At 38.0% G+C, this 141,983-nt stretch overlaps 13 protein-coding genes and 2 long non-coding RNA genes across 28 annotated transcripts; 7 read left to right on the top strand and 8 right to left on the bottom strand.

The window, feature by feature from the left end:
- The first annotated feature begins 29,354 nt into the window (after positions 1-29,354).
- LOC306907337 lies at positions 29,355-35,560 on the top strand. The gene is made up of 3 exons (XR_013787901.1): positions 29,355-29,443; positions 32,588-32,635; positions 32,726-35,560. It is a non-coding gene; the product is annotated as an uncharacterized lncRNA (long non-coding RNA).
- Positions 35,561-36,786: 1,226 nt separating this feature from the next.
- Positions 36,787-37,750, top strand: LOC306908030. The gene is made up of 3 exons (XR_013787968.1): positions 36,787-36,871; positions 36,950-37,011; positions 37,125-37,750. It is a non-coding gene; the product is annotated as an uncharacterized lncRNA (long non-coding RNA).
- A 554-nt stretch (positions 37,751-38,304) lies between these two features.
- On the top strand, positions 38,305-50,159 carry fbxo38 (F-box protein 38). 2 transcript variants are annotated; one of them, XM_079479805.1, is made up of 21 exons: positions 38,305-38,646; positions 39,307-39,526; positions 39,659-39,792; positions 40,060-40,223; positions 40,328-40,493; positions 40,577-40,852; positions 41,826-41,919; positions 42,010-42,140; positions 42,219-42,389; positions 42,925-43,067; positions 43,341-43,533; positions 43,610-43,747; positions 43,828-43,995; positions 44,097-44,681; positions 46,686-46,786; positions 46,865-46,967; positions 47,045-47,211; positions 47,595-47,740; positions 47,901-48,004; positions 48,255-48,368; positions 48,485-50,159. In XM_079479805.1, the coding sequence occupies exons 2-21, from the start codon at positions 39,396-39,398 to the stop codon at positions 48,661-48,663; spliced, it is 3,408 nt and encodes a 1,135-aa protein (XP_079335931.1). In that variant the 5' UTR covers positions 38,305-38,646; positions 39,307-39,395; the 3' UTR covers positions 48,664-50,159. The 2 variants fall into 2 exon arrangements, with proteins under 2 accessions (XP_079335931.1, XP_079335930.1); XM_079479804.1 differs by having other exon boundaries at positions 46,650-46,786.
- Positions 50,160-71,563: 21,404 nt separating this feature from the next.
- Positions 71,564-91,220, bottom strand: csnk1a1 (casein kinase 1, alpha 1; the record flags this gene model as incomplete). Of its 5 annotated transcripts, none has more annotated exons than XM_079479905.1 (11): positions 90,191-90,929; positions 89,766-89,872; positions 85,995-86,121; positions 85,756-85,854; positions 81,966-82,049; positions 79,660-79,799; positions 79,192-79,270; positions 77,814-77,888; positions 77,255-77,361; positions 76,891-77,039; positions 71,564-73,375 (listed from the first exon to the last, which is right to left on the bottom strand). In XM_079479905.1, the coding sequence occupies exons 1-11, from the start codon at positions 90,311-90,313 to the stop codon at positions 73,368-73,370; spliced, it is 1,098 nt and encodes a 365-aa protein (XP_079336031.1). In that variant the 5' UTR covers positions 90,314-90,929. The 5 variants fall into 5 exon arrangements, with proteins under 5 accessions (XP_079336031.1, XP_079336033.1, XP_079336035.1 ...); XM_079479907.1 differs by having other exon boundaries at positions 76,927-77,039; positions 90,191-90,881; XM_079479909.1 differs by lacking the exon at positions 81,966-82,049 and having other exon boundaries at positions 76,927-77,039; positions 90,191-91,220.
- LOC306907644 (serine protease inhibitor Kazal-type 1) lies at positions 91,210-93,666 on the top strand. The gene is made up of 5 exons (XM_079479911.1): positions 91,210-91,689; positions 91,846-92,003; positions 92,850-92,872; positions 92,994-93,103; positions 93,400-93,666. The coding sequence occupies exons 2-5, from the start codon at positions 91,958-91,960 to the stop codon at positions 93,482-93,484; spliced, it is 264 nt and encodes an 87-aa protein (XP_079336037.1). The 5' UTR covers positions 91,210-91,689; positions 91,846-91,957; the 3' UTR covers positions 93,485-93,666.
- On the bottom strand, positions 93,619-96,664 carry sil1 (SIL1 nucleotide exchange factor). Of its 2 annotated transcripts, XM_079479903.1 has the most exons (10): positions 96,584-96,664; positions 96,283-96,492; positions 96,041-96,170; positions 95,810-95,915; positions 95,470-95,572; positions 95,207-95,392; positions 94,997-95,118; positions 94,818-94,914; positions 94,531-94,695; positions 93,619-94,407 (listed from the first exon to the last, which is right to left on the bottom strand). In XM_079479903.1, the coding sequence occupies exons 2-10, from the start codon at positions 96,385-96,387 to the stop codon at positions 94,039-94,041; spliced, it is 1,383 nt and encodes a 460-aa protein (XP_079336029.1). In that variant the 5' UTR covers positions 96,388-96,492; positions 96,584-96,664; the 3' UTR covers positions 93,619-94,038. The 2 variants fall into 2 exon arrangements, with proteins under 2 accessions (XP_079336029.1, XP_079336030.1); XM_079479904.1 differs by having other exon boundaries at positions 93,743-94,407; positions 96,283-96,622.
- Positions 96,665-98,173: 1,509 nt separating this feature from the next.
- On the bottom strand, positions 98,174-104,111 carry spdl1 (spindle apparatus coiled-coil protein 1). The gene is made up of 12 exons (XM_079480280.1): positions 103,973-104,111; positions 103,477-103,641; positions 103,187-103,363; positions 102,818-103,012; positions 102,322-102,471; positions 102,103-102,201; positions 101,677-101,787; positions 101,442-101,582; positions 100,390-100,493; positions 100,112-100,299; positions 99,584-99,872; positions 98,174-98,938 (listed from the first exon to the last, which is right to left on the bottom strand). The coding sequence occupies exons 2-12, from the start codon at positions 103,639-103,641 to the stop codon at positions 98,788-98,790; spliced, it is 1,770 nt and encodes a 589-aa protein (XP_079336406.1). The 5' UTR covers positions 103,973-104,111; the 3' UTR covers positions 98,174-98,787.
- A 1,723-nt stretch (positions 104,112-105,834) lies between these two features.
- Positions 105,835-108,533, top strand: hnrnpa0b (heterogeneous nuclear ribonucleoprotein A0b). Of its 4 annotated transcripts, none has more exons than XM_079480279.1 (3): positions 105,835-106,994; positions 107,214-107,803; positions 108,081-108,325. In XM_079480279.1, the coding sequence occupies exon 1, from the start codon at positions 105,922-105,924 to the stop codon at positions 106,852-106,854; it is 933 nt and encodes a 310-aa protein (XP_079336405.1). In that variant the 5' UTR covers positions 105,835-105,921; the 3' UTR covers positions 106,855-106,994; positions 107,214-107,803; positions 108,081-108,325. The 4 variants fall into 4 exon arrangements, with proteins under 4 accessions (XP_079336405.1, XP_079336403.1, XP_079336404.1 ...); XM_079480276.1 differs by having other exon boundaries at positions 105,880-106,994; positions 107,730-107,803; positions 108,081-108,389; XM_079480277.1 differs by lacking the exon at positions 107,214-107,803 and having other exon boundaries at positions 108,081-108,533.
- Positions 108,534-109,690: 1,157 nt separating this feature from the next.
- hnrnpa0l (heterogeneous nuclear ribonucleoprotein A0, like) lies at positions 109,691-111,130 on the top strand. The gene has a single exon (XM_079479279.1). The coding sequence runs from the start codon at positions 109,745-109,747 to the stop codon at positions 110,639-110,641; it is 897 nt and encodes a 298-aa protein (XP_079335405.1). The 5' UTR covers positions 109,691-109,744; the 3' UTR covers positions 110,642-111,130.
- Positions 111,131-111,728: 598 nt separating this feature from the next.
- On the bottom strand, positions 111,729-117,657 carry gsr (glutathione reductase). 4 transcript variants are annotated; one of them, XM_079480518.1, is made up of 14 exons: positions 117,418-117,657; positions 116,762-116,856; positions 116,540-116,566; positions 116,341-116,429; positions 115,897-115,966; positions 115,566-115,713; positions 115,378-115,432; positions 115,162-115,261; positions 114,991-115,077; positions 114,743-114,910; positions 114,415-114,526; positions 113,865-113,996; positions 113,650-113,783; positions 111,729-113,523 (listed from the first exon to the last, which is right to left on the bottom strand). In XM_079480518.1, the coding sequence occupies exons 1-14, from the start codon at positions 117,458-117,460 to the stop codon at positions 113,374-113,376; spliced, it is 1,410 nt and encodes a 469-aa protein (XP_079336644.1). In that variant the 5' UTR covers positions 117,461-117,657; the 3' UTR covers positions 111,729-113,373. The 4 variants fall into 4 exon arrangements, with proteins under 4 accessions (XP_079336644.1, XP_079336642.1, XP_079336645.1 ...); XM_079480516.1 differs by having other exon boundaries at positions 116,762-117,031; positions 117,418-117,654; XM_079480519.1 differs by having other exon boundaries at positions 116,762-117,031; positions 117,183-117,598.
- A 24-nt stretch (positions 117,658-117,681) lies between these two features.
- uqcrq (ubiquinol-cytochrome c reductase, complex III subunit VII) lies at positions 117,682-119,244 on the bottom strand. The gene is made up of 3 exons (XM_079480597.1): positions 119,186-119,244; positions 118,536-118,707; positions 117,682-118,432 (listed from the first exon to the last, which is right to left on the bottom strand). Exons 2-3 carry the CDS (start codon positions 118,687-118,689, stop codon positions 118,338-118,340), a joined length of 249 nt encoding a protein of 82 aa, XP_079336723.1. The 5' UTR covers positions 118,690-118,707; positions 119,186-119,244; the 3' UTR covers positions 117,682-118,337.
- Positions 119,245-119,343: 99 nt separating this feature from the next.
- On the top strand, positions 119,344-120,545 carry timm8a (translocase of inner mitochondrial membrane 8 homolog A (yeast)). The gene is made up of 2 exons (XM_079480596.1): positions 119,344-119,527; positions 120,233-120,545. Exons 1-2 carry the CDS (start codon positions 119,417-119,419, stop codon positions 120,392-120,394), a joined length of 273 nt encoding a protein of 90 aa, XP_079336722.1. The 5' UTR covers positions 119,344-119,416; the 3' UTR covers positions 120,395-120,545.
- A 195-nt stretch (positions 120,546-120,740) lies between these two features.
- Positions 120,741-124,466, bottom strand: LOC306908018 (magnesium transporter NIPA2). Its single transcript, XM_079480595.1, has 6 exons — positions 124,365-124,466; positions 123,730-123,871; positions 123,195-123,251; positions 122,182-122,272; positions 121,930-122,090; positions 120,741-121,844 (listed from the first exon to the last, which is right to left on the bottom strand). The coding sequence occupies exons 2-6, from the start codon at positions 123,869-123,871 to the stop codon at positions 121,192-121,194; spliced, it is 1,104 nt and encodes a 367-aa protein (XP_079336721.1). The 5' UTR covers positions 124,365-124,466; the 3' UTR covers positions 120,741-121,191.
- A 200-nt stretch (positions 124,467-124,666) lies between these two features.
- btk (Bruton agammaglobulinemia tyrosine kinase) lies at positions 124,667-134,363 on the bottom strand. The gene is made up of 18 exons (XM_079480594.1): positions 134,206-134,363; positions 130,020-130,182; positions 129,720-129,824; positions 129,260-129,341; positions 128,962-129,090; positions 128,345-128,394; positions 128,076-128,263; positions 127,707-127,769; positions 127,567-127,621; positions 127,381-127,463; positions 127,060-127,187; positions 126,896-126,970; positions 126,640-126,811; positions 125,994-126,213; positions 125,856-125,920; positions 125,629-125,747; positions 125,388-125,545; positions 124,667-125,287 (listed from the first exon to the last, which is right to left on the bottom strand). Exons 2-18 carry the CDS (start codon positions 130,164-130,166, stop codon positions 125,219-125,221), a joined length of 1,908 nt encoding a protein of 635 aa, XP_079336720.1. The 5' UTR covers positions 130,167-130,182; positions 134,206-134,363; the 3' UTR covers positions 124,667-125,218.
- Positions 134,364-134,646: 283 nt separating this feature from the next.
- On the bottom strand, positions 134,647-139,220 carry gla (galactosidase, alpha). Of its 2 annotated transcripts, none has more exons than XM_079479309.1 (7): positions 138,945-139,220; positions 137,977-138,151; positions 137,322-137,499; positions 137,085-137,176; positions 136,791-136,952; positions 135,941-136,138; positions 134,647-135,848 (listed from the first exon to the last, which is right to left on the bottom strand). In XM_079479309.1, the coding sequence occupies exons 1-7, from the start codon at positions 139,103-139,105 to the stop codon at positions 135,561-135,563; spliced, it is 1,254 nt and encodes a 417-aa protein (XP_079335435.1). In that variant the 5' UTR covers positions 139,106-139,220; the 3' UTR covers positions 134,647-135,560. The 2 variants fall into 2 exon arrangements, with proteins under 2 accessions (XP_079335435.1, XP_079335436.1); XM_079479310.1 differs by having other exon boundaries at positions 135,431-135,848; positions 136,791-136,916; positions 138,945-139,190.
- Between the last annotated feature and the right edge of the window lie 2,763 nt (positions 139,221-141,983).

Below are 141,983 nucleotides of genomic sequence, written 5' to 3'. Positions count from 1 at the left end.
CTGATGCCTTTGATAACAATAGACGAAAACCAAGTCTTTACACACTTCTCCTGACCTGTCACCTTACATCTGGTCCCCGAAACACTCTTCTGTGATCTTTTTGTACTGTCAACATGTGCGTGTGTGTGTGCGTGTGTGTGTGTGTGTGTGTGTGTGTGTGTGTGTGTGTGTGTGTGTGTGTGTGTGTGTGCGTGCCTGTATGAAAGAGTGAGCTAGAAAGCAGTCAGATGGCTGTACACATGTCAAGGTGGAAAGAAAAATCACAGGGGCAGAAAAACGCTTTGCAAGTGAATTAAGACAGAGGTTACAAATGTGAGGTGACTGCGAAATAAGCAGATCTTACTTATCAACTTCCTCGTGTCATTCCAAACCCTTACAACGTAGTTGTAAACTTTTGGGAAAGCAAACAGTTAATAATTGAAGAACATTCTGGCTACTGTTTTGCTTTTAATAAAGTTTGAACAAGGTCTGCGAAAAGAAGTTTATAAAGCAAATGTTTCCTACTTTGGTAGTCAGTGGTGGCCGAGAACAGTTTGGTTTGATCAGAGGGGCTAAGTTGAATGATATATTCATGCAGCTGTCAGAAAGTAAAAGAGCTGGTCAGTTGCATCCAGCAAAGCATTTTTATATGTTTAGTTAGTAAGGGAACAACTTTTTAAAGTCTAGATCTATGGGAATAGCAGAATACAGACGGCATAAATACAACGTATAGTTAAAATTGTCTCACAGCTTTCTGATTCCTAGCTTTGCCAAAATGATTGGAAACCATGGTAACCACATTACCTTATAATTCCAGACTGTGGAGCTTTTTAACATCACAGGGAGCCATACTTGTTGGATGCTCAGAGAGATTAAATGGTAAAATGTCATTGTGGGGTTACATTGTGGTGTTTGGTCTCCAGGAGAGCTTTGATCTGACCTGACAAGAAATTAAAGGTTTTCATAATGCAGGTGGCTTTTTGTGTTACTATTGTATTGCACTGTCATAATTTACCAAAACAGTTTCCTGTCACCAGGCTTGTCATTTAAGATGAAAATGGAAAAATATTATTTATTTGTTGTCACGCACAAAAAGCCAAATTACAGCATTCCCTCCTTGATTTTTCTCTTTTACTAATAGCTGACTGTAAATGATCAATTTCCCCTAAGTTATGTCTATGTCTTGCAACAGATTTGTTTAAGTTTAAGTTTGCTATGGATCAACTCCTCTTTTTGCTTGAATGTGTTAATAACTGGATGCAGGTCTGTGGTGAAACAAAGATGTCCTCACACCAGAGTGACCAATTTCTATAAATCAAGATGTTACATTTTGCTAATCTAAGACTGTATAAGCCTCTTGACCGATACAAAAAAACAGCCTACACAAATAACAAGATCACATATACTGATATATCTGGTTGTATCTGTCACTAGCTCATCATAAAAAACTGTAGATCTGTGTGTGGATTAAATCCATATAAGAGGTTTTATTGGCAAAAAATGTGTCTTTCTCTTTTAAGCTCCAAGCATGAGAGCAGATTGTGTGGAAATCAAAGCAATAGCAGTCTGAAGGGGTAGATAAGAAAAGCCCACAGAAAATTGTGTCACACCATTACTTGCACTATAGGCAGTCAGCATGTCTATGAGAGTAAGGTAAACAAAAACCTACTCTTCAGCCAGGAAACCTAACAGCTAGGAATTTACTCGTATTGTTTGACTCTGCACAGGGTAGCCAATGTCCATTGTGTTTAAGCAGGTCCGGACATTGGCTGACAAATATCCTAAACCATGAAAATATATGACTTTTACTAGAACATTTTCTTTAGTTATTTACGAAGGATTTAAATATTTAGATGGTAATTGATGATAGAGTTGTATGTTGAATATGTTATATGCAAATGTTTGGTGTTCGTTTACTTAAGATAATGACAAGCATAGCCATAACATGTACTATGTATGTATGTTGATAATCGGACATGCTGCTTGTTTTTCTCTTGAGCTATTTGCTTTATATCTTTGTGTGAAGCTCACATTTAGTTCACACGCAATATGTGCAACATACTCCTTTTGTTTTATATCCATTATATCTCCACCATATTTTTAGATATGGTGCACTTTTTCAGGTAGAGACTGAGAAAGCATATGCCAGAGCTCAGTTAAAGTATGTGTTTTTTGCAGAACTTCAAGAGGCATCAATACACTGCTGTGCTTGATGTACAGAAGTGTTATTTTCCTCCATTTTATCCCTGAATGGAAAAACTGAGCAGAATGCCTGGGGCATCATGTTATAAAATGGAAGATGAAGGTGGAACTGGTACTGAAACGGACTTAATAGACAAAGAGAAAATGTTCGGTTAAACTCAGATTTATGTGTATTATGTTGTATAAAGGATTCTTTCTTTCAAAGCAGGATCTATAATGGCAATGTATTACGGCAGTGTTTACATAAAAGAAAAGGATGAAGAGTTTTAATCGTGAAAGAGAACAAAATAAGGCACAATTCAACTGCAATTTCAAAAATGATGTGATTGTGAGTTGATGGGTGGTTGAAAGAGCCCACATTTCAGTTCATTCATTCTTTCTGTAGCCCCATGTCATGGCTTAAGGTAATTTAATTTACTATAAAGTCAAATAAAAAATATTTATATAAAATATATAGTTTGTTTAAGTGTATCATGCTTTTCAAGTTCATCAAGTGTAAACTGAGAGCAGCTTATAGATTCAACATCATTCATAGTGTGAAGTGTTCTGGGACCTTTAGAAAATGTCAAATTGATGAGGTGTGAAGAGCTGCACAGGTGTGAGACACGTGTTAATTTTTCTACTGGAGTTTGAAAAACATTTCAAAACTATTTGCACAAAAATCGCATAAGTGAAAGAAATTGGAGGAGAAAAAAATTACTCTAATATTTCATGTTTCCTATTTGTTTGGTCATCGGTTTTAAATGAAACCTATTCATACATTGCAACCCAGTCTTTAATGGACCTTGCACTTAAAAGATTGTATATGTCGTTTTTTTTCCTTTTGATGTTGTGACACTTGTTAGAATCACAAATGATCTGTCTAGCTGTGTTTGCATATTGTAATGGTAGTCAAAGACATCCGCAGTAAAAGGATGCTAAAAAAGGCAAATAAAAACAAACTAAAAAAACATTGCATCAAATAAGCCACTGTTGAAGGTACACAAACTGTTCTGTCCTTGGTATGACAGCCCTTACGTTTGCTTTATCCAGCCTCACACAATTCAGTGATGAGTCCTTGGGTAGGTTTGCAAGCCTCAGCCCTTAAACAAGATGCTGCTCAGCCTAAAAGCCTCTGCTGATGCATACAGCCAATTATATGAAAATGTCAAGGGGTTTGTGATAGATGCCTACGGCACTCTGCTAGTTCACTGTATAAAGAGCCAGTACCTAACCTATGGCTTGGTTTGTTTATGGTGAAAAGCGCTTCGGTTGACATTTGTGTGTTACTTTCTGTACAGTCCCTTTCTGGTAATCATACCATATACAACTGCAGAGTTTGTAGGTTTGTAAAAGGTTTGCTTTACAGAAGTTAGATAATAAAGACATTGAGGTGAAAATGCATGAGATGCTATATATTGTGAATGTAGGTAAGCCAAAGGGCATCACGTCTGACAACAATTTCAAAGCAGCATTTGTATTTGTATTGTGTTCAGAAAAAAGTGGCTTCTTTATTGTGTGTTGGTGGGGGCATATACTTTAAATATTCAGAATGATTTCAAAATATGTATCATTTCTGTCTACATTTGTCACACAGCCAAAAACACACAACGTCTCTCTTTCTTCCTGCCAGGGGAGGAGATCAAGCCCGATGCCAGACACAAGCAAGTGACCCTTATTTGTTAAGCTGGGCACTGAAGCCACGAGACTCCCATCAACTGAGCAGTCATATGGAAGAGAACCATATTGGTTGAAAATAACACCATGAAAATAACAGAGCTCTGGCTCATCCAGAAAGACAATATATTCATCTCATTCTTATTCTCCTGTTTCTGCCTGAATGAATTCTCTGCACTGTCCAGACTTCGGCGGCTGAAGCTTACCGGACGACAGCACCGGTGAGTATGTCAGATGTGAATCAGAATGCTGAGAAATTAAACAAGATAGATTATTTTCAACCCCTACATTACAGTGCGCTTTTGTTCAACACAAGTGTGACAAGCTTCAAAAGGTCACTTTAATGTGTCTGTATTAGTTTAGAAATAGCAATTAGATCTCACAAAGAAAAAAAAGCAGTTGGATTCTGAGGCACTACAGTCACACAATGTCCACACATGTTTTTTATGGGTCGATGAGATCTGAGATCTGCCATTGCTTTATAATACACAAAATATAATAGCAAATTATATGTTTACTTTCTATTTATAAGTCCTGCATATTGTTTCCTTCTTTGATCAAAAGCTTTATGCATTTAAGTCTACATGTCATAATAAGGAATGATCCTTCTAACCACGGCTCTAGACCTGTACTTCCAACCACGCAACTTTGCAATGCTGCTTGCGATTGAACGTTGGAACGAGTGTTCTGGGAAACACTTAAATCGTTGCACTATGATAAAACGACGGAACTTGCGACTATAGTTGGCTAACGATGACCATCAACCCCTCCCACTCACAAGGTACCTTAACATTAGTGGAATTCAAATGTTAATAAATAGAAACTGCCTATTAAAGGTTTATATTGAATCTACAATATTATAGACTCTTCTGAAACTCTATGTCCATGTAAGACAATACTTGAATACTTTTTCAGTATATAATAGTTTTGTTATAGAAATAGTAAATATGATGATATATTATATAATATATATTCTATTTGCCGGAAGGCTGATATAATCAATCAATATTACATTTCACTCTGTACTTTCATGATCGAGTATTAATCAGACTATGCCGAAGAGAGACAGCAAATTGTTTACAGTTAGGAGAAAAGCAACATCCATCTAAACACCAGTCTGAAGGAAAGTACAGGTAGTGCGTCATTGTTTCTATGTTTTATATGACTTAAAATAAACCATATTGCAATGGAATTCAACAACACAATGCTATCATTACAATGAAACATCACTAAAAGCTATAAAAATGTGGCATAATATTCTTTAATATTGTTGATAGTCTTCACATGACTTACTTATTCAGTTCTAAAAAAAAAATATATATATATATATACTGTATATATATATATATATATATATATGACATATATTTTCATCAAAGGTGTATTATGGAAAAAACAATACTTTTAAATCTTATTTCAAAGGTTATCCAAGACAAAAAGCCATTATCTAAAACGTAGCCTTTGAATTCTGTCCAGATAAGCTATAGCTATACATTATATTCTTAATGAAGAAATATGTAGCCCATTTTGCAAACAACCTTAAGGATTTAATATCCTAACCCTGCATTTCCAGAAACAAAAGAAACATTTCCGCACTTCATCACAAGAAAATTATAGCATATTGCCCTATTTCCACCCTGCATCTTCAATAATTTAGCCTATCCCCTAAAATCATCTCATAGCACCCTTAAAGGCAAAGTTAAAGGTTTCCATCTCTTTTTCGTCCGCAGTGCTCCTGACACAATAACATATAGGTGTTTGTTTGCCAAAGCTTTGAAACGACTCCAAACTGTCAAATGACCCACATCAGTAAAAATGAAAACAAACGATGGGGTAAATAACTTCAAATATGAAATACTCTGGCCATATATCTTTGGAGTGTGAGCCCCAATAGCTCAGGTGTGACATTCCGTGGCTGCCAAATGTGAATAATGGCAAACAGAGGAGAATGAACCCTTGATGTATTTGCAGTTCTGCCAGGCCTAGCACGGCACTTTTATTGCCTTCATATTCGCTCTTTTCTGCACGCAGAAGGAAAGACGGGAAACCTTGTCAGCATTGGAGGGCTACTGCACAGCTGGGACCAGGCGAGCAAGAGAAAGAACACACATTCTCTTGTCGTAACACAATGACCGCCACTCGCGAATACACATGCAAAACGTGTTTTTTGCACCGGCCAACATAAATAAATACAGCCTAGGGTGCAGTCATAAGAATGAGGCACAGACCCACGACAAGATACAACTGAATGTAAATGCTTATGTTGCAGATCTATTTGCATCCAGCTGGTTAAAAGGAGACAACACGAATAACTGATAGCCGTGCTGTAATTCTGAACACATTGCCTACAGTATGCATGAACGAGCAGAATGAAAGACACAAAGACAAACAAAATGAGCCAGCGACTTGTGAATGAGGGTCCAAGAGTAGATCTTATTCAATAATAGGGTAGCATCTTGAGAAATCAACAGGCACTAATAGTTTTTTAATGAGTTTGTGGAATGCACTTGGGCAACCGTGTAATAAAGAACAAACCCTGTTTAGAGACTCCAGAGCCAAATAATGCATCCAAGCAAAGGTAGCTTTAATGAACAGATGATGAGTGTCAGAGATTAGCGAGAGTAAGAGATAAATGGAGATATCTGTATCTGTACAAGGGGTCAAATTAATCTTAATGCAAAAGACACAATAAGGTCAGATGAGGACAGAGACGCATCCAAAAGCTCATAACAGGTCTTTGTTTAGTGGCCCTACTTTATTTATATATGTGCATTCTTTAAAAGTGTGTGTTTTGATCTGCATGCCATGAGAGAAGACAGTATAAGCTCAGGGCAGGGTCTAAGCAAGGCTGAGAAATCTTATCTCATTGTCATTGGGGAAAAAGATTATAATCCTTCTATCATTTTAATAGGAAAACACTAGGAATCCAATACAGTAAAGTTGTCAGATTTAGGTCAAGAACGGTCAGTAAAGTGCGGTCCTCTGAGGTCACTGAGGTTTCACTGAGGTCCTCTTTAAAACCATGCAGACAAAGGTAAACGAGTGTCATTAAGTTTCCTTCGAGAAAGGAAAGGAAATTATTTTTGTATGTGTATATGATAATGTGGTTATATTCAAATTATACTGTTGATTGAATATCACATTTGACAGTTACAGTACAGGGAATAATTAACAATCTAATTTGATAAAATTAATATTTCAGCCTCTCGAGTCAACGGCTGTACATTTTAGGACACTGTGTCAACTTAAAATAGGTTTAAGTTTGAAAAGACCTCATGCGTTCTGTTTCATTGTAACATGCATGAAAAGTGTAGTAAACTTACATTATTGACAACTTTCTATATAAGATAGGAGTTGTACTAGGGCTGTTAAACGATCACGATTTATCGCATCCAGAATAAAAGTTTCTGTTTACATAATATATCTGTGGATAAATAAATACTTGTATGTATTAATTGATATAAAACAAATTAAATTATATATAAACGTTTATTAATTTTATATTTTTCTTATATACAGTATATGCATGTTTGTGTTTATAAATGCTAAATTAATATGCACATTACACAGACATATATTATGTAAACACAAACTTTTATTTGGGATGTGATTAATCACGATTAATCATTTGACAGCCAAAAGATTAACATCTTTTAAACTTAGTATATATATTTTTTTTAAATAAATGAATGTGTTATAATGACAACATTATTGAAAAAACAAAGTCAACCATCACAAATGCACTTTAGACAAACAACACTACATATTCAGTCCAAATTCTGTAGTAATTTAGACTCAAAATAGCTCAGTCTCACTAAACAAAGTAATAGTCGCACAATTGCATTACACTGAATTACACATCAGGGTTTTCGGCCAGGTGCTATTTATTTCAAGGACAGATGATAAGGCTGATGAAATGTTATTATCATCATTAGGCTGTCTTGGCACAAATTTCCTCCCCTGTTTGTTTTTTCCCCCTAAAGCATGCCTGTAATCGAGGTGCGGCAGACCAAAAGGAACCCCAATTAGAGGCTGCTTTTTGGCTTCCTGTGATTACATTGAAATGAAAGTGTGTAATGGAAGGTGAAAGCAGGTCGGTCGGGAGGATTAGCACGATGGTGCACAAGGTTAGGTTAAGAGTGCGGTATTAATTAGCATAAAGTAACTGTGCCTCGTAGATACCCCTTACACACACACATACACACTCCGGCAACTAAGTTTTCTTCTGCTAGAGAACCTCAACAATTTGCTGCTGTTTTAGTGATCAAGAATGTTATGGTGTATTGTTATGAAGTTGAACAAACTTGTCATAGGTCAGGGCAGATCAAGCGCAGCATCAGACAAGCGAGGGCGAGGACATATTTTTGGATGTAATGGGTATTAGTATGCTCTTTAAATGACAAGAGCGAAGAGGTTTTATACCTGAGTTTCGTAAGGCAAAATGACATTTACCTGGTTTACCGCAAGAATGCAGAATAACACTTTTTGGTCTAGGGTTGTCATTTTATCATAAACCTATTTTACGATAGGCCTACTATATCAGGTGGTGTATCACTATACAATGACCTATCATGATTTGGTTGCAAAATAGCAGATGTAAGTGCCAAAATGTATGTCAATGCACATATACAACATTACTTAAGGTACTAAGGTAATACGACACAACGTCTAAAAAATAGAGCGGTATCGTGGGTAATTATGAAGCTTTAGTATTGCGATGCTACCATAGCACCAGTACAGCGTGCAACCCTTGGTCACTTTAAATAAAAGCGTCTGCTAAATTGATATATGTAACTATCAAAAAGTGTTTAAAATGACCAAAATAAGAAATACATGAATAACGCACACAATACTGTTGAAAGATACTGTTTTAAATAGCATCTATCAACCAAAAATGCAGATGGTCTTTCATCTCCACCGTACCTGCAGCACTCAGCTCAAGGGTGTCAAACACCTGGTGCCTCAGTCATAAATTATTAGCCAGATGTTGCTTTCACTTATTTTTGCTCTCCTACTGGAAGCAGAGTGTTTTGACCAGTTGAGTTTGGCTGTTTCCTCAGGTGATTGCTGCCTCTCCAGTTGGCCTTGAGAAAACCACAATATTAAAGAGAGAAGGGAGTTTATCACATGTTAATCTTTAGGGAGATTAGCACATGATCATTTGCTTTTTAGTAAGATATGCTGCACTCTAAAGCATGCATATAAAATAGGTCAAAGGTCATGGTTGCTTCCCCTGTCAGTGTGTTCCTGAGGTAAAAGCAGCGTCACTGCCGCTTTCATTTACGCACATGCACACCTTTGTTTTTTCTTTTCCCTCATCAAAGTTTTCTGAGGCGGTACGGTGAATACCCTCTGTCCTTGCCCATGGGCAGGGCTGGACTGGTAATCTGGCATACCGGGCAAATGCCCGGTGGGCCGACGCACTTGGGGGCCGGTTGATATAAAATTATTATTTTTTATTTGCCAACGACCGGCCCATAAAGCAGGGACAGCGGCCCATTGGTTCATTATCCATACTGACACTGGGCTGGCCCAATCATCTCTTAGGGTTAGGGCTCCAACCCTCCCCCTCGGTTTCTTGTGTCAAATGCAGTCAGTGGGTCAGAGCCAGAAATCTGTGGATTTAGGATGGAGAAACAAAAGCGCAAGGGCAAGGGGGGTGCGGAGAAGTTGAGGGCCAAACAAATACAAATTCTAGAGGTTGATGCCTCAACATGTGCAAAAATAACCGACATGTTAAGTGCTGTAGCTTCAGTTTCCAAGCCTATAGTAGCTTACCTGACGACATTTTGCAAAAACAGGTGAACATAGCACATGGAGGAGAGGTGACTAGCCATGGCGGCACCCAGGAAGAGGAGTAGGTGTCTAACAGTGAAGTCAAGGAGAGACAGAGTGAGCAGGAGAGTGTACTTGAAACGGTAAGCAGTGTTGGGCGCTACAAGCAGTGACGCTACTAGCTTAACTACATTTTTCAGTAGCGTGGTGGTAACGTCGCTGTTTTCTGAATCAAATAGCTTTTCCGTAGCGAAGCTCTTTTGTTGATCAAGTAGTGCGGTAGCGTCCACACAAGCTAACGTTACATATTACCAAACATTTCTGAAGAACAAGCTCATATCGGAAACACAACTGCTAAGGATCACCGATCCTGGTCCAGTAAGTGACGCCACCACCATACAGGGTGACTTCTTCGTGTTTTACGGTAAACAGCTTTTTGGTGCATTACTGCCTGGCACCTTCTGCTCCGGACGGTGACATCACAGTGTGTGGGCCTGGTTGGGCCACGACGAAGATGATGATTTACCTAAATTAATGAATATTATAGTAAGACAACATAATCGTTGTCGCTATTATAATGTCTGTCAGATTGTCACCTACTGCACTAGCCACTCAGTCAGCTAAAGTCAAATAAAACAGCATAAGCTATTTTGCATTGTTTTTGTAGCTAGGTTAGCAGAGTTAACTTATTCAATTGCAACTTCGGCTGATTATTCAAATGTTAACTAGCTTTTATAACATGGAGCACATTGTAATTGACAGAGTTGCAGAGAAGAGCAAGCTACTGAGGAAACTGCTGTTATTGTAAGGTGAGTTGAGATTATTGATATTATATCTCAGGATGCCCTCACGTTTGTAGTTCGTTGTCTTTGATGTTCAGAGCACCATGGAGCCATTTCCACTAAGTAAGTATAAAATATGTGCAACCATCTCTCTACATTGTTATATATTAAAGATACTTGTATGGGGATCATTTTTCTCATTCAGTTATCATTCTCTCTCTCTCTCTCTTTCTCTCTGTCTCTCTCTTTCTCTCTCGCTCTCTCTCTCAGGCTGCCCTCACTTTGTGTAGGCCCTACTCCACTGCCACCTTTGGTCACCAGGGAGTCAGTCAAGAGAGAGTGAGTACATTGGTCCATGGCACTTAGTTCTCAGATTTGTAGGGGTTTTTGGGAATGGAAAAGTAGATATGCATATCTACAGGGACCGCAAGGATGGTGTACTGGTTGGTTGTGTCCGACCGATTGTGGTGGGCCGGTCTGAGCAAAAATGCCAGGGCCCTTTTTTTATCCCAGTCCAGCCCTGCCCATGGGCCTCTGGCATGTTTTATTTATGAATCTGATTAAGCCTGGCACCGCGTCCATATGGGATCGAGATCCATAAAAGCGTTGAAGGAGCAGAGCACAGCGTAATTCTCTTTCATTATCTGCAGCTGTATAAAAACGGAGGCTCCTCACGTTTAATTGAGAATAAGAGCTCGCACAATGCCTCTTGAAATTCCCAGCTCGTCTTACTAAATCAAACTTTTAGTACATTCAGCGAAGGGCACGCGTGGTGGTACTTCAGGGGCCGGCATCCCACGCTGCCTTGAAGCTGAGACAAATGTTCTCATGCTTTTTATTGAAGAACTCATTAATATACCTGAAGGACCAGGCCCACCAAATGTACGACTGAGAAGTGTTCAACATTCAAAGTGGGTGTTCGATTATGCTTTACCTTTCTTTGCACTTCATTGTTTGGTCATTCCAAACTCATTGTGCAATGGCTTGAGCAAAAAAAATTGGACACACCAACATTTTAAAGCATAAGCCCTCCGTAACGTGTTCCCTGGGGAGCATAAAGAGCACAATGGTCGTTTATACGTAGCTATAATCTGGGTCATTCCTGCTCATCTAAAATAAAGCACTGTAGATTACTATAAATGTTAAGAGCGTATGGCAGCATAATTTCTTTTTTGGGTCGTAAAAGCATCCCCCCCTGTTACTTACACCCATGTGTCTTACCTTTATTCGGGTCAGTCAGGCGGTCCATCTCCCTTCCCTTCTGAGCTACGGAGTTACAAGGATGCCATCGGGGGCCCATCAATCCCCAAAACGACAGCTTGAAGGCCCTGCACAAATAACTGACTGCTGTGGGAGCGCTGACAGAAGAGGCAGAGGAATATGACAATAATGATTTTATCTACAGCACAGAAAATAAAACTGTCAGACCTATTAGGATTTAAAGGCAGAGGAAAGAGTAGATGCGGGGAAAAAAGGAGGGAGAGGAAGAACGTTCAAAGGCTTGTGAGCTAGAGTAGATTTTAATAAAGAGCCGGACATCTGGAGTGGATGAGTGTTAGTCATGTACAATTGCTGCCATTTATTTGTGGTAAAGATGATAAAACGTAGTTGGCTTAGAAATTTCACATTTTGCTAGGGAGGGCTGCCATAGAGAGCAAAGCTAGATGGATTTTCTCCATGTATACCTATAACATTAAATGAATGCCACGTTTCTGAGGAATGTGTCTTTGAGACTGAATTGAAGAATATAAAACATATTTTGATCGGCATCATTGAAGAGTTTAAACAGCTAAATCATCATATAAACTATGTTGATATGACATTAGATGAAAATACCCAATACTCGGTAAAATATACATAGTCAGTTGCACTCAGTGGATTTTTTATAATAAATTACCTATTTACTATTCATTGTCTGATATAGTGTCAGACTTGTGAATATGCTGTTTAAGGAAGCCACGCACATTTTAATTGAAAAAGACCAAGACTTGGCTTGAGAGTCACAAAAAAACTTGCTTATTTGGTCAAAAAAAGCTCCAGTATGAGCTTGTCTTGGCATTATTTTTGAATTTATGGTCACAGTACCCTTTCTCTTTAATATATTAGCACAAGAAATGTTTTTGACTTTTCAGAGAGTGCTTTTGACTTTGAACGGATTGATTTTCATTGTAATTTATGCAGATGAGTCAACTCAGTAGAAATTAACTAAGTTTGTGCATGAATTAAGGTTCCTCACAGCCTGATGTTTCAGACTTAGTTGAGGTTCAGTGCCAATGTGTCTTTTTAACAGGTTGTGGAGCATTTGGATACATCTGTGATTCCACACACAGCATCACTCTTGAGCACTAATGGTAAAACTTTTAAGAAAGTTAAGATTTTGTCTTGTAGGCAAACTTCTTGGGAACTGCTGTGAAATTGTGAAAAGTCTGTTGTGGATTACAAAGGTCACATTAGATATTCAACAGACCTCTAACACCTGCAAATCAAGAGTGATGTATTGGTAAGGCATTTTAAGTAAATGCAGACATGGCATATCGATGATGAATCCTAACAGAGATACCATCATCATGCCCTTTAATTTAACTAAAAGAGCTTTTTATAATAATTTTTAGTTTTCATTTGACAAAGAATGAACATTTAAACAACTGAAGTATATAGATATGCATATCAAAAGAGAGTTAATACTGTAAATCATAATATAGACAGTGACAAGCATACTGATACATAGGAGTCATTAGTAGTGTATTTATGCAAATTACGTTGGCAGTCAACATCAAGGTGTTACTGGGAGTGTTATCAAAAACCCTCGCATTTTCTTACCACATTTCGGAAAGGAAACAAAACAATGCCATCATCTCATTTGATTGATCTGTGGAGTATTCATATGCAAACACAAGCAAATACAACCTTTCGCTCGTCTCCATCACACCCACCCACACCAAGATTATCTCTCGTAATCACCTTAACCCTTCCTCTCAACCTACTGTCTGCTCGCATCTAATCTGGCCAAATTAAATCAAATCCTGTCTGGATCTCTTTAATGGAGCCTTAAAATTGTGTGCAAATATTCACATTAATAATTCAGGTGAACGTTTTGCATTATCTATGAGAAACTGTATGAAATGTAGAGATGTGACAGCAGTCGCATCTAGATTCGGTGATTACCTGTAGCTAGTGGGGTGGTATTTAAATATCAGTACATGGATGCGTCCCCCAGAAATAAACCATTGTTTAGTCTGAATCTAAATCCATGTGTCGTCACATTCACCTCTGAATAGTATTCACCCTACGCCTGCATTGTTATAAATTTCAATACGTTTTAATGTACTTTTTCGATCAATACTATTTGAGACTAAAATATTTCATTTAAATGTTATTTTAAAATATTGCTCTGTATTTTACCACTTAAGTGTAATAGCCATGCCATGTGTTTCCATTTAATAAAATCGTTTTTACTTCAGTTCATTACATGTTAAATAGATAAAGGTGCATAGCTTTTCACCTGTGATTAAAAAGAGAATGTAAGAGATTTGTGAAAAACTAAGCATTGGCAGAAAGTTTTAATACGCTTGCAGTTGGCTGTCACTGTCTGGCTATGCAATCTCATTTAAGAACCTGAGTTTATTTCAACACAATAGCCACATTTTCCGTCTTTTCAACTCTTAATCTTTCACTTTCAATAATGCAGTAACCTTAGTCATCAGCGCTAACAAAGGAACAAAGTAAAGGATTTTAATACAAAATACTGCTTTTCATATTTAGTATTTTTTCTTTTCTTTCTTTTTTCACTTCTCTCTGTATGCCAGAAATCATGTGATTTTGCTAAAAGACTTGCATGAAGTCAAAAGGATGATAAAATCATTTGGCAGTTTACCGTCCCATGAGAATAGAATGCAATGTCAAATCTAAGAAGATCCTCATTAATGCATTGATGATGAATCACAAAAACTAGGTATTCTTGACATTCCTGTGTTCTGTGTAATAACAACAATGAAGGTCATGAATAATTATTAGGCCCGGCTTTATGTATGATATTCAGTCTGGATGACGCTTGTATTCTTCTGCAACCATATTGACAAAAAAATCAGCCTCGGGCAACTGATATTCTGTGGTGACCTAGAAGATATGCAATGTAAATCAAACTTTACAACAATGTTTGTACAGTGAGAATATAAAAGCGACATTGCTGAGGACATTGAAATGTGGAACTCGTGGGACTAATCAGTTATGCTCAGCTGAATGTTTTACCTTGTGATGTTTGTATGGCACTGTGATGATAAACAATGGAGATGAGAACTGTTTGATTTTTGAGTCTCTCCATATTCACCTGCATAGAACCTTCTACATCTTTGTGTTTGCTATTCAATTTCAATAAGATGAAGCTGCATCTTTAGTGTTTTGCATCATTAGGGAATGACATTTACTACAGATTTAATCGTTAGGTTTTAGACTTTCTAAAAGGTTTTATTGAGACCTGTCGTTTTTCGACAGAAATGTGGTTTAAAATGAATTTCAATGGAAAATTTAAATCAATTCAAATCAAATCATTATGGAAACTAGTGTAATTGTGGGTAAGCTAGTGTAACGGTGCTTTATTCATGCTTCAAAAACAAAAGCTGTAACTTATAGCTGTCAATATGTCAATGTAAAATGTACTTTTAACCCAAGCAACAGATAGACAGGAGATTATAGAGGGATATCGCTCTATTTACATTGTGGGTCTTGTGATATTAGTGAAAATTTAATGAAATTTAATTTGTTGTTTTTAATTATGAGTCAAAGTCACTATCAGTACAAGTCACTCGTGTGGCCTGTTGTCCATCTGGGATTTAATGAGTTCTAAACTAAATTTCCTATGAGAGTTAACGCATCTCATCTCATAGCTGGGCTTAATTTACAAAACCTCAATTAAAACACAAGCTATCAGAACTGCAAGACTGATACTGTTTTCCAGTCAGCCAAGTGTTAAGGAAGAACGTCATTCTCTTGGTTGACGGTCTTCAGATGTGTCTTGGGTTTGGCAGTCTCTGGTGGTTTCTATGCAAACAAGGAGAGTGCGGTATCAGGGGACACCAGAGCTTCATACAAACCACCTGCGTTTGTCAGCTCTGTGAAACCGTCCATAAATAAGTCTGGGATGAAATACTAGAAAGAACGAGAGATTTGGACACACCCTGTCCACACCTGACTGAGAGAAGATCTGACACTGAGTGAAAGAGTGACGGGAGAAAAGTGCAAAGGAATTTGGGATTGAGTTTGTGCACCCATTGGGCTTCCTGTGTTCCTGGGGGATAGAGATGGAAAGGGAAATAAAAGAAAAACACATCAATAGCTCTGTCTGGTCAAGAATTTTTTAAGGCGGATCTATTGGAGCTTCCAAGTGGGCGTTCTTTGTCTCCAATAATCTCTTCCAGTATGAGCCTTCGAATAACATCCAGAACTAAGCTGGTTCTAAAACATCAACAGATTGTGCTTGTGACACTGATATTTTACAAACTAGGAAACCATTTAAAAAGATTTTCTGTATTGACTATGTATAGGTTTGTGTTTAGGTAAAATTATCATTTTTGTTTCATTTTGTGAACTACTAACAACTTTTCTTCCAAATTTCAAATATAAATATTTGTTCTATTTGCATTTATTTTCAGAACATGAAAACTGGAGAAACAGGTAAAAATAACACAAAAGATGCTCTGTATTTTTCCGACCTGCAAGTTCATATTCACTTTTTACACAATACAACAGTAATGTTTGTGTACATGTATTTAGTAAAAGTAAACAATCACTTTTTGTTTGATAATCTTATATGACTGTCAGTCTTTTTCATAGCTGTTGGGTGACTTTGTCACTTTTTGATTTTGTTTATTTTTTTATAGGCTCTATGTCTAACAAGTACTTTGTACCTGAATATTATTCACAGCTTTTTTTGCTTTAGAAATAATACAAGTGAGAGGGTAAACATATTCCACATTACAGGTAAATCATATGCACTAATAAACACACAAGTTACAATGAATACTTTTCAGGGCTGGTAATCTTTCATAGGCATCAGCATCTCACACCCTTTTTGCACACATACAATAATAGCCATTGAGTTTGGCTGAGCAACCTTTTTATGCATGTTCATATTCTGCACTTTATACCCAAATTAATATTCAGATTTCTGCCAAATGGATGTGTTGAGAGATGCATCTGAGGGAACTGTATTCTTATTGGTAGAACCACACTGCAACCTGCTGAGGTTTGCATTTACTAACCTGTCCCTGTGGAAATGTGTGAGATGGATTTGAAGTCGGTAGTGTTGTCGGTAGAGTTAAATGGGAAGCAGCATCAAATGAATGTAACTGTTTAAGTATAAATATGCAAACAAATGTTCATAAAAATGTGTGTCACTTACTCAGCTAAGATAAATAGTCAAATTAGCCTATTTATTTATTTATTTATTCATTTAATAAACAATTAAGTGAAAAGCTGCATGTCAAACTTTGCAAATGAAAGCCTGAAATCTATGGCGGTGCAGGTGTGATGAGTAATTGCAAGGGCTAGAGAGGCGAGAGAAGTCCGGATGCCGAAAGAGGCTTATCTGGAGGTCATACACATTTCTCTAAGCTTTGATTCTCCTGGTCTCGGGAAGATCTTTGACCTCCTGGTCGAGAGCAAGAGAAGGGAGCAAATGGAATCGGACACAGGCTTGTTGGAGAAAAGAAAATAAGACGCAAGGATTACGGGAAGTCACTGAATAGGTTCGGACAGAGAGTTGGGAATTAAAGGGTAGATAACAATGGAGCGAGTTATTGGGTGTTATCAGCGTGTGAGTGGCATGTCGATTCGCAGGCGTTCCATCAGGATGCCAGCCCCTGTCACTCACGTTGAGAGCTCAGTGCACTCGCAGGAGTGGAGTAAAACAACTTCAGTCACACTCTATTCTCTTTCGTTTTGTCTCACTTCCGCCTGGGGTTCACCGGGGTCAATCCTCTGTTGTAATACCTCTCTTTTTCATACCTGCCACAGATAGCTGCCGAGCGTTAGTGCGCAAAGGTGTGGAGATGTTCTTATATCTCTTTGATAAAGGGTAGAACAGAACATTTAGCACGGTACAAAGCTACACGTCGCACTAGATAGCGCACTCTTGCCTGAGGAGGAATCTTTCAGGGATTACTTAAAGATCGGTATGGTATTATCCTCGATGGATAGGGAATGTTGGGATACCATAGATGCCTTTCCACCATCAGATTGAGCGGTTCCAGCTACAGCTGCAATGCCTTTTGAGCAGGGTTCAGCACAGTACGATTGCAAACCATTCTTGGCATGGATTTTCTGTCATTTTTAGCCAGTTGTACTCATTGGCAGAACATCTATAATGACATGGCGACTCGTGTATGGTTAGTAACTATTATCGTTATTTACTCACCCCCGTGTCCTTCTTAACCTCTTTCTTCTGCAGAACACAAAAGAAGATATTTTCAAGAACATTGGAAAAACGCTGGCCCCATTGACTTGCATTGTATGGCCACAAAATCACTGAGACAATTCTCAAAATATCATTCAGGTGTGAAATAACATTTGAGAATAAATGATAAAAAACATTTATTTTTGAGTGAACTATCCCTTTAATCAAAACTAACAGATAAATAAACTGCAGAATTGTACTTCTACACAACACCAAAGTGAGAAAAAAGAAAAAGAACTTTGCCAACTGGCCTGGGTAATCAAAGAAAAGAATGAAATATCCAACTCACACATCTTGCCAGTACTATTCAAAGGTTCACTAATCAAAGTGCAGACAATAACATATTTTAATCAGATCAACCCAGCTGGCATTAAGAAGTGCCTTCAGGAGCGCTTGAACAGGTTTTTGAGGCGAAAACAGAAACACCTGTGAAATTACAAAGCAGGTGCAAACATCAGAAAAACTTAGCCCAAATTAAACTTTCTCACATTCGACAATTGTTACATTCTTTTTTTATCAAAGCTGTCTTAATGTTACTCTTAAAACGTTAAGTCTGACACTAACAATTTATAGTTTTTTACAAGAACAATCCTTTTTTATTAAAGAATAACTTAAAATGTGTAGTAGAAGTTTTTTGATTTCCCAATTCTATTCTTCTGTAAAACAAATATATATATTTCATGTATAAAGCCTACCCGGTGAAATATTTTATATTTATGTGGTACTGTATAATACATTTGCAGTAGTAGAGGTTTGCCACCTTTTCTGCACTTTTTCTTTTTTTACCAATTATCATGTGGCACAGGCAGTCGTAAGAATAGCGACTTTAACCAGACCCAAACCACTGTTCTCTTCTTTCATCTGCTGTCATTCAGTTGGACCGTGGAGGACACCCCATCCCTGGCCACAGCAAATTAAGGCAACCATTGGGGTGACCACAAACCCCAACATTGTTTCCAAGGAGGAAACGTGGCACTCTTCCAAAGCTGGATAATAATGAGACCAGGGGGTATGTCTGGGTTTTTTATAAGGCACAGTACAATGGAAATTGTCCGGTCAGCCGTTTCGTTGTCACTTGATTCCTGTGACAATATTGATGGTGCATTTGGCAGATGCTTTTATCATATTTATTGTCTGTTTTTTGTTTTTAAAAAATCCCTTGACCTTGGTATTGCTATAGCACCAGTTGAGCTATAAAGCTAACATTTTTTGTTATAGTCAGAATAGACGATTTCTATTCATAACTAAGAGAATACAGCATTCTACATCCATGCAGTCCATCACAGATTGAACCAAATGACCAGCTACATTGACATAAAAGAAAACAAAACAATCTCATAGATACTGTAGATGGATAGACAGACAGACAGACAGACAGACAGACAGACAGACAGACAGACAGACAGAGTAGACAGACAGACAGAGTAGATAGACAGAGTAGATAGACAGACAGACAGACAGACAGACAGACAGACAGACAGACAGACAGACAGACAGACAGACAGACAGACAGACAGATAGATAGATAGATAGCAAGTTTTCCAGGCACATTTCCTCTAAGCTACATTGTAAGATATGCTGGTCTTTTCTCTGAAATGTGTGTGAAGCTACCGTAGTTTTTGAAGTCTTCACAAGAGAGCAAGAAATTGCGTGAAGAATGAGCGGGAAAAAAAGAGAATATTGTTACCAATATAAAATATGAAAATCAAAAAGCATAAATTATGCAAAATACATAAAATAGAGCATTGTGAAGGCTTGCGTAGCTTTTGGGAGAGAGAGGAAAATGTGAAGTTTCATTGCCAACTGCCAGTGACTAAATATAAGTGTTGTGAAGACTACATTACTGCATGTCACATCATGCAAGTTATGAGGGTTGATAAACCAATAATTAATTTTTTTATGTCAAGTATAGTTTTGGAAGACGCTGTGGAGCTATTCTGACTCTGGAATTACTGCATGGTCAGTCTTACAATGCAGAATAATCTCAGAGGAATGCGTTGTAATGGCACGGGCAATCACATGCATTATGGATGCTCTGTAAAGCTGTTCCCCACTGAGTCTGTCAGTTTAGATGACAAATGCAGCGCAGTCTATCAAATGCCAAAGACCTTTCTGATTCTTTGTGCTTTACTGCCATCAAGTGGTCGCTTTGCCTGTTTCAGTTTGCCTCATTAAAACCATAACATGCATTTCAAGATGTGGGTTTGTTTCAGCTATTTTCCACGATTACTCACTTAACCATCCCCTCTAACCCCTCCTCCATAGTCTCTCCTGTCTCTTCCATCATTCAGCAAAAAACAAGCATTCATTTTTTTCAAGCCAGGGCCCTCAGAGCTCTCCATCCTGGCCTACACTCCATCAGCAACATCAGAGTTGGATTCAGGCTACCCCGTTGGTTGTGTACTAGTGTGTGTGTTCTTCACCGTAATGAATCACGCTAAACTCATAACTGTCAGCCTAGTCAGGGAAACTCATAAAATGGTAATCTGATCTCTAGGAATATGGGGAACTGATGAATGTGACTCACAGGGTGCTGCGAGTGTTGTTTTATCTCCTCTGTATGCAAATAATTCTTAAAATGTTTGTTTGGATACCTGTCAAGTTTTTTGAATGACGTGCAATGTGCAAGTTTCAACGTATAACATAATGAATATGTATTTGTCAATCTCTGATAACATTAGTATTGTTCAATTGCTTTATAATTTTATTGTTCTGTTAAACACAAAAGAAGATATTTTGAAGAATGGAGGAAAGCAAACTTTTGTAATTTTTCCTACTATGGTAGTCTATGTCTCATCTCTTCTGTGTTCCTGTCATCAGTCGGTTTAAAGAACAGCTGAGCTTTCAGACGCTGGGCCTGAAACAAGAAGCAAAGAAAATTATGCATTCATGTGTCGGAAAAGACACAGCGCATCTTAAACTACTCAAGAAACAATAGCAAAAACAAAAACAGATGTTATGTTCAAAATAGAGCTCTATTTCTGAAACCTGGGGCCCGTTCTTCGTACGTCGCTAACTCGGTTAGCTGGATTTGATTGTTGACGATTTGGCATGATCTTGGATTGTTCGGTTCTTGGACGCTCATCCTGGACTTGCTGTCATAGCAACAGGTCCGTAAGCTTGAACCTGCTCGGGAGCAGGCTAACTTCATGTAAACAGGATTAGATTGCGGCTTTATAAGCGGAGGAGATAGGTAAGTCTGTCGCAGCCATGTCTTGTCCATTTGTACGACAGCAACCTGTTGCGGAAGGTGCAAGAATAATTCGCAGAGCTTTTCGAATGAATAGACAGGATCATTTAGCGCAGCGCGATAGCGTCATTGTTGAGAGATACCGTTTTTCTCGTAAGGGTGTTATTTACATCATTCATTTGTTGGAACCACACATTACGTGTTTAACACGGAGGAGTCTGGCTTTAACAACAGCACAGACTGTGTGCATTCGCAAACTTTACCTGGCGCTCAAGCAGTTTTTAGGGGTTTTTGTGTTATTTCTAAGCCACTTAAAACCGCAGGATTTTTTAGCTATTGCAAGAACATTTATAATTGTTAATGACATGCAATCATGACCATACCAATAAGTATGAATAACAGTATGTGTCCTTTAGGCTTCCCTAACGTGATTGGTGCCATAGACAGCACACATGTCCCCATCAAGGCCCCCTCAGGCAAAATATAATTTTATAATTATAAAATATAAATATAATGAGGGGGATTTTGTGAAGCGAAAGGGCGTTCATAGTGTAAATGTGCAGGTAAATTACTATTACAATTTATAATATTCCAGATTATTTCATGGAAAAAAAGTAATGAAATCAAAAAGTATGCAGTTGACTGACTAAAATCTCTTCGATGGCGTGTAACTCTATGCTCCACGTCACCAATGTGGAAGCATAATGGCCAGGATCAGTGTATGACTCAAGAATTTTCAGAGAGTCACATTTATGCACATTATTTGAACGTGGTAAGGGAACAAACATTTCAAGCTCACAGTATTATACACAGTATTATGCTGAGCCTAACAGAACTGCATTTTTCCATTATACAGGGGATTGTGACGGGATCCTGCTTGGAGACAGGGGCTATGCCTGCAGGCAGTATTTTATAACGCCCTTCCGTGAGCCAAACCCTGGACCACAAACCCGTTACAATGCAGCTCTAGCCAGGACAAGCATTGAAATGACCTTTGGGCAACTAAAGGGAAGATTTCAGTGTCTGAAAAGTCTGAGGGTTGCACCTGACAGGGCCTGTGACATAATTGTTCCATATGCCATATTGTATAACATTGCCACCATCAGAAAGGAGAGGACCCCTGTGGTGGGGGTGCAGCCTGATGATGACCTCCGGCCAGTGCACTTGAACCAACCTAGTGGCAGAGCTGCACGGGACAGAATTGTGGAACACCATTTTTTTACTGAATAAAAGACTAGACAAATATGCTTAGTTTCTTGAGTTTTATTTAAAAGATTATTTATAAAGAAAAGCCAGCAAGTCATATTTTGCCTGCAATAAGAGATAGTTATGGAAAGTCAGCAATACTACTATGTGTGAAATAGTGTATTAGCACTTACTCTGAAGCAACTCTATCTCCAGTGAAATTTTTCTCTCTTTCAAGTTGTCGAGTTCAATTTCTCCTCTAATTTCTCTTTTTTCACCTTAAAATACTCGATTTTTGGTTAAAGATGTCGTTTATATAGGGAACGGATGTCACCCGGTGTAATTTTGTGAAAAAAAGGGTCAAAACATGCCTCATGCAACAAAAGACAAAAGTAAAAGTACAACACTGCCCACCTCTGTATCAGTTCTTTGTGCAGACTGTTCTGTGAGCCTTTCTGTAGACCTTTCTCTAGGTGTGGACTCCTGCAACTCATGTTGCAGACAGAAAGAATAGGTACACAAGTATATACAAATTATAGTTAAGTTATTTATGCACTTACAGGTTCTTCCTCCAAAGGACAGTCATCTGAGAGGATTTCTTCACAGGACGTGCAATGGAAATAAATGGGTATTACAATGTGTTGCACTCTTGGGGGGGGGGATAATGTCATTACAATTAACTACACTGTAAAAAAATAATGTGATCAATTACTCATGGCAACATATTTTATATGAACAAAGTTTATTAGTTTTCACTTTCACAAACATTTTAAATGACTGTACCAAATTCATTTAATGCAGCAACAAACCATTTTACAGTATACTAAGAGAAATAAAAGCTCATTTAGCCTAACAGTAATGTAGGTGTTGCTGCTGGTCCCTGGCTTTGGGTATAAGGAAGAGCTGCCCCCAGGGATGCCCTCCACACTGGGTTGGTTTGAATTCAACCCAAGGGCCAGCTCTTCTGCTGGGGTATATTGTGGGGGTGCAGGACCACCACCTGTAATCTTTCAGCCTTTTACTTTGTGGCTGTCATAAATAGACACATCATTTAACAGTGGCTTTTTACATAAGGACTGTATAAGAAGTAAAGGCTACCATTTTGTAGAATATTCTTGTAGCCTACTTCACATTTACTTGTTCCCATGTTCTAGTGGGTCCCGTGGTGGCTCTGACATAAGTAAATATGAAATAAATAATAAATGCAAAAATACATACTGTAGAAAGTGATAGAAACATCTGACATGGACACTATTTATGCATTTAATTTGTTTGAATTAAATGTTCAAATTGGGCATAACCTTCCATTAAAAGCTCTCGTTCTGCTTGAGAGGAAAACTGGGCGCGTTCTTTAGCCATGCTGAACAGCCAATCACAGCGTTGCTGATCATTGTTTCTACTATCGATACATATCCCCTTTTAAACCAACGCAAGAACGCGCAATGATCTCAGATAACTCAATCCAGCGATACTTATCATAAACAACAGTTGTGTTCGAAGAACCCAATTAGCCGGATCATGATTAGCACGATGATGTCATCTTGGATGTGTCTTTTGATCTCGGATGTAATAAGCGACGTACGAAGAACGGGCCCCTGGTGTTGATGTTGTTGTTGTTTTTTGTCATTTTTGGCTCTCAATCGAATCCAAAAACATAATGTGAATGAGATCAGCAAAGATGGATTAGGGTCTTTTTTCTCTCCCTCTTTCTCTCTCAGTTTTTCCAGCTGGGGACTCTTAAAGATCTCTCATGAATACAAACTAGATATGCGCTTCTTGGAAAAGTGGTGTGCTTGTAAACAGATGCAGCACTTACAAGGCCTAGGCCAGAGAAGCGCAAAACGAGAAGGAACATGTCATTATGCAAAAGACATCTCCTCAGGCTTTGAGCTGTTTCTCTCCTCTAGCTTAGAATCTCTCTCTACCATACTATTTTTCCAATTTCTTGATTTCAGAGATGTTATCTTAAGCTATGTTCAATGAATGATGCAAGCAGGAAACATATGAATAGCACGCACTTAAATATACGTGTCTACCCTATCACAATTCAAAGGACTTGATTTACCTAAAATTTAATCTGTGTTGCAGTGCTGTTACCTCAGAACATACTGTATGGTAGGACAAAATAGTCAATGAAAACCTTGAGGGTGGATTATTCACTGCCCTCTAGAGGCTGAAAAAGACATTGTCCTGTTGTAAGGAGTTTTAGCAAAAGAAAAAATGATACATTATTGTTTATTATATCAAAAAATGTTCAGACTCTCAAGACCCCTCCCAGAATCACAATTTGTTTGAAATAAAATGCAGTAAAATATTTGTTGAGATTGTATTTATATTATCTCTAGCTGTACATTTTGTGAAGCAGCTTTACATCGTATTTTCAGGGGGAAAACTGCTAAATGAAATAGAAATACGATATACTGATTTAAAAATAGCAAATTGATAAAAAAACATTACAATATGCAATGCTATTATACGATTTTCATTTTTCATTTTAAAAGATCAGTTAAACAATTGGGTGTTCTGTAATTTAACTATTATATTGATAGCATTGTTAGGAAAGTGTCTTAAGGGGATAGTTCACCCAAAAATGTAGATTCTGTCATCATTTACCCACTCTCATGGTGTTCTGCTGAACACACAGAAAGATGTTTGGAAGAATACTTGTATGCAAACAGCTCTGGGGCATTATTGATGTCCATAGTATGGTAAGAAAGCTACTATGATAGTCAATGGTTCCCCAGAACTATTAAGTTTCCCACATTCGTCAAATATATATTATTTTGTGTTAAACAGAACAAAGAATTGAATGCAGTGTTGGAACAACTTGAGGGTGATGAAAGAACTGATGATAACTGATGACAGAATTTTCCTTTTTGGGTGAACTTTCCCTTTAATAGTACATCTAGGTCAGCAAACCTAGCCAAAGCCAGGAAAGGAACCCAAACTTTAAAGGTGCAAACCGTAATCAACACATTGACAACTGGACCCTTCTGACCTTGACATAATATTGGCAAGTACTTTGTGGTATTATGGCTCTGGAAAAAGGATCTTTTGTTAGTGATAGTGTAATTCACTAAAATTTGTATCTTAAATAGTCTTTAACCGCCATTTTTGTTTTGTCCTTAAATTACACTTTTTAAGTTGCACTAAAATCTGTTAATAAACTTTATTTGTTAAGTAAATTATTATATGTTAGACCCTTTTAAATGTTAATCCACAAATACAGTAGAAAACAAACTGTACCTTGAAAGAGTGAAAAAGTTTAAGCAAATGAAAATGTCAGGTATTATAATAATTATCTCAAAGAACCAAGGTGTTCGGGATTATAGAATTATTCTTGCCCTTGACTCTAGGGTGAGCTTGTATACACAAAGTAGCAAAAACTAAATAGAGCTTTTGCAAACATTGCAAAGCATTATTTATTGATGTGTACATTACAGAACACACTGCAAGAGTCTCCTAGGAATACTGTGCCTGAATGAACAAATACTCACACAATAACAGCATATACCTCCTCTTTGTTTTTGTTTCTCCTTTTTTCCTCATTCTCCCTGCTGGGATCGAGCTTGTGTCCCTTTGTTGATAGGGCAATAACACCTAAATAGATTTTTTACTAAACAGTTAGAATTTAAAAGAAGCTCTGAGAGCTTACAAACATTAAAGTTTTATATGATTTGTTATTGATCATCATTACATCTGAGGCTCGTGTCTCAAAAGTGTTCAGAAATGATACATGAGAAAAGTCTATAGCCCACTACTATTGTCCTATTATAAAAAAATACAGCTATAGACTGAGGTCGCAAAACACAGTAGGGCCTAAGTTTGATAAGTTTATATGTTCACATATGTATTTATGTCTATAGAGGAGTCCTAATACTGTACATTCATTCACCTTATTCACTGATATTCAGAGTCAGGCTAAATTTATTTGTTTGCCTTTAATGCAAAAGGTGTTGTTGCTTTCAAAGAGTTTGTGCAAAGATGCGCCACTGCCATTGCAATGAATGGGGAATGCAACGTTCAATATGGCAAGTCCAGTGAAGGAAGTCCCGCCTTCCAGCAAAACCAGCCAATAGGCAAAGACTGACGATTCTCTAAGGCAGCGGCTCTCAACAGGCGGCATGAGGGCCGCATCAGGCCCGTTGCCCTTCAAAATGTGGTCCGTGGCAGCGCTGACCGAGAAGCGTATAACATCCTAGTATTTGCGAGAGCAGACTTGCTCTCAAGGGACTTCAGATGCTGATCTATCTGCGCTGCATAAAGTGAAAGACACCTTTTTTATTTATTATTAAAATGATGCTGTAATCATGACTATACAAATTAGCACACACATGACATTTGTTACTTAAATAATTTTAATTGTATGCATATAATTTAATGCAACCTATCACAAGACTATGTTAGTCTGTGAGAGTGAAACCGCCTAATTTATTAGCTATACTCACAGAACTTTTTAACTCAAATTTTTGTGATGGCAACCAAAAGAAGAAAAATGTATGACGAAAACAGCATTTTTAACCCTGCGTGGGAATCTGAATGAGCTTTTATGGAGGTACAAGGCAAACCAAATCTGCCAAAAGACGATCGCTGTGTTAAAGTGGGCTAATCTGCAACGGCAACAAAAACAGCTTCACACTGAATTCAAAGATGCATATCCCCCTGACAGATATCTCAGAAAACAGAAAATAAAGACTTTGCAAGATGGCTTTCAGTCCGGACAATCCCCTGTTTCGCAGTCATGTTAAATGCAGTGAAAAAGTTACTGAGGCATCGTTCAGAATCACCTAGAATATTGCAAAAAGAAAGAAACCAGCTACGGAAGGAGAATTTCTGACAAATACATTCATTGACTGCACGGAATCACTGTCTTCGGATTTCAAGAACAAGGATGACATTATTTAGCAGATTTCAAAGCTAAAGTTGTCTGATTTAACAGTTACCAGGCGAGTAGAAGACATAACAGATGATCTCTTTTCACAGCTTTTAAAAGACATTGAAAGTGCAGAGTATTTTAGTTTGGCTTTGGATGAATGCACTGACAACACAGAGGTCGCGCAGCATCTGGTCTGGGTACGTTTTCTCAAAGAGGATCAATTTGTAGAAGAAATATTGACTTTGCTACCATTGAAAGGCCAAAAGTGAGAAGAGGACATTTACTCTGCGCTAAAATATTTTTTTCATGGTCCAGGCAAGAGGATTGATTACCTTGCTCAGAATGGATATAATGTGCCATTTAAATTCACTTAATCTCAAACTTTAAGGGAGGCAAAAAATTATACAGATGATTTTCAATGATGTTTCCACATTTGATACAAAACTTTACTTATTTGCTCAACAACTCAACACACCTATACGTACACATACATACATTTAAAGCAATATTACAGGGAATATCTCTTAAGCGTATACAAAACATCGCACAAATCATTGCGAGAATTAAATTTAAAACACTATCTGGTTGATATGTGATATATAATCTTCTTTCCGGTATTTTTTCAGTGTTGTTCAGTCTGGTGTGTTTTATATATCTTCTATACAATTGTGTGCTATAGTAGTTAAAGATGCATTATTTGCAAATGAACACAGAGCACAAAAAAAATTAAGCAAAATGGTTTCCCTTTGTTAAACTGCTTATAATACAGATTTATGAATAGAATACAGATTTACAGATTCCATTATGAAATGAAAATATATAGGGCTTAGAAATAATCGTCTCCATGGTGACACCTATAAGTTTGTGTTAATACTGACATCATATTAGTGGAGGGTTGATCAGAGAAAGGAATGCAGAAGAATTTGTTTTCATCTTGTGCTTTATTCTGTTTTTCTTTGGGGATTTTGATTATCACGTCTGAACCCATTGGCATTCTGGTGTCACCAGGGCACCAGGACATCTGACATGTTTCATAGTTTTTTTTCTATCCTATCAAATGGAACTCATCTTTGCAAACATGACTTCGCTGTCTTTCATTTACGGTCGTGAGACAGGTTAGTTTTACCCTACTGATGCCGTGTTGTTGCGACTGTAATCCTGCTCAGTACGAGAGGAACCGCAGGTTCAGACATTTGGTTTGTGCGCTTGGCTGAGGAGCCACTGGCGTAAGGCTACCGTCTACGGGATTACGACTGAACGCCTCTAAGTCGGAATCCCTCCTGAAGGCAGCGATACCGCAGCGCCGCGGGAAGCTCGATAGGCCACGGATAGCCGTGCCCCCGGTGGAGAGCCTGACGCGACGGGGCCGGGGAGAGGCCCGACATGCGCCCTCCCTCTTCCGACACGCACCGCAAGTTTGTGAGAGACCCGGTGCCAAATGACTCGTAGACGACCTGATTCTGACGGTTATGATCACAATAATAGGATATTTTACAATACAAATTTAAAGTGATTTCACATGGGAATTGTCATGCTTATTGTAACCAGTTCTATTCGTCCCTGCCCCAAGCAGGCCTCGAACCGGGTCGATGCGGCATGGGAGTCGGGTGCTGTAACAAGGAGGCTTAAGACCACGGCCTCTAGCATCTGTTGCTCGAGGCCTGCTTTCAGTTGGGTGAGTAGATCCGGTTACATTGGTGCCGTGACCCGGATGGGAACGAGGTTCTGAGGGCCGACTGTAATGGAGGCCAGCTAGTGAAGGCCCGCTTAATGTGGGGCAAGTAGATCCGGTTCCTGCTAAGTACACAATTCCCTCTTTGTACAGATTAGAAAAGACATGATGGTGCTCATCTCTATCTCTAGATGGTACTTTACTTATTTAAATGGAGTTACATAGTTGCACAGGTTCAATTGATCAGATGATTAAATTAAATTCATGCAGGGTCACCCGGCTGAAAGACAGCAAATCAAAAACCACTGAAGTGCTGCAATACAAGAGAAACGCCTTTCAGCAAAATAAAAAAAGCAACCTAGAATTGTGTAAGGTGATTGGTCTTTGCTAGATATAATGAAATAATTGCGCATGACTATTTAAGAGTTACATATTTTCTTATTCCATTATAGAAGTTACCATTCCACTAACCAACACAAATGTATTGCTCAATACATTTTATCAAATGTCGTTAAAACTTGCTGATGTTTTGTTCACACCCCATCTGGAACCTCTCACAACACAAGTCCATCTGGTTTTTCATGTTTAGTACAATGTTTCCTTCAAACATCACAATTTCATGTGCACAAGCTGAATGATGTTACACACTTCAACATTCAGACCACAGCTACAACAAGTGAGTTATTCTGTATTTGTATGTTGCTATTCTTTTGTTCTTTTGGTAATGTTTGGAACAACTCTACGGTGGCTTTGTGCTGCCAGATACACAATTTTTTTCCACTCAATTATTTCATAATAACGAAATAATATGTTGTTAAATTGGATTAATATGTTGTTTACATTTACATTACATTTAGTCATTTAGCAGACGCTTTTATCCAAAGCGACTTACAAAGAGTTCAGGGAGCAATAAGCGATATCATGTCATAAAAGAGCAATAGTAGGTACTAATACAAAGTTACTAGTTTCAACAAAAGCTAGACCACTACCTGTTGAGGGTTAGAGTAAAACATTTTTTCATTTGTCGTTAAAATGAGAATTGATGTCACTAAACCGAAATAATATGTTGTTAAAACGAAATATGTTATTAAAACGAAATAATTTTCTTGTGTAAACAGCATATTTTTCCCATTTTAACCATATTATATCGTTTTAAACTAAATTTTCTCAAGAAGGTTTTCATTATTCGACATTTCAAACGGAATTGCATGAATTTGGTAAATGAATTCAGTTTTTTGACAAGATGGTTCATTTAATTTAACTGATGCTATTAACTGGGCCATTTAACTGGAGTTTAATAAAATAAAACAATTTAAACTGTTCCTATTTATTTAAAACGTGCGCTTGTCTAGCACGCACGTTCTGCAAAGAGCCATGCTCTGGCTTCATTAAAACATTAACGGATATTTTGTTTTACCTCACTGCACGATATAACTTTATTAAAGAATATTAATAAACCACTAAAGTCATCATCCCGAGTAATATGGGAATCACAAAGCTCCGTTGCTGGAACGGTATATGGTACGTCATTGCAACGAATATGGTTTGGCCATCACTGTGGTAGCTGGACGCACCCATTGGAAGTGGCATTACTCCTTGTTAATGAACTAGACCATTATGGTAAGCTTCGTGGATATAAACTACTACATCTGGTCAGGGCCGAGACTCAAACCCTGGTCTATGATGTTGGAGGCAAACTCCCACATCAACGAACTTTGCACCGGTGCCACTCAGGCAACAGGGAAAACCCAAAGTGAGACCCACATACAATGGCTTGAGTAGAAATTTTTTCCTTTTAATATAGTCCCAAAAGCAGGTAATCCACAAAGCACAAAACAGGAACAGCAAAACATAACAAAAACTACTCCAAAGAAGATGAGCAAAAACATTTTAGTAAATAGTCTTAGTAAATCCAAAACAAGGTAATCCACAAGGTAGACACAAGAACAGCAAAAAGGTTAACGTAAACAACTCTGAAGAAAACCAAAACATGAAACAATATTCCTGAATCCTGACAGGACCCCCTCTCCTAAGAACGGCTCCTAAAATTAATTCCAGCCTGGGTGGAGGGTGCAGAGCCGGCGAGGAGCAGGGAACTCGAGCAGTGTGACGAGGGACGATGGACCGGGGTGATCCTCTCGGGGACCCTCACCAAGCAGGGATGCCTTGGTTAATACACTAAGTCCTGCTCTGTAGAAAGCACGGAGCGCCTGGACAGAGTAGAGGATGAGGCACGCCAGGACTAAATGTCTCTCCTTGAGAGATCAAACCCCTTGCACCCCTTGCTTGGAGCAGCTGTAGTGCTGGGTTGAACATTGCAGCAGATGCAGACGGTGGTGGTACCAGCTCTCGAGCACTGTTCATCTCTGGGTCCATGATGGCTTGATCTTTCTGTCAGGGCCGAGACTCAAACCCGGCTCTCTGGTGTTGTAGGCAAACTCTTTGTACCGGTGCCTCTCAGGAAACAGGGTGAACTCAAAGGGAGAGGCACACACAACGGCTTGAATAGGAAAATTATCCTTTTAATATAATTACCTTCAAAAAACTACTTAAAACACACCTCTTCGGCGAATACTTGACAGACAAATTAAGAAAAATTAAAATAAAAACGTACACTATCCCTCTTCTCTCAACAGGTAGTGGTCTAGCTTTTGTTGAAACTAGTAACTTTGTATTAGCACCTATTGTAATATTGCTCTTTGTGTGACACATCGCTTTTTGCTCCCCGAACTCTTTGTAGGTCGCTTTGGATAAAAGCGTCTGTTAAATGACTAAATGTAAATGTAATTCCAAGAGCAGGTAATCCACAAAGCACAAAACAGGAACAGCAACACATCTGAAATGTATTCAGGCTGGATTGTTGTCAGTCAAACATTTATGAAATATTCTGGATCCATAGGGAGTGCAACTCAGAAGAGACAGTTTGCTAAACTGTAAAAAACAAATCTCGTAAAAAAAATGGTACATTTTCCTTTATTTAATGGACACTCTGTTCATGCTAAAATGCAATTTAATGCAGTTTAAAATGTAAAATACAGGTAAAACAACTGTTAAAATGAATATGCTTTCACTTAATAAGCTAATGTGTAATTATTATGAAACGTCATATTATCCCTTTATAGCAAGAAAATGTATAGTTTAAACAACACATTATCCCTTCAAAACGAGAAAATATATTGTTTTAACAACATTATTTCGTTTTATCAACATATTATTTGACTTATTATTTTGTTTTAACTACACATTATCTCGCATTATTAAAAAAAGGGCAGAATACATTAGAAACGCATAAGAAAACATTATAATTGGATGCGGCGCAATGCGAAAAACCCATAAAGACAAGCAGGTTGTCAATGCATGTCGCCCCTATTGCGTCCGGTGTAGACACTGTGTTAAAGGGTAATCCTGTCCAGAAATATTTTTGTCATGTTGGTTGGAAATTCTTTACATCCTGATAGCAATCAAGAAGTATAGTGGTCAAATAATATTCTTTTTATTATATATTGTCTGTGAAAGGTTGAGGACCAAAAAACAGTTGCCCAATCAAAACTGGTCCAACGCTCTGACTGGTCATTAGTCCATTTTCAGTCAGCGTATTTTCCATACATCATACGTTATCGGTGTGCTTATGCAGTTTCTTTATCTTTTAGTCCTACCATAATTACTCCCGTGTGAAACATGGGCTTAGATAATGGGCTTACAGTTAGACACAATGATTACTGACTAACAGTTAAAATGTAAAAGTTTTATCAGTATACTTCTTTAACATTTCTTCTTTAATTCTTCATATTTTTCCATTATGTCTTTCATTGTTTTTCAGACTGCAGAAAAAAGACAACTCTTGAAATAAAATATTTAAGACATGAAGGTATGCTATTTCATTATTAATTTTAACTTATTATATTGTCTTACAGTTTAACCATATAAACTTTGCTAAATGTACTGTATTGCTCAGTAGGAGATACACAATATTGCGATTCTTCTGCTGGTCATGTGTGCTTCATTATCCATTGATGCTCAACCAGCAGATGTAAGACGACGCTACATGACATTCCTCAGACAGCATGTGTATGAATCCATGAATATGGCTCAATGTAACAATACGATCAAATATAGAAGAATTATGGGACCTGACAGCACCTGTAAATATACCAACACCTTTATACAAGCAAATGAAGATACGGTTAGAGCAGTTTGTACTGGTGGAGGAACTGTTTATAATGGTAACTTGTATTTTAGCAACCAACCTTTTGCTGTGATTACATGTAATCTTATAAATGGGAGTACATACCCAATGTGCAATTACAGAGGTACCGGGTATACTCGTAAAATTGTTCTGGCATGTGAACTAAAATTTCCAGTTCATTTTGAGCGTGTTGTTTAACAAATGTCAGGCTAAAATAGCCTCGGATAGCATAAGGAATGGCTTTCTGTGCTAAGGCCCTCAATAAACAATAAACCTGTCTCTGTTGACTGCCGAATAAATGAATGTAACTTAAATAGTATAATTAAAAGGAATTTTTAATCTACCAAAAAGGTAGAATTACGGTTGGGTATACCTTGTTATAAATCACTCAAATAGGAATTTGGCATAACCAAAATACAATGCTTCATTCCAAAAGGCCCGGATGTAGAATTCAGAGGCCCCTGGGCACAAGTGTCTTGTGGACCTCGCCTGATACACACACATGCACAATAACGTAGAATTATAGGGTTCTTTTCACGCTGATCTGCTTGAACTCTCTTCTGCCGTATACCGGACGCTGTATTTGTTCCTGCTTTATGTGTAACTCTAATCCAGTCTATTAATCTCCTAATTTCAGTGAACAAGCACCTTTTTTTATGATCGGAGCAGTGACGCATCTAAAAATAGTAGTCTCGAACGTCTGTTGATCTGAGGACTTGAAGTGGGTTCCAATATCGGAGCACTACATGTGTGTCACTATTACTGTTTGTTTTCGTATTTTTTTGTTTGTTTGTTTTATTTTGAATTTATTTGTTTGAATTTGTTTCTTTTTTGTTTTACATGACTGTCGATTATCTATTGATATATAGGCTGATTCGGTACTGCCAATAGTTTATGGGCAGCGTATAGTGGGGGTTGCCGATAACTTGGTTTCCCTTGGCAGCACTTGATACGTGTTTTCGACAGTCCCTAATGTGAAGTTTGTATGCTTTTTCTTTTCCTTTACAGAATTGGGGGACCAGTATAAAATGAAATCCTCTGTTTGTGGTGATATGGTTGTTGTTCTGCAGTGTTCACAATGGGGGATTTATTGTGCTATGATGTAAGAGAGCTTGAGTGGTTGCTGAGTTATTGGATAGGCAGAACTCTCGAACAGGAAATACGTAACCTCAACACAATAATAAAGAAGGGGTAAAATGGCGCCGCTGAGCTCTCCGAAGTTCAGGGTATTTAAAGGAAAGAAGGAGAAGCACGTTCGGTAACGTTAAAGCGTCATAGAAGATGTTTTCAACTTTCAACTATTATAAGGTTTACTTTTTTAAATTCAAACCTGGAAGCAATGTCTGTATTTAGTAAAATTAAAGGTATTTAATAACATTTAAACAAGTATTTATTGCCATTAAAATAGCTTAATTACTTACTTCATGGTTGACGCTTTTGAGTGGATCTCCACTCTGGAGGTTATAACATTAAATAGATGATGATGGGTCTCTCTCACCTGCAATTACATTAACTTTTACGCATTTGGTAGAGACGCTTTTATCCAAAGCGACTTACATTGCATTGTCCTATACATTTGATTCTAGGTATGTGCAAATAAGTGTTGCTTATGTTTGTTTATTGTTAATACAATGTTAAACAAATATTAAAGAATTTTAATATAGTTTAGATGAATTTTAATGAATAAACACAGTAGATTCTTAATCCTTTGTAAAAAATGAAATATTGGAATATTCATTTTCTTTTTTAGATTTTTTCATAATGCTTTTAAAGAATTGGTGATATTGTGATTGGCATGCAATTCATAGGCATTTTTAGGCCTAATACATACAGTATGTCCCAGATTACAAAGTGACCTGTCCCAGATAATCAAATTTAGACAGAACTTTATTTTTTTACTAATAGGTGTGGCTTGTCTCCCCTGGGTATAATTTCTAAGTTTTTCTTTTAGTGTGGTTAGAAAACATCTTTGGGATCTCAGAAAAGTCTAATGTGATGATCTACTGTGTTAGATAGATATCGAAATAAATCTATTTACTCATTACTGAAATTACTAATGCTGCTCAAATGTGCAATTAAAGGTCCAGTCAGTAATCACTCACTTACTCCGTGTCTAAACCTGACATGACAGGTCGCGCCTGTCGCGTCCAGTGTGTCACTCCACCCCTCCCTTTCGAAACACTATTAAATGCAAGGTGACCCGCGGTGGATAGAAATAGAAGACTTCATTGTGTAAGATCTTTATAAACCTCTGAAGAGAGAGCTATGTCTAATATATTGCATTTCTATCAATTGATCTTCCCAAAAAGTACACACTGGACCTTTAATGTACTGACACAAAAATAAACAGTGTATTTTATTCAAACATACAGGTACTTTTGAACTATATGAACTATATGACAAAAACAAAGTTTAAGGCTGATGTTGCTTTTCAAGAAGCAAAGCAGTGGATTAATAAAAACAGTCAATAATGTTAATAAATATCGGCTATTAAAATTATTACTGCACAACATACTACTAGCTACACAAACAGTAGGAGGAGCGCTTATATAGTTTATTTCTATTTTACACAAAAGTAGTAAAACAAGACTTAAATTTCTCTTGTAGAACAAAAAAAAACAAGAAATAATCTGTGTACACAAAGCGAGAAAAGAACTCTCAACATTACTTAAAAGGTCAGTTTAACCGGAAAATAAAAAATCTGTCTGACTACACAGGTAATCTCTTACACTGCATCTCTGTTGTTTATGATGAATTTGGTGCTTGCACGTACACAGCTTTTATTATCATGGCAGCAAAGATGTTCAAACAGCTGCAATACTCTGACTTTACCACAAGGAAAAGTGTGTACATCTGCTCAGACCCTGACCACGTCAAAGACTGTGTGAACGTTGCATACACACACTCTGAGATCAAATCTGTGCATAAGCACAATTTATAAATGAACCCCCTTGTTTTTGTACCTGGTGTAAGGACACAGGATCCAACACTTCTGCACAGTGTCTGTTGTGCTTTGTATGTATTTTGTTGGGGAACATGGTTTGTGATCTTCATTTGCCATGTGCTCTTTTGTCCTGTTTAATTGTTTTGGAAGCGCATGGCCATGTTTGATATCTGTGTGCCATGTGCTCTCATGTCTCCTGCCCTTGTTTTCCTGCTTAATCAGTTTGATTATTGGTATATGACCATGACCTGTTGACCCCTTCACCAAAAATGAAAATCCTGTCATCATTTAGTTGATCCAAACCTGTATATATTTCTTTTTTTGGTCTTTCTGCTACTTTATAGTTATGATAAGAATTGAGAGCTGAGTAAATAATAGGCAGAATGTATAATTATTTAAGGTCACTTTAACAAAACACATAATTATAATATTAAGACAAAGAATAATAATAATACCCATAGAATTATTGTATGATCAGTTCAATATCATCATTTGTGCCTTGTTTTCCCCAGTATGCAGTGCAACAGATTTTTTTTTATTCAATGTCATTCCAATAGATACACCAACAAACATATTGTTTATCAACACGTTATCTGGTGCTCTTGTGTTGAGGAACCTCATCACAAAGGTCTATGGCAGTGCAAAGGGGGGGTTGATTCCTTGATTAAAGTTTTTTGAACCTACAGTAATAAATCTACTCAAATAACTGAGTATCAAAACAACTTTATTTGATTTAATTAAAAATGTTTTGATAATTTCTGGTCTAATTTATAAAAAATCTAATTTATAAAAAATCAAAACGTCCTATGTCTGATTAAAGTGTTTAACCGTAGGTTCAACATTGTTTTTTATTCTTGTTTAAATATTTGTTGAACATTTCCCGTTAAGCAGGTCACATGTGCACTGTAACAAAGGTCTAGTATAAAAACTCTGTATTACTGAAACAGACAACAGTAAAGTCTAAGCTGCAGGTGGTAAGTATTATTGCCGCAAAATTATTGTTGTATTGTTGTTATTGGTGTTTTATTGATATTGTTTTTATTTTTTTACAGCCTACAGACATAAGACATATAAGGCTGTTTGAACAAAATATTAGATTGTCTGGAAGAGACAGGTATGTTGTCACACTATTTCCTAATACAGTATTTTGTATATTAGTCACACAAAATCTACTCTAAATTTTAAATTGTCGGTAGGAATTGTTTTACTGTATGCACTGTTCACCAGGTCAAGAAGATGCATCAGTGTGCTGTGATTCTTCTGCTGGTGTTGTGTGCTTCATTATCCACTGATGCTCAACCAGCAGATGTAAGGCAACGTTATGAGAAATTTCTCAGCCAGCATGTGTATGGCAACATGAATGAGCGTATATGTGACCGTGAGATCAGCAAAAGGCACATCACACAACCCAAGACTGACAACGACTGCAAAGAAGTTAACACCTTCATACTTGCAAATAAAGACACAGTAAGAGCAGTTTGTACTGGTGGTGGAACCATATATAATAAAAACAAGGACCTATATATGAGCAACCAACCTTTTGCTGTGGTTACGTGTACATTAAGAAGTGGGGCTAGACACCCAAAATGTTCGTACAGAGGTAATAAATCTACTCGTAAAATTGTTGTGGGATGTGAAAAGGACTGGCCAACACATTATGATGAAGGAATAATCGTATAGATTTCAGGCTGAATACAGCATCACAATAAATTAAACATGTTTAAATATAAATACGGATAAAGGATATAATATATACAAAAAGAAATGCAATATCTTTTTTAGACAGACCTCAAATGTTTCAAATTGTTTTGAAAATAATTGTAATAAATGAATAAATTGTGTATAATACATTATTTCTGCATCCCCGTGTGTGCTTACCAATACTAATTCAGACAGGAAAAGTAAAAGAAAACTAAAGTACCTAAAATGCCCTGTCTGTTCTATGACTATAAAACCACTTTTATTTTGTATGGTGACTGCACTGTATATGCGAATCTCTGCAATTCGGTAGACAACAACTACCTATTGTTTAGTTATACTTACGAGATGAATTTTCAAAGTGGCACTTTTTTTCGCAGAGCTCTATATTTTCTATATAAAAAATGTCAAGATAAAAAAGTATTATTTTCGAGATAAAAAAGTAATTCTTCGACTTTGAAGTTGATACTATTAGACATTATGTAGCTTTAAACCACCAACACGATCAAATTTTCGTAAGTTTATTTCTACTGAAAATTGTTATTCCTAATTGTATGTTAACAAACACTCTATATATTCAATATACTGTAGAAACGAAACTCAATGCTTGGTCAAATCCAAATCGCGTCTTTTATTTTGTAACGAAATGACATATAACTCAACTTCCTGTTTGTGTTCGGAAGACTGCCGCTAGCTTCACATCGCAGCTGAACGCGGATCCAGATCGACAGCTGAGGCTGTACATCTTCAAACTATTACCTTATAATAAGTATGATAATAAATGAAATCAAAGGACACAGACATACCGATTTAGGTTGCCCTTTTTAATCCTTATGGCGTTTTAAAGCACTGTTATATATGTATCACCATACAGTGATGAGAGCTGCTAACAGCTGACTGCTAGCTAGAGCTGTTGGTACATAAACTGACACAGCATCATCACATGCTGTCTATCACTGAATAGGTTCACTGATGCTTTTGGAGGCCATGATATCTTTCAACGACTACTGTTAAAAGTTCACGTAGATCCTACTGTGAGTGTTAAAGCCAGGTAAGTTACAGTAACGTTCATTATGTGGTGTTAAAACACGATTAGATGTTTGTGTTGTTCTTTGACAGCTATGAGTTACAATAGGTTTACGTGTTAAATTAAAAGTAACAACCAGCTTCTTTATTTTAATGTAGTTCACTTAAAAATAAGCCCACATTGACTTTCCATAGTCATTTTTATTCCTACGATGGCAATTGGGTCTTCTTTTAAAGTGAACTACTCCTTAAAAGGGATACTTCACCCAAAAATGACTTCTGTTATCATTTACTCCCCTTCGAGTTGTTCCAAATCTGTATACGTTTCTTTGTGTCTGATGAACACGGAGAAAGATATTTTGAAGAATCAGATTTTGCCCCCCATTGACTCCCATAGTTGGAACAATTACTTTATACATTTTTTTGTTCTGTTGAACACAACAGAAGACATTTTGAAACATGTAGGACAGCAAACTGTTCTGGGGCACTTTTGACTACCATTGTATTTTTTCCAACTATGGGAGTCAAAGTCTGTGACAAAGAAATGTATACAGAACAAAGAAATGAATACAGATTTAGAACAATTCGAAGGTGAGTAAATTATGACAGATTTTAAATTTTTGGGTGAAGTAGTCCTTTAAAGATGTTTAATTAATGTATTTATTTATGTACGATATTTACATAGGATAGTGTGTTGATGCGAAAGAAAAGAGAAGCAGAAGAGAGGCAGTGAGTTTATTACCTTCTCTGAGTTGATATCTCACTGCCCTGGACATGATGGGCCCACGGCGGAAAGTCACCAGGACTCAAAGCCTGGGAGGAGGAACGGTAAACTTGCCTGGACATGAGGAACCCAAAGATTATATAAATGAGCTCTCACATGAGGTGCTTTGCCATATATTCAGGTCAGTGCAACTTGAATCCACACCACAACACTAAATGGTCTATTGTGTCTTTGTAAATACTGTTCCTAATTCTAGAGATATTTGCAGCACTGTCATGAGTTAGACTTGACGCTTATTCCTGTCTTTCCACAGATACTTGCCAATGCAGGATATAATGTGTATGGAGTGTCTGTCACGGAAATTGCGGGAGGCGGTGACTCTATATTTGAGGGTTGTGAAGGTGGTGGATCTTTGTGCAGGCCGATGGTGGGAGTACATGCCCTCAGGTTGGCAAAACTGTTATACTACTTGCACTGTGTAGAGTTTGAAAGGTTAGGAATTTTAGATGAATGTCTGTTTACATTTAGCATTTGGCAGACGCGTTTATCCAAAGCGACTTCCAGTGCATGACATTAAACATTTGTTTCTAAGTATGTGCAATCCTTGGGATCGAACCCATGACCTTGGCGTTGCTAACGCCAGGCTCTAATCACTGAGCAAGAGGAAAGCTGTTAATGTACATGTGTTTTAATTTAACTGTTGTGTGTGCACAGGTTTCACAGACTCCAGTTTTCTCATGTTGATGAAGAAGATGCCAGATTTAGAGCAGCTGTATGGTCTTCATCCACGGTATCTAGAAAGAAGGAGGGTCAGAGGTTACGAGGCTTTCAGTATTCCAGGTGTTTTGGAGGCTCTACAAGCCTGCCCAAACCTCATCGTATGTACATTTTGGAGATACTGATTATTTCAGATTATGGCAGTGGCTATCAGATATCTTTGTATGTATTACCTCAGATGGAAATTATGAATGTCTACTCGCAGGGTGTGGAGACGTCACATCTTGAGCTTGTGGAGGCGGTATGGAACTACATGCCTCAGGTGCACATTCTGGGCAAATTCAGAAACCGAAACGGGGCCTTTCCTATTCCATCAGAAAACAAACTCACCATTCCAGCTGCGGCTAAAATCCAGACTCTTCATCTTGTCGGTCAGTGTCAGATTATCTGTAAACTTTATTCACATCATCTCGCATCTCATTCTGCTCATTAACCATTATTGAATTTGCTTCAGGTGTGAACGTACCAGAGATCCCATGTCTGTCCATGCTCAGGCATCTGTACCTGAAATGGGTTCGCCTTACTAAGCCTCAGCCTTTTAAAGACTTCCTTTGTGTCAACTTGCGTTCGTTCGTCATGAGAAACTGTGCCGGTCCCACAAATTCTCTGAAGTATGTGCCTCTTGTCACCGGCTTGGCATCTGCTCGCAACCTGGAGCAGCTCGAGCTGGTGAGGGTGCCCTTCTTAGGGGGACTTATTCAGCATGTGGTGGAGGATAGCTGGAGGTCCGGTAAGAACTACACCACATCAGCTTCATAAATACAGTATATGGGCTATATATTAAAATAGCTTTAAAGTGATACTTCACCCCCAAAAAAACTATTCTGTTGTCTACTCACCTTCGAGTATAAATGTCTTTGTTCTTATGAACACAGAGAAAGATATTTGGAAGAATGCTTGTAACCAATTTACCACCATTGACTACCATAGTAGATACATACATAAAAATACAATGGTAGACAAAAGTGCCCAAGAACTGTTTGCTTTCCAACATTCTTCAAAATGTCTTCTTTTTGACAAGTAATTTTTCCTACTATGAGAGTCAATGGGGGGCAAGATCTCTTTGGTTATTAGCATTCTTCCAAATATATTTCCGTGTTCATCAGAACAAAGACAAGTATACAGGTATGAAAAAACCTGAGAGTGAGTAAATGATAACAGAATTTATATTTGTGAGTGAACTATCCCTTTATGGTAATAAGGTCTAATTAGGTTATAAGGTTTCAGTAATTGTGATAGTACTACAATGCTCTTGCACTTGACAGTTCACCCATGAATGAAAATTCTGTCATCATTTACTCACCCTCATGTTGCTTCAAACCTCTATAAATGTCTTTGTTCTGTCAAAAGAAGACATTTTGAAGAATGTTGCTAACTGAACAACAGCGATTTTTGGGAGTGTGCATATAATAGAAGTCAATGGGTACTGCTGTTGCTCGGTTACCAACATTTTTCTAAATATCTTCTTTTGTGTTCTGCAGAAGAAAGAGTCATATAGGTTTGAAATGACAAGAGGGTGAGTAAATGACAGGTATCTCTTTTTTTTGTGAACTTTCCCTTAAAAGTGGATCGAAAAAGTGCTCTAAAAGTATCTGGTGCACTACATTATTGTTAAGCCTTTTTATTTATTTTGAACAATTTAACATTCATGTATTTTTAACATGTCAAATCTATCCGGTTTGGCTTAAATACATGTCTTTCAGGGGGGTTTCGTAATTTGCACACTATTGTATTTGGTGCCTGTAAGAATTCACTTGAAGTGGACCTGGGCTACCTCATCATTACTGCTGCTCGCAGGTAAACAGATTTTTATAATAGGTATATAATATCCTCGCACCGATTCTACAGTAGAATTATAGATGCTGACAGAATTAATTAATTTCACAGGTTGCACGAAGTCCGAATTCAGCCTTCCTTAACCAAAGACGGGGTGTTCTCTGCACTGAAAATGGCTGAACTGGAATTTCCCCAGTTTGAGACTTTGCACCTTGGATATGTAGATGAGTTCCTATTGCAATGTAGGTGTTTCTCTGTAAGCACTAACAACTGTCTTATCCAGCTGCTGTGCTTATGCAAATGTGCGATGTTTCACACAGGTAAAATGAGCCATGCTGAGTTAGTGAAATATGGTCTCGCTGATGTAATCGAGAATCCTGGAATCATTACAGACATTGGAATGAAGGCTGTTAATGAGGTGTTCACCTCCATCAAGTATCTGGTCATTTATAACTGTCCACATCTTCACAACCCACACAACTGGATCACAGGTAATAAAGTTAGTGATGTTAATATGTGCATTTACATTTATTCATTTAGCAGATGTTTTTGTACAAAGCAACTTGTAAATGAGAGATCGCATATCATTTTGTCTTAATGCATTTCTTCACCATGCATGGTACTGTGTTCTAGTGCTTTGCTGACTATTACTTGAATACTGAATACTTGGGGTACTTAATGGTGAAATATGGAAGATTAAGCAGTGCCAGAAATGAAATATAATATGTCTTCAGAAGTGTATGTGTTTATAACCTTACATAATGAAGTGTTATGTGTTTATTACCTTAGAATAAGCTATTTCTATCTACATAGATTGTGAGTCCCCTTACATGAAGTTCACCATGGTGTTTATTAGTCTTAGCCACCGTAGTGCTTCGAAAGGGAGTTGAGAAAAGTGAGCTATTGGTTGCAATTCGCAACCTCACCGCTGGATGCCGCTAAATTTCATACACTTGACCTAGTAGTATTTTAATCATACGTTGCTTTTACATGAATCCCTAAAAAATGTGCTCCTATCTCGGTTAGATCACTCACGCTGGAGCCGGCTGGTGGATCTCACTCTGATGCGTTGTCACGCCATCAAGCTGGAGTCTTTCAGTCAGTTTATTGAGATGCTTCCCAGCCTAGAATTCATCTCACTAGACCAGATGTTTCGTGAGCCCCCCAAGGTTAGTCTGATGCTGTGTACCTATAAAAACATTTTGCACTTGACAGGGCATTTACATGTGTTGCCTAGAGGCTTAAATGTACATTTATGCATTTAGCAGATGCCTTTATTAGGGCGGCGAGCTATGACTGCACGTGCCATGTGAAAGTCGTATATCCATGACTCGATTTAGCAAAGTAGAAAACTAGGGAAATCTCTGCAGCTACTCCTGAGTTGTTGGAATAATGAAAGATGAAATCTTCTAAGGTCTATTAAGGTTATTTGTTTACCGCAGGGCTGTGCACGGGTGGGACTCAGTGCTGGCACGGGTATCGGTGTCTCGTCCGCCTTGGTCAGCAATCAGAATTCCAACAATGATAACGACAACAATAACAACAACAATCACCAAAATAATAATGATGCAAACATTCCACCAAACAACAACAATCGCGAAGACGTGCCTCAGCAGCGGCATCACGACGCAGAGGGTATGTGTTTAGTCATGTGATGTTTGTTGCTGGTCTGGTAGTTGCTGAAAGGTTTGATTATGCTGGCTTTAATTAGAAATTCCTGACGTGGAGGGCATGGTGGCAGAGAACATGGAGCCTGAGCCTGTTCTTGGGGTCGTCAATCCAGAAGAAGAGATCCAAGGGTCTCGCGAGAAATCAAATCCTTCTCTCGATCAGGATGAAGAACAAGCAGGTGGATTAAATGGCATGAATAAGAAAATCCGATATTTCTTCAAATGATCAGGCATAAAGATAAAGTCCCTTTCTTTTCAGGGCCTAGCGGAGTTCAGACCGCCATGAAGAAACAACCGGCCGTGGTGTCAGACTCTGACAGTGAGGACGAGTACAGTCCAATCAGAACGCAGGGTGCTGGCCGTTCTCAAGGCCAGTACCCAGAGACCGAATTCCACGAGAAGAGCCGCACAGCTGTGACTCCTCATGGTAGTTCATTTTCAGACTGTCTCTCCACTAGTACATCACAATACAAAATATTCCCATATGATGTGACATGCAACAATTGCTGTTGTGCCGTATTGTGATAGGCAAAGGGAAAACTCCTCTGCGCAGACGTGGACCCCAACCTCATGAGTCCAGCTGTGAGAAAGGATGCCAAGTAACCAGCGAACAGATCAAAGCTGACATGAAGGCAGCCAGTGAGACAGCTGAGCGTGGAACCAGAGACAGAACCAGCGGGGCTGGACCCACTTCAGGCTACGCTACTGGCAGCTGCGTCTGCTCCATGCGATGGAGGGAAGACTCGGCCAATCAGGATGGCAGGGGAGAAGGTACGGTCAGGACACGCTGCACGTGCAGCAGGTCTCGTTCTGCCTCTGAAACCAGGACTCACACTGGCCAAGGCCCGCCAGCAGGGGTTGAGAACCACAGCCCAGAAAACCATAGCCCTAAGCAGAGAGAGGGAGCAGGGGTAGGGGAGATGGAGGACAGACACTACAGCAGTGCACACAGAACTCAGAGCTCATCTGAGGGCCATACTGAGAGGACTGAAGGCCAGCAGCAAGACATTGGACCAGCAGGTTCACCACACAGAAGCCCAACGGAGTTCCCCAGGAGGCCAGTCACCCGTGCCTGCAGCAGACTTTCTTCTGTGCCTCTGGTGTGCGAGTCAGGTAAGACGTTTAATGTTTTGGAGTAAACATTGTGTGAATGTATAAAAATAAAATAATTGAAATTGAAAATGCAACAATTGGATGTTATTGCATAGTTCTAAAGTTCACAGTCTAAAGCAACATGCTGAAGTGGGTGAGTGTATTAACTTAAGTCTTTGTCACCAGCTAAAATTGCAGTATATATCTTTGTGTTCATGACAGTTAGACGAGGTTGATTAGATGAGTCCCATTTTGTCTCATGCACTTGCTTTGTATTTAAATTATCAACTAAACTCTTTGCAACTGAATGCATTAAAGTTTTTTTTTTTTACTCACCCACATGACATTAAACATGTTTTGAGAACTTCCTTGTGTCTTCAGAGCACAAATAAAGATATTTAGGTGACATCCGAGAGATTTCCAGGCCTCCTCATAGACTCATAGTTATAGTTGTTGTCAAGGTCCAGAAGAGAAAAGACATTGTTTAATTGGGCCATCTGCTCATAGTGTATCAATAAAAAATTTGAAGCGACGAGAATGCTTATTGTGTGAAAAACAAACCAAAATAATGACTTTAATCGATATATTCCCCTCTGCACTTCAACGCATGCACATTCGGTGTGGGCAGACACCCGGCGTTCTGACTGACAACCCGGAATCGCAATTCTGTGTTTACAATAACACGCATGCTGTATATAATCTGATCTTCGCAAAATGTCTGATTATTTCGATATTGAGGAAGTCTTGCACTTTTTTTGCCCAACCGAATGCGCATGCATTGAAGTGCTCTCGGGAACCATGAGGTCTATGAGGAGGCCTGGAAATCTCTCGGATGTCACCTACACCTACTTGTTTTAAGGTGCTATATAAATAAACCTTGACCTTGAATAAAATCTTGACCTAAATATCTTTATGTGTGCTCCGAAGACAGCGGGAGGTCTCAAAATGGGTTTATCGTCATGTGGGTAAGTAAAAAAATCACACAAATTAGATTTTGGGATGAACTTATCCTTTAAAGTCACCGATGGTACAATAACACACCTCATACACGCTGCATCTAAATTCAGTTGTCACTTCACCTTGTTGTGCTTAATCCAGTTCTGTACACACGCTGTTGTTTTTAATGGGGCTGGTTGCTAAAACCGCTAGCCCTGCTGTAAAGTGGCACTGTTGCCAGATATTTTATTTGAAAAATCAGCAAACGGAACCTAAATAAACCTTAAAAATCTACATATCGTATACATGTATAAATATATATATATAAAGCGCTACAGCTGTCAGCTTTATTAACGCCATGAAGTATCTATAGAGAATGTGAAGCTAACTCATGCCATGTTGAAACCGTATATACATAAACAAATGTATCATATTTACATTACATTGGATTAAAGCGTCTGCCAAATGCATAAATGTCAAAGCTATTTACATTGCATTTGTTTCTGACTATGTGCAATCCCCTGGGATAAAACCCATGACATTGGTGTTGCTAGCGCCCTGCTCTAACCACTGAGCCACAGGAAAGCTGTTTTCATGGAAAATTGTGTTTTTATAAGTGACTTGCCTGCATACCACGATTACCTGAAAACTCACATTCAAATCTGCCTCCATTTTGTTAGTAACGCCCGTTTTCCAAGTTCTCAATGTGGAAAATCAAGTCCTATCTCTCATTTCAGAAGCCGTTTCAGTTGGCTATACGTCATGCGAAAACAATGATCGTTACTTCCATTTCATGCCGACTTTAAGTCTGACGGCAGTTTAACATTTCGATTCAGTTCAGTTTTCTAACATTTATTTGTTAAAGTGAAACAGGAAGTGCTCCTGAACCAGTGTTGTTTACGTGTTATAGACAAAATTGTCTGTAAGCTTTTCTTTGGTGAGGGCTCCTTGATAGTTAGAAAACAGGCATCTTGTTAAACCATATCAGTCTGTAGTCCTCTGCAGCTACAAAAAAAGTAGTCAAGCTTATTGGAAACTGCATTTTTCTATCAGTAAAGCTTACGTGGTCACAAATGCTGATCTGTCCAGAGTTGCCCAAAGCAAAGCCACGGGCTGCAGTAAAGAAGAAACGTACGGCAGACAAATCCACCAGCACCAGTGACCCTGTGACTGAAGACGACCATGTGCAGGTGGGTTTATCATGTTGTTTAATCAAAAATGTTTCTTAAGTAACTTTAAAATAGTATTTATCTTGTTTTGTTGTGCAGGTGCTTAACCTTAAATCTAAAAACCTGGTGGGCATCACCCTTACAAATTGCGGTATCACAGACCTGGTACTTAAGGAGTGCCCCAAAATGATGTTTGTCCATGGTAAGACCATGTCCATATCTCAGTCTAATTTTAGCGAAGCCCCCCAAACATGAATGTTGTGTTTCCTTTCCCCCAAGCCACACGCTGCAGGGTGTTGAAACATCTGGTAGTGGAAAGCGCACCTATCGTGAACCGTTTTGACTACGCACAGTGTAAGAAATTAGACATGGAGCAGGTGCTGGATCAAATCTTACGAATGCCCCCAGAGAGAAACCGCATCATCTACATGAGGCCTATGCATCAGGTCAGCTCAATCAGTGATTTTGCCATAGAAAAAACAGTAATGTATTTTTCGGCCAGTGTTATGTGAAATAAAGTTTGTGAAGATACATTTGAAAACACTCGCTTTGCTGTTTTTACTTATAATTGTTTATTATTTTAATTTATTTTCTTGATGTTTTATTTACTTTAACTAAATTTTGCTATTGATGCCGTAACGTATATTATATTTACCATTTAGAAGTTAGAAATGCTTAGTCATCCACCAGATATATATATGAAAGGATTTTTAATTCGTTTAATGCACAGTATGAACATGCAAAAACAACATGCTTTTTCTTATCTTCTGTAAATGCATACGTGAGAAAAAAGTATGGTTTTTATCAAAAGAATTACGTTTATTTCTAGATTGACTCTCTGGCTCTGGAGAAGAAGCTTTTTAGTGGTCCGTACCCCTACCATATTGCTATTATCCATGAGTTCAGCAATCCCCCCAATGTCAGGAACAAAGTGCGTGTGCGTAGCTGGATGGACACCATCGCCAACATTAGTCAGTGAGTAAATTACCCAATAAACCATTACTATGAATTGTATGCCAGTGGCCAAGATTTCCAAATGGCTCATCTCTTTCCTGCGTTGTCCACCAGATGGCACTGTTCTTTTCAAATCATGACACACACAGCTCACCAAGCTGCGTTTTTATGCTTTCACCAGAGAACTCATCAAATATGAATTCTTTCCGGAGGCCACACGGACAGAAGAGGATGCAAAGAAGTATCCCAACTATCCCTGGGGCCGAGACATCTACACTTTAGAGGGTGAGAGGAAACAGATCAGGGTCCTTTGAGACGAGATCCATGTTCCCTTCACTTCCTCTGGAAAAAGCTAGTGTGGTTTGTGTGTGAGAGAGGGAGATTTATTTTACATATACTAATATTAATCTAGTAAGAACATTTATAAAAACATTTGCAGACCTTTCTAGGCTTGCAAATTGCAGAATCTGCATTCTTGCAAATTGAAAAATGCTTTAAGGTGTCTTGAAGTGACCATATTTAACATATATCGCAGGAGTAGTAGATGGAGCGCCGTACTCCATGGTCACCGATTTCCCATGGCTTCGCTCTTTACGTGCAGCAGAACCCAATAGTTTTGCTCGATACGACTTTGAGGATGATGAAAGCAGTAAGTATAACACTAAAATGGCCATCATGAAATTAAAAAGTTTTATTGCATCACAGTAATAATGTCAAAGAAGGCTCTTCCATTTGTAATAAAAGAGACATTCTTCTGTCCGTCAGCTACAATATACGCACCACGGCGTAAGGGACAGCTTTCGGCCGATATCTGTATGGAGACTATCGGAGAGGAGATCTCAGAGCGACGACAAACACACAGGGGCGTTTTCCAGCGCGTGGTGGTCGTCTTCATCCACTACTGTGATGTTCGTGGAGAACCGGTAGATGATGATTACATTTAGACTGTCGATGTTCAGCCGAAGAGTCTGGAAGTGTGGAGCGCTCCACATCAGCACTCAATCAGGTTCTTACCATTGACCAACCCTGCTGTCTTCTTTGCAAGAGATGCATCTTTGAAACACAAAGATTGCCTTCATCTTTCAGTAAAGGAAACCGAGAGCATTCACTTTAAATCTGCAAGTGTCAGCCAATGCTTGTGGAGTTGTTGGATCTGTGTCGTCGACAGGGTGCTTGTGTTCTGGACATAACTGAGGAAAGAAGCCTGTTGTTTACCTGGAAGACTTAAAGTAAAGAGGGGGGGGGGGTCCGGTCTGTAGCAGTTCATTTGGTGCTTCAGTTGTGCACATGGGAAAAGACACGATGAGCTGCAACAGGTGGCATATGAAATCACTTGTTTGGGTTTTGGGGAAGACAAAGAAACTCCATAGTAGATTTGTGTGTGTGTGTGTGTGGCCACTTAGTTTAATTTCTTGGTTGGGATCTGTGCCTTTAATCGCAGTATCATTATTCAGCTTTAATTTACAAAGGTTTTTTCCTTTTGCACCTCAAACCTCTCGTGCTTTTATTTTATATTATTCATTCCCTTACCGTTCCTCCAGAGGATGACTAATTTGATGTTTGATGGATGTGTGTGTGTGTGTCACATATGATTTTGTGAGGCAGTTTTGTTTCTTTGCCAAGGGGAACGTGGTCCATTTGGATCTCATTCTTCAAATGGACATAAATATATATATATAAAAAACTGAAAACCTCAGTTTTCTCCCTGTGGTCTTCATAGAGCTAAAAAAAACATTGTGGAACAAAGAGACATATATGAGAAGAGCATCTTATGCACATGTGACTTATTTTTATTTTTCCCCCTTAGTTGACCCACATTTTTATGGATTTACAGCATAATAGTTTTAAATCAAAAGCACAGTGGATTGAGTTGCCAGGCAGACCCCTTATTCATATTCAAATGACTTAAAACACATCTCGCACACTTTCTCAATAGGGTTAAGAGTGTTAAAACCTCCCACACACACACAATATTGCATTAGGTTTGCATTTAAAGTTAATGTTAATACATGTTTATGAATTGAAAGGTCCTTTCTCACGAAGTCCTTTGTTGCTGCTGATCGATAGTGTGCATAAAATTGGGAATAAAACAAAATGCACGGTGTGTCATGACAGTTTGTGATGTGTGGCAGGAGAAACTGGTGTGATTGAGATTACAGGAGCTTTTAATGCACGTAAACCCCCTTCTCGCTGCTCTTCTTTGTACTTTTTTTCTGGGTGACCGACCATGTTTGCAAACAAGAATCTACACAGATTGAATCCACACTCATGCTGAGCACTGCAGAAATTGTGTACAAGGCCCATGTACAGATATTCTGTATTTAAATTACTTTGTTTTATATGTTTATATAAAATAAATATTTCATTAAAAAAGTTCTCTTCCGGTTTTTTGTTATCTTGATGTTGCCCGAATATTTAAATGATAAAGTTCTTCATCCCCAATATTGTGTGTTGGTTTTATTTTAAATCGTTTTATATCACAGATAATAATTATTGATGGCTAGTACAATGCGAGTTAAAAACTAAACTCATTTCTCTTTGGGCGACTATGAATGGAAACTTGAAACCGATGACTATTTCTTGGGTACAAAAAAAACTAATGTTATTGAGCATATCATGATATTACAGTTTTTCTCAATTACTAAAACCCAATTCATGAAACCAACGTGTACAAACCCCACACAAAAGCTTCCTCATTTTGCAAATGTTTAACCATGTTCTCATTCAGAAAACACAAACTCACAATGTAATGATCTGGTGCATCAAGATGTAAACTCAAATAGCACATATCAGTAAACATTCAGTAGCAAAATTGATGACGCACCAATCAGAATCTCAGGATTATATAGGTGATGGTGCATCCTAGAATCATCTACAGGACTTTATACTACTTACAGTAAACATACAGTATAATTATTACAGTACAGACTTTATATGAGCCAAATTCTGCACTCTTTCGGGTTGCAAATTGTAATAGACACTACAGATGTCAAATTTATCCTAGTATTGGGATTCAAGAAAAGAGGTTTTAGTAACAGTGTTTTGAATTTATCTCACCAGTATCTACTATGTTGAAGTGTTTGTGATTCTGAGGGCTTGTGCGTCATGTTTGGGGGAAGTTTGCTTTTTCATTTTCACCTGAAAATATGATGTTGAGGGAGTTATGGATTTGTGTTTAGAGTTTAGAGAAAAGGAGCCATAATTTCAAGAAATGTGTTTAAGCAATCGAGGAAAACTGTAATATAGCTGTGGATATGTTTCCCAAAGGTTTTCCATTTATTGCACCCTTCCACATGTTTTACCCAAGCAAAAAAGCAGTCAACTTCTCACTTAGCCTGCTGCTAATGTAACACAGCCCCACATGTTTACAATATAGCAGACATATCCATGTAAAATTCTAACCCACAAGGCAAGAGAAGGCAGTTTGTCCACATGCCTGACTGTTGAACATGACCCGTTCTGGATTTAGTCTCGTCACACTGTTTACACTATGTCACTAACGCTAAGAAGGTGTTTAATGTTTCATGTCATTTGGTGAACGTTGTATAAGCAGGAAGGGTAGAGATTTGTGGTTGGATCAGATCCCCCTCTTGTACTCAATTCCTGTCTGAAGGCAACATTTCTTGATGACACAATGTAACATGTTGGAACGGTACTGTGTGAAAAGTATTTTCACACATTTATACATTTAAGTATTATTACTCATCCGCAGAAATGTCAAGGTACTGGCACAACACTGAGCTCAAAACAACAGTTACTAAAAATAAGTTGTCTAAAACATCAGAAGTGTACAGTGAAGTGTGTTTTTGTCTTTTATGGCTAATACTGTCCAAGTTCCAGATGTAATTACCCAAAATCGTGCCACCTTCCCTGTGCAACAGAAATGTCTAGAATTGGAAAATCTTTTTTAAAATATGAGAAAATGTGTACAGTTTTTGTCTATTTGCAATATACCGATATATCGTAATTACATTATATATGCTCAAAATGTACTTGAGCTAAATATAAACTAAAACATTGATGCTACATGAAAATAAATTTTACCACGATATTTAGCGCCACAGAATAGTACAAGAACTATAAAAAGGTTGGTCGAAACAAATATGTGTTCCACTGTGTGATCCATGGAAACGGTCATATTTAGACACTAAGGAAACCAATCCGGTCCATGCAACAGAATTTTCAAGGACAACACATGCTAATTCGATTCAGCTGTTTTGAGTCAAACATGCACGAATAAACACAATGTGGGTTGTGTTAATGCCTTCTTTCTTGTATAGCCATACAGTCATTTATCTGACGCTTTGTTTTGAATAAAACGCAACAGCAGGGTTCCGGGAGTAACCAACATTTCTGTATTGTATTGTCTCCTACAACCAATGATGTACAGATGTGACCAACATTTGGGCTGTTTTTATCGTAGCTTCATTTTTACATTTACAGCTCATGTTTCCAGTTCATATAAACATAAGTTCCACTTTCCAAAATTCTCAGAGACATCTTGCACATTAGTGCAAGAAATATATCAAAATCAATAATACGTGCAGTTTTTACAACTCTGGGATGTTTTTATCATTGTTTTCCAACCCCCCACATTTTCTTCTCTTTCCTCAGTTAAGGGCAAGAGATGCAAACTGTGATGTAATGCATTCTCAACGGGAGTATAAACATCTTAGGGGTTAATGTACCATATTGAAATGTTAAGAGTCAGAGCCTTATAAAGACAAAACCTTCAAAGCTGAAAGCTTAATCATCTTCAGTGTCACAGTAGATAGCTGTGATGGGATTAAGGAACTATAGCTAAATTCACGTAAATACAGGCCGTTCGTCCAAAAGCACGAAACCACATTGAAACCCTGTTTTTTGCACCTAGAAATAAATAGAAAGACCAATTTTTCTAGGTCAACAAAAAAATGTCTTGCTTCACTTGAGGCACACAAATGCTTTTTGGAACATTCTGAAATCCCAAACGTCATGGATCCCCAGGTCTTGCACAAACCTTTACAAAGAGCACTCGACTGGTCTACATCACACACGCAGCGTAGCTCCAGCTGTCAGACGCTGGGAATCTATTGTTCTCCCTTTGCTGAAACATCCTGCCATGTGTGCGTGCATGGCTTTTGTCATTTACCTCTTGGCCACGTGCTAATGGATGTGCCGAACCTGCTCTAGTGGAAAAGTAAGTACAACCAGATGTGACAGGCCGGTTAAATTAGACACCTTGTCTGGCTCCTTTCCTTAAGGGCATGTGAAGGTAAAGCAAATGAATCTTGAGTGTGTAAAGATAATAACGTCTGTCCGATAAGTACGGCCAAAGAACGGTGATCTACTGCTAGGTATTCCTGGAGTACAGAGAGGTTATTCAGAGGACAGAGGGAGGATAAAATAACTGATGGTCATAAATGTATAATGTTTAGCTGGACATAAGATGCCAAGACCTTTCCTTGACACATTGTGACCCACACAAAAAAAGTGCTTTTATAAATGTGCTTATAATGCCATGCAAGCATTAGAGGATACAAAAATAAATGTGACATTACGATATTGAGACATTTCATCTCTCTCTATTTTGAGTTTATTGCTGTTGTGCGCTCTACAGGGCAGTTCATCTCTATAGGCTTTATCTCGGCTTGGGTGCTGTGCCTCTCCTGACAAAAACGCCTTGCTTTTTGGGAAACAGAGGATGGTTTGCTTGCCACAAAAGTCACATTGCATTAAAGCTGAAATATGTAATGTCTGCACCATTAGCAGCACCAAACTCAATAGCAACAATAATGACTTTCTCTAGACCAAGGGTTCTCAAACTTCTTGGGGCCGGGAACCCCTTATAGCAATTTTTTTCCAAGGATTGTATTGTAATATTCACCCTAATATAAAAACGGCATAGCTACTTAACGTCTTAAACAATATTAATTTAAAAACAGGCACATCTGAAAATATACAGCACATACAAATTAAGTCAAACTAATTAAAATTTATATCAGCAGTAAGGATTATGCTCTTTTATGAAATGTCATATTTTACTGCCACTGTATAAAAATTGTAGGATTTATTGACAGGAATGCAATATAATATACATAACTATACCTTTAGTGACCTAATGAAGTGTTATGTTTTTATTACCTTAGAATCGTGAGCTATCTCTATATACTGTACATACTCCACGGGTCCCCGGTCCCCTCTCATGGAATTCGCCATATTGTTTCTACAGTAGCCCTAAACGAACAAACTACTCTACTGAGCACTTTTCAATACATTATCTACTTCGGGAAAGAAGCGAAAACGTGATGACATCTTATTCCTGTGTCATCAACCAGTGCGCTTTGAAAAGGAAGAGTGGGAGTGAACCGTTGGTTGCAAATCGCAACCTCACCACTAGATACCTCTAAATGTTGATATAAATTCACATATTTACTTTTTTTGATGGAAAGTGTGTTAGCCTGTTTTAAACTCACACCCATGAATCTATGTCGGTTGCCAAGACTAAAGAAATAGAGCTGAACATGCACCGCAGTTTAATATTTACTCGTTTAAAGCAAGCTCACCTCTCAAAAATGAGCAAAAATTATATTTATGATTTCCATAGTAAGCACAATTAAAAACACCCATAAATACTCTTCACGTAAATGGACTGTGAAATTGGTCTCACAAATTCCAGTGTCTGAGATGGTTTCAAGATGTTGTTACCTGTATTGTTGACTGTTTCTTTGAAATCCTTTAGAGACATTCAGAACAGGTCGGTCACAGTTTGCTAACCAAAGCAAGCCTCCCCCAAAAATACACATTATCGTAAACAATCTTCCAGATTGTATTTATCTTTGTATATTTGAGCTGTGTACCCTTCTGGCGAGTCATCTATCACTAAAACTAAACACGTGTTCTCTTCTGTTTGGGGTCAAAGTCTGTGGCACAAAAAACTGATTATAGCTTCAAAACACAGCTTTGACGAAAACCACTGGTCACTTGTAACCGACAACATAGAGAAGGATCAAATGTAATCACAAACTCTTCTTCGTTTAGGAGGGAAAATGCACAGTTTACTATTTGGAGAAAGAACTTATCAGCCAGGCTAGTGCTCGGAGCTGCCAAGCCACGAGGTACGCGCCGGCCAGTGTTTTTAATAGCCCCTGTTTCTCCAGATGTAAACACTGAATCTTTCCCAAACATTGCCTTTTTAAGACTTCTCAGTGAGAGCTAGGGGGCGACCTCTCTGCTTCTCGCCGGAGCTAATGAACGACTCACTTAACAATAGCTCGCACCGACACCCAGTCGTCACGCTTTCCCCCCACTCATGTCTAAATTTAGTCTTTCCAGTGCGTCTGGATGACAGCACCTCTAAACATTAGTGTAACATGCTTTCGCAGACTGGAGCGAGGGGCTCTGACCCTGATGGACATACAGACAAAGCTAATCGCCCACCCCGGGTCCCCCTTTCCAATCTGCCTCTTTGACCTTCGTAGCTCGATGTCCAGGAGAATTCATCTGGAGCGCGAGACACAAGGTCAAGGCTTTGTCTCACTTTCCTTTATAATCACTCTTATCTTTCCTCTCAGCAGATGTCTTGGTCCATTGATGCTGGGGCTCAGAGTGTGACTGGATGTCTGCTTTCTGGGGGTCTGCTGTTTATGTGTGAATTCTCACTTTTGGAAGAGGGTCAGCAGTGTAGCATAATATTGTCATATGAAATTGTAAAGAAAATAGATTAAAAAAAGATGAGGCACTTTTGTGTTACCTGTAAGTAGCACAAAGACCTTATACATATTCGATGAATTTAGTGCTAGTGATAAAATAGCTGCTGGTATTGTGAATAAATAAAAAGAGCACAAACAAATATATCAAATCTGGCCATCTGTGCACCATTTTCTGGTGCTTTTTGATCCGTGTTCATTCATGCAAAGCAAATAAATTATCCTATATATTAACTGTCAATATATTTAATTATATTGTAAGATATAAACATTTGGTTCCAATATAAGGAAATGTATTTAATTTATATGTATATTTTCCATTGTATTACTCTATATTTTTGTTTTGCAAGGGTTGTTCTATCATTATTAATTAACGTAAAGATTACAATCTATGTCCATGTGGTTGTGTGATTTCATTATGGAGCTGTTTGTGTTGCGGTGGTCAGTGTAACTAGAAGATTTCCAGAGTCTCATTATATAATTAGATAAAAGCTTTCCCTACGCCTATTACACATCTAAAAATACATCCAGTATAGAGAGCCATTCATCTTTGTGTCATGCCAGAAAAAATCTTTGCAGTTTCAGCTCAATACGTTATGGATATACTGTATAAGGGGACCTGGGTCAGCTGTCACACTGGGAAAATGTCTAAGGTTTGTAACATTTAATATACATAAAACTATGAAATTAGGATATTGAATAAAAAATATAACAGTTGAAAGGGTAAACAAATGAACACAATGAAACTTTATGTTGTCCAATTAGGTAAGGATCAACGATATAATATGTTAATTTTAACCAAAAACACTGAGATGTTATCCCCTGTAAATTTTTAGAATTCAAGTTTGCTTAAAAGCAAATAATAATATCTGTGTAACAGGCACGTTCCCATTTAAACAATATTTTACCGGTACATGTCACAAAATGTCAATATGTGTTTAGAAAATGTATTTTCCTGTGCAATAACAGCTGACCATGCCAAACTTGGAACTGAAAATAGACCTAGAGAAATATTCTCTGGAGGAGAAACGTAACAACAGTCACACCTCGTCTCCCCCATTTCCCGCGTTTCTACACTGGTTAAGTTTGATTTTGGTTTGACATTAAAATGTATCCCAATCTTTCTTGGCATTTGATCTATTTAACATACACTGATAATAGATACAACAGCTAATCCGTAAAGTTTTTCTGTACAATCTTTTTCATTTTTTTCATACTGGTGACTGATTCCCAGCATTCTGTAAGCAAAACGCTTTGCCATATGGGGAAGCACAGAGCTTTAGAGAGGAAGTTAATTATTCAAAATAACAGTGTCTGCGCACAGCCCTCCTGTTCCCAGGCTGGAATGGCGAGGAGCTCTCTGTTGTTAATGGTTTCCACATGGAATATCAAACAGGGCGGCCAAGACTCCGGCAAGGGCAGAAATCTCCAAATTTAGAAGAAATATGAAAATTGTCAAATGTGCCTTCCTTAGCTGAGAGGACAGATCCAGCCCCCAGGACTCATCAGCCCTCCCACCCCAAACCGTTCTCATCCTCACACACCGCGGGTCAAAGCTCGGGGTCATGGGGGCTTTTACTTTAGCCAATCAGGCCGCTCAGGAGGCTTTCCCTATCGTACCGCTCGGATGGTGGGCCGGGCCCTTGCCTCATATAAGGTAAAAGAAAAGTCTTTGCTCCTCAGGCCGGTCACACTTCAAAAAGGAGTCTCGCTCCGGGAACCCCCTTTAGAGGACACGGCATCCATGGGAACAGAGTGGAAACCTCCTCGCTGCAACTCTACACATCCAAGCACCCAGATCTGCATCCGACCATTCGAGGTGTCCAGGACCGGTGTGAACGACTATCCTTCAAGACACCGACTTCCATGAGGTATGTCCTTAATTTTGTATGTAACACCACAACCATTATTGACCTGGTTTGTGAATGTATTTGTATTATGTTATCCGAGTAGTGAATTACACTTTTAAGACAGTTAACTTTGCATATCTCAGTTTTTGTTTAAATGGAAGGCAAGTTGCTTATAATCACTTTTTCCTATTACTACTGTACTCTCACGTGGACCTTAAATTCATTTTATCACTCTATACTCTTACAGAATGCCACATGTTGTCTGATTTGGGTCTACTTTTTTCTATGACATTGTAAGAGAAATATTTGATACAGATAGCAAGCATGTCAAGCTGTCATTGACAGCAGTGTGTCGATGTGACACCTTGCAGATCCAAATATCTAATGCACTTCGCTGATAGACTGAGCAGGTACTGAGAGCGTAACATGATACAAACAAAAAACATCAGTGGTCTGTTTCTGTAGCAGACACAGGGAAGTCTTCCAGCTGACCAAAGATGGAATAACTTATGCAAACCTTTGAAACAGTACTGATGAATTGCAGATGTATTGTGTTCGCCTGGTCTGCTTTCATACTGCAGGTTGAGTGTATGTAAGGAGTAGAGTTCACCTGGGGATAGTGGGGAGAAATGTGAAATGACCTCACCGAGCACCGTCGTGAAAGATTCGCTGGGAATGTGATCCTGTTGTTTTACTGGCTTTTGACTGTGATTTTGAACTTGAATTCAGTACATTTAGAATAAAATGGATATAATCTACTGCGTGTTTATTGTATTACCATACTTCTTACTACTACTTATTTAGTTTTATTGAACAATTATCATTACATGATTTTTTGAAAACCTTAGAATCTATAGATCTAAAGATGTCTGTCTAAGCACTTAAAGGAGCAGTTCAGCAAAAAATGAAAAATTCTGTCTTCATTTACTCACAATCAACCTGTATAAATGTCTTTGTTCTGATAAACACAGAGAAAGATATTCGCTTTGCTTTTAACCGAACAATCTTTTGCCACCATTGACCACCAAAGTATTGAGTAAATTTATTTTTACTTTTTTTTTACTTTTTACTTTACTTGAGGATGAAAAAGAAGATATTTGGAAGAATGTAGGAAAGCAAACAACTCTTGCGAACTTTTGACTATCATTGTCATTTTTCCTACTACGGAAGTCAATGGTGGCCAAGAACTTTAGTTACAAATATCTTTCTCTGTGTTCTTCAGAACAAAGACATTTATACAGCTTTGTAACAACTCGAGGGTGAGTAAATGATGACAGAATTTTCAAAAATCTGATATATGTCATAATTTACCCAGCATTGTCGTTTAACTTTCTTCCAAAGTAGATGTTCCTTTCTCATACATTGAAGGTGAACATTTTTTTGTGTTACATGGATGATAGTCATATAGGTTTTTATACATTTTACTTATCAAATGTAATGCTAACGAAATACATTCCTCTCCTGTTTTTTGTTTCTGGAAAGGGCCTATTGCAAATGTGTGTGTGTGGGGGGGGGGGTTGTGTTAGCAGATGTGACCAGCTGTTGGTAGTCTAGGGTTAGTATTAACATCCCTTGTCCAGGGATACCACTCTGGTGACCTACAGTAACACTCCTTCACACACACATTCCAACACATTTGAGCTGAATCTTAACATGCCCAAATAAAGTCACAGACATGTTAATCCTCCATTTAATCGCATCACTGACGGACCGAACTCTTGAATCACGCTTAGGTACAATATAACAATATCATTTTTAATGCTAAATTATGGAGTACATTGCAGTGTATGTAATGTAAATAAAAACTGATATAAAGTATACTGTAGCCAACAACAACACTGATTCACAGCAGCTAAGAACCCCTCATTATCTCTATACAACTGAAACATTTTTTTGTGCATTTATTCAACAAATAGTTGCCAGATCTCCAAAATTCTTAAAAGCATTTGACTATATCATTAAAGGCTTTTGATCTATCGCTATACTGTAGGTCTTACATGCTAGATGGATGAACATATGTGCGTTGATGGACAGATGGAGAGATTAGATTGGGGTTATGGAGACAGCTAGGGAGGGAAAGGAAGTGCATTATTTATTTTCTGAGGAGTCAAAAGTCTGGCAGCCATCAGAGCCTAGAGGTTTCACATGACCCTTTGGTGGCCTTGGAGCTTTGGCCTGTCCCTTCGCATCACTTGCACCCCTCCCTCGGCCCCTGGGGACCACAGTTCCCAGGGTCACTTTCACATGAACAGTGGGAAGGGAAAGGAGGGGTTAGGTGATCACCGGGGACTACCCAAAAGCCCATGTCCACCAACTCATAAGGTCCATACAGTCTCAGGCTCCCTAGCACACAGACGCTTGTAATGCACTTTTAGGGACTTGAGGACCCTCCCAGTAAAGCTCAGATGTGCTGACAGAGAAAGTTGTCCTGTCTTCATTTCTTTTCTCACACATCCAACACTCCTTATTCCAGTTACTTGCAAATCGCCCTGCTGGGCCTTTGCCTTGTAAAAGGGGGTGTTGTTTTTTATTACTTTTACATGGGACATTTTAATGAGCTCATGTCTTTTCAAATGCAAATGTGTCCTGTCATGTTTAAAAGTAACAAATAAATATTTTATATTTGTTGCAGAAAAAAAAAATGCAGAACAGGATGTTCTTTTTAAAAAAACGTATTCCTTTATTTATTTATTTGCTGGCCCCAGAAATCCGGTTTTGGTAATCCTATGTTTACTACACTTATCTCTGAGCTTTCAAACAGCGGCCGTGGGGTGCCAAAGAGGGATAATCTGAATTTCTGAACCACTTTATGGACAGAATCAAGTGTCTGCTAAATGCCAACTAACTAACAAAGAGGACCCGAGGCAAAAAAGCCTCGTAGAATTGCTGTAATTACATTCAACCTCATCCTCGTAGTAAAACGCTACAAGGTGTGCGTTTAACAACAACTCCGCACGTATTCTGCCATTTTCCAAAAGGACCTAAAGTAGATAAGAAATCAGGTCGAGATAAATCTCTTTAAGCATTGGAATAGATGACCATTTGCATTTGTAGTTTGTATATGAGCCTGAGCTGCAGAAGGGAGATTCGCTTCAAGAGCTAGACAGAGCCGAGAGAGGTAAGAGGTGGGGGCGTGGGTGCCCTCCCCCTCCTGCATGTTTCCTGTCATGATGATTTAAGGAGATGGGGAGAAATGAGAGGGAACCTTAAAAGGCAATGTTTAGGCACACTCATGCTCCCCAGTATCAAGCCAGAGTCAGTGTAAACAAAACATCTGCCTCTGTGGAGGTGAGCAGAAGCCTGGTCTGTGACCTTAATAACTCTCTCTCTGTTTCTCTTAATTTTTCAGTTTCAAGGTACTTTATACCAAGGTACCTTTGGAGGTGAGCAGCAGCCTGGTCTGTGACCATAATAACTCTCTCTCTCTCCCTCTCTCGCTCTCTCTCTCTCTCTCTCTCTCTCTCTCTCTCTCTCTCTCTCTCTCTCTCTCTCTCTCTCAATCAGACACTCGTACAAAAACTTACAGAAATCACATCATTTTAACTGGCCACAGGATCCTCTCTCTCCCACTCTCTCTCTCTCTCTCTCTCTCTCTCTCTCTCTCTCTCTCTCTCTCTCTCTCTCTCTCTCTCTCTCTCTCTCTCTCTCTCTCTCTCTCTCGCTCTCTCTCTCTCTCTCTGGTGTTGTTCTGGTTTCTAAATTAGCAGCACTCTGATAAAGAAGAAATGTCAAATCATGAGTTTTATTGATACATGAGCTCAAACTGGGCTTTGTACAGTCTACCTCAAATCAAAGTCATACCGCATTCCCTGTTTGTTTTTGATTTTGTCTCTGGAATGGTTTGGTTCTCGGACCATCACAAAAAACAGCTGGTGTGCTGCGAAGTGAGCAAAGCTGGTAACACTTAGGTAATCTTTAGATCAGGGCTGTAGACTTCCTCCTCAAAGACCAAACTGTGTATGTGCGTACAGGTTGGTCTACACAAACTACATAGGCCAAATGTTTAAACGAGTACAGTGAAACATGTCAAATATCTATTGGTGAGGATATGCACAATGTTCTTCGATGTTTAAAATGCTAAGAAATCGACTACATTTTGACATCTAAGAATATACACAGATTTCTGTGAGGGTTTGGTTTAGAGGTTGGGTCAATAAGTCAATTTCGTTGTGCTAGTAAAAACACCTCTGCATCTCACTTATATAGTTTATGTGGACTCTTTCTGTGTGTATAGGCCTATGTGTCATTTAACTGAATCTGTGTGTGGGGTTTACCGCTACTCAACACAACATGCAACATTCATTCATGCTCAAAATTACCAATTGCCTTTTTTTGTATATAAAAATGTAACCATTTTTCAAAAAAGATGAAAGTTGAAAATAAACCATGTTGCGCGGCTGAATTGAAATAACATATATTGATATGCATATGCAAATTTGTCTCTGGGGTCTATTCCCTTTGCACCACTGTGAGATAAATTTAACTCTTGCCTCCAAAGTAGGACAGAGCATGGGAACCCGGATTTAGGCAACAGGATGTGAAGTTTATTATTTCAGCCCACTTATTAAACAGAGCTTCAGTATTGGTATCTCGACCCGAGAGCAGGATGTGTGTTTGTAGAGTTTTTCTCACATTGATTAATAACTGACATATCCGGGGGGCTCAAAATAATATTCCCCACGACTACATCGCTGTGCATGTAAAATATAACTTATCCAACATCTTCGACTGGCTTTTGCCTTTTACGTCAGGCTGGTGTAAACTGTGACTAGAAAAGGCAATGTATGCAGCTCGGCTGAGAAAGACAGGACAGGGGGAGGGGAGATACACGGAGCAGTGACAAACTATCTGCTTCCACAATCACTGGCCGTAAGAGGCTGAACGAGCGAATGTTTATCGAAAGCGCAGCTACATTTTCCGTTATCCCAAAATAAAATCCCTTCACAGTTCCTTATATGGACTGACGGAGATTCCAGAAGGGGGATATGAGACAACCTAAAGCTCTCACTTGTTGGAAAAGGCTCAGGAATTTTCATGTTGTTTCTCCTGTTTTTTCTTTTGATCCTTTATGTCTCGTTCCCATTTTTGGAGGAGCTTTCTTTCTTTGTAATCAATGTAATACTGCACAAATTCAATTAAGGGGGATTTGTTGGAATTCTTAACCTGCTTATCTTATATGCCAGAGGCATTTTGAAACCCTATGAGGGTAATTGTCCCATATATGTATCTTTTCATACATCGACTGAGTATGTGTGGAGAATCACTTATATTTCTATCTCGTGGCCAAGCTATGTCTAAATTATTCTGTTCAGTATATGCAGGGAATGACAAAAACAATACAATATATTTAAGCGGCTGATTGAGACACCATGTTTACTTGTTGTTACAGATTGGAGTCTCTCGACAATGAAGTCAATGAGTCAACATCTGCAAGGACACATGCCATGATACAGGTGAGGATCACTTAGAATTTTGTATTGCTTTCCAGAACAAATATTTAAACGTTAAACAAAATTATTTATTTACTTGTGAAGCAACATGACCTATGATTGTAAGAGTTTTATTTAATTTTAAATTAAATTAGTTTTTGCTTGAAACAAATAAGAATACTTTCCAAAGGGGTTAATTCAATGAAATTCAAGGGGTTAACAAGAATATTTCTACCCTCTTTCTTACCCCATTGTGAGGTTTTTTTCCTGTGTTTTAGGCAAAAACTCACTAAATTTAGATGAAAAAGACATAATACCTTTTCACCCAAAAATTACAATTCTGTCATAATTTACTCACCCTTAAGTTGTTCCAAACCTGTGTACATTTCGTTGTTCTACTAAACACTAGGAAGGATATCTGGAACAATGTTTGTTACCAAACCGTTCTGGGGCACTATTGGTTTCCAAAGTAGAGAAAAAACTACCATGGCAGTCAATAGTGCCCCTGAACTGTTTAGTTTCCCACAATTTTCTATAATATCTTATTTTGTGTTCAACAGAACCAAGACATTTATACAGTTTTGGAACAACTTGAGGGTGAGTAAATGATGACAACATTTTGTAATATTTTTCAGTTTAATTCACATTGACTTAGAGCTTTTCACAATTCATATTGTTTCAAAGCAGCATTGCAGAGTAAAGTACCTTCAAGAATGAAGAATCTTTATATTATTTTGATGTATCTTTTTGCAGTTTATTATTATTTCCTTCTCTTATGCGTTTTTAATATCTATTTACTTTTTTAAACAATGAACAAATAACAAAATAGTAAAAAATAGGAAGATATTGAGAAAGAGGTTACATTGCAAATCACTAAAAACAAAAAAGTAGAAAAATAAATCTATTAAATAATAATAATAATAAAACAACAACAAGGTACATTTTTACTTAGAAAGTAGTCTATATGCTTATTTCCTTACCTTATTCTTGATAAACTAATACCTAAAATAAGGACTATGGGCTTTAAAAGTTCCTTTGTTTGTTGCACTTACAATTAGGTCACCATATTTCATATCAGTCTATAAAAAGCAACAAAGTGAAGCAAGACATGCTTGTCAACTGAGCACTTTAGTTTTGATTGTGCTGTATCCAGCAAACAGTGCCCTGTGGATAGGCTGCATATCTGTCTGTTAATGTCTGCTGGCCCCATCTCTCTCCATTAACTACGGCACTGCTGGGAAAGCCATTAGAGAGTGATGTTTAAGTAAGTGATTGATCCTGCATAATCGTACCCGCTTCCTGGGCTGAGGAATGAAAGCGAGCCTAGAAACATAAAGCCAGAGCCCATGGAGTTAATGCTACACAGAGAGCAGCACATTCAAAAATACAGGACACAGGCAGCTCCAAGCACTTGTAAACATATTGAAACCATCTCGTCTGCTTCCCTAAAAGATAAAACTAAATTCCGACAGGTTTATGAACCATAGAGCCTATCTGCTTCTTGTCAAAACTGCTCAGTCTGCATCAAATCAGCTTGTTTAACTTGTAAAGGTTTACATGTCGACTCTGGTGGGATTTTATAGGATGAGAAAGAAGGTCCCCTTGAACCCAGTTTCCCTGCGGACTGGTCTGGATTGATTGAGACACAGAGGAAATGGTTGTGTATAAAGGGGAGTGGTTTCGCATTCTGAGTGACTAAGGGGCACTACAGCAGACGGCTGCATTGATTTTCCCTTTGAACTAGAGTACAGATGTCCATGGCACGAATTAACATCCTGTTCTGCAAGCACTGATCTAGCAGAGCCTGTTTGTGTTGTACTGCTGGGGCAGAGGCGCACTGGAAGTCAGTGTGGTGCAGAGCAAGCGTGCAGTTGTTTGCTCAGTGGATTGGAGTCCTGCAGCTCCAAGGTTTTTCTTGGGTGACGGCCACTTTCAGCTGCTTCAAATGTGGCTGGAGATGGAGAGAGGCAGGCCAGGGAACTAGGGCTGATGCTAAATACCTCACAGGCTGGGGAGATTATTTCTATCAGCATCACAAAACTGAGACTGTACACTATCCTGCATGCTAACACCTCGCGGGTACTTCTGGATGGCATAGTGAGAGCAAATGAGGGCACTGAAGGCTGGAATTAATGTGCGCAGGAACCAGAAGGAGAAAACATGAATGTAGGTTTGAAAGAGTGTGAGAACAATTTTGAAGGAATATCAGGGCACGGGAAGGAGGAACAGTTAAAAATGTGCGCAGATGGGGTCAAAGCCATTTCCTGTACACCCACGTGCATTCGCCAGCCTTTCCAGTCACATTCATACAATTCCTTTAAAGAACTTTGATCTTTTCAAACCACAGCGGGCCAAACAAATCCATCATTTTAACTCCCAGGAACAGACTTTTTTTAAACACAGTAAACACCAAAAGTTTAATGTTTTTCAGATCCTGTATCTCAACTGGTAAAGCATGGCACAAACAAAGCCAAGATCATGGGTTCGACTCCCATGGAACACACAGACTGATAAACTCCAAACGTAGGCCTACTATAAACTGTGTTGGACAAAAGCGTTTTTCAAATGCATAAATGTAAATGTTATCTCCTGCACCTTGTCCTTAGGCATTATGAAAGCAAACTTCCTGGCTATGCATGAGGCAGAGGAATGTATCCAAACCTCAGGTTCTTTATATGAGACTGAGTCACTTCTCATGCAATCAAAAGAACGTAGGAGGTCGCAGTCCAAGCTGATCAAAGAAAATGAAGGTAAGTTAACAACCGCAAAATGTGATTCATTCCTCCCACAGTCCTTCGGCCCAAGGTGCAGTGCTGCATCTCTGGTCAATTGGGAGTCTGAGATGAAGCACTGTAGCTCGGGAGGGAGGGCAATGCCACCAAACACAATGGAACAATTATACATTTTGTGAAACGTTTAATGTGATCGTAAGATGACTCTTTTTACATTTTGAGATATTACGTATTTTAAATATATTTTTAATAAATGCATAATTAGCAGAAGCAATTTATTGTGTTAGTAGGATTGCAATTGTTGACAGGGTTCTTCAGACAGCATTTGTGTAGTTCATTCTTGGATCAAATGTCTTTTTCTTTAACCTCAGTGTCCACATGTCTTGTGCCACAATGTAATTCATCATTTCCCCATCCCCGGGGTCCAGTTTTCCCAGGAATCCCTTGGGCAATCACAAGGGGGATTCCTGGAAATACTGTTCTTGGGGGTGGGGCTGGACGACAAAAATAATATAGTACATATATATATATTCTAGCATCATCTCAATTTAACTATCATCATGACAATTTTTTTATTTTAACTACTTATTTGTTATTAATAGAATGTGTTTTGATAATCTCTTTTGTTCTTAAAATAAATATTGCCTTGCTTTAGCACGTTGTCAGAAATGTAATTTCAATAAAGATATTGTTTATTCACCCTCTAGTGACTTCTTTTGTCTAATATTTCTGTATAAACTATCTTGTTTACGCTGAAAACTTTACAAACTCTATTTATATTCAACATTTAAACAGAAGAAACAGCGCCGCCCTTATGTAAAGCCGCGCATAACATTGTAAGCAAATATAATGTCCACAAGATGGCGCAGCAGCGTTCACATTCTAGGGTTGTTCACGTGAAACACGCACTTCCGCAGACCACGTGGAGGCTCAGATTACATGAATTTGGGAGTGACTGTAGATATTTATAATTTTTTATAAAATAGGGAGATAGAATCATCACAACAGTACTACAAATAAAACCCTTATTGGAAACCTTAATACGTATAAATGCAAAAGTGAGCCATGTAGCATCCCCATGCTGAATGACTCAGAAGTCACGTGAAAATTGTTGGAGGGAAGTTTCATTGTCATGATTTTGACACATGAATATGAGGAAGCGCCTGTGTAAACACGCTTCAGATACCTATGTACTATGAGTCATCAGGATTATAGTAGGCAGTGAATGCCCATACATTTATGTGAGCTTCCACATATCCTACTGTTCATCGATCCTGCCATCAACAGTCTGACATTGCGTGGGAGAAAATGATCCACACAATTGGACATCCGACAAACATTTGCGAACATTCCACATCTCATTTTTTAAATCTTACCATTTATGTACTGTGAAGACACTAATACATACCATAGGTTCCCTCAAGATCATTTAAGGGCTCCTCGGAGATATCGCCTGCGTAAATGTTCATATCCCTTTACATCAAAGAATGGGGTAGGGAAAGACAAGGATCTACTGGGTGGCACTCTGTCACAGCACTGGTGGAATCCAGCTTTGTTAATTGTGAGCCCCTCAATCCAAACTGGCACAAACACTGACACAAGACAGCCGTGTGTGTGCTTCGCGAGAAATGCCACTAAATAACAGTATACAAAATCCCCAGACTGTAGACTAAGTTCTTATCTTTTTCGAAATTTTAGAGCAGGTCTGGGATTGGGCTGAGACTCATTTGTGTGAATGTGTTCAATATGAAGTTGAAAATGTTAGAAATTATATTGTGAGAAATGTCTCAGTAGTTTTGTGTCCATTAACTGCACGTCATGGGGGCCTGTGTTGTTTGGTTGCCAGCAATATCTTCCGTTGTGTTGGGCAGAAAAATTAAGGTCATAGAGGTTTGCCATGACATTTGGAAATTGTGTTTAGTTTAGAAAGTGTTCATTTCGGGGTGAACTATACCTTAAAGATGTCTAAACGGTAAAATAGACATTTAAACAACTTTGGCAAGGATTCGTGCCTCACCATAATAAGATAGTAGTGCACAAAAATATGATGGTCTGTCTCGTTTTCGTCAGGCGAGTTATGACCTGTTTGTGTTGAGAATTGAGGAAATGTTGAAGACTAACAGTAATGCATACTCAATAATTGCTTTGCATATTTCATTGGAATCATGGTTCTCTTTTCACACAACCAGATGAAAACAATGATCGAAAGTTTGTCTAAAAAGGAAGAACACTAAAAATACCCTTTGAAATCATTATTATAATCTAAGTTCAGGTTGTGACTTCATCTAGTATTGTTGTATGTTTGAAACAGGATTTAGATTGTATGGACTTATTCCATCAAACCATGTTTATTAAGGATCAATGAACAGATTTTGAAATGTTGAATAAAGTTTTGCTAAAGGTGCTTGTACATTCCATTACAAATTGCGTCCTACATCTTGTGAAAATCTCTATAATCTGGTTCAGACATGCACATATGACGCAGAGGAAGAGGACTGCAGGGTGGAGCAATTTATATGGTTGGTAATGGTGTCCAAAGCAATATGACCCAGGCCATCTCCCATTCCCGCTCTTTCACACACACGTTACTAACTGATTAATCCAATCCTGGCTCACCTGGCGTGCCACAGTGTGTTCTTCCTTGCTTTTCTATTTTTCCTCTGTCAAATGCCAACATCCCTAAGGCCAAACTTTGCCATCTGTTCAGGACCACAAACTGCCACTCCATTTGGAGTGAGAATTCCTGCAAACTGCCACACTGTTTGCCGTGTGTTGGGTGGATAAGCTGTATTGAATGTTGCTTGTGTGTATCTAGTGACATATTATATAGAAAAGCAACGATTAATCAGCAGCCAAAGGGACACTTCCAATAGGACCAGAGGTGAGAACCTGATCTCCATTATATAAATACAACTCCAGCAATCCTTTTTAAATAACATATCAAATTCTCCCCCATTCAAAACCAAAAATAATTCATGTTAACAACCAACACCAGCACTCATTCGAAGGATAAGTGGATCTTGAAAAAACAATAATTAGCAAAGATCTACCATCATGGAATGTATGTGGTTTGACTGGATTCAGTTTCAGGTACCTTCATTAGAAATAATGACGTTGTTTGGTTATTCCAGGATTGCCACTGTATAAAGGAGTTGTTCACCTTCAAAATGAAAATCATTTACACGTCCTATTGTCTTTTCAAACCTGTATGACTTTCTTTCTACTGCAGAACAGCACAACGCCCCATTCACTTCTATAGTAACCAATCCAAGTAAATGGGGTGTGTTAACAACATTCGTCAAAGTCATACAGGTTTGAAATGACAAGAGGGTGAGTAAATGATGACAGACTCATTTTGACTACTTGATCTACAACTTGGATAGTATAGTTCATCATAGACCTTGTCTACAGGCCCCACCACAGACTATCGTGACCTCCTTCTCTTATAATGAATAATTCATGCTTACTCACTCAGCATTGAACTCTGTTGAATTTTGTGCTAGGATAAATGCATTTCAAAGCCACGAGCAATCTGTGTGTTAAGTGTGTATTGCGAAACGTAAAAGCAAATGCCAGTTTACCGTTGGGTGTGTCAGAAATGTGCAAGACTGTGAATAACACCACATGCTGGGGGCATTTTCTAAGATGTGAAGGGTGTGTCAGAATGTGCCTCTTTTCAGGTGGTTCATGAGGCCTTTCATAATTATTTGGACGCCTTTTTATATTTATTAAATAAACCGTGTACCTGTCAAAGTTGTTCTTTCAGATATGTACGTTTCATAATGATTAAACTAGATGGTATAACATGAGTTAAAACTGACCTTATGTTATTATTTATGCACTGTTCGGTTATTCTGGTACCGTGAAAGCACGAGGGGACACCAGAACACAATCCTCGTCAGCAGAATGTCAATAATATTATTTTAAATTGATTACCTTTCGTTTGCCCCTCGAGGAATACAGTTACAGGAGGCAGGCCACCAGCTGACGCTCAAACAACGACATGACATCTGATCTTTTCATGGACTGGCCAGTCTCAGAAACCTATACCATTGCACGTTATTACCATAAGGGGGCGCCTGTGCTCGACTATGAAGGTCAATTAAATCCTACTAGGATTAACGAAGTTAACGTTGTTTATATTTGTATGCATTTTGAGGGATATGCAGGCTTTTACGTGAAGCACCGGTATATACTCAAATAATCCGTGTTGTGAAATATAGAACCATCTGTAATAAAATTACTTAATACATTTCAATGCTAGAAAGCAAGAACTCTGACAATTCGTTTTCATCGAGCCATTATGTGTTATGCAGTATGTAATTCCAGAAGAGATGGTAATGTTGGTAATGGATGGTAATATTGGTAATGTTCAGTTCACATGTAAGTGTATTATATCGGTTACCACTCCTAGGACATCCAAAAGCTCAAAGAAGGTATAATCCGCTTTTATATGCGATTAAATATGATGTAAATTCCAAAAATGCCCAACCAATTTCCTCTACATTTATATGCTAACGTTATATACATTTTTATCTACCCGTAAAAGAAAGAAATCAAATCTACGAATGTAACCTATATTTGTTGTATGCGTTATATATAAATGGAGAGATAAGTGGTTAACTAGAACAGTGCTAGACTTCATTCAACGCGTGACCCTGAAGTATCGCGCGACCGATCGGAAACCACTGCGTTCAAATAACTCTCGCGATATTGGATGTCATACGTCGACCGGTCTCCCAACAATAGATAGGCTGCGTCCGCAATCTTGGGAAGATGACTTGTTGCCTCGATGCCTCATAAGGCAATGGGCTTGTTCGAGTTGACCCGTACTGGCCTGCCACCGACTGTCGAGATCAGCCGGTTGCAGGGGAGAGAAGGGTATGAAGACGGCCGTGGCTTGATAGGAATACCAATTTTCTGCATTAAGATCAGTACAATAATTAACGTAAAATGTGAGAAGTTGCGAGTTTAATCGTAAAAAAAAAAACGTCATCAAGACTTTCGCAGCCGATTTTGAGCAACTGCAGCGCCTGATTTAGGCGCCTAGTCTCGTTTTGCTCTGCCGGTACTTTAATGGCACATGTGATCTTAAGGCTTATGGCTTGGGCATGAAGGCAGCTGCGATAAATACTTTCGGAAATATAAACAGAGGACGCCTTGTGTTAATTAATCGAATATTTTGAAACTACAAAACGAATTTCTTTCTAGAAATGCAATCAATGTTTTAACTCCATTTACACAAAAGCTTCGTTGTAGGCCGCCATTTTTTTAAAACTCGACCAATCACATTCCACGCGCGAGCACACGCATAGAACTCTGGGACATTGAAGGCCTTCAAAAATTGGCTTGATGGAGGTATCTCGTGAGACAGGAAGTAAAGCAACATTGGATTCGGACGTGTCTTGATGCCTTCCTACCTTGAAAAGCCCAGCTCTGCATAAAGTCGAACACGCCTTTAGATTAAATTACGCAGTTACAGCAGTCCGGCGTGCGATCACGTGCTGACTTCTGAGGGCTCCACCTCCATATAGGGCAGAGCCTTTTGTGGGCAACAAGTCATTCATACTTTATGAATTAGATCCGTCTTTAAATAATACACGAACGGCCACACAGAACAATTATTTAACCGTGTTTCTTCACGAGTAACGTTCATTTTTGTGGAGCGGTATCACTTGCATGTAGTTACACATATTGGTCCTTTTTGTTGAGCGGGGGTGTTGTCTGGACCTTTAGTCAGACACCAGCTGTTTTGTGCATGTGTTGATCTGACGACAGTTGACCCCCCCAGCACCAGCCATGCTCTATGTACACTGGTGTGGCCGGTACATCCCTTCCCCCTCCACACGCTGTTCATTTTCCTCAAGCGTTTCTAACGCCAGACTTTCCATTTGACACACCCCACTATACGTGTTGTTAGCAGACATGAAACTACTTTATCATTTCAAGAACGTAAGAAATGGACATATGAATTGGACACCTACTGGAATGACTATTTCACACTGCCGAGTCGGTTAAAGTTACTTTAACACAAGACATTACTATATTAAACAGTGGAGAAATGTAGACCTATAGTGAACTAAACAGTGTTGCCACCAGTACAGTGTTGGTGGTGTAAATAAGCACATAAATAAATTTCCACACCTGCCATTTGAAGCCATTTTAATATTTACAGATATAAATCCTGGATATTTAAAACACCACGAGCACTTAGTACTACCCACCACCCCAACAAGAACAACTTTCCTGAAATACAGCAACACCTTTAGCTCTCACCACAAAGATGTCCCTTTCAACATTGGCGACAAAAATTATTCAACGTGTCCTTTTTTGAGACACAAGCATTTTACGTTCTCTCTAAAGCCATGTCATTCAGTTTTAAAAAGAAACAAAAAGGTTTGGTTGTGTGGAAGGTTAATAAATGTGCAATGACTAGTGACTTAATACCTGAATATAGGGCAAAGGAGGTGATAAACCTAGTGATCCAATTGCATGCGTTTTTGTAAAATTACAGAGACTGGGACAGCAATTATGAGAAGTCATTTTAATTTATTATGACATGCTAAAAGGGAATAAATTACACTTTTATAGAATGCCCAGCTGTCAAGTATTTAAAGCTGGTTCTGAGGGACAGTTTGGAGGTTAGGGAAAAAGCCAAGTTACTTGTGTGCATTTCTTGTGGCTAAAGGCTGAGGAAAAAAACAAACACAACTGCTCTTGCCTCACAAGACCCAAAACTATATAGAAAAGAAACCCTCCAACACGTTGCATTAAAAAAAGGAAATGAGCAAAAGATCGCTACTTAACAGCAGCAAAAAAAAAAACTTGTTGCAGAGAGAAAGTCCCAGAGATATTTTACAAGAGGATCTGCTTCACCACAGGAAGAAGCAACAAAAAACCCTTCCACAAAATTATCAATTCAATACAAGGGAAAGACAACTCTATAAAACTGAAAAAGTATAGTTTTTTCTGATTAAAAAAAAAGATATATGCATATAAAATGGTAATGGGAAGGGTGGAGTGAGCACATTTTTCTCAAAACAGAACATGGAGGCTATCATAGCAAGTAATCTCACGAATGTTTACCTTCCTCAAATCAACAAACATAAAAAACCCAGATCATTGACGCATACAATTGTCATCTAAGCATTTAACATACAGGTTTAGTGATGCCTAATTTGTAATGAATATGCTTTTGTGGAGTTTATTCCTTTATTTATTTTTTAGACTTCAGAATACCAAGTACAATATAGTTAATGCAGCGTTCTAAAGAGAAAACTAGTAGTCACTAGAATGTATTTTTTTAATCTTCACATTAGAAGCTCTCTAGCACATCAGCAGGCAGAATTGTATTCATCTTTTTAGAAAAAATCCAATGTTTGCCTTATAATTATTCGGATACATTTAAAACAACTTTGCTTGAGAAAAAAACTGAAGGACGACAATGTCTCGGATGTCTCCAGTCTGGGTTCATGACACTCTCAGTGACGATAGATGAAGGGGTAGCGGGGACAAAACTGCTCTTATGGGCAACCGAAAACTGAAGGAGGACCCCAAACTGCTTTCCTGAAGGAGAAAACTCTGGAAAATATTGGCATGTGCACACATATCCCCAGTGAGTCAACCACATTCTACAGTTCAGTTCAGGAGGGGTAAAAGTCTTAAGGAACAGGACAATAGAAAAGGCTACAGCTTCCAACTCCAAAACCAAGCCTGCTTTCTGTGTGAATATAGTATATACATACCAATATATAGATATATGCAGAGCATGTTATCTATATATACCGATTACATATATAGTATATGGAACAAAAGTTCTTTAACAGGAAAAAGGTTGCCCACAGTGCCTGGCAGGGTCTGGTGAATTTGATCCTAGATGCCGGGATGTGATTGGAAGGCAAATCCTGCTACGACCAACTCTGCTCTGCTTCATTACATTGTCTTAATGCTTAGAAACCTGCAAGAGAGAGAAAAAGATGGGAGAGATAGAGAGGAGAGGGTTAAGAGTTAGCACCACGGAGCTGAATGGGTTTGAGCAACTGTAATCAATGTGGCCAACCAGTCAGAGCATTATTCAATCCTGGAAGAGAGAAAGTGCACAGTCATCAGTCCCTCACTGCAGTAAAGTCCAGACTTGCTGCAGAGAATCGGAGGAAAACATGCGTGTCAAACTCAGGAGGGCTCATAGGATCAACTATCATTACAATGGCCGTGGGATTACAATCACACTACATGAAGTCTAAATTACAGCTAGTATCTAGAAACTGCTTCGCTGTTCTGTGGCTAGAGGGAATTTGAGACTTTTTTATATTGACAATTTTACAAACACTACAGCACACTAACTTCAAATAATCTCAGTAGTTCTCAATGACCAAACCATGACTACAACACCACGCCTCTAAATAGATACTACAGTCCTTTATGCTAGTAGCCAGAAAGTATTGCAGGCATAGCCTCAGTTTGTAGTATAAAGTATTATTCAAATAACAAACAATGTCAAGTCACCAGAATCCCTTTACAACATAAAAAGGATCTCCAGATGTGAGACGTATGTTGCACTCTCAGATTTTGTCCTTTTTTTAAATCAATCGGCTTTTGCCTGGGGCAAGCAGAAAACAAAATCAAACAGGATAAATTGTACAAAGAATCAAATCGAATCCTAAAGAGTAATTTTAACATGGCAGTTGCAACATTTCCAAGAAAGATATTCCTAATCTCAGTTTAAATTGGCCGTGTAACTGTGTTTCCTGCATTCTGACTTATTTACAATGTTAAACGTGTTGTCGATTGCCATGCTTGACATGGTCAACTTTTCATAAAAGGAGTTGGGGCGTAGGACGTAGTATTTCTGTGCTTCATACACCGTGTTTCGGAACGTTTTTTTCAAACAAAAATCAATTTCAAAACAACCTTTCTTAGTCCCTTATTGGACAATTCTCCCGGAAAAGCACGCAACACGCATCAACCAAGGAGAGTGGGAGAAGGAACATGTTTTCACTAGTGTGCAGGAGAGAGAGAGCTACGTTGGCGAAACTCAGCTATGTTTGTCTGTTCACTGCATTTGGGTGATGAATGTTATATAAACGGTGGATATAACGCTGGATTTGGAGATCGTTTTAGACTGATAGATGGAGCGGCGTTCCCAGCCCTAAACGACGCCGGACATGAAACGCACATGGTAAGTGAAGCTGTCGGTGTTCTGTTGGCAATATGTGCACACATGCTTAAGTACCGCCTACTCCACCCCCACACGAGTCGCATGTTTTCAGAAATAATCATACAGCTGTATCTGGCCGCTTTAAGTAAATAAGAAAAGTAAGTAGTTTAAACTCAACCCTTACATGGATAAAGCTTGTGTTTCCTGTTTCAAAAGCCTCAAACAAGTAAGAGCCGTTTATCAGGTTCTGCTCATTTATGTCACTACTTGTGTCATTTTTAGCTAATCCACAATGGAAAGTTGATCCAAAATTTGAGCCGCTACTACTTGTCGACTGTGGTTTCATATAGCTACAGCAGCCTTGACATTTCTGCAGACACAAATGGATCTTGGAGCAGAGTGGCGAGAAAGAGATGAGGATGCGTTGCCTGAAACCGTAGAGGACAAGATCTGCATTTATTGAGCTGAGAAAATATGCTGATTCAGTGCACTCTGAACAAATATCACAACAAAGCAAAGCAAACTCACATTTGCCATGTCTGCGCTTGTGGACTTGTGCTGGTAGCCAAGAAACCAACAACAAATCCCCTGCAAATAAAGTTCCTACAAGCACTCCTCAGCTTTGCCGCTTAAATTCTTGGCTGTGGCTGTACAACGGCTGGACTTAAAGAGAGAGAGAGACTTTCTAAAATATCTTGGATCAATGGATTAATTCAATGTTTGATTGCTGCCTCTATCCAAATGTAACAATCATGTTTTTAAACAGGATGCATTAGGTAGTCTGTGTTTTAGAGGAGGGGTGCAAACAAACTAAAACAGCATGCACAAAGGATTATGCCAACACCACCTCATCAGCAAGTGCTATTCTTAGTCTTGCCGCTTTTAACAGCAGTTGTTCTCTTGGTCTCTGCCTTAATTTGGGATGAACGTAGAGAAAAGCCGGAAGACAGTTTTGTTATCAGTGCATTTATGAATGTTTCAAGATGACGTGCTAAACAACAAATCAAAGCAGTTTACGAAGCTTAGCGAAACGACAAAAATGTCTGCATGGCCCAACAGCAAATATTCAATTATTTTATACAATCCTTTTAAGGGAAGAATATCTAGCTGCAACTGCCACATTAAAAAATCCTAGTCATCTAATGCTGGTATTAATATTGATGCACTCATACAGCCTAAAAATATCTGCCAAGGCTGTGTTTAAAATCTAGCGGCCCAACTTTTCCACATAACCTGACTATACAAATGTGAAATGAAGGAGTACACTTATTCTGTCCCCTTAGAATGACTGACAATGATTAAATTATACAGTTATTGATGTATATAGTTGCAAGAGTATCGAACACCCGTCTGTAATAAAGATTATACTGCTGTAGTCTCCCTTCAAAGCATAAAAGGACCGCGGAAGAGGGGTCTTTTCCACTTAACGGTGTCAAGCCTACTCCACATTAGGTGCACAGCAGATTTAGACTACTCTAAAGCCTACCATCTGACCAAGTCTACTTATCTCTAATGTAGTATGAAACAGACCGCATTTACCTAATAACATCAATTTCAATCATCAACAGTAAGTAAACAGATCGGTCTTAGCAAACAGCATGTATAGGTTTATAAAAAATGACCATCCAAAAGCCCCAACAGAAATCCAGCTGGAGTTTCAACTTTTTATGCAGAGAAAACATCCCAGTCCACAAATCTAGGACAGGCTACTCCTTTTGAAGAAGAGATACAAGTCTAGAATCAAAAACATTACAGTTGAATGATCACATGAACATTTGAACAAAATACACAAAAAACTTTCCAACACAAAACAGAATAGTACAGTAAGAATCATTGAGCAGGTATAGAAATTACTTGGTCTTTGGTTAGAAATCACTCCCACGTATCCATGTACAGTAGAGTTTAAGACAATTACAATTAAGACTACAAGTGTTAGATCCAGGAACAATGATTGGTAGAAATCTGTCAAATAGAGCATCCCGTTTGAAAAAGGGTTGATTAAAGGGATGATTATTTGACATTCACAGAAAGACTATAAAGCCAACCCTTCGTCCCAGAGAAGAATAGACATTTTTGTTCAAAGTTAGTAGTCAAATTCCCCAAGGACGTCTTTGCTTTTGCACAACAAACCAATTGAATTTCCTTTTTTTTACTTTTGAGGGGGTGTGCATCCTTGAACTAACACCGTTTCTTTGTATTTCATGAATTTTTGGGGGAGCGAATGTTCCAAATCCACTTTTTTTTTACCAAAAATGCAAGCAATTGGTGTCTCTGTTTAAGCGCTGAAAACGTCGCTTGGCTGTTTTGCTACTAACCTTTCATGTTACTCTTGGGTTTGTCAGTTTGCTTGCCTGTGGGGGTTTGTGCCGGTTGCCCCTGTCCCCCTGAGGAGGCTGCTTGCTGTGCTGCCTTCTGCTTCAGCATGGTCCAGTCAAATGTGTAGTCATACTGATGGTTTAGAGTTCTGAGGAAGACGGAGCGGTAGTGAGCACATATATGCATTAACACATGGCAGCTACCAAAAATAAACAGTTTGCAACTAAAATGTGTTAAAATGACCTTCCACTGTCCCCCTAATCTGACACGATTTGTGACCTCCGTGTCGCCCATTTGGTAAACAAGTCATAAGCAAGTGCTGCTGGCACTTATTCCCAGTTAAATATGACAATTGGCAAGCACCTGAAGAGAATGCGGAAAAGCTGACGCAAGTACATGTAGTCCGGTGCCTCTTCAAACCGCAACCCACGACAGTAGTTCAGGTACATGGCAAACTCTGCTGGAAAGCCCTGGAGAAATACACAAACAAAAATGTTATGAAAAGACTAAATGAGAAAGATCTATGCAAAAACCTCAGAAACATCAAGTTAGATTGACCTGCTCCTTTCCTTGGGAATAGAGGATATTAAGAAATATTTTTTTCCTATTATTATTCTTATAAATGTATAAAGGATAAGTTCATAGTGTCCAGTGTTGACAGGCAAATACACAGTCATGCTGTCTAGAACAAGAATTGAAAGTAATGCACTTTAGATCAGATGTGTTTAAGCATCTTGAATTGGAGATTATCCAAACCATAAAAAACAATTTGTTGACAAATTAACAAATATGCATAAGTAATATCTGAAAATGGTAAGATGTGCCAGTCCAGCAATATGTCAAAACGTCTGAAGCATGTCTGCAGTAAAGCACAAGGTTGTTGATTTTCACAGTGTTTGAGAGAATGCACAGTTTCACAAACCTTACACAACACCTCGACAGGGGTCGACATCTTTTTCTCACTAATCTTCTCATACTTCTGTTTCTTTGTCGCAGCCTGAGGGGGAAAAAATAAATATTGCACAAAATAGTCAGGTACTGACATGGTGGGTCCACAGTCTGCAAACTAGTGTTGTAAAGGTACCAAGATTTCAGTAGTCTGTACCAATACCAGTAAAATTCCACGGTTCTCTGTACCAATTTCAGTACCAAAGCAAAACACCAGAACATGCTAATTGAAACAAAATTTTATTAATAAAGCTCATTGTTAATATAAATGTATAAAAAGCAATGCCATTTTGTATACATGAAGTATACAAGTTAATTGTTGCCGAAACTGTTGGGTGCTCACTGGGGTGTCTAATGCTGATGAACATCCTCCTCAGTTTGCTGCTGTAAACGACAAATAGAATAAAGTTCAGTAAGGCAATTTACTGAATATACACGCATATTAGAACAAACTTCAGTTTTTATACTGCATTTACACAAGATTACTTACATGAAGGTAACTGTATATATGAAAATAAATGCAACATAAACTTTTGTTTAAATTTGGTTTTAAAACCTAACAGTATATTTTTTCTGACTTCGTGGTATTAACAATATACACATTGCAAGTCATACATCTATTGTTTTCTAGGACAGAGATTTCAATTATTTTAAATAAGTACAGTAAACCCCATCATGTCCTCCCGTTAGTTTACCTCATTATAGTTATAAAAGCTTTAAATGGTTATTAAGGACACAACTGGATTAGCATTGGCGCTAACAAATTAACACTCAAACAGGGACGTTGATTTTAATGTAACTTAAGCAAACATTTGATACAACATTCAAAATGCAACCGCTAACAGAATTTGTAAACTTACCGCTTACACTCGTTCAAAAAAATCCGGATGTTTCCTCCTTTCACCACAAAACTCTGTTCGTTTTCTTCGTGATATGCCTTAAATCTGAAGAATTTCTGTGGGCAGCTGTACGCAGCACTGCACATCTCTTGTGGATCGGAGCCATGCATATCCACTCATCACATCTTATTGTGTCAATAAAAAGTTTCCGACTGACATGTCAGACATAAGTACCCGGTTGACCTGGTACGTTGGATGCACCGGGTATTATTAAAATTAGGTACCTCCAACTTTTAAATTTATAGGTAACAACTTGGACCCGAAGTACCGGGACCTTTGACAACACTAGTGCAATCCCACAGTATTAAGGGCCATAAATAAACCAGCCGGAAGATTTACAGCACTTTTTCAGGCATCATCTGCTGGCCTGTTTCATGTTGCCTTTATTTTTCTTTCCCCAGGCACGGGGGGAATTATGTAATAGATTTGAGAAGAGAAACACTGATTGCTTACCTTCAGTCCTTGCCATGGCAAGCTGGTTCTGTTGAAGTACATCAGCACATATCCTAGCGACTCCATGTCATCTCGACGACTATAAATAAAAACAATAGACAAGCAAATCTGAGGGCAGGTCTTTTAAAAGCGTTAAAGATAATGTCCAAAATAGATTCAGTAGTGTGCAGAATCCAAGCAGGGTGATTGAGTAAACCAACCCTAAATTAACTTGCTGACCACTGGCATGCCAATTGCCTTTAGAAAACGGAGAAATTATGCCTATTAATCCTGATGCTTATTATATGATTTCGACATCAAGATGTCATGATACTAAAGTTAGGTTCCTTCTAAATAAAAATTAATAATTTCAGCACAGCAAAGTCTTGTATTGGCAAAGGACAAAACTATACAACCCAATGATCCAAATACAATGGAAACATAAGCTGATGAAAGGCCATATAACAGACGCTGGTTACAAATTATTACCTCTGCTCGATGCCCAAGTGCGCGTTGATGCTGGCATATCGAGCTGTGCCTGTTAGATTTTTGTCTTCTCTGTATGGTATGTGCTGTCGTGTCCGGTTGTCTCTGTATTTCTTGGCCAGACCAAAGTCAATGAGGAACAACTATACAAACAAAGTGAAAAGAGAAACACAAACATTGGCAATTCATTTTAAGAACTGACTAGAAACAAGACAGACAACATCAACCCCCCCAATCTGCCCCATGTACTCTAGCCTCTCTGTTGGACCTCAGAATTGAGAAATATACCAGGTGACTCATCAAGAAAGTTATGAGAGGCAACATCAGAAATAAGGCTTACTGAAAAATTACCTTTATCCAACCAGTGGAGAAGTGCATTCTCAGGCAGTCATTGAAATATTTTTAATTTGTGACATGCCCCACATACTTACATGCTACAGTCCCAGAATGTGCCTTGCCCTGAGCTTTTACTGAGGCAGTAATCATATTGTAAATCATCTACTCAGCCATGCCACTTTTAGCTTGACTCAACAAAGGGATTTATAACATATTCCCTCCCATCAAGGAAATTATTCACACGGACCATGAGATTTCATTTAGATGGTTCTTTTGGAGTTCAAGGCAGGGAAAACGTTTTCAATCAATGCTGACAAGAAATCCATAGATCTGGTTACGAACCACTTCGCTATTAGCCCCTTCCTGTTTAACATACAGTGTTAAAAAGATGACACCTAAGAGAGCACCCAAAATTAAAACTTAAGTCTTGAAATGTATTAATAAATTGTACACAATATGCCTAGGACACCATTAAAAAGTTTCGTAAATACAACAATTTAAAGTGTAGGTGCCAGTGTTTCATGTATTCGGACTTTACAATGTTAAACGTGCTAACTTCTCATGCTTCACATGGTCAACTTGGACGTGTGACATAGTATTTCTTAGCTCTACACTCCCCCAGCATTCGTATAGTTTACGGAAAGTTCTCAAACATGAAATTCCCTTACGCAACAACTTTTCTTAGTCTTAATTCTCCCAGAAAAACATACCCACAGGTCAACCCGCGAGAGTAAGATGAAAGAGCCCGCCCACACGTCAACCAGGGAGAGCGGGAGAAAGAGCGAGCACTGCGTTCGCGAAGTTCAGCTGTGTTTGTTTGTATACTGCATTTCAGTGAGAGAAGTTATACAAACGGAGGATATTATGCTGGATTTGGAGATCGTTTGAAATTGATCGATCGAGCGGTCCCATCACTAAAAGATGCCGGACATGAACCGCATGCGGTATGTGTAACTTGTCTGTTTTGTTGGCAAACGACGCATGCTTGCATTATTGAAACAACAGGAACTTTTAGCAAATCAACAGTTATGCAGGGATAATGCGATGAAGTATTGTGTGCTTGTGCTGTAGTCACGCACCCCCCGGCAGGCGTTGTCTATTTTTGGAAATAATCACAGCTGTATCGGTCCTTCGTAAATCTGATAAAACTAAAGACTCTTCTAAGATACGATGTATGCAGTACTAGTTTATAGGTACTCAAGATTAATATGAGCTTGGAAGAAACTGCCTGTGTTATGTCCGCTTTAAACAGACTTGAAATTATTCAATCTGAAACATAAGGTATGCGTTTTTGGCCATCAAAGCCCATAGCAACATGACATGTTATCATTTTAACTGCATGTCAATATTCGAACTGGTACAAACAACCGATAACATACTGATTTTACTAGTTAATACCCCCCACGTATTTGTCGAAATTAAACAAACATTGAGATTCCTTCACACCTGAGTGTCAGAAAAATACAGGTCATTAGTAAACAAGCACATCTCAATACAACACGTTCAATATTCTAGCAAGAGCTCATAGATCAAGTGTTTAAAATATATATCCCATCGAAGCCACAGCACAACGTACATGTGGCTCTGTTGTGCAATTGGCTGCATGTTGGGAATATTGTTAACTGAAATATCTCCACAATTTAAGAGAATTCACGTTAACCATAAATTTGGCAATAAACATGAAAATCATCATGTACCCTTTTAAAACACATGAGGACTGAGAACTATTTTAGAACTAGGAGTACAAATTTAACATTCACTCGCAAAGTGCCATGACCTTTGTCCCCCTGTACAAAGATGCCTGTAATTTGGATTAGAAATTAATCTATTTCTGTTTAGCATGTGTGTCTGGTTTGATGCCAACAAACGTTAATGGTTATTGTTCAAAATAATAAAAAAACAAAAAATGGAAAAACAAAACGCAAGAAAAAATAATTTTGGGGGATTATTAGGAGGTGGTTGTGGGTTCAGACCTGGTTTAATCCTGAGAAAGATGGGTCCTGAGAAGAACTAACAGCCAAGCTTCTTTTCCTCTTCCCCACTGGAGATTCTAAACACTGAACAGACAATAGAGGGTGCAGTGCATCAAACAGTATTGCTGACAACCGCACAAGGCCAGCGCAGACAGGCAACACCAAGGCTCAGAAAAAGAACGTGAGGAAGAGCAGAAGTAGGGGAAGAGACAGCCTATGGCAATCCTTCATCCACCAGCAAGCATCCTAGCTAAAAGTCAAAGAAGGCTCTGCTAATGGCAGAGATCTTCCCATAAGCCTACGCTCGGATACTAGTCAACAGTTTTTTTAGACCAAATGCAGGGCCTGCCTGCTTCATTGATTTTTTGGCAAGCTATACATGGCACCTCTGACCCAAGGGTTAATCTTGTATATACCAATTTTACCCAAGCCTGATTCTCTTTTTTGACTTCGCAATGGCTTCTTCAATAAATAGTCCACAGCATTTAACACTAGCTGTGCCATTCAGTGATTAACCAATTGTCTAACCAAAGAGTAACGGAGACAAATGGCACAACTAGGGTTAAGACAGGGCAAACCATTCTTCGCAATAGGCACCTGTTTGAAAAATTTGACATGAGAAACTTTAAGAACAAAAGCCACCAACCAAAACCCAGCCCCACCCCTTTAAATGTCATGTGATTCTATGAAGAGAGAAAGATTAAAAATAGCATCGGACCACAGTAAGGAAGAGGCTAGAATACTCTGGCATGTGTAGAGGCCAAATCAGGTAAGGATGAAGCTCTGAAGAACTAAAAAAGCATGAAGTTTAAGAGGTGCATGACTTAACCAGCATGTTACTGCAAATCAGTTTTAGTTTAGATACAAAAGACAAGATGGGACAGCTTCTATGAAAGGGACATTAGAGATTCAATAGAGCAGCTCAGGATAAAGTAACAAAACAAGCTATTAGTTTACAATGGTGCAGAGCACAGTTATACACAATGCGGCAGAACAACTGTTTGGCGAGTGCAGGATTAAGTCAAGTATGTGGTGGGAATTATTTTTATCTTATAACTTAGATCTTATGTGCAGGAATACTGATGAGCATGTTTTGCTTTTGAATCTGGATTTGCTTAAGAGGTACTGCTAAAAAAATCACTGCATTTACAAATCACACTCAAATGCTACCATTTTTAAACACATGGACCGATTTTCATGTCACCTGTTGGCCTTCATTATTCTTGGTCAAGACAGGACCACATGCTTTAGTCTTTCCCAAGCTATGGGTGTTCTTCATGAAAGTGTACTGGGAGTTGGATTAAGAGTGGTTATGATCGTATGAGAAATGTTAGAAGGTAAGCAAAAAGCAGTGAATAATGTGAGTGGAGAGGCCTTTTGACTCCACAACGAAACTGTTGGGACAAATGGGATCAATGCAAAGCAATAGCTAAATCTTCTCACAGTTCAACTGCATTTCTAATCTAAGATTTTCCAGAGTGGATGTCAAAACCTACATATCCAAAAGCTGAGCTTGTGCATCCAAAGTTTTAGTAAAAAAAAAGTGAATTTCACATGTATGTGTAAAAAAAAAGCTTAAGGCTGGCATTCACACAGACACACAATGGTAAACATTTATTCCAGAAAGCACCGCCAAAAATGGTAGCACAGGCTTCAACCGAATGTTTAGTTTTCTTTTGCAAAACTGTTAGACGAGATAACCAGAGCTTGTACTGGGAGGTCATTGTTATTTGCACATCATGCTTTAACTTTGCCAAATGTTGCCTGTCTGCAAGGGCTCAGAATTACGAATTATCTGAAACAAAATAAAAATCAGGCAACTTCTATACATTTGAATAGAGATAAAACAGTGCAAAGCACTTCAAATGCTTCTCGGTCGGAGGGAGAAAGAAATTAAAATAAAAACAAACAACCACAGGTCACATATCATGCACAAGTTCCATTTGTGAGACGTGAAAGGCATACTAATCCATGTCCACAGATGTACACAACCAAACCATCAGATGATTGCAAAACGACCAATATGTTAAGCTGTAAACACTGGGTCTAATGAAAGCTAGTACAGGGTTTCTGCAGGTTTCACAAAGTCAAATTTAAGACTTTTTAAGACCTTTTTCAGAATGAAATTGAAGCCCTGTATCACAACATAAAACCGCCCACACCCAACATTCCCAGATCGATTGCTTTCTTGCATACAAAGCAGTAGTTGTTAGCAACTGGCTTAAACAAAGCCATAAACTCCGTTATTTCAAGCCATGACCACAAAACGTAGTTCAGATCATATCACAGACTTTGTGTGACGATTCAGATTATCTTTTTGGATCAGCAAAAAATTCAGGATAAAACGAACTTTGATTTTCATTTACCTTTCAAAGCCCTTTTACATTCAACCCTAGTAAATGAATAAATAGTGTTTACATCATATGCTTCTGAGAATGTGTGTGGGGAGAATACCATTAAGATTTACAAAACATGTTTCGAAAATATACTTGCAGAAACTTGCCATTCATAACTACTTAAAAGTTTAACTCTTACCACACTCATATTAAATATGGGCAGTTTTCAGAAGTGAATGTGAAGTGAACGTTGCACAGATTGCAGCAGATTAAGTCCTGATACAGAGAAACTTCTAAAACTTCCACTCTAATTTATGTTTTTTTAAAGAGACAGACAATTGTTTAACTAATGGGTTTGGCCCTAATGTGCAGTGAGAGTAAACATCTGTATATGACCGATGAAAGCTTTACGGTTTCAGTAGCTTCAACTTTTTGTTCACAGTAACGTACACACACATACTTACAGCTGCGGATCTTTCTTTTCAAATGCGTTACAGTATTATGATCGATCAGCTCATCAAAACTAGCACAATTAAGTTTTTGTGTGCTCGGTCATAGCATTATTATGGATCGCTTATATGCAGACATGATCAAATTGCGTGTCAACCCCACCAAATATGTGGAAATGCGTTTTTATACCGAACTCACAGTACGCCTTTAAACGTCTTTCATCATTTGTTTGAATTTCCTCATTAACCCGCAGGTCACATGCATTCCGAACCTCGAGTCCCATACGAATCACGGATCAACAGTGATCCGTTTAACCACTGCTAAATAAAATCTGTTTTATGTCTGTGGTACAATGTGAAAGAAACTCACGCCAATAAAATGAAGCTGAAATCTACGTTGCATGTGGTCTCATTTGTAGTCGTTATGCACCTAACGCTCATTGAAATGTACCTGTTTGTAAAAAAAGAACTACTACAACACCATAGAATCTAATGGAAGCATTTCAATGAGCATTAGAGGTAGCGTTACATGGCCGTAGGAAAATTAAGACCCGTTTAAAATTATTTAAGAACTAGAACACAATACTTCATTGAATTAAAAACTTTTTAAGGACTAAAATTGAGATTTTGAAATTTAAGAATTGTTTTTACTTTTTGGGACCCCACGGAAACCCTGTAGTAGTTTAAATACCAGGTCCTTAGATTTACCACAAAATATTCTTTGTACAACCCAACCATCTTAAATAAGCAAAGCAACATCCAACGTAACAGGCTCTGAAGACAGTGTTTATCCATGAGAAAAGGGCATTTAATGAATAAAAGAGGGTGGTTTTAGCCATAAGTCATGACATCTCTCCTACCTCGAGGGAACCGGAAATCAAATAGATCTGCAGATTAACTAACTCCATTTAGTGATTTACAGCCGAACGGCCTTGTCACTTGTCACAGGATAAAGGATAACTTTGATTGTCATTCATTAAAAAAAGGAAATGGTAAGAAGTTTACCTTATTACAATGACGGCCAATACCCATTAAAAAGTTGTCTGGCTTGATATCTCTGTGGATGAAGTTTTTTGTATGCACATACTCGATTCTGCTAATCATCTGTGAAAGCAAAGTAATGATTCAAAGTTCAGGCCACAACACACTTCAATAATAAGGTTAATAGAATACAACTAATCAAAACCCTCCTATTAATTTTTAAAGGAATCCTTATTTTTAAAAAAACGAAGGCGCAATCTTACCTGATCTGCAAGCATTAGAACAGTTTTCATTGTGAATCTGCGAGAACAGAAGTTAAAGAGATCTTCCAGGCTTGGCCCAAGTAGGTCCATCACTAGGACATTATAGTCCTTTTCTTGGCCATACCACCTGAAAAACAGCATTACACTTCGATCAGCACCAAAGATTGCATGTCGATTACAAAAACCTTTTTTGTATAATAAACTGAGCTGTGACTTCCTAAAAAAAGCTATCGAGTCTACATTCAATAACTTCACTGGTGCATGACATGTTTACATTATGAGATTAAGTTTGATCAGTTTAAACTGCCGTAAATTGAATTTAGCTGAAAAAATGCAAAAACATCAATCTTTTAGATTAAGGAAGTGAGTTAAGTGGAACACCCTACAGACAACGACATCCAATATATCCAGCCTGGTGACATATCTGTGTAGAATCCATACGCTTAGTTTTCGCTGAGGAAGGTTGTGACTCTTTGTTCGTTACACTGCCCCATTTAAGTACGCTATCATTTTGTAATTACTGCACACCTAATATTTGAACTTCAAAAAGTATTAAAACACCACCAATATGCAGCATTAAATTCTTGCATCAAACCACTTGCAAGGCTATTCCATCATAATCAAAAAAGTTATATTAACCAAAACATAAGTACAGTTTATAAATAAGGAGCCGCGTAGCTTTTATAAACTTTAGGCCACCGGATTTACATACACACAACCAAGCAGGTGGAGGTTCAAAAGATCCCCACATTTAGCTAACACATTGCTACAGCAGTCGCCAAGCAACCACCGTGCAAGAGACTCCCAAACAAAGAGGTATTGTGGAGAAAAGGTGCAGCAGTAGACGAGTGTGTTCAGACATCTGTGCCTGCAAACCAACAACAATAAGAAGTGTACATTGAACTGCAAACACACTCCCAAACTCCAACCATATATCAGCAGTAATAGCCACTTATAAGAACTGGTGATAACATTATTTCCCAGTTATAACTGTCAAGCTTGATTTTCAGATGGAATTAGCAGACAATGTAATGCCAATGACAACGGTTTAATTCTTTAGAATTAATCAAAGCTTTTTCGAGTTTGTTTCTGAAATGTATTTGATCGCATTGATCAAAAACAAACCACAGAAAAGAATCGAACATTCGAAACGTCATTAGTATTCACTAATAATCAATGTCTCACTAGTTTAAACCAACTTTTTTAGCTTAACACTGCAACTTAGATTCCTCAACTAACACCCGACATTCCTAAAATGGTTACAGAACTCAATGGCAGCAGTAATCTCTTGTTTACGGAAACTACAGGCCTCGCTGTGGGATGCTCATTTCCTCTTATCAAAGCAAAAACTGAAGGAAAGGCTAAACAAAACAGCAGTGAAGCTACAATACGGCTGAAGATTTTCCCTACGCTGCAACTTCCAACACATACAATGCATTTTTATAAAATGAAGCATGGAAACGCTTTCCAATGATTGAGATTACATAAAAGACCTTGAAAAGCACAGAAAGCTCTTTTCTTTCATTAGCTAAAGCAATGAGTGGTTTAGGGAGCGAGATCGTCCATGTGTGTGGATCAGCTGCCAAGGTCGTGAATCATTATATCGTGTGCACAGGTTCGGGCACTGGCTCACTTCACATGGGGACACTGTTCAGTTATTTTCATGTGACGTTGACTGCTTAAGCGCGTTGATACTTCACAGCTGGTTTTAATTAAACTAGGAAGCAACGATCGATTTTTGCGTTGCATTGTGGCCAATTTAAGGGAACAAATGGTTTTGTGCACTGAAAGGATTTTGATATTGAGACACACTTAAAATGGCTGACACCCTGATGAGTGCCCTGACTACTGAACAAGGGAGCTGTTTGAAAGACAGCTGTTGTGTGGCAGGTAATCCAAGCTGTAGTACACCTTGTTACTGAAACAAGACTTTGCACATTCTTTCTGATGGGAACTTTAATTTAGTATAACGACAATTCAATGTGACGTTCATTCAAAGGATTTCAGACTTGCACGCTGTCATTAGACCTTAAAGTGATACTTCACCCAAAAAAAATGATTCTGTCATCATTTATTCAGCCTTATGTCATTTCATGCCTTCAATTACTTTGTTCAGATTAACACAGAGAAAGATATTTGGAAGAATGTTAGCAATTTTCAATTCTCTGACATCATTGACTGCCATTGTAGGAAAAATATAATTGTAGACAAAGGTGCACTGAACTGTTCGTTAACCTAAATTCTTTAAAATACCTCACTCTATGTTCAACAGAGCAAAAAAATAAAACAGTATTATTTTCATACTATGGTAGTGGATGACGTCACAAAAATGTATATTGCCTACAATTCTTACAAATATCTTTGTTTAGCAGAACAAAGAAATTAAAACCGGTTTGAAACAACCTGAGGTTAAGTAAATGTTTTCATTTTTGGGTGAACCGTCCCTTTAAGGTGGTTAATAAGCCTGCTGCCTGCTTAAGTTAAAGTCACAACTTTATATAACAACGTTATATTATAACACTCTATAATGTGTTGTTAGATTATTTAACAACAACCACACCGGGTTAACTAACTATGTAGAATGGTTCAGATCTATTATTTGCCAAACTGCTGTCAGCATGAAATGGCATAGAATAAAAACAACCAAAAGCATTCTGCAATGGGAGTAGATTAAACCACGGTAAATACAAAATATATAAAACAACATTAATCTCTCAGGTTTTCCAAGATTTATTCAATGTCAATTGATAGGCACAAAACATCTTGGACAACAGATACTAACTGCAATGGAATAACGTTTAAGCACAAAGCCAATAATTACAAATGTACTTAACATTGTCCAAACTACAAGATTTTACACAAAACAAAACAAACTTAAAAATGAAAGCTGTTATTAAATTTAAGCATGTTAAACGATAACTTCTCACCGCAACCACCAATTAACTTTAACCCGAGAAAGACTTTTGCAATCGTTTATAAAACACGTGACGCCTAAGGTGTGTCATGTACCTTCAATGACAATCCCAACCTTAACAAATAAGACAAACCCTACAGTTTAATCCTGACCTGTTTTAATCCAACAAGAAACACTGCGTTTTAAAACGACTAGTGGCAGCATCTCACTAAATGAGTCATAACCGAGAATAAAAATATACATGGCATTACACACAGGAATCTTAAAAGACGTTTTTCTTATGTATAACAGATCTCATTTGGCTCAGTCACCTTGAGAACACAGAAGCGGTCTCACTAGGCCCTGAAACTTGTTTCCTCTCATCCGCCATTTTCTGATCGAGAGGGAGGACATGTTGAACAAACACAACAAAAGAGCAGCGGCCATTTCCCACTCACGTCTAACTCATTACTCACTAGCACACAAACACGCAATTTATGACCAAATCCAAATGCCTCTCACTAAACAGTATTAGATTTTTATAAGAAAAGTTAATGGATTCAAATATATTTTACTATCTCTCTTCGATAAAGAAGCGCTAGCGAAAATGATAAGGCTAGTTAGCTTCTCGGCTATTTCACTGTATACATTACACTTGATCGATGTACAGATGTTTAAACTGGTTGTGGGGTCCAATAATCCGAAGACCTAACGAGAATTGTACGTTTATGGCTGCGTACTTTGTCCCCGACCCGTTGCATTAGATCTTCTCATCCAACCCAGCCAGACAAATCTCGTTCAGCTAACACAACACCCCACGACAAAATGTCATGCAATCAAACTTTAATTTAACATCATACTTATTAATCTGTACTGACCTGATGTGTGGGATCCCGACTCCACCCTGGAGAATTTTGTACAACTTGCTTTCATAAAGGAGTTGAGGGTGTCTGGCTTTCTGTGACTCCAATTTCACGGCTACCTCCTGAGAATATTAAAACAACCATTTCGTTATTAATCTGTACCACACAAACGACATTTAAGTCTGGAAACAAACTAATTGTTACAGGTTTACACAAATCCTATATGTAATACATCGATCTCTTACATCAGCAAACAATGAAACTGGCCCCCTTAAGGATTAATGTAGTCATCTCAATATACAAATATTACATAAGATAAACCTTCGAGGAGATGGCGACTATATAGGCTGCAATAATTTGTTTTGTAATCTCCAGAATGTGTTTAACGGGAGCTAAAAAAAATCAACCATACCCAATTCAGCATAAGAATTAAACCTTACCTCTCCATTTGTGATGTTGATTGCCAGATAAATGTCACCAAAGGATCCAGATCCGATTTTTCGAACAAGCTTATATTTCCCACCGACTATAAATTCGGCTTTAGAGCCACTGCTGCTGGCCATGTCCTAAATATCCGAGAAATTATCTGAAAGTGAGCGAAAGGGTGAGGTTTAGGGGGGTTTCTCTCCTGAAGATCGAGTCCCGTAGAAACAATGCTAACGTTAGCTAGCTCAAAAATATATCTTCTTCGCTAGCGGTGTCCTTAGTAGCTCACAGCGACGAAACTGAGATGATAGCGGACATTTGTTTCAATGGGAGAATTGACGTCTTGACATTTAAGTAAAAAAACAAGACTATTTCCCCTGGGGATGTGGCTTTTTTTCTGTTGAGCAGTTCCCCGAATAGCTGACTAGCAGCTTAGCCTTTAAGGACACGGAGTCGATGTCCTCGACGCTCTCGTCAAATCCCCTCGCTCTGAGGGACGATTTTTCTTCTTAACGATGTACTTTCCCCCTTGGTCGAACGAACATCAAGGCGACCGATGTTTAAGCGTTGAAGAAATTTAGTGAGTCGCTGCTTTCTTCTCAAAGCGCAACCCACTCACTTCGCCATCTTGTCCGCCTCAGCGTGAACAGAGTCTGCTGAGCTGAACAGAGAAACGAGACCGCGCTAAAGCGCGCTGCCGCGGGCAGAGGAGGGGTTCATGCGTGATGTCAGCGGGGCTGCGGAAACGCGCACAGTGAAACTCGAGGGCGGGGGGGTGTTTATAGTTGGGTCAGTGCACCACTTTTGTCCTTTTAAATGAAGGGAGCTTCTTTATAAAAAACACTCCTAAATCAACACACAAAAATGATAGCAAATCGGAGATACGTAATCAGAATAATCGAAACCAATAAAGCCTCTGAAGAATTTAGTTAGAGTTTCACAGAATCCCAGTTACATTTACATGACCATGAAAGTAGTTTCTACCGAATTTACGTGTCTCGCGATGGTTTAGTCGGTAACGCGCGTTGATGACATGTGCGCGCCATGGTACATTGATGCCACCTAGTGAAGTGATAGGATTCTGCCTTGGCTAAGCTTTTCCGTATAAATTCATATAATTATAGTTTTTCTTCTGTTTCACTAGTCAAGCTTTATTGATTTATGATGACATAATATCCCGCCGACTCATGACATGGATTACATAAGATTTAAACATGAAATAAAACCACAAAAGAAGACAGAGACAACCCTATATTTTTAGGAGACATCATTAAAACAAAGCAGCCTAATCAAACCAAGCAGATTTCAATTCAAAACAATTATAGGCAATGATGCATCTCCTTTTTCAAAACCCAGATGGTAGTTGCTGTGTTGACAATATGTTTGTAAAATGGGACCTTGAAAAAACATTTTCATAATAAGCCAGGAACATCCTGTTTTGATCATTATCTCTCAGTGTTTCTTGTTTTTTTATTTACTATGTATTGGTTCAACGTGAAGGTTTGAGTTGAAGGTCAGTAAGGTTTTAAGGGTTAACAAGTCGTAATGATTTGGTTGTGAATGTTCATTGTTAACTGTTGCCTCCACAATATGGAAAAACCACAACACAAATGTCATTGTTTGTGGGACCATTATGAATGTCACCAGTCAAGTTCTTTTTTTTAAGTAGGTAGAGGACATAAAGGGGGGAGGAGTGTAATTCCAAAATCTACATGACTACAGAGCTCAGATCACCTGCTGAGTTTCACACTTGAACACGCACGCATACAACGAACAAGACCATGAAATTGGCTATCCTGATCTGCGTTTCTGTTCTCATTTACTCTGGTAAGTATTAAAATTGTCATGAATTATGCTTAACAAATTAAACATACACATGTGAATTATTATAATTCTATTATTCAAATCCATCTTATGTAGCCAAAATTGTGTCATTAGTTAACATCGTTGGACGTTGAAGATGTAGGACCCATAGAGTTTTGTTTAACTTTTTGATGTTGACTTTTAGAGTTATTTGCTTTCCTGAATTTTTAAACATGGGAAGGTAACAGCCAATGCCTTTGTTTTCAGAGCCAGACTATATTTACTAACCCCAGGCTGACCCATTTTGTGATATGTTAGAATAGGTCCTTGTTATAGAGATCCATGGTTTCTCTCATAGGACACTGGGAAAAAAAGTCAAGATACCGCTTTGATATTTGATTTTGTTGTTTAGTTAAAAATGTCCATTTAAAATGGAAAATCTATAAATAAAACCTTATAAAATTTCTGAAACATGAGAACTGATATGAAGAGTCTAAGAGCCTTCAGACCAGTTTTTTTGTGTACAGAAACTTCAAACATCAAACTTGACAAAAGGACTAGATCTTTTCTAAATGTCTGTAAAACATTTCCCCCGAATACCAAAAGCAACATAAAAAATGTATAATTCTTGAAATAATCTTAAAAACTGCTTTGGGACAAAACTTGTTGATAAGAATCATGAATATCAATCTGTTGCATCAGTCTAAAGACATACAAAATAATTTATTTCCTTAAGGTCAACATGCAAACAGACAACTTGTCTAGCAGCATATTTATCTAAACCCTGTTTCGGTTTTTAACAAGAAAAGTATTACTACCTTTCCTGGTTCATTATTCTCATCATGTATTCCATTGTTTTTGTTTGTACAGTGGCAGCGGCAGAGCCCAGAGAGGTGGGTTATGGAAATTGTTGCTGTCAATATTACTATTGCTTATTATAATCAAGAATAATGGCAGTAATGTGTTATGAAGTGTGAGTTGAATTAGAAAATCTCTCTAATATCTTTATAATAGGCCGTCTGTGACCCAGAGAATAATGGACTGTGTACTCGTGAATACAATCCAGTGTGTGGAGAAGACAACATCACATACCCTACTGAGTGCATTCTGTGCATGGAGAACAAGTAAGTCGGCTAAATTTAGCTTTTACGTAAATTGATGGATTAAAATATCTATGCAATGTAAATGTTGTTTTGATAAGATGAAGGCAGGTAGTGTGGGAAAATCCAAGATGGGTCCAGATGTCAGCTTTGAATCATTAACGTATAAACACACCAAGTTTTGCTAAACAGACTGATGATTGTTTTTATTTTAATGGGGGAAACTAATATCTATAACCATTCTGATATTTTTAACACTATTCCCAGCAATGCAAACAGCATTTGTGTTGCTTCTAATGAATGCTTGTTTTTTTGTTTAGGCGACGTAGCCAGAATATCAGAATAATGCAAAAGGGAGAATGTAAGCCTCTCGAACCTGTTCCATCTGACGTGCCTTCCCAGTAAGGATATTAAAGCAATGTGACAGTTTAGCATGATGTTCTGTCATATTTAGCCAGTACATCTCTAAGGTTATACACCAATGGAACTTTATGAATACCTACATGTAATGCCACGAAATAAATCAATCAAGCATATCTGTAATTTTGTAATGTAATTATTGATTAAAATCTACATTTTCAAACCTATTGCATTTATGTTAAGATTTTTTTAGTACATTCCATGCTGTTGTGAACTTGTTTTCCAAACACAGAGGAAGAGGAGCATAATTACTGAATCATTTATTTTCAGAGCCAGTTGTAGCAATGTTTTCTACTATGTTAATATTACACATCATAGCACCAAGCTATGGTAAGCTGTTTACTGTTTCACTTACATATCTAATATAATATATAACATAATACAATATATCATTATTTTCTTTTACATTTTAAAGTTCTAGATATCTACATGATGAGTAGGTATGAGTTTTTGGTCGTTTTCATGGTGAAAGAAAATTTTAAATTGAGTAACCTAAACAAGTCATCATTCAAGGGTATTTTATTAAGAAAAAAAGCATTCTACAACTGTTGCATTTTAACCACAATAGAATCCACAAGGGCCAAGATCTCCCCAAAGTACCCATCCTGCTCCCCTACGTCCTGCTCTGTGAGGACTAGTTCTTTGTACTGATTTTGCAGTTCAGTAAGTGAAGTGGTCAGTGTGGGGTGCTGCTTAAACTGGCTCTGACAATGAGCCATCATAGCAAGCAGAGCGCGAAGAGCTTTCTCTCTCCAGTCATGCTCAGGAGAAGCTAAAAGTTCAGGCACGAGGCGGCACCACCCCTGCTCTTCCAACACGGGCAAGAGGGAGACTTCAGCATATTGTTGTAAACGTTCTTGGTGAGAGGAATCTGGTATAAGGTCCAAGCCCACCTGCGTTATCAGCTCCTACAAGATAAAAGGGACTTTTAAGAATGTAGTTAAAAAACATGATTCACGGCGCAAAATCTTTAAAATTCTAAGTAAGATTAGTAAAGATATAAAGAGTTGTTACAAAAAACAAACACTGACCTTCTCGATGATCATATCATAGAGGATTGTGATGATTCTCAAACGTAGGGCCTCTGCCCCTGGTGTTTGAAATAATTCACTGAGCATCTGCACACCACCAAGCTTCAAGAAATGGCCTTGAGCGAACGGGAAGTGACGCATCAGGGAGGCCACTGCAAATAACACCTGTATCAGAACAAATAGTCAGAATTTAGTCATTGGTTTAATAATCTACGTTTAGGCATAAATATAACAATGCCTATTTAATACCAGCTGTGAAATGCATGGTTTTTATTAGGTTTCTTTACCTTTTTTTTAACCGTCATTGGTCGCTGAGTGGCAAGCAATGTCAGCAGCTTCTGTAATGCACCGCCTTCCACCGCATGAACTTGCACAGATGGGTTACTGTAAAAATGTAGATAGTGAGAAAAATTGGATGGATTACAACAGCGTAAATAGTTGTTTTGACTGCATTAACAGTAGTCACCTTGAAACAGCAGATCCGAGCACAAAGGCAGCACTTTCCTGGAGACGAATGTCTGTACTGTTTAAAGCATGTATAACCAGTTGCATTCCTCCCATCGACACCAGGTTTTGGGCATTATCAACCTGCGAGACAATAAAAGAGAAACGTGTTATCTAAATTCTCAAAGAGAATAATAAAGGATTTAAAAAATGTTGACAATTAAGGCATTACCTGGTGCACGAGGTACTCCAAGTCAAAAAGAGCAGTGATCTTTTCTTCAATTGTGCTGTTAGTGCTATTGAATTGGTTTAAAAGTCTCCTCATAACTTGAATGTCTGTCTCCACCAGCATGTCCAGTGCTTCCATGTCTTTTTTCAACTCTTCGATAGGTTTAAAACGGGCCCTCACCGCATCTTCCTAGAAGCAAACCTTACAATTAAAGATCCTACTAAGCCACAAAATAAGTGGTTAGGAATGTGTTGAAATTATCATACTTGTTTACTGCCTTCAGAATCATCCGTTCCTTCTTTAAGCTTTTTCAGAGCTTCTTTCAACTCTTGAGCAGTGAATGAAGGGTTATTCGTGTTCATTCCTTGCCTGCCACACACAGATAAACGAAAAATAAATGTAGCTCAGTGGTAAGAGCGTGGCGCTAACAATACCCAGGTTGTGGGTTCAATCCCAGGGGATTGCACATACTTAGAAACAAATGTATACTCACTTTGGATAAAAGCGTCTGCCAAATGCATAACTGTAAATGCTTATGTACAGTAAAACAACAATGTATCTGCCACATACACTCAATAATTGATTCAATTCATTTTACTACCACACCTATTTCCATCTCTCCGGTATTTAAGACTCTCCTCTCCCAGCTTGACCTCTTTTTGTCCTGTCTGAAGATTCAGTCTGACATGAGAGCCTGCTGGAACTGCTTGATCTAAAACATTAAGTTCAATAAAGTCAATAACGTTTGGCAGAGATCTGTTCATCATTACAATAAGCAACAGCAGTGATTCACCATACTATTTACTAAAGATAAACACTCCATGGTAAAGTAGCCACCTGGTTTGAGAGTTTGCCACTTGTCTGTGGGTCTAAACACCTCTAGGTCTTCATCATCCGCGTATGACTGTGTCTCTTCAACATCGTTTAGATCATCGGTGCTATCTTTGATGCTTAATGCTGTTGAGGACTGTACAACCATCAAATATAATGTAATTAAAGTTTAACACACAGACACAAAAAAAATACAAAGGTGTACAACATCCTAATAACATTTACATTTAGCAGATAACGAATCTTACCTTCATATTTTGGGCACATACGAGTTGAAGACTGACAAGCCAGAGGGCTATTACCAGCCCAAGTGTGCTACTCCTCTTATTTTGCATTGTACGTATAGTCGCCATTATATCGGACAGAGACAGTGGCAAATAACGTGGTAAACCCTAATTCAAGTTATTTATAAACACGTCCATTATTTAAAAGAGACCATCTGAATATAAAAGTCCATTCTGGAACAAAGAACGTCAATCGGTTAGTGACGAGATTACTCATTCTGCCCCATGATATAAACAATGTTTATTTCATTTAGTTAATACCTACCTGAATTCAAGCATGTGTCATCCATCTACAAGAATCAACCAGGAATACGTACACTTCCGCCGTTCATCTGATACGTGAACCAATCAAATCAGTGCAAGTATGTTTTTGAAGAACGTCATTCCATTTGGACGCGGGGATTGGCTAGAAACTGAAACGCCTTTTAAATGCAGTGGTGCAAGAACTGCTTGAAATTGCATGTCAGCTTTACTATTTTGCTCTACACAGCATTGCAAACTGAACATTTGTAAATATCTAACATACTGTACATCTGAAAAGAACATATATAAATTACAGTACTTTATCACAATATTTAATTCAGTGGTTCTCAAACTTTTTTGGTCATTCCCCACTTTAGACAAGGGGGAATTTTCAAGCTCCACCTGCCCCCATCGCCCCAACACAATGTTAATGAAATGCGCAACAAGCTTGACATGTTCGAATTTATTGAACTAAAAAGTAGTATCAGAGTAACAAGTTGTTTCTAAAATACAAATATACATCAAGTAACAGAAAGTTCTAAAATAAAGAAAATAAAAGTGAAGCTGTGTCATAATAACTTTCATGAAATAAAAAAATAGAGAAAATAAAAGTGCAGCTGTGCACTACTAATTACAAAAATAGAAAAGATATAGAAGTGCCATTTTGAAATCTGTAAAAAAAAACATTTAAATATTGCCGCGAAAGTTTGTTCCGTTACAATTAATATGCCGATGTGATGTTATTTTGGCACTTCGGTTCCAGGTTATATTTTTCTCAGGGTCTCATATCTAATGTTCTTTTAATATAGACTCCATGTAGACTAGTAATGATTACCCCTTAATGTTTCCATGGCGACGCGTCATATTTGTCACGTGACACACCGCAGCCATACCTTATGACAGATCGCCTTAATTTCCTTTTTTATTTAAAAGTATTCACAAACTTGCTTACGACGTCATCAACTATCTGATATTCCGATTCTCAAAAATGTGTAATTGTGTGTGTTTGGTCATTTATAAATAATCTTGATCTATACGTGAGACAGGTGCCACCATGTTTCTTTGCGACGCAGTTCAGAGAGTTTTGTCTGTCATCAGTTTCTCCCGAAATACATGCAAGAAAGTGGCCGGTGAACTTTTACTCTTGTAAACTTTAAAGTTACTTCCACTATGTTTGTCTGATGTGAATAACACACGTCGTCAAATTATATTTGAATAGATTGTTATTGCTGCTTCCACAGACATGAGTGTGTATCTTACAAACTCCAAATGTATTGTTCAACTAGTGCGTATGTGTATTTAAATGGCTGAAACCTAAAATAAACATTATTAGGATGAAAACACTGCATAATTGTGATATATGACAGCGCTGAGCTCGTCCTTCTCTGGCTCAGCGCAAACCAACGCGCGAAAGCACAATTTGAATCTGGCAGTCACTGAACATTCTTAATCTCATATCTGGGACCGTATTCTCAGGGGCACGTAAATAATATCCCATATATGGGACCAAACCGGATACCGCTCAAAAGGTTAAACATTTCTGTAGCGAGGTAGTCGTGACGAGAGCCGGGATCTGAGGCCGGTGCCTGAATGATAACGAGCGTCAGCTGTACGCGCACCGTACTATTGGGTTTCGGCACCAGTGTAACAAAATTAAAACGCTGATTTAATTTGTTTCACTTATTCACTTGCGTTTTTTATTTTTCTCGTTTCTTTTTTATTTCATTTCATTTATTTGTCTGTACTTTCTTTCACCATGTCTGTACCCCCGCATTGGAAGCGTCTTCTGACACAAAATCCTTGTTTGTGCAAACATACTTGGCAATAACGCTCGTTCTGATTTCTAAACATGCAAATTGGTCCACAAAATCAAACAAACTCTTTTGATGTACACCTTTATCCAAAACCCATGAAAAAAGACTTGCAAAGCTTATATGTTAAGAGCTTGGTTTAAAAAACAAATACAGGATGTACGATACAATAATAAGCATGTTTGCATTAATAATCAGTCTGCATTAATTCAGATGTCTTAATTAATGCTTTAACTTCGTTTATTATATAACATAAGTATTGATCAATATTACTTGTGCTCTAAATCATGTACATGTATAGAAGGACAGTTTACACGTGTAATTATGTATTATTGAAAACATCAATGAATAAAAAAACAAACCTGAATATATTATTTTTCAAACTATACAAAAAATGACTTCTACATTTACAGCGCTACTGTTGAGCGCATTCGTTTGCCATGGTTTTTGCTGAACTAACGTGGATGGGCTGTTGGTACTTTTTCCTCTTCTCAGATCTCCAGTTCTCCTCTTCACTGCTTGTTGTTTGATCTCCAGCCTTGCTATTGCAGTCACTAACAGGAGACCTACAGGCAAACCATTCAGTTTGTAGGGGTTCAAAATACATACATTTAGTGCTAACAAGTCATAAACGTTTCAAATTTCAACTAACATTGTTACTACTACCACAGGAGTAACTTTCTAGAAGTTAGAACTTCAATATCAATGTCAGAAGGGCTAGATAGTCAAAATTTAATTTAATCTCTTCAAAAATAAACACACATGCATGTAGCTCCTATATATGAATCATTACATTTTAACATCAGGCTACATTTGTTCTAACCGACAATGTAGCACACTATTTAACACAGATTTCTTGGTGTAACCATCAAAACACTTTATTTTACGGTGCCCTTGTTACACGTATTTACTTTAAATGATGCACAATTACATTCAACTTACCCTGAATTCATTTGTATTACTCAGTACTTAAATGTATAATTAGACTATAAAACGGTCACTGTAAAATAAAGTGTAACTGTAACAATTTAACCAAGATCAAATTAAATTAAATGTCAAATAAGTTCCTTTAAGCTACAGGATTCCTGAGAGGCAGAGCAGGAAGTGATGGTCAAGGAGCGAGTCCTCATAAAACCCAGGAAAAGGACAGTTGTAAAGTTGACACAGCGCCCAGAAAGGAGAAAGGTTGGTATGCAGAGGATTGCACTGACCTGGGTGCATCAGGAATGCATACTGGGGGATCCTCACATATTCTGACAGACTTGCTTTCACGAGGGATGACAGGGTTGGGTTCTGTGGTTGGTGCGGGCTGTAACTGGACCAAAACTGGCTTGTCAGTATGAGGACTTAACGTTTTTTCCTCTGTGTTTTCACTTGAACCCTTGCCTGGCTCAATATCCATGGTTACATTTTCCTCTTTGCTAGGTGCTGACTTTTCCTCTCGATTGTCTACTGGAAACTTCTCCCGGCGACACTTTTGGACTTGCCCTTTATTCGCCACTGAGTACACAGAAATGTCACATTTAAAACAACAGGTCATCAAAAAAAAAAATACTCTTATTTAATCACCTTGATGTCTTACCCTCAGTCCACTTTCAACATTTTGTCAAACATAACCTTTTGTGTTTTGTGCTCGAGCATAAATATGATCCATGACGAAATGATTAGTGATGAACCATCAACAACACTGAGGAACTGTGTAAAAACGAACACGCTTTGGAATAAGACTGAAACATTACCATGAGGTGTATATTTCATCTGTAGTTCCTCAAGCTTGACTTGAAGCTTCATATTGTCACCGTGTCTCTGTTTCAGTGCTTGTTCTGCAACATAGAGTTTCCTCTCCAACTCAAGAACTCGTTGACTTTCCGAGAGAGCCTTCATTCTTGCCATGGATAGCTCATCCTTCAGTTTGTCTGCGTCCTTCCTTTAGACATACATTTCAAGAGTTTCATGTTATTAAACATTACTCATGAAACCTGCCACCAATACAAATAAATTATGATAGTACACTCACTTTGAATTTGTAAGTTGCATTTTTAACAGATCCGTGTAGTAAGTCTCATCCACAAGTTCAGTTTCTTTAACCTGGACAGATGGATGCTGGTCTTTCACGGCCATCTGTTTGTAATGAGATAGTTGTAATGTTAATTAAAACTGTAATTACTTTATATTTGACTTTATTTTGTAAGGTGTAATATGACAACATTCACAACACGGTCAAATTGTAAATCTAAAGTAATCTTTATAATTATTGCTTTCAAACACAGCTATATTTCACAGACAAAACTAATTTTCCCCATGTTTTACTCTCAAAGCATCCTAACTGAATATGACTTTCTTCTTGAAGAAAAAAGTATTCTAAGTTATTATACCACGTATTATTTTAAAATACTTTTTTTAAGCGGTAGAATGGGCATCGACTTTTTAATAGTACATACACGATTCAAGGTTAAAAAAAGCTGTATTTTCCACATACTTTGCCCCTCCTCTCTAATACGCAGATTTTTTTTTACAAAGCTCATTGCTCTGAAAAGGGAGGTGTGCTATGATTGGCCAGATAACCAATGCGTAGTGATTGGTCGAATACTGCAAGCGTGCGATGGAAATGTTACGCCTCTTACCATATTTGGAACATCAGGTTCCAAAGCAATTGTACTGATTGTACACCCACTTTACTTGCGAATACATTTGGGCGGTCTTAGTCAAATCATACCACAAATTTACGTAGATTTGTGGGGGAGTGGTTACACGAGGCATGGGTGAGCATTTGCTTTTAGATAGAATGCATCTTTTGTTGCGACATGTTAAATTTAGCAATTTTACATGTCTATGCATGGGCAACTTACAACAGACTAAAGACTCTGTAATTAAATGTAATTACACTGTAACACAAGCATTGTAAAATAAAGTGTAACCCACTATTTTACAAAATAGAAAGTAAATACAAAAAGCAATTCTGGTTCTGCCTGATACATAGAAAGGTGAATTTTCTGTAATGCTGCTTTTTTTCCATATGCACTGTGACACGTGATATACAAATAAATGTGAATTTAATTGTACACATACTTTTTCTTTTTCCAGTTCTCGTACTTTTAACATTAGGGTCTCTATCTCATTGTTCTTTTCAGAGAGCATGAACTGCAATCGTTCAAGTTGGGCTGGGTCTGCCCGGTTGCCCTGGAGCTGCATAAGGGTCGCTAGCTGCATCTAAAACAGCAAACACAAGGAAAACAAACATGATTTACCTAAACAATGCAACAACAAAAAAATCAAGATATGTCAACACCACAAATTAAATTACCTTCATGCGGTGCATATGTTGTTTGGTTAGGGCATGCAGTTTTTGTAGAGACTCGTGTTGTCTTTTCATACTGTTCATCTGCCTCTCCATCTCTGCTCTCTTGTCTTCAACCTGTGCAAATCATCACCTTTTGAACCCATGCCTTTTTTAAACACCAACATCTTAACTGAAGAAATCAAAGCAATCTTTTACAAACCTTTTAGTAAATTTTCTATTGCATAAAGACTTAAAGTACTGATGTGCATATGCTGCTCCAAACTAACTCTATTTATAGCTTTTTTAGTAACCCTGCAATAAAAAGTACTTTCTTATGGTGTTCTGCATTGATATAAAAAAGGATCAAGTATTACCATTTCTCTAAAAACATTTAAAGAATAAACAATACAATGCTTCATGAGGAAACAAGTGTTCCCAAAACTGCTATACCTCAGAAAACAAGGAATTGCCTTTGCTGTTTGGATCTTGTGCTTGCTGCAACACCTGTTCCAGTTGAATTTGAAGATCCTGGTTGGCTTCACGAGCTTTCTATGGGTTGAATAAAACATCGTTTTGTTCTTGTGATACAATTTTGTTGTATAACATCCAACATCAGGCATGATCAACATATTTTAAGCATGTTTAGATGAACAATGCTCGTTGACATGCCTCCAAAGCATTATAGCATGACACTGCCTCTTTCTCTCTCTCTTCCTTCTCCTCTGTGAGTCTCTCAAGTTGCCTCTGAAGGGTGGTGTTGGCCAAATTCAGCTGCTCTTCTTTGTATCTCGCCTCCTGAAGCTCCTGTTCCAAAGTTTCCTGCAAACAAAGGTCTCACGTCAGCACCTTAAATGGATACTTCAGCCAAGAAACAAAATTTCCCCATGTTTTACTCATCCTCTAGCTTCCGTTATCTCTCTGCTGTGAGTAAACCAGAGACTTGTTTTTCCGGCAAATGACACAGGCGTGTCCGGTTGCAAATGTGGCATTTTTCGTTTTGTTCTAATAGGATACTGTCTCCGCTGTGCGGGAGCTTTTATCACTGTCATTTGAAAGAAAACAGGCCTCTGGTTCATGTGCAGCATAGAGATGACGGAAGCTAGACATTATTCTAGGCAATGCTTTTTTCTACTAAACATTAATGTTCTGCTCTCGTAGACTTTACCATAGCTGTCTCCATGTCCATCTTTTGCACTTGTAGCTCAAGAATCTCAGAAGACATGGTTTCATGCGCACGCTCTGTATGAAAGCGCAGCTCCTCAGTTTTGCTGTGAAGTGCTTCGGATTGCTGGTCCAGCTTGTGCTTCATCTGCTTCTCAGCAAGCTGTGCCTCTTCTAAATCTGTCTTCATCTTCTCCACCTTGAAAAGCATTAGCAATGAAAGGTCAAACAAAATTACAATCCTTTCGAGGATAATTAGGTAATTCTATAAGTGAATCGTTGTTGTTAACATTATTGTTGGAAGATCTTATAAGATAAAAAATTGTGGTACCATTGCATACCACTGCTGAATGAAAAAAAATAATATCTTAACCTTGTTTTTTAAATCACTGAGACCCAGAGCGTGGTTCCTCTCCATCAAAGTTTGCTGCTGCTCCAGTTGACGTTTCTGGTGGTTTTTAACAAGATCAAATTCTGATCGCAGACTCTCCAACATGCGGGTCTTCAGCTCGACTTCCCTTTGCAATGAGTATTTCTCTTGCTCCGTGGTCTGCAATTGCAATACACTGTCAAAATGATATTCTTTCATATTTTAGACAGGCAACATTCATTGATCAACAACTGTGAGAAACACCAGGTGCTCTAGCCAGTGTCTGCCAATACCTCAATGATATTAGACATTTCAATTCGCTGCTCCTCCAGTTTGTTGTGCAGATCCATCTTGTCATCCAAGAGTTGAAGTCCATACTGACCAGCCCGCTGAAGAGCTTCTTCTCCCGCCTGTACTTTCTGTCGCAACACTTTAATCTCATCTTCTAGATCTGACATCTGACATAAGAAAAACAAAGAGGTGTTTATTGTTTACAAATAGTGTATGTGGTCAGAAACGTCCTTTTTTATTTTGAATAGCTACTGTAGCATGGAGCTAAAATCGTTGCTATTCGGTAAAATTGAAGGGCGCTTTGTATTAATGCATCTAAATGGATCAATGTAAATTATGAAATGTTATTCGTTTAACGTCGGTCCACTATTGCATTACGCTTCGCTAACCATTCAAACGTCGATTAAAAAGCATTGCGTAAACATTTAACATTAACATAAGCGTCGGTTATCACATCGAAATTATAACTGTACAAAAAGCGTATATAGATATGTTTACCTTTGGATCAAATAATTGTAAACTTGGTAAATAATATGTTTATTCTTCAAAGGCTGAACTTCTACGACTGCCTTTCCGCTAAAGCAACTTTCAAATGCCCTGTTTGAATTTGCCAGCAATCGTCAACCACATATCGCGAGAAAACACGAGGTTCTGGTAATCGCAATCACAATGCCGCTAGCGCCCCCTAGTGGATTGATCAAAGTGAAGTGGTTCGACATTTTATAAGACTTCCAGAACAAATAAGCCAAATCTAATCAACGTTTGAACATTTTATTGAAGGTTTCATTGCGAAAATATGATCAAATTGTTAATTTACAATTCTTAGCTGGTTATCAGTCTATTATTTGCCTTTACTACATTATGCATGCATGTCTATTATTATAAATCGTAGTATTCTGTGAAAAAGTTGTGGTTTAAAAATCTGGAATTAAGATGATAATTATAAAGATGTTTATGCATATATTAAAACTTTTACATATAATGCCACATTCAGCATTGTGTTGTTTCTGACCAGATGACATCAGATATTTCAACGGTTTTAGGCCTAAACAATTCCTATTTCCAGAGCAAAACCGCATGGTTATAAAAAATTTCTTAATTCACCAACAAGTCATAAACTTGTTTTCCCATGAGATCTAAAATAAATTTATGGGAGCATCAAAACATACAGTTCGTAACATTTCATGATCCTAAACTCAAAATTGTCTGACTGGTGTACATATTCAGGCAATAAGACGTAGGATACTAGCTATGGTTTAATTGACATATGCTTTTTTCTTTAAAAATCCTCATGTGGGTTTAAATATTGGGAATTAATGCTATTTAGCTGGATGGTGGTAAGGGCAAGAATGTATCCTAAACTATATTTACTCTAGTCAATTTTTTTACAGTAAACAAAGACTAACTATCATACGAGACCTTAACCATCTATACTATAGGGTCTTTCAGTTCGCCACATCCACCCAGAGGAGCTTGAAACCTTGCAACAGTTCTGTCTCACAGTTCGATTATGGATGTGTTTAGCATATTAAAAGACGCTCTCATTCAGAGCCATTGTCCCCACCCATATGCTTTAAGTGTCATCAAATATCCGTGAAGTGCTGTCTCCACACTCTTCATCTGTTATGCAGATATCAACCATCAGTTCCTATTGCTCACCTTTTAAGGCTGTGATCAGCCATCCTGTCGTCTCAATGAAACTTTTCAATGAAACACATTACCAAAATAGAAATTATGCAGAGTTAGAAATTACATCATGTTCCTGTTTCTGCATACATGCAAGGAGATATACAAAATTCTTAACATGGGAGGCTGTGTATGTGTTTTAAGTAGTGGTAAGCGCATGACATACTTTCAAAATAAAAAGCATTTCAGGATATGGGCATGTATATCTTGAGTCAATAAGAACAAAATATAGTAAAAATATTTCAGTCTATTACATCGTGACCTATAACAAAAATGGATTAAATAAATTTACAATTTTGCAGTGTTTTATTTTCTGATCACTTCATATTGCCCTACAAGGTCTTTGGACACTGCCATAAGAAAAATAAAACATTAACTGGGTGAATTGATGTCAATTGCAAAGTCAGTTGGTGTTACCCGACCACCCTACCAGAATGAGCCGTAGCTTTTAAAGAAAACAGATGCATACATTAACTGTAGTGATTCAATTTATTATCAGACAAATGTAATGCCATAGGCTATTGACATATTTTTTGTTGTGATTTTTTGAAAAGCATATTAAATAGAAAATAATGTGATAACTATTGGACAAAACTTTTAAAAAGCATTTATGTAAATAAAGGCGGAGTTTCACAAAACCGCTTTTATTCGGCGTAAGGCGTGTCTTACAGCTTGAATGAATCATGCGTCATGACGACAGCCGTTTAAAGAAGGCCTTTTCTTTTCTCCGTCGACACAAACAGGCGCGCTAGCGTATCAAGATGTCAGGACAAGAGCAGCAGCTTTGCAAACTTTTTGTTGGTGGTTTGAACGTTCATACCACCAACGATGGACTCCGCGCTCATTTCGAGCAGTACGGGACATTAACGGATTGCGTGGTGGTCCAAAACGACCAACTTCAGCGGTCTCGTTGTTTCGGTTTTGTAACGTATTCCACTGCAGAGGAGGCTGATGCTGCAATGGCCGCTAGGCCACATGTGGTAGACGACAAAACCGTGGAAGTGAAGAGAGCCGTGGCCCGAGAAGACGCGGGAAGACCTGAAATCCTCGCGAAAGTTAAGAAGATATTTGTTGGGGGCCTAAAAGAGGATATTGAGGGGAGTGATCTCGTCGAGTATTTCTCGCAATATGGCCCGATAGAGAAATCCGAAGTCATCACCGACAAAGACACCGGTAAGAAGCGGGGATTTGGTTTCGTCCACTTTGAAGATAACGACTCGGCCGACAAAGCCGTCGTGCTCAAGTTCCACATGATCAATGGCCATAAGGTGGAAGTGAAAAAAGCGCTAACGAAACAAGAGATTCAAGCCTCCGGTGGAGGCAGGGGCGGCCGGGGCAGAGGAGGAGGAGGAAGAGGCATGGGACGAAATCAAAATGGCTTCGGCGGTGGAAGAGGGGGTTACGGAGGAGGCTACGGCGGGGCATACGGTGGCAATGATAGCGGCTACGGAGGAGGCTATGGAAGCGGAGGTTACGGTGGTGGATACGGAGGCGGATACGGAGGAGGCTACAATGATCAGATGGGAGGCTATGGTGGAAATGGTTATAGTGACTTTGGCAGCGGATACGGTCAGCAGTCGTCCGGTTACGGGCCAATGAAGGGTGGAAACACGTATGGTGGCAGAGGCGGAGGAGCCCCATACTCCCGTGGCGGCGGGTCCGGTTACGGCAGGGGCGGCTACGGTGGCTATTAATGGTCACGTGGGTAGGAGGAAAGACTGAAAAACCTGTTCCCTGCATTGATCACGTTGGGCAGAATGGCCCATTCACCCGACCATGCACGCGATGGCGGACACTGTGAAAAGCATACCTTAAAGACCTCAATTCTTAACAGGTAGGAAGAAGATTTCTTCCCAGAAACCTGACTTGCTCGACCAGCTTTAGTTGTAGGACGTGTTCTGTTCATTTATGTTCCACGTTAAAGGCGCGAAACAAGTTGGCCTTCACGGTTTTATTTTTTTAATTTCGTGCAAGTTTTCTTAATCTGTTAGCAACCCATCCGTTTTTAGAATAAAACTGGAGATTTATTGTCAATATGTATTTTCTTCTGCAGTCTATTAAACATCGTTGCTTACCAGTGACTGGGGGAGGGGGGATTAACGCATGCGGTTTGTCTCATCTATCCTTTTCCAAAATAGTGTATCATGTTTGTAGGTTTCGTTCAGTCGTGTGGTTTTGTAAAATAACGCAAACACACTATAAAACACTTAAGAGTTACGTTTAACGCTGTATTGAGCATCTTTATATCCAACATATTCTTGTGTATTGTATTATGAGCACATCAATATTGTTAAACATTGGTATGCAGTTGTATGTTTTTTTTTAATAAAAGATTCACAGCTTAATTATCCTACCTTCAAAGGCGTTTTGGCTGACGACATAATTATTTGGTATATGGACACCCATTAGTAAGCATAATTATTTTATACAAATGTTTGGTAAATTATAACTCCTGTTCGGGTCTAGTTCTATAGTCTAGAGCTATAGAAATGTTTTTATTTGCTCTTGATTCCTATATTTAGGAGTTATCACAGTACTTCGAAATAGCTGTAGCAGTTTGTTTGTACAGGTAACCTGTTCAGTACCTGGGTTCGATTGTGATAGGACTGAAATAACTCATTAGGATATCAACCTGCGATCTAGGTATGTAATCAACTTGTCTTCACTACGTGTTGGTCAAGTGCTACATATTTGATTTAATAGATTTATATTTATTCATTAAAATATTTTTTATTGCTCTGTCTATAAGTGAATTTGATCTACTGTACTTGCCTCAACTGGTGCGTTTATAGGTCTGTGGAACTCCGCGGTTTAGCACATTGGTTGTGATTTGCCCAATATGGTTTATAGTATTTAATTAACTTAAAGGTGTTTGGTGACAAACTAATGTGTTCTCTCTTTTTCCTGTTTTCCTCCCCAGGTGGTCTTGGATGCCTGACTCCACCCAAATCAACTGTGGCCATGGAGTTTGGTTTTCTGCAAGACACCACCAACAACTAGCTTTTGTTTGAATTTTTTTGAGGGGTATTGAGGTCTGGGGAAGCAGTGATTACCATGAAATTCTTCATAAACCCCAGAAAAAAATCTTAAATTCAGACTTTTGTCTTAAATTGCCATTTAATATCTGTAGATATGTGATGTTTTAAATAAAAAACATTTAATTAGCATGAGACTTTTTTTTTGCTGTTGAATGTGACTTGTCAGTGTAGTTGTGCATTGATTTTTTTTTACATTGTTTTAGGGTGTAGTCTCTCCAAAATGAGGATTTTCATATCACCATCCTGCCATTCCAAACTTGTATGACTTAATTTTGCAGAACACAAAATATAATTTTATGAACATAACAAAACTGTCTTACATTGATTTTCATATGGATGCGAAAACACTCGGAAAATCAATATATCTTTGTGTTCCACAGAAAAATTAATCACACAGGTTTTCAATGGCATTAGGATGAATAAATAGTGACATAATTTTATTTCTGGGTTTTCCTTTAGATGAGCACTTGTTTATTGAATGGTTGGGATGTGTAGAAATTGTAGAGATGGGTAGCTTTATATTATTCAGCATGACAACATTTTCATGGCAAAATCTGTGTTTGTCAATTCTAAAATATGAGATAATGTAATGGAGAAAGGCAGGATTGATAGTTACTAAATAATGTTGCAATTTAAGTCTTAACGAGATACTTCACCCAAAAATGTAATTCTGTCATCATTTTCTCACCTTTGAGTTGTTCCAAATCTGTATACATGTCTTTGTTCTGATAAACAGATATTTGGAAGAATGCTTATAACCACACATATTTTGCCCCATTGGCTACCATAGTAGGAAAAAACAATTTTAGTCAAAGGTGTCCCAGAACTATTTGCTGTCCTACATTCTTCAAAATGTCATATTTTGTGTTCAACAGAACAAAAAAAGTATTTTTTCCTACGATGTGAGTCAATAAAGCTATAAGCATTCTTCCAAATACATTTTTCTCTTGTCAGAACAAATAAATGTATACAGATTTGGAACAACTCAAATGTGAGTAAATGACAGAATTTTATTTTGGAGCGAAGTATCCCTTTAAGCCATATTTCATTAATATTATTAGTCTTAACCAAAGAAGGACAGTACCCTTAATCAGTTCTAAACAAAGTTGTCATTGTTGACAATATATGGCAATTTCTGAAGGGAAGTGGTTATGTAGACTTCAGCGGCATGATAGGTATTCATTAGTAAAATTTTACTAAACATTTGTATGCTTCTAAATCCAGACGTTATTTGTCCAGGTGTCTAGAACGCAACATTATTCCAGAGGTAAATCATATACTAAATTACACACTATTTTATAATATATATAAACAGGTTACAGCTTTTTCAGCTGCATTCACAAATTTGATTCCAGACATATTATTGAAATTTAATTTGTCTTTCAATGCGAAGCGTGAGTTGATAGGACGAAGTAAACGCGCGCAACCAATCAGCGTCGACAGCGTACCCGTTGACGCACACAAAAGGAAACGCCTCCGGCATTTCAAAGCATAGCTTTTTTCTTTCGCTGCGTGCGCTCGTAGTCAGTACGTCTGTAGTAAGATAATGACTAACCAGCTTTGTAAACTGTTTGTTGGCGGCCTCAATGTCCAAACAACCGACGAAGGTTTGCGGCAACATTTTGAACAGTATGGGCGCTTAACCGACTGCGTGGTGGTAATGAACCAGCCGCTGCAGCGATCTCGTTGCTTCGGCTTTGTAACGTACTCGAGTGCAGAGGAAGCTGACGCCGCAATGGCCGCCAGGCCACATGTCGTGGATGGAAACAACGTGGATCTGAAGAGAGCGGTGGCACGAGAAGACGCCGGGAAACCAGAAGCGTTGGCCAAGGTCAAGAAAATATTTATAGGGGGCTTGAAAGACGATCTCGAGGAAGAACACATCCACGAGTATTTCTCGCAGTTCGGTGCCATCGAGAAGACTCAGGTCATTACTGACAAAGACACCGGAAAAAAGCGAGGGTTCGGCTTCGTTTATTTCGAGGACAATGACTCTGCCGATAAGGCCGTCGTAATGAAGTTCCACACGATCAACGAACACAAAGTCGAGGTGAAGAAGGCGCTCACCAAACAGGAGATGCAAGCCGCCGGTGGTCGCGGCGGGAGGGGAGGAATGGGCGGCCGAGGAATGGGCCGACCTCAAGGCGGTTACGGCGGCGGAAGAGGTGGTTACTATGGCGATTTTGGCTTTCAGAACGGTGGATACGGTAACAGCGGTGGCTACGAAAGCCAAAGCAGCTACGGAGGAAGTTATGGCGATCAGATGGGCGGTGGATACGGCAACGGTAATGGCTACAGTGACTTCGGCGAGGATTACGGGCAACAGGCCTCAGATTACGGGGCTGTGAAAAGTGGCTATTATTCCGGCAGGAGCGCTGGGCCATACCCACGTGGAGGTGGAGGTGGTGGTGCATATGGAAGAGGTGGCTATGGTGGATATTAAAGCACCAATGTGACTCGAAGTTGTATGGTGTGGGTTTTTTAAGTGCAAAACTATTGGACAAACAACTGGACTTTCAAAATGAACTGTTGGGTCGGGGTGCTGGGTTTATATTTAGATTACCGAGAGACTTTATTTACGCCGACCTCCTTGTGTTGCTGTTCGATGCCTGCGAAGACGTGATCGGTTTTGATTTTACGTATTTTGTTTGTTCAAAATTTAAATGGGCCTGTTTACCCCGATCGGGCCATTGCAGCATCATGGAGGCTCCTTTATGGGCTATAGGTTTATTGTCTGGCCTTCTTTTGATAAGACAACTCAGGGGTGATAATGAAACTTAAGCAGCTCAGATTTCCCCCATGACCTCAACTGTTAAATTGCTTTATTTTAAACTGAATTTAATGTTTTAACGTTATTACACGTTCATTCTGTTTTAGTCTATTCATTTGTTAAATCAAGCCTTTTAAACCATTAAAATGATTTTTCATAATCCCTTTCTCTGTTTACTCTATTCTTGTATCTAGTAGATTATGTGAATTTGACTACAGTGTCGATTATGCTTAAATGGCTTCCTTCAATTCTCTTTGAAAACTTGTTAATTTGCAAAATCTCACGATGTACCAAGGTTTTCTTAAACTAATATTTAGCTTTATATTTTAATCTTCACACCTTTTTGTAAAGAAAACAGAACTTGGAAATACTTTAAGGTTAGTAACCTAGTCAAAACACTGCTTTATTGGTAGGCTAATGTTCAGGCTTGGTTCTTGCATCATGACACTATTAAAACTACTCTTCTAGAGTTTGAAGCTACAACTATTGCTGCCACCACGGTGCTAGTTAATCCAAAAATCGTTATTCTCATTTAACACTCCCCACTGCAATTTAAAACCTGTAATTTATGGAGAAAACGAATGTATTTAGAAGAATCTTGTTCACAGAATCGTGCCGGCACCCATAGATTTGTTTTGTGTATATACAAGAATAAATGAGTGCTGCCACTGTTAGGGTAGCAACATTTTTCAAAATATGTTTTGTTCTACAGAAGAAAGTCAAACAGACATACGACAAAAGGAAAGTAAACAAGAACTTTAAGACACCTGCAGACATTTTTTTTACTTGCGTTTTCGTGCATTAAAAAAGTTTGTATTGATATTTACATGTTTATTAAAACGTATTATAGAAAATGTCAATACAGACTAGGTTCTCAGAGTAAACTGCACAAATAATTTTCATTAGTTTGACATTAAGCAAGCACTACCTACTACCCACTTCTATTAAATCAAACTCTCCGAATCCATTCTTTAGGAAATGTTGTTTAACCCATCTATAACCCTATTCCAACCAATAACATCTGGGATCAGGGACAAAACAAAAGCTCTTATGGTTTCTGTTATGTACAGTGCCTTGCAAAAGTATCTATCCCCTTCATTTTATTCACATTTTGTTATGCTGCTGCCTGATCTCAACCTACCTATATTTTTACATTAATCTACACTCGCATTCACAAAGATTAAAGAAAAAACTGTTTTGGGACAAATTTGTACATTTATTAAAAAACTGTAATAAGTACATTGCGTACGTATTCATAACCTTTTCTGTGACACTTGAAATTCAGAAGCATTCCTTTTGCTTGTTTTTGTTTCTACATTTCGATTGGTGTAAAAACTGAGGCTGATCCAATTGAATAGTTATGATTTGGAGCGGCACATACCCCTCAATAAAAGCTTGAAGGAGCTGACCTCTTATCCAAACTGAGCCATCGATGAAGAAGGGTCTTGGTCAGAGTGGTGACCAAGAAGCGAATGATCACTCTGGTTAAGCTCCATTAACATATATGGAGACGGGAGAAATTTACACTGCAACACCCTATCAATCTGGGCTTTATGGCAGAGTGGCCAGACTCAAGCCTTTGCTCAGTGAAGACACATGAGAACTTGAAATATGCAAAAACTTACTAAACAAATCTTTCAAACTGTGAGGAACAAGATTCTCTAGTCTGATGAATCTTAGCTTCCTGCATCATGTCTGGAGTAAACCAGGTACTGCTCAACACCTGTACATTACCGTCTAAACAGTAAAGTGAGGTGGAAACAGCATCTTGATGTGGGGTACTGGGGCACTCGTCAGAGTAGAGGAAAAGCTCAACGGCAAAAAATACAGAGATAATGATTATGAAAACCTAGAACATTCAGACCTCGGAAAGGGCAGAAGGTTAATTCTCCAACATTACAAGGATCCTAAGCACACAGCTAAAATCCTTGATTGGCCCAGCTAGTTCTTGGGCTTGAACCCAACTGAACATTTCGGTAGAAACCTGAAGATGTCAGTCTACTGATGATATCCATCCATCCTGACAGAGCTTGAGAGGATTTGAGGAGAAAAAATGGCAGAAAATTGCCAAATACAAATGTGTACAATTTGTTACATCATAACTAAAAAGATTTGGGTCTGTGAAGGTGCTTTAACCATCTTCTGAGTAAAGGGTGTGTATACTTATGCAAATTACTTTTTATTTTTAATACATTCACTAAGCTGTCAAATCTGTTTTTTGTTTTGTCAATATTGTGCATGGAGTACAGATTACTGTAAAAAATTATACTTTTAAGTAGTTTAAGATAAGGCAGCATCATAACAAAATGTGAATAAAATGAAGGGAGAAGAATACTTTGGCAAGATTTATCCAAAATATACTTTTATTGTAAGATTGGTACACAGTTGTTCATAGTGGTCCTTGATTAACGCAATGTAACTAGCTCCTCTGAGGAAGTGGGGTGAATGGCAATGGTTCTGTCGAAATCTGCTTTAGTTGCTCCCATATTAACGGCCACAGCAAAACCTTGAAGCATCTCATCACAGCCCAAACCTTGCATATGAAGACCAACCACCTAAAAAAAAGAAAATGGATATATGACTTGTCAACTTGCATTCTCTGTTTTTTAACATGGATTTAATACAGCATCAAAAGTAGAGTACAGATGTCGTACTGTACTTTTAAACAGTTATGCTTTCACCTTTTCATCTTTGCCTTCACAAACTAACTTCATGACACACTGAGTCTTTCGAGTGGTGATGGCATAATACATCGGGGTGAAGGATGTGGTATAAACCTTCACATTGTCCTTTCCCCAGCTTTTAATTGCTTCATCTGTAACACAAGTTTTCCCATATCCCTGGTCAGAACTGCTTAAATTTAAAAAAAAAATATAAAAGGCCAAGACATGCTCACCTTCAGTTAGCCCCACTGTTCCGATAGGTGGGTGGCTGAACACAACAGTTGGGATGTTGTTATAATCAACTTTGGAGTCTGCTTTGCTCTCAAACAGTCGATGAGCAAGCTTTCTGCCAGCAGCAATAGCAACTATCCATACAAACAGGAAATAATGGAAGGTACATTTTATTTTACTATAGTAAGTTTACTTTTAGTAGATTATATTAAATTACTTTTAAGAGATGCTTTTTAATGAAAATAGGTAAGAACAACTGTTCGAACAACCGTTTAAATGAATGAATGAATGGTTTATAGATGAGATTAATGATTAGTATTTGTTTTGACCAGTGAAGCAACTAGCAATGATGTAGGGTAAAGCATAAAATCAAACAATTTCATTCACACAATCTGACGGAATAATACAATATTCATCATGGTGTCATTAAACTTAATTTATTTATTTTATCTACGATGTATGTGTGCATGCAGTTGCTACTGAATCTGTTATACATTTAACTATTTTCTAATAAATAATTTAGTTTTTACAGCATTAGATGAGTCTCCATACCAGGTGTAAGAAGAGCTTTCCCACAAACATCACCAACAGCATAGATGCCTGAACGTGTGGTGTTCTGGAACTCATCCACCACAATGTGTCCCCTCTCATCAAGCGTCACACCCTGAAAAAAACAGTAAGCTATTAGTTGACAAGATAAATCAGTATTATCCAATGTCGCTGCAGGGGTTAAGAGGAATTATAGCTTTTGCCTTTGACAGCCTCAGTGGCACGCAACGGAATATCACAAATAATAATACTTACTATTACTCACTCACTATAACAGCATGCATAGAAATGCATTTATTTATAATGAAGTCAAATTGAAATCCATTTTTACTATTTGACTGAGGTTGAGGCCAGCGGTGTTGGGCTCCCTGCCAATAGCCCAGAGAAGACAATCCACCTCATGAATGGAGTCAAACTTCTCCTGAGCATCCTTGTTGTCAGGATCCTTTGCTACCAGCGTAACAGTGAGTCCTTTATCAGTCTTCTGCACTGACTTTACCTACAAACAATATCAGTTAAACAAAATTTTAAAATCAGCCAAACAAACAATCACATACTACATTACCTAAAACAAGTTACCTGAGTATTTTTCCGTAAGTCAATTCCGTGATTTTGCAATTCTTTGGTGCAATTTGAGCTTATCAAGGCATCGAAGTTCCTTAAAACCTTGAAAAGAAAGAACACAGTGTATTGCTTAATTTAGGATATCCATGACTGTCTTTTGGCGAACATACAAATTAAGGATATTACCCCGCCTTGTCGAATTATGATAGACGTTTTGGACCCCAGAGTGGAAAGGATGCCAGCCATCTCCACTGCAATATACCCAGCTCCAACTATGACACTACGTCTGAATAAGGATACAAGGATCAGTTATTTTATAAGATACAAAAACAAAGTAATATTAGTAAAGACAACTGTCTCAATAAATTCACTAAAATGAATCAGTGATCAATCAACACTCACTTAGGGCAGGACTCAAGTTCAAAGAATCCATCGCTGGTCATACCAAAACCAGCTCCTGCAATAAGTTTACAAGTACACATGTTTGGTCTTTGTAAAACGACTTACAATGAAGTACGCAAATCATTATTAATTGTAAAGACAAATGCTGATGAGACAGAGGCAGAAAAAAGGCTCATTTAGAAAAATACCTGGCACATCATCCTCACTGACAGTGGACGGGTAGCCACCAGTGGCGATTAGGATATGAGGTGCAGTGTATTTCTTTCCATTGCATTCAACTGTGGGTTCAGGGTCATCAGTGAACCTTGCATTGCCATGAATGCTCTCAATCTTGCCCTGTGTGGAAACACCAACAGTTTCTCATTTATCACAATAAAAGGTCTATAAACATCTGAAAAAATTCAATTAAAAAAACATTTCCCACAATATACAATTTTAAAGAAAATGCTTAATTTGCTACACAAATGCTTTATATTTAACTTTTTATCTATCTTCCAGATTTAAATTAAACAAACCTACCTTGTCAAGATTATTCTGGTAAATCTGATTGAGACGACTAACATATGCATCCCGTTTTCGTTTAATAAGCCTGAAAAAACAACCAATAAGTAACTTTTAGACCAGTAGTTTAGCATTGTCATCTCGAGTCATTGAAAATCCTGACAGCTGAACTCTCCTCTATTGTAAAAACCCTGCTGTCACACCTTAGATCTTTGTGTGTTTGACAAATCAAACATCCACCCATGTTTGACAAATCAAACACACTACCCCAATGGGGAAGAAAGTCTGCAATGATTCAGAACAAGTAGGAACTTGACCATCGGCAACTGTCGTAAACCTTTTTTGAAACACACTATCCCAAGTTTTTTAAAGGACCAGTATCATCTACATATCCAACCTATTTTTCAAATCACTGCACAGAAAGTAAACAAATTCCCCAAGAGCTAACAAGTGCCATCTTACTGCCAGCTGAAATGTGCTTTTGCTCCTTCAAAGCCGTAGTCTTCATGATCATGGAGATACTCTGCATGGGTGGATGCATTCCACATAACCTGGAAATAATGCAAAAGACAACTTTGTAGTAAGTATTTCTCTATTTATATGACCATTAATACTAGGCATATATATTAAATATTGTAGTTGAAAAAGGTATATAAAATACCTTTTTAGGGACGCAACCCACATTTACCTGCATAAGAAGAGAAGTTTACTGCATTAGTTCATATATCACAAAAATAACAACAAACCACAACACGCACTAATATATCAAACCAAAAAACGGCTACTTCCCAGAGCATTCCTGTGCATGTAAATCTCGGACAAACAGATCTACATGACTGTAAGCGAAATGTAATGTTGCAAGAGCAAATTGGTCTCTACTCACGCAGGTACCTCCGAGTTTATGACTTTCGATCACGGCAGCCGTGGCACCAAGTTCAGCTGCCCGCCGCGCACCGGCCAGCCCTCCTGATCCTCCGCCTATCACCAGAAAATCATAACGCGTGACGGATTCAGACGCCATGTTCCGGTTGAAGTGTATACGTGAAGAAGACAGCGATCGAACAAGAGAGAGAAAAGACACTCGCAGTCGAGTCAACGGGGTTAATATCTCCATAACCAGGAAGCCGACACCCCGGCCAACGCTGCAGCTGAACTAATGGGAGGGACGTGAAAGCCCGTGCTTAGTCATTGTGAATAGACACAATAGTGTGCAAATCCCAGAAGCAAGTTGGAACAATAGTTATTTATGCTTATTACTGTCCGTAAATGTCAATTCTGCTTCCAATCCCGAGTGCTGAACCTACCTTGAAAAACGAAAAAATAACCATGGTTTTGCTACAGGAACTATGGGTAAACTGTTGTGGTAAAGCCATCGTAACTACCAATGTAAACACCATAGATTTGCCTTGATATGTTTAATAAAAAATATGGCAGTACAAATAGTAATCACTTTTATTATATTTACTAACGGTCCTCTTTAAATATGCGATGAACAAAATATATAGTGTGATAATTCATCTCTGATGAACATGCACTCACCAATCAAAATCTGCCGTTTACTTGTATCAGAAACCCTATGCATTTACATTTAAAACGTAACATAAACACAAATGTGTGGTTTGTTACAAATGAATTGTTTAACTATTAACACGTTTGTGGCTCTGTTATGACTACGGTGGCCATCTTCGTTGTTTATAATGTAGTAGACCGTGGATGGTGTGTGTGAAGTCAGAATGAAAACGCTGAGCTAAACTGAGCATGCGCAATCCCACGTACAGCATAGTGGTACTCCACACAGTGTTTAAAAAGACCAGTGCAAAATACATTTTATTAAAGATTTTTTTAAATAATTATCTCGTTATAAATGAGAATCCTGTCACCATTTACAAACCATCATGTTGTTCTAAATATTTATGTTACAATATTTGTGTTACAGCACGAAAAATGCACGTCCCTGTTGGATTTACATTTATTCATTTGGCAGACACATTTTGATTGTTTATGTTTGAAGTTAATGACACTTAACAGCTATTCAAAATAAATGGCATATACAGATTTATTTAAATGTATGTAGTAGAAGATCTAGACTGAGAACGAATGGCAGAAGCAGGTAATTTATATTCCTTGTGGAAGAAGCAGGAAGAATGACTTACTAAATGACAGTATCAAAAAAGTACAAACAAGCCTAGGGCATGAAATAATTACTTGTAAAATGACATAGTGCAAATGCAAAATATACTTAATCTTAATAAAAATAAAAGTTTAGAACCAACCGAGAAGCAAAGAAATACAGCTACCAAAGAACATGCATAAATCAGTAACTTATTCTTAAGGTAATACATTGCAATAGAAATAATGCAAACAAGTCAAAAATACATTTTCCATAAATATTTTCTTTATTGATGAATTGTACAGAAACAAGAAGTCACACGAAAGAACACATCTTCAGCTGAGAAATTTCACTGGTCATTCTCATAGTCTGCAGGGTTCTTTCTTTTCCCCTGTTCATGGACATGATTGCCCCATGTGTAGGTCAGGTACATCAGAATCATAGCTGTAGGTAAACAAACAGACATTTATTCATACACAAAGTTAAACTCTCTCTCTCTCTCTCTAGATGCATAAAATAAATACTAGAGCATAAATGTATGACTTACGTGGTGCAACCTTGAATATAGACGATGTGAATCGTCTCCACACATTTGGGATTCCCTTGGAAAAGAAGTTTGGGAAAGCCCTCTGCTCAAAGGGGGAAATACTGTAGGTAACCACATGCCTGATCTTTGCCAAATCTCCGAAGTGGCGACCCATATTGCCAAGAAAGCTAATCTAATAAAAGAAAAACAAACGTCTCAGATGCGTGAACAAATATAACACAAAAACATATGTGTATCATAAACAATCTTTGACTAGCTGGGTATGAACACAGACAATAGACTCACTAACCTATGATAATGAATATGTGATACAGAAATCTGATAAAAATGCATAATTTAATGCAAAAAGAGAGACAGCAATTAGGATCTCATGAATTCAATACGACACTGGAAAAAAATGAAAGTTAAACGTGGCAAGGAGCGCAATAGTTCAATTTGACACATACGAAACACTCTTGTGCATTTTGTGGCTAGGCTAGCTAGTTTTAGCAAGACCTTGTATGACATTCATCTGTTTCTACCGGTCTCTGTTCAAAGTCGTACTGCCCCTTTCATAAACAAACATTGAATTGCTAAATCATTTGTCAGGTCATTACTTTCCCCAATCAAAACTAAGACACAAGGCAAGACGATATTTTATATTCACCAACCTTCCTGCTCCTCAACACCCTTGTCCTGCAATCGCATCTGCGACTTGCGTGTGAAACCCTACGTCGTATCCGCTTCCCATTTGCTTCAAGCTTATTGGTCCGTCGCTCTACTGTTTCCTGGCTACTGAAACACGTGAAGGTCAACTCCGGTCCGGCGCTGATACAGTGTAGAAAGTAGTCAGGTGTCCACAAAATAGTGCTTTTTTGCGGTGTTTGCTATTTTTTTCCCTTATGGATAATCAAGAAGTATCGGCGGATCCCCAACTGCAGCAGTTTATCGCGATCGAGTCTCAAAAACAGAGGTTTCAACAGCTGGTTCATCAAATGACTGAAGTGTGCTGGGTAAGAGTGGTGCTGTCCTTCCACATGATCAGATTGCATGACGATAGATATGGCAGTGTCTAATGTATAATATCCTGTATTGTAAGTACTTTAATGATTTATAATGTATTGATTTGGGAAATGTTTCATAATGTTGTCTAAATGTATAAAGCAGGGAACTGTATCATGGTCATGGAGATATGAACTTATGAAGGTTTGGGTGGGTGTAATGCATTAGATATCAGGTGCCTGGCAAGTCCAGCGTTATGGATGTGATATTTTCTGTCAAAACCTGAAATATAAATTTTCAGTGAATGTATTTATTAGCAATATATTGAAGCTTCTGTTTATGTTTTACTAAAACCACTGTTGATAAAAGTCCAGAAATCAGTCTATGCACAAGTTTTCTGCTTTAAAAGAGAAAAAAGTATACGCTATGGGTGTGACAAAAAGGACACACATGTTTGAGAGATTTTAGTGAAATCAAATGCACAAATCTGAACCAATAATACCCCAAAAATGGAGAAGGGATGGCCCTTATAGACCAGAAAATACACATTTTATTTTCATGAGCCTATTTTTATATGTGACAGTTCACTTACCTGACTATGGAAAACTTTGCTTTAAAACACAAATATGCTTTAATGAACCTTAAAAGGGCATTTAAACCACCAAATATTGACATTTCCATAATTTCTTCAATGTGTTGTCATTGTGTATTTTCAGGAGAAGTGCATGGATAAGCCTGGTCCAAAGCTTGACTCCAGGACAGAGGTCTGCTTTGTCAACTGCGTGGAGCGATTCATCGATACAAGTCAATTTATACTCAACAGACTAGAGCAGACGCAGAGGAGTAAAACATCCTTCACAGAGACTATGACGGACTAGTGGACCCTTAGCTTTCAGGTAACAGCTGTCAAGACAGAGATGAAGATTAAACTATTGCCTCAAGGACAAAGTGCTCCATTTTGCATCTTTGAAGGCCATATATTGTAAACCAAAAGGATGCATGTACAGTCCCTCGGCAAGCCATTATAGTATAAGACTTTGGTATGAAATATAACACGCATCACTTTTGAGTGTTCTGTTGGTATGGATGTGATAATCTGGAATGGAAGAGGCTATCCTTTGATTTCCTCTTTAGACCACCAGAACTCGTTCACACCACTGCTGCGTTGCATTGATTTACAGGAAATGCTTCAAGGTCTTATACCATGTCTGTTGAAATTGTTGGAAGATAAATAAAAGAATACAGTTCATTCAATGTTAACTAGATTTTGCTATGAATTAAACTATACAGTATGTAAACCTATTATAGGGAAGCTGCAACTGTTTCTGATCTGAAATAAATACAACATTTATTAAGACAATGATGTACAGGAGACTATTACAAACTGTTCTACACATACATTTTGATTTTATTATAGAACTCTGCACATCCTTGCTACTCTGGAAAATACAAATAACATAAAAAAATATATATATTTGCAAGATGGAAATAGCAATTGCACATGAAGGTATGCCATTAAAACCTAAATTAAAGAGCGATACAAATTAAAGTAATCTAAAAGTTTTAAAGGATTAAAGTAATCTAAAAGTTTTAAAGGCTCATTGTGTTTGTACCTTTGCATATAGTAAAAAGTCAAATATTATAGTCTTCTCTAAGCAGTTTTAATTATATTTTTCTAAGTAATAAATGTGCCGTTGCTCCTCCTTTCTGAGCTCTCAGGATAAAAGCCCTTCATGCGTCTTTCCTTCGTCAGATTGCTTTTGTCCCGAGTACTTCTCTCCTCAGTGGGCAAAGCAACATAAGGTTGACTGCAAGTTCCACTTTGAAGACCCTGTTGCAGATACAGAGGCAAAGAGTCCAAAGTGAAATTGATGTCTTTGAAAGCATGTAGAAGAAAAATGCCGATAACGATGGTAAGAAAGCCACTAACAGTTCCAGTGGCCGCGTCAATGGACATACGAAGCCACTCTTTAAACAAAATTGCTGAACAGGCCATGACAGACGTAGTAAAGAACACATAATAAATAGGCGTAACTATAGAAGTGTTAAATATGTCAAGGGCCTTATTAAGGTAGCTTATCTGAATACTGATGCAGATCACAAGGAATATCAGCAGAGCCCAAAACAAGGGCTCTTTCAAAACAGCATTTCCAGCGACCAGCTCTTTAATGCCGATGCCTAGGCCTTTCACACAGGACACGGACAGTGAGCCGATCACAGAGCAGATGAGGATGTACACGAGCACGTTCTTCTGACCGTAGCGAGGCGCGATAATGAACATCAGAACCAGGCTGCTCACAACAATGCAGACAGCATAAGCAATGAATCCTGTAATACACGTAAGGGAGCGAATATAAAATGTGACTTTACAATATCAATATTACAAGTGCTGGTTGAAATGGTTTTATGGTACCTGGATCTTTCAGTTTCTCTGCCATTGCACTCAAGGAGGCAACCTCTTCCTCTTGTGGAGCATGGAGGACCATAACTGTGGAGCCAAAGATGCACAGCAAGCAGCCTATTTTTCCGTGGACATTTAGTTGCTCGCCCAGGAAATATGATGAGAGGACAGCACTGAAAACATAGTACATTCAAAGTGTATTTAAATAATTCTTTCATTTGACACTGTAGAGACCAGAATATAAATAATATTCAATTCATTTACCTGACCAAAACACTCAATGCTCCCAGAGGCGTTACCAAAGTGGCAGGCGCAAATGCATATGCTGCGAAATTAGCCGCCTCACCTATTCCCACTAAAAATTTAAAATGTACATTTTAAAATGAATGTTGGGATAGCAATATTTCATTATGAAGACTCATGAATGGGGCTGTTAAACAATAATTGCATCCAGAATCAAGTTTGTGTTTACATAATATATGTCTGTGTACTGTGCATATTCATTTTGTATTTATAAAAACATACACAATATAAAAATGTATAAACATTAGTTATTGGTAAATATAAATGAATACATGTAAATAAATGCATCCTAATTCTATGCACAGTAAAAAGACATACATTATGTAAAGACAAACATTTATTCTGGATGTGGTTAATTGTGATTAATCGTTTGACAACCCTAGCCATGAATCCATGCAAAGTGTGTAAAGCAGCAACACGCCTCGTCTTCCAAGAGCCCAAAAGGGCTCATGTGACACCCCTTTTAATATCTCTCCACTGGCTACCGGTTGAAGCCTGTATCAGATTCAAGTCACTGATGCTTGCCTGCAGGACTATCACTGGATCTGCACTTGCATACTTTCACACCCTACTGCACCTCCATTAACAATCCTGCGTTCAGCAAACGAGTGGTGTCTTGTATTGCCTTCTCATAAGGGCAGTACATCGCTTTCTCCTTCCTGTTGGAACTTCATAACGGTCAACCACATCTCTCACAACATTCAAAAAACGACTTAAAACACATCTCATCTGTGAATACTTGACAGCAAATTAAAAAACCTCTCTCTTTCTTGCCTTTGTTGAAATTAGTAACTGGGTATTAGCACCTATTGTGTTATTGCTCCTGTATGACATATTACTTTAATTGCTCCCTGAACCCTCTGTAAGTCGCTTTGGATAAAAGCGTCTGCTAAATGAAGAAATGTAAATGTATAATTCAGCAAAGATATTTAACAAGCGTGCTTCCTTAAATTAAAACTATTTTTATGTCATACTTGATATAAGTCCTGCCCACCACAGCCATTCTTTCAGATATGCATATCCTCCTTGACCTAAATGATAGAAAGGACATATTAGACAGAAGAAAAAAAATGAATTACTCAATCACGGTTTAGAAAAATAGTTAAGATATCGTCTGAGGAATTTAAAGGGATAATTCTGTCATAATTTACTCGCCTTGGCGTTGTTCTAATGAACACAGAAAAATATCTGGAAGAACGCTTTCAACCAAAAGTTCTTGGCCACCATTGAATACCATAAAAAATGATTTAAATTGTTTTGTTCTGTTGAACACAAAAGAGGATATTTCGAAGAATGTAGGGAAGCAAACATCTGTGCGGCATGTTGACCACTACTGTTTAAGACTATGGTAGTCAATGGGGTCCAAGAACTGTTTGGTTACAAGCATATTTCCTAATATCTTTCCGTGTGCAACCAAAACAAGAAATGTATACAGTTTTGAAACAACTCAAGTGAGTAATTCATAACATAATTTTCAATTCGTGTGAACTATTCCTTTAACAGACCCACCTGCTCTAGTAGAGCCTTTCTTTGCAAGTCGTAACAGACCTTTCTTTTTCAATATAAAGCTACATCCGATGAAGATAGTGGAGCTTACAGCAAGCGCCAAACCAATGTAGAAGTCAGTGCGCTGTGCAGCATCGGAATCCATCTAAATGTAGTTATAATACAAGTCTGTTATAACAAGTTCAGTTATACACTTAAGATACATCGACTTCTATGTTTTAAACATACTGATCCGCCTAACTAGACCGCATTGTAGGCATGATGGGTTCCGAGGAAGCCCAGTTTGCGAACGCTTATAACCCCTATAATGATGTCTAGATAGGCAGCTCTGCGTTTTGAAACAGAAAGGGAAGCGAATCATGTGACTCCTGGTTTTAAACAGCCAACTCTCCAAAACAATAAAATAAAAACTAATCTGCTTTACACGATAACGACTAACGTTACACATTGTTACAGCATTGACAAACACGCAAAAGTATAAAGACTATTAACATGACAATGGAAGATTTTGTGGACGAGTAGTCGTATTTTACTCTAGCAGGAAACGCTTTAGGTTATATTGCTGATTTGTTTTAATTTACAAATCGTTGTTAAACACACTAAAATATATAGATTTTAATGGTTTTAAAATTACAAACCTCCTCATCGCGTCACCCATCGGTGGCGTTTCTCGTCTGGATAAACTTCCTGTTAAAGCGACTGTAACCCGGGTTGCCAGATACTCTCAACTCATAACTGCCAGGTGCTGGACAAAGCCAGTTCATATGAAGACAGAAATGTGACGAACCAACTTATGTTGGAGCTGAGACCGTAATAATATATCATTAGATAATACATATTGTCTTATTAGCATATCTAAAAGTGTATATAAACAAACCGTTTGTGTCAATAACAAACAATTAGAATGTGAGTTACAGTATAAAAAGGAAATCAGTCAAAAGCATCTTAAAAACAGTTCTTATTTTTTTTATTTTATTCACACTCAAGTCATTTTATTTAAATATGATAATCTAACCACAGAAGAGGATGCGGTTTAATTAAAGCAATATTTACACAGCAAGTCTTAGACTTAGATTTTTCTCATAGATGCTGCTTTGTAACTTAGGTTTAATAATGTTTTTTATTTCAAATTAACTGTAAAAGTAAATGCTGGCACTATATACATGAGAGGCACGCAGTCTCGATTTGTAGTTTTATTGGGTTTGTAGCTATTATTAGGCTATTAATAATAAAAAATAAAAAGTAGCTTTTCATATGAAACTGAGGGAATTTTATAAATATATAGGCTTCATTATTAATTGAGGAATTTCAATTCGTTGAGCGTATTCAATAACAGTTGTATTTTTATTTAAATTCATTCACATTATTGGGTTCTTCTGTTCTAAGTTATGTGAACAGTTTTTATATAAATTCTTGTTGTCCATACACTTTTGTAGATATATATCCTTATTGTACAAGGGTTCACTGTAGTTGTGTTTATGGTCATCGACTTTTACATATTGAAAAGCAAATCCTTGATGATCCCGACAAGGTCCTGAAAGTTGGGCCGTTCATCTGGTCTCTATAAAGAAAAAGAGGGTAATGATTTTGATATCATTTTACATATGCAAATATAAACTAATGACAGTTTTAGTTCACTAAGTGTTTGCACTAGTTTGTACCTCATGCCAACAGCTCATCATTATGGAATAAACTCTCTCATTGGCCATTTGCGGGCGATAAAGACGCTGACCTGCAGATATTTTCTCAACAATCTCTGTGTTGTTCCACCGCTCATAAGGCATTCTACCCAGAGTATAAACCTCCCACATCAAAACACCTGTGAAAACAGTTATGCAAAGAGAAAAGTTAAGTAAAGAGAAAATGAAACTATAGTTTTGACAAAAGGTAAAGGTGACGCACCAAATGCCCAGATGTCTGACTTGCTGCTAAACTTGCAATAAAGGAGGACTTCAGGTGGAGACCAGCGAACGGGGAACTTTGAGCCCGCCGAGGATAAGTACTCATCATCCAAAACATACCTGTAATTACAGAAGGTTGCTTAGAAAGACAAGGATTTCTCTGTTTTAAAAACGCCTAAGGTATCATAAACAAGTTGTAAGTATATTTCGTGCATAAAACTGTCTTACCTTGACAATCCGAAATCTGTCACTTTAATGGTTCCGTTTGAATCTACCAAACAGTTTCTAGCAGCCTACAAACAAACGTAAATCCATATAACATCGTATTTTTATTTTCCAGTTAACAAATATTTTAGTTTTACGTACCAGGTCTCTGTGAATGTACTGATTTGCCTCCAAGTAAGCCATACCCTCACTGACATCTTTACACATCTCAAGAAGCATAATACCAGTGGGGTGTTGCAGCCCGGGGTCCCGTACGTAGTCCAACAGACATCCATTAGCAAGATACTCAGTGACTATATAAATGGGTCTTTGTTTTGTGCAAACACCATAGAGCTGAACCAGGTTTTCGTGACAGAGTTTCCTAAAAATTATACAGGCAATTTAAAATGGTAAATACGCAACCTTAGTCTGTGAAAAATAACATAGAGCACTTTTCCACCATCGCACCAAATCGTTCTCTGTGCCGATACATGCCAACCGATACGTAAGTGGTTTTATTTTCCACCGCTGGGCTGATGATGGAAATTGTTACAATGTAAACACAAACGCTTCACGCGCTGCCTTGGTAACACAAGAGACTGAGCTAAAATGCCTCTGGACGTATTCTTCACCACGATTCGGCACGATTGTCTAATTTCGAGCCGAGAACCATTTGTAATCGTGCCGTGTCGAACCAGTCTCACGTGGAAACATAACTGTATCCGTTTCAGACTGTGCTTAGAATGTTTCGGCACGATGGTGGAATAGCACCCATAGATGATCAATAATGCACTGTGGCTGTACTTACATCATGACCTTAGCCTCATCAATGAAGTCGTCCTCAGACATTGAGCCCTCTTTTACCATTTTAATGGCCACATCATGGCGGCCTTGCCACTTCCCATATTTCACCACACCGAACTGCCCATTTCCGAGTTCTCTGATAAACGTAAGCTGTCGAGGATCAATCTCCCAGCCTCCTGGAAATAAAAAATAGGACAAAAAGAATGATTTTAAGCAATTCCTTTACAGTGAGATTTTTTATCAGTTTAATGGGAACTCACCATAACCCAGACCTGCCGTAGATGGAGCATGCTCAGTCCGGTTTGACACGATGTGTTTAAGTCTGCTAACCAGACCTGACATAGATACATTCATTTTGATTAAGCACTTTTACACTCATAATGTCATATGTATTTGTATATGAGTACAAATGGTAAAAATGTACCCGCTGCATTGTGCTGATGGTAATTGATAAGCTCTGGGATGGTGCTGAAGTTGTGGTTCTCTGCTAGATAGAACTGATCTTGTGCGGTGACGCATATGTTGTAGTGTCTGCAGTTGCCAACAGTGTCGCTGGAAGGAATGAGAAATTAGTGCCACTTTACCTTTAAGATGACAGCGATATGTTCAATCCCTCTTACACAGAATTTGAGAGAAGTCCTTCAAAACATTACATCGAAACTGTGATGGGGCTCATCCAAGTTTTGCATAGTGGGTTGGTTTTGATACATTAACTCTGAAGACAGATGCTATAAATTAAACTTACCCACCAGCCTTGGTTAACACAGAGACAGTGTATTTTCCAGTAAATTTGCCAGAATCTCTCACTAGGAAACCACCGTCTTTATTCTGTTTTGAATGACAATACAGAAGAGTGATTAAACAGGGTATAGTATATATATTGAAATGTATATAAACATTTTTTGGATAGCAAGCATGGCTCTGTACTCACTTCTGTTTTTAATAAATTCTCAGCTTGACTACGGTTAATGTTCTTGCAGTACCAACTACGAAAAAAGCAAATGGCATATTTTGTGGTTAGACTCTGTGTATAAAGTTATTTAAAATTGATGTCAGCTCACATCTACTTACTCGCATTTCTCCAATCCATTCAAGGCCTGAGCAATATAGTTACTTGGAATATATCCTTCATTTCTGTAAATAGTGATTAGCATGGGAATGTTAATGATTTTCATATCTGAGAGGACACATAAAATAGACACAACTAATTGCAACGCCAGTTCCACTTGACTACCTTAAGCCCACATCCTGTAAAAATGTAATCTGATATGCAAATAATTTGACAGCTGGGTTCATAGAACACATTCTGACATTTGTCACGTTTAGATCTTGATGTCTATCAGTGTTGAGCAAAGGGATTGCTTGAACTGACATTATGTTTAAATGGTAACTTGCTGGAGTGTGTTGACAAATAAATGTGTGATAAGCGCAGTCTCTTACCCGTATTTATCTCTAGCTCTAAACCAATTGGGATCATTGATTTCTAAGAGCGTGTACTCCTCATCTTTCCTCAACTCCAAATCGTGGGACGCCATTGGTGTGTATTCATATTCAGCTATAACAGTCATGCCCACGCTGAAGCCTATGGGCACGGGTGGTTGGGGGGGCAATGGCCGGGGCAACTTTTCCTAAGGCAGGAAGGTAACATAGATCAGTTTTCAGGAGCAAATCTGACGTCATGTACATTTTGGAAAAGATGATTTACTGACCTCTTCAGGTGTAGGTGGGAGTGGCTTTCTGCAAATACTCTTCTTAAACTCTTCAAAGAATTTTATACAGTTATGGAACAACATGAGGGTAAGTAAATGGTGACAGAATTTTCATTTGTGGGTGAACTATACCTTTAAAGTCCCAGTGAAATAAAACATTACAATGCCCATTTTTAAATGAAATTTTGCAGTGTTTATTGTAAATAGTTTATTCATGTGGGTCATTCTCTTTTTTAAATGCGTGTGCCCTCATGATCTTTAGTGTGCCCTCATGATCCCCTTCCTGTAATGACTATCTTATATGACGTATGTTAGACGGCTTGGGCGGAGCAACCGTTAACTCCTCCCCTTCAATTGTCAGTCTGGTGTCAGTTCGATTTCAAAATGCAACGGCTGTTTTTATACATCCAATCAAATCAATTCGCAGAGAAAGATGAAAGTCACGCCCATTTTTTTTCTCTTTAGAAATTCCATTTTACTCGGAAATGCATCAAAATATGGAAGTAAAAGAACGATTGCAACTTACAATTCACGGGGACTTTATGTTAAAATGGCAAAACAATGCTGCAATTTTGAACCACAAGAGTGTTAATGTATTTTTTGCTGCCTCTACAGACCTCCATTTTTGCTCTCCAGCACTCGGCAACCCATAGCCTGTTTAACCTCCTGCTTGCAACACTTCCACATGCCATCTTCCCAGAAACAAGGATGGTACTTCTGCATCAGGTCCTTGTTGGACTGGACCACTTTAAAACAGGTGTACAGAAAGTTATTAACATTAAACCAATACTCGATTTTGCATAGGACACATATAAGTTAAGGGAAGTCTTTATATTTATTTCCTTATTGTTTCTGTAAATAAAGCCAATATAACTGTGGCTTAATTTGAATGCTGGACTTGATTAACATACTGACCGTTCTTTAATTCCCGTATCCACTGCTTTCGAACTTGGTCTGATTTGGCAAATATATACAGGGGACCTTCGTCATAGATTATCTATGCAAAAAAATCAGAAAATCTATGGTTTGAAACAAGATTTGAGCTAAGAAGTTACCGAAGAACAGTGCAGTTTTCTTTTGTCTAGTGCATTTACAGAGTCAGCACCTGTTGAGCTCTGTGGTTCCTCTGATTTCAGACTCTGAAGAGACAAAGTTTCACTTCTGCACGGTGATTCTCAGCTGGTTAAAAGCCTAAAAAAGCTTCTACTCTATCTGTTTAATTACCTGCCTAATAATTATTTCTACAAATGTAAAAGATCTTATTATAGTGGCTATGTTAGCATATATTTACAAGATAACAAACGTTATAATAACTATGGACAAATAATGAACATACACATGTATTGTTAATGTTTTATTCTTCACACAGACCCACCTGAAATGGGTAGAGTCGTTCAGGAGGTGTGGTGTCATCTGGTAACACAATCGCTACACATTTAATCTTCTCGGTGTCCACATAACCCTTAAGTCCTTTCCTTTTCTACATAGTGAATAGGAGGGTTGTGTTATTAAAACATCCACTGTTGTATGAAATTCGGACAAAGTTTTAACATCCTGGAACTTTGGTCAGTGGTTTGGAACAACCTATTCAAATCAAGAGCTTTTTCCAAAACATCCTCCCACACATTCACACGTCTCCCAGTGAAACAGAATATATTTTAATAGCATTGCTTACCCCTTTATCAACATCGTAGTCATAATATGAGATCTTATCCTGTGTGAGTACAAACAACCTCTCTTTGAAGTTTAATGGTGAAGTCTTCTTCTTTTGCTGAGACCGTTTTATAAAAATCTCCTCCAGAATGTTGTCTGACATGTTCATTTAAATCTGATGTAATCTTGAGGAAACAAAAAAATAATAATGTGTTATCCTTGATGAACATTAGGATTTACAACCATGCTGACATTATCTATTACTCAGAGTGATGACTTCTCTATTTTGTGATATCGTATTTTTTAATCTAGATGCTTAGGAAGAATGCTACAAATGAAACTGCTTAAATCAATTTTATTTAATATGATTTATAGTTGTTTCCACTTCGTGGAACATGATGTTTTGTTTTCTAAAGTTGTGAAATTTAACATGTAAGTGTTTGGTTTATAAAGAAAATGGATTTTAAGACAATTTGTCTGCTGCACAGATACACAAAATGTTAGTGTCTTCTTTTTCTTTAAATACATTTAAATGACTGTTTTAACTTTATCGTACATCCTGGTTTTCCCTGTTCAACAGATGATTAGGATTCATTTGCATGAACCCTCCTGTATGAATGATGTCTTTGTTGCCAATATTTCCTCATTTATATCAACCATTTCCTTTGAATATTTCTTCCTGCTCTGGTCTTATGGCCAACCCAAATATCAAGTTCTACATACTCCATACTTCCCATCTGCAATCCAAAAATTAAACTGCTTATTAAACTGCTGCTGTGGATTTAAAACATCAGGCTACTGCACAATGACCCCATTGATTCCAGCTAATGGGACAGCATGAAAGTATGTGTTAAGAAAAAACATCAGCATTTGTAAATCATTTAACGACCTTGTTACAGAGCCCTTTAGGCTTTAGAGTTTGCAGTTTGTAATCTCTGTCTTGGTTTTGCAAACTTTAGAGGCTAATGGAAGAATATTTTTCTTTGCGTATAAGGACAAGTTTTAGTGTAAAGACGCATTTGGTAGTTACCTCAATAATCCTCCAATCTCAATATGTTATGTTCCTCATTGCTTTTAAATCCTCCATATTAATACGCTTGAACATCAGTTATCTTATGTAGTTGTTAAATGCTGAGTTGTCTGTGTGGTAGAGAAGCTGAAGTGCCTATTTAAAACCAACACAGCATTTCCTGGTTTCTTCTGCCGCCACAGAACCAACCTCTAGTTTAACACTTTCAAGACGTTTCTGATAAAAAGCTTGACAAAATTACAGCTAAGATTAAAGCTTAATATTTACAATGCACAGTTGTTGACAAATCACAATGTTTTAAATAGACTCTTTACCAGCATACAGTAATAACATTGTTGAGTTGGTATGTCAGGCCTGCAGTGTAACACGCTTTGGTTTCACCAACTTTGTTTGACGTGTAAACTTTTCAAAGGCCTGGACTTAGAAGTACTGACACTGTTGAACTTAGAGGGAAGTTGCATCAGTGTTGTGATACAGAGGAAGGGGAAACTCAATGTGTATCGGCATCAGTATGCAGTACGACTCAGATTAATACTGTTAAGCTTGTCTCTGTTTCACATCAAGGGGATTTTCATGACAGATGTTGCACAAACCCAGAACATCTATCTCTTAGGAAGGGCAACTTGCTGTAATACCAAACTATATATAAAGGATTACAAACTGTTGGGCAATCTGGGTCCTAATTTGGGATCAAACTGTTTACTGTTCTTTGCTTTTTTATTATGACTAATGTGGGAATGAATGTTTGTAATACATTCTTCGAAAACTAAACATAAGATTGCTGCCATACTCGCTTAGTGGTTTTGAGTTCATTGAAAGTGTTGTTGTGCAACAGGAACCATCTAGAATGTCCAGTGTCTATAAGGTTCCTGAATGATAAGTATGTTGTGCATTGCTGATGTTAGGGGGGAGGCGCTTGGCAAAAGATAGAGTGCTAAATTACACCACAATTTATCTACACCTCTGTGGTTTCATACTAATGGTTCGCTTGTATATTTACTCTGCTTTTTATGTAACAGGCTTAATCTATATTACATTATTTCGAGCATGCTACTAAAGTTGCTGTTGCTTTGGCTTGCTGTGAACTGTTAGTGTGTCATATGGTGCGAAAACGTCTTTTTCAGTGGTGCGTTCTCCATGCATGTATTACACATAGAATTGCAAAAATTAAAGTATCTGAACAAAAGATGCATTCTATCTAAAAGCGAATGCTTACACAGACCTGCCTGAAACGCCTCGTGTAACCACACCCCCACAAATCTACGTCAGTTCGTGGTATGATTTGACTAAGACCGCACAAATGTATACGCACGTAAGGTGTAAGTACCTGTCAGTACCAATGCTTTGGAACTTGATGTTCCAAATATGGTAAGAGGCGTTACATTTCCGTCCACGCTTGCAGTTTTCCACCAATCACTAAGAACTGTTTAATTGGCCAATCATAGCACACCTCGCTTTTCAGAGCGAAGAGCTATGTAAAAAATCTGCGCGTTTCAGAGAGGCGGGGCAAAGAGGAGATACAAACATCCATGGTATGTGGATAATACGTTTTTTAACCTTAAATCGTGCTTACACATTGCATTACATCTAGAACAAAAGATAGGAACAGAGTTAGGGTAGGAGCTTCATTCTTACCATAATACTTTTTGTGATTCACATTGTACTAATTCATATGAATTAGCCACTTTGATAAACACTAACAAATGCCTGGGACATCAGGCTATTTAATTGTGCTCTAGGTCAATGTAAAGCACAAGATGCTAGATATGTGACAGTTATACTTATATAAAACTATATCTTATTATGCATTTAGCCTTATAATACGCTGTCTAAAAGAATTCATTAGAGCACGTTTGCCTACTTTTTCTTAGTCTTCAAGTAGTCAAAATGTATTTTTTGTTTTTATGTGAAGCTAAATTAAAATGTAAGTCATTTGTTTTCATATATGTTTCCTGGGTATTTTTTTTTTAACCTGGCTATACATTCTTCTTGTGATTTTTAGTTATTTTAGATGAAAGTGGCTTCCTAAATATAGGCTAAAGATCCCAATTCATATAATCTAAACCTCCTTGTCTATCACTGCTATAGAGGTTCCTATATTCCAAATGGATAAATGCATAAGGGCAATTAGTAATGTATTTATTTCTGAGTTTTAAACTATTATTGCACATGTAGGCCTACTTTTATTCTCTTGGGTATTCCCTTGTAACACCTTAATTTGCATAGAAGATCAATTTATGTTGATTTAAATGTTGATTTGCTTAGAATGACCATGAAACAAGATGGTTAAACAGTAAAGAGGGTGCGAAGAGAAAAACACATTTAGTGTTAAAAGGAAACACTCTGAAAAGAGCTAAAATGGAATAGTTACGACCATTTTACTATCGTGGAGTGTCTCTCCTTTTTGCTTAAAATGTTAAGTGGCTTTTCACAGAGCTCATTGTTTTTGTATAAGAGCAAAGACAAGTGGGTTCCTAATTATTCACAATAACTTTGTTTGATGAGATGTGTTTCTTTCTCTTCAAGTAATAGTAATAACTTAACTCAGTGTCTACAAAGTGAAAATCTAATTACAGTTTGCACTAATCTCTGGCAAATTAAACCAATATTGTCTTTAAAAGAGGGACCCAAGTTTTAAACTATTAAAGACATATAAGAAGTCCTTTTATTCTCTTGGGTATGTTTACAATTGTAGGTCAGAACAAGACCCTTAGTATTCCCTTGTAAGAGCTTAATTTGCATAGAAGATCAATTTAATACAGTGCTGGAATGTTGGTTTGCTCAGAATGACCATGAAACAGGATAGTTAAACAGTAAAGAGGGTGCGAAGAGAAAAAGCACATTTAGTGTTAAAAGGGACCACCCCAAGAAGAGCTCAAATTGAATAGTTAAGACCATTTTTCTATCGTGGAGTGTCTTTTCTTTTTGCTTAAAATGTTAAACAGCTTTTCACAGAGCTCATTGTTTTTATTAGAGCAAAGACAAGTGGGTTTCTATTTATTAAAAATAACTTTGTTCTTTGATGTGTGTTTCTTTCTCTTCAAGTAATAACATTACTCAGTGTCTACACAGTGAAAATCTCAATAGTTTGCACTAATCTCTGGCAAATGACAATAATTTTGTCTTTAAAAAAAGAGCCACAAGTTTTAAACTATTAAAGACATATAAGAAATCATACCTCTTTTTTCTCCAGTGTGATCTGATACCAGGGTGAGATGAGTTTCAGACGAAGAGCAACTTGATAAACTTGACACGGAATGTGATCAGCAGTGGACCAAACTCCACCCTATCACAGGACTTCATACCCAGTTCCCCTTTTGCTTCCTGCTCATTTTCATACTGACGCTCATGCAGGGCTGTGTTAACAGTTTCACACAAATATGGTGACACTTGCATGTAGCCCGAGTCTAATAACATCTCTGATAGACAGTTTGAGAAGGGAAAGGTGCTTAATTTGAAACATGGCTCCTTTAATTAAACAAGATTATTAATCAAACTAATTACTAAAATATTTTATATTATTTTAGCTATGTACCAGGGCTGTGCCAGAATATAAACAACACTATTATAATAGTTCAAAACACTCATTTGATGTTCTGAGGAAAGACTACAATGACTCCAATAATAACATTTTTTATTATTTATATTGGTTTAATTGTCATATGGCGCAGGATGACAAAAATGAATTTGGCACTTAACTACGGGATAAATAGGCACCTCCTACCTCCAAGACACATGGCGGCGCTATAGCGATCAGTGGAAAATCGGTTACATGCAATTTATGCCGCATTCCAGCTCTCCAGGCACGTAGACGCGTCCGCCATCTTGGAACGGTTCACTGATGAGACTCACCGACTCACTCGTTTCTCAATTCCAAGAACGCAATTTGTAAAAATCAATCAGATAGAGTGCAATCCAACTCCCAACCTATTATTTGTTAAATTAAAAATACATTTGATATGTGGCTTATGAGAGATCTAGTACTCAAAGGTGTGACTATCTCGAATGACTATCATAAATATTTCTCTCAAAGGCTTTGGATGTCCCCAAATCATTTACAAAAAAATGTATTAGATATTTTATTTTCTGTGGAAAAACAAACCTATACTATGCAACTTGTAATCAAGGGGGCTTGAATGTAATTGAGTTTCATACAGCTGATGTAACTTTCAAGTTAAACTATAAAACATTTGACTAAAAATAAAGACAAGATATGGTATATAATTCCAAACCTTACATTTTATAAAGTTCGGCGGCATAGATTTTTCCTAAAATGTGATTTTGATCTAAATAAACTCCCTTTTCAATTATCTACTTTTCACATTGGCTTCTATTACACAATTTAACTCCCCACAAACAATTAATTTAGATCAAAAAATCATATGTTAATATGTAAACCCGGTTTTGAGTTGATGTGCTCAATATATTAGTTTTATTTATTGTATAAAATGAACTGTAATGACACTTAATGCACATTATTGCAGAAATAAGTTTGAAATAAGCCTTAATATTTAAACCAGTTTTTAAGTCATATCACAGGATGTCATCAGGGTTGCTTTTGATTGGGTTGACAGTGAGAAGTGTTGTTCCTGTAGGATTGACTTGGACCCCCACCTTTGACCAAAGTTCCTGGACCCCCATTTCTTTGTACACGGGCAGGATCTGTGTTACATTGCACTTAGGACTGCAGAGCTTCCAGCTGGGTAGTGTTGCCACTGAAATGGTGAATCTGCGTGGGCCACCAATCTCCTGGCTGTTAATCACTGCCAGGGCCAACCTGTCACCTGACATGGGCCGTTCCCACACCTCAAAATTGTCAGCCTGTGAACAGAGTCGAATAACACAATGAAGAATATTGAACTTTTGACGTTTACTCAAAAGGAAAACACAAAGTGTTGGGTATGATGCTTTACCTTGAAAGTACGATATCCCTGCTTGCCCAGAGGGTCCTGGCTGATGGAAATGATCTGTTTGTTTTGCAAAAGTTCTTTAGCTTTGGGGCAGATCTTTCGCAGGTCATTGGACATCAGAAGTGGGGCAGCCATGATAGCCCACAAGGCCATCTGAGTCTGCTGTTGATCGTGGCTCAGGCCAAAGTTTCCTATGATCAGCTTGATATATCAAAAGCAAATATATTTATAGTGATCAATTTACAACTCATGTAAATACAGGTTTGTGGTTTAAAAGTCAAACTAGCTCCATATATTCAGCTGCTTAGCATAAAGGAACAGTTCAACCAAAAATTTTAATTCTGTCTTTATTTACTCACCTTCAAAATGTTCCAAATCTGTATAAATGTCTTTGTTCTGAAAAGCAAACAGTTCTGGTACACTTTTGACTACCATTGTCATTTTTCCTACTATGGTAGGCATTGGTGGCCAAGAATTATTTAGTTACAAGCATTCTTCCAAATATATTTTTCTGTGTTCATCAGAACATAGACATTAATACAGATTTGGCACAAATTGAGGGTGAGTAATTGATGACAGAATTACATTTTTTGGGTGAACTGTCATTTTACATTTTAGGCATTTTGCAGACGCTTTTATCCAAAGCGACTTACATTGCATTATCCTATACATTTGTTTCTAAGTATGAGCAATCCCCTCGGATCGAACACACAACCTTGGTGTTGTTAACGCCATGCTCTTTCCAGTGAGCTAAAGGAAAGTGTAAAACTTTGTTAAACTATTTTAAAAGTGTTAAACTGTTTTAAAAGTGTTAAACTGTCTCTTTAATGTCTACAGATGATACGCTTCATACCATGTCAGGGTCATTCCAACTCCCAGGTCCTGCCACTGGGACCAGGAGCTTTTGTTGATCAGCTGTCCAGTCCAGAATGCCTTTCACACTTGTCCACTGGTCATAGATGTCAGCGTAGTTTCGCCACTGGTTACAGGTTTTGCGAATTGCTTCATAATCAGGCTCGGATGTCATGAGGAGTATCAATAATTATGAAAATTATTTCCATTTGATTTGGTAAATGATGGTGTCACATTGTCAATTGTAGTGTCACATTGATCAGCATAATAAATAATGTATAACTGCATGCCTCACCTGTTGATATTGCCACTCATATAATGGCCATTCACAGGAGTATACAATACTCCTACCCGTCTGGTTTAAAGCTCTTGACATGTTTATGTAGCCTAAGAAACATTCAATCAAATTCACGTTTATTTGTATAGCACTTTTACACTTTACAGTTTACACTATTGGAAATCAGCTTTACATCAACATCAACAAAACAATTTCTTAGCACAACTCATGAGCGTTGTGGTATAACTGGTATACCTTCTCCAAGCTGATGCCAGTCAGGCATGTTGCATCCATCAAATTTTAACAGATCTACGCCCCACTCTGCAAAGGTTTTTGCATCGATGTCATAGTAACCCAAACTCCCAGGGAACAGTGCACATGTATATGTGCCCACATCGGCATATATTCCCAGCTTTAGACCTCTGGCATGAACCTGAGAACACAACAGTGTAACATGAATTAAAAATGCAACTGTAAATGTCATTGTAATTGTAAGAGTGGATGGTGTAATTTCAAAACACAACACTAGTAGGCGATCCATATCTGTCAGAAAGAATTGAAGCACTTTACTTAATGCACCTTGTTACAGAATGTAGTGTTCCCGTGATATTTGACTAAATATACAGAATGATTTTCCAAATAATGTGAATAATAATTCAGACAATCAAATTCTCTGAAATGTGTATGATATCGCTGTGTGATGAGTAACCTGAATATTTACAGGCTTTGAGCGACATGAGGGTGAGCACATTTACATTTATGCATTATGCAGCGACTTACATAGCATACAAATGTTTTTGCAATCCCCTGGGATCGAACCCACAACCTTGTCATGGCTATTGCCATGCTCTAACCACTAAGCTACAGTAAAGCTACTCCTGGTACCTCTTAATGGTGTCAACACACTCACATAATCACCCAACTTTTTTATTCCACTTGGAAACCTCTTGGGGTCTGCTTGCAGATGCCCCTGGGCATCCCTTTTGTGTGAGGGCCAGCAGTCATCAATGCACACATACTCATATCCAGCATCCTTCCAGCCCTCCTTCACCATCACATCTGCCATCTCCATGAACAACTCCTCTCTGCCAGGACACACAAGGCCATAGCGGTCAAACGTCTGCCTACCGTATGAGACAGATATTCTTTGTGTGCCAACCAGCACGTGTTCTCAACAGTAGCCATAAATACCCTTTCCTTTCATTGCTCTTCTTTAGTACTATAAAACTAATGTGTTCTCACCTGTATTTAGATGTCTGTTTTTCTAATGCCGAATTCACTTAGTCACCATAATTGTCACTGTCGTCTATTTAATTTAAAACCTTTATGCGTATCAATTTTGTGTTACTATTTAGTGTATATATATTGTTAGTTGGGCAGTGAGTGTATACATCATTTATGGATCACTATACTAAATGAATACCGTATTTATGAAAGGTGGTACACCAAACCTCAAGGTACTTTAACCCTAATGAAAAATAACTCTAATTTAAAACAGAACTATAGTTTCACTATGGTATTTGTAGTAAAACCAGAGAAACATGAAATGTACTGTTGTCTCTATAGAATCATAGTTTAACAGAGAATTTTGCAGTGGCTGTACTAAGAAAAAAATCTAATGGTAAAGAGAACGGATGGTTACTACACTTTCACTGAAATAAGACTGTGGTTTATTTTCTTATAGGAAAGAACGTCATCTTGGATATGTATTGCATTGGGAATAATTTATTTGTAACATATTTAAGCATACAAAAATCACGGACAAATGGACAAGTTACATTATATTACTCATATTAGATCTCAGTTTTCACTATGATAAAATAAAATTGTCAAGGACTATTGCATTGTGGGTGGACGGTCTTCTGGTCAGATGCTCACCTGATGCAGTTTTGAGGGTCCACGTCACAGTTGATGTTGCACATGAATCTCTCCCAGTGCAACCAGCCCATCGGTGGAGTTAACGCCAAACCGTTATCCAGCGCCGACGATCGGGTAAATAACGCCACAACCCCTATATAAACTATATGTAAGACACGCATCGTTGGTTTTTATTGATACATTACTTCATATGACACAAAAGCAGAATCACTTCCGTGTTGACAGAGCGCAGCAGTCGCTCAACGTGACGTCACGCACTATCCCTATTTCAGGAGTAACGATAAACTGCATGTATTGTAGTAACTTTCCTTGCGAAAAACAATCGTGGTTTTATTACAGTTTAACTGTGGTAATTGTAGTAAAATTAAACATCTTGTCAATTTAGTACTGTAGTTTAACCATGATTTTTGGAGTAATATTGTGGTAAAACAATACTTTAGCCAATAAGTCACGATGGACAATCTTCATCCTCATTTACAATCTTCATCCTCAATTACAATCTTCAAACTTCATTTACAACTTTATTTCAAAATAAATTGAACTATAAACAGGTAATTCATTTAAATTGTAAATAAGCATAATAATATATGTTCCAGGATACTTTTTAGAACAACTTCTGAACTTTATAAATATGTTGTAAATGACATTAATTTCAATTTAAATAATGCACCAAGCTTTATACCCAAACCATAATCTGCCTTTAACACATAAAACGTGTGTTTTCTCGCTGTCCAGGGCAAACTGTTACTTTTAACAGCAAACAACCTCTGACCTTTCCCAAATGTCAAGGATGTGTCAACCCTAATTTTAACTCAAATATTGCCTCATGCTTAAAAGCGAGATAAAAGCAATTTGTGACTCACAGTAGTTCATATCAAAACCAAAGCAATGGTGCAAGAGGCCTCCAAATGTCAAGGTTCAATATTTCTTGGGCTTCCTGATGGATGGACCAGTCAACATGCTTGGTAACAAAACTGGTTTTAGTAGTGTGGCAGAATCTGGGATAATAAATTCTCAGGTTTTTTTGATGTTCTATTTCAATCTGCTTTATAGGATAGATTGTGGAGGCCCAGAACACACTCGTTTCTCCCTGGGGACCACCAAATCTATCACATTTCATTTTGCCACCCTTCCATGTAATTGAATGAGTTGTCACCCCTGGCTTATGTACTGTATAGACATGTCTTACAATAGCAGAAAAAATGGAAAGAGTTATGAAGTACGGAAGGGATGCGTGGAGGAATCCCCAGTGTTGTCTGTTTTGTTGTGTCTTATATAATATAATATGCTATCCGATTGAACTCATTCGGAGTGACAAAAATGGGTTCATATGTGTCTTTTGAATAATGAGTGTCTTTCAGATAACATCTTACACTGTGTTTAATACCTTTTATGTAATTGTTATTTATTTATTTATTTTGTATGTGTCTTGTGTTGTAAATTACTTAAGATAAAACCATGTGCCAAATGCACAAATATAAATCTAGGAGAAGTTATGGTTGTACCTCCTCAATAACAGAAGGTGGAGCAAGTGTTACAACATTATCACTGCCTGTTTAGCTCTCCTTCCCTTTATAAAGATCCCTGTCAAATGTGCAACTTCAGAAATTATGGTCTTAATTATAATTCAAGTGTCAGGTTGCTTTGAGAATGGTTTCTAATAATGGTTTGTTTTTTATTACACTCACACATTATTAACAATGATCTCATAGCCACTCCTCCATTGAAGAGTTACAAGGCCGAGTTGAGAGAACTGTAGTATATTTTGAGAAAATCAATTTTAATATAAGGATCAATACATGAACCCGCTCAGAGCATCTCAAAGCGAACAGAAATGACCTTCTTGAATGGTATGATTACTCCACTATAATAGTGTGGCCTTTTACAATCTACCTTTTGCTCTTGTTGTAATTAGATAGAACTGCTTATTACGCCAGTGTTGCCAGAAAATAGGACATGGTGAAATCGCTGACCCGTGAGAGTGGCATTATATTCCTACATAACATATACCTTCCTCCCCTTTCTCTCTTGCCAAGAGGGAATGCCAAGGTTTTTTGTCTTGGAGCGTGTTGAGTTTTTTTTCTTGGATATAATCCAATAAGTGTTTAGTGACTAATATTAAAGTCCCAATATGTAAATTTGGACCGCTAAATGGTGCACTTTCGAAACAACGACAAAGGTGAAGCTAAATTACGCTCTGTCAGAGCGTGGAATTATGGGACATGTCGTTTTCACCATCCAGGGGCGTATGTAGATCGCCCATCATGTTCAAGGACGAGGTAATGAATTCATTTTATTTTATGTCATCGGAATGAATTAGCTTGCAAGAAACGTGGAAATGTAAAGCTACGTTAGCCCGCGAATGATATTGGACTTTGTCAATTGATTTGGTGGCGCAATGCTACACAGTTTTAAGTGTTTGAAAAAGTCATACAGTCGTCGTTTAAAAAGTAAACTATATTTACGCTGTTTTGGGTTTCCTTTACTCGCCAAAGAGTAATTGTGATCCATAATAACAGAACAACAGATGCTGCGTCCCAGATGCTGTAGGCTTATAACCACATAAGGTATTTGCGTGTTGCAGTAGTTTCTACAACAGAAAAACTGAGGGTATTGCGGAGCACTGGATATTAAATCACTGATATGCAACAAATAAAAGGGAGATAAGGGCCGGGCCATTATTTTAAATAGGGATTTCTTTGGATTTGTACATTCTTGGGAACATTATGGATAATGTAAGCACACAACTGCATGAAATATATCACACTATGCAAGTGATTTTTGGATATCCATATTGTGGCTTTAAATATGGCACAACATCAATTTCTAGATTTTAAGTGCAGGGTGATGTGAGTTCTTAACTTTGTTTTAGGTTTATTTTTGCTTCTAAGTGATCCAGTGCCTACTGTTGGTGAGGTTGCAATAGACGACAAGTTCGAACATTTCAAACCATGCAGGCAAACCCAATTGATTTGTTTCTTATACAATGGTCACTGGTCCTTTCGCAAGGTTGCCCTCTTGACACTCTTATAATCACAT

This window comes from Barbatula barbatula, assembly GCF_947034865.1.
Source record: "Barbatula barbatula genome assembly, chromosome: 18".
NCBI classification, from domain to species: domain Eukaryota; kingdom Metazoa; phylum Chordata; class Actinopteri; order Cypriniformes; family Nemacheilidae; genus Barbatula; species Barbatula barbatula.
Note: the sequence above shows the minus strand (reverse complement) of the source record. Positions and strands in the feature narration are given on the sequence as shown.

Coding starts and splice junctions, on each gene's coding strand:
- LOC306908018 (XM_079480595.1), bottom strand. CDS start 123,871: ATGGATTCCGATGCTGCACAGCGCACTGACTTCTACATTGGTTTGGCG. Junction 123,252..123,729: donor GAAAGGCTCTACTAGAGCAG/GTGGGTCTGTTA, acceptor TCTATCATTTAG/GTCAAGGAGGATATGCATAT. Junction 122,091..122,181: donor GCATTGAGTGTTTTGGTCAG/GTAAATGAATTG, acceptor CTATGTTTTCAG/TGCTGTCCTCTCATCATATT.
- gsr (XM_079480519.1), bottom strand. CDS start 117,275: ATGGTGTTTACATTGGTAGTTACGATGGCTTTACCACAACAGTTTACC. Junction 115,433..115,565: donor CAGTGAGGATGATGTGCCAG/GTATTTTTCTAA, acceptor AACTTATTGCAG/GAGCTGGTTTTGGTATGACC. Junction 113,784..113,864: donor AACAGTGGGGCTAACTGAAG/GTGAGCATGTCT, acceptor CTTGTGTTACAG/ATGAAGCAATTAAAAGCTGG.
- hnrnpa0b (XM_079480277.1), top strand. CDS start 105,922: ATGTCAGGACAAGAGCAGCAGCTTTGCAAACTTTTTGTTGGTGGTTTG.
- LOC306907644 (XM_079479911.1), top strand. CDS start 91,958: ATGAAATTGGCTATCCTGATCTGCGTTTCTGTTCTCATTTACTCTG. Junction 92,004..92,849: donor TTCTGTTCTCATTTACTCTG/GTAAGTATTAAA, acceptor TTGTTTGTACAG/TGGCAGCGGCAGAGCCCAGA. Junction 93,104..93,399: donor ATTCTGTGCATGGAGAACAA/GTAAGTCGGCTA, acceptor TTTTTTGTTTAG/GCGACGTAGCCAGAATATCA.
- hnrnpa0l (XM_079479279.1), top strand. CDS start 109,745: ATGACTAACCAGCTTTGTAAACTGTTTGTTGGCGGCCTCAATGTCCAA.
- sil1 (XM_079479903.1), bottom strand. CDS start 96,387: ATGGCGACTATACGTACAATGCAAAATAAGAGGAGTAGCACACTTGGG. Junction 95,573..95,809: donor TACCGGAGAGATGGAAATAG/GTGTGGTAGTAA, acceptor TGTGTGTGGCAG/GCAAGGAATGAACACGAATA. Junction 94,915..94,996: donor CTCGGATCTGCTGTTTCAAG/GTGACTACTGTT, acceptor ACATTTTTACAG/TAACCCATCTGTGCAAGTTC.
- btk (XM_079480594.1), bottom strand. CDS start 130,166: ATGAACATGTCAGACAACATTCTGGAGGAGATTTTTATAAAACGGTCT. Junction 127,622..127,706: donor AATGGATTGGAGAAATGCGA/GTAAGTAGATGT, acceptor CTTTTTTCGTAG/TTGGTACTGCAAGAACATTA. Junction 127,188..127,380: donor GTGTTAACCAAGGCTGGTGG/GTAAGTTTAATT, acceptor CATTCCTTCCAG/CGACACTGTTGGCAACTGCA.
- gla (XM_079479309.1), bottom strand. CDS start 139,105: ATGCGTGTCTTACATATAGTTTATATAGGGGTTGTGGCGTTATTTACC. Junction 138,152..138,944: donor GACCCTCAAAACTGCATCAG/GTGAGCATCTGA, acceptor GTGTCCTGGCAG/AGAGGAGTTGTTCATGGAGA. Junction 135,849..135,940: donor AGGGATATCGTACTTTCAAG/GTAAAGCATCAT, acceptor CTCTGTTCACAG/GCTGACAATTTTGAGGTGTG.
- spdl1 (XM_079480280.1), bottom strand. CDS start 103,641: ATGTCAGATCTAGAAGATGAGATTAAAGTGTTGCGACAGAAAGTACAG. Junction 103,013..103,186: donor TCAGTGATTTAAAAAACAAG/GTTAAGATATTA, acceptor ATGCTTTTCAAG/GTGGAGAAGATGAAGACAGA. Junction 102,202..102,321: donor CATGCTATAATGCTTTGGAG/GCATGTCAACGA, acceptor TTCAACCCATAG/AAAGCTCGTGAAGCCAACCA.
- uqcrq (XM_079480597.1), bottom strand. CDS start 118,689: ATGGGTCGCCACTTCGGAGATTTGGCAAAGATCAGGCATGTGGTTACC. Junction 118,433..118,535: donor TATATTCAAGGTTGCACCAC/GTAAGTCATACA, acceptor GTTTACCTACAG/CTATGATTCTGATGTACCTG.
- timm8a (XM_079480596.1), top strand. CDS start 119,417: ATGGATAATCAAGAAGTATCGGCGGATCCCCAACTGCAGCAGTTTATC. Junction 119,528..120,232: donor AAATGACTGAAGTGTGCTGG/GTAAGAGTGGTG, acceptor GTGTATTTTCAG/GAGAAGTGCATGGATAAGCC.
- fbxo38 (XM_079479804.1), top strand. CDS start 39,396: ATGATGGGCCCACGGCGGAAAGTCACCAGGACTCAAAGCCTGGGAGGA. Junction 40,494..40,576: donor CCAGACTCTTCATCTTGTCG/GTCAGTGTCAGA, acceptor AATTTGCTTCAG/GTGTGAACGTACCAGAGATC. Junction 43,996..44,096: donor CACAGCTGTGACTCCTCATG/GTAGTTCATTTT, acceptor GTATTGTGATAG/GCAAAGGGAAAACTCCTCTG.